At 43.8% G+C, this 106464-nt stretch overlaps 3 protein-coding genes across 4 annotated transcripts; 1 reads left to right on the top strand and 2 right to left on the bottom strand.

The window, feature by feature from the left end:
- Window positions 1–16837: 16837 nt before the first annotated feature.
- On the bottom strand, window positions 16838–48048 carry TRAF6 (TNF receptor associated factor 6). Its single transcript, XM_065403909.1, has 9 exons — window positions 48020–48048; window positions 35641–35707; window positions 32324–32654; window positions 22111–22261; window positions 21200–21358; window positions 19963–20034; window positions 18658–18735; window positions 17599–17719; window positions 16838–17535 (listed from the first exon to the last, which is right to left on the bottom strand). The coding sequence occupies exons 3-9, from the start codon at window positions 32623–32625 to the stop codon at window positions 16838–16840; spliced, it is 1581 nt and encodes a 526-aa protein (XP_065259981.1). The 5' UTR covers window positions 32626–32654; window positions 35641–35707; window positions 48020–48048.
- Window positions 48049–71725: 23677 nt separating this feature from the next.
- Window positions 71726–74869, top strand: RAG1 (recombination activating 1). Its single transcript, XM_065403320.1, has one exon. The coding sequence runs from the start codon at window positions 71726–71728 to the stop codon at window positions 74867–74869; it is 3144 nt and encodes a 1047-aa protein (XP_065259392.1).
- Window positions 74870–84442: 9573 nt separating this feature from the next.
- On the bottom strand, window positions 84443–89736 carry RAG2 (recombination activating 2). 2 transcript variants are annotated; one of them, XM_065404100.1, is made up of 2 exons: window positions 89724–89736; window positions 84443–86058 (listed from the first exon to the last, which is right to left on the bottom strand). In XM_065404100.1, the coding sequence occupies exons 1-2, from the start codon at window positions 89734–89736 to the stop codon at window positions 84443–84445; spliced, it is 1629 nt and encodes a 542-aa protein (XP_065260172.1). The 2 variants fall into 2 exon arrangements, with proteins under 2 accessions (XP_065260172.1, XP_065260171.1); XM_065404099.1 differs by lacking the exon at window positions 89724–89736 and adding an exon at window positions 89680–89708 and having other exon boundaries at window positions 84443–86060.
- Window positions 89737–106464: the final 16728 nt, after the last annotated feature.

Below are 106464 nucleotides of genomic sequence, written 5' to 3'. Positions count from 1 at the left end.
TGTCCCTGACAGCACATGAATTGCAGCTGGGTTTGGAAGGACCTTCATGTAGTATTTTTTTCTTTAGGTTTCCACCCTCCCCAATCTTATTGCTGGGGTTCCCTTGGGAGTAAAATTGTTGAAGCCTGCAACTCTATGTTGAACCTACAGTGGTTTTGGTCCGCATACTATGTCTAAGATTTCCAAAGGGTTCTGCACCTCCATTTGAAATTTTTTAGGGGCCCGCAACTGAAAAAAGCTTGAAAACCACTGCTGTAGTCTGAAAACTCTCATTTTATGGATTGCTTGTGCATTGACAACCTTCTTACTCACTACACGTTGTTTTACACTAGCTACGTGTGTCTACTTTTGCTCATAAAGTTCAATTTTTATACAGAATTGTTTTTGAACCATGCAGTTCTACTGCAGCCCCAAGGGAACTTGTACTTCCAACTCCACTGCCTGCCAGCCTGTGTTATCTTTTCAACACGTGGGGTGTAGTTCTGACCCTATTGCAGCCATTGACAAAACTCCCATTGACCTCAGTGGGGTTAGAACGAAACTTAACCTAGTGCAGCAGGCCGTTACCATGGCCCTGCTCTGGACCACCTAAAGCTGACCTGCAAAGGACACAAACTGGCCTTTCTGGTAGGAAGAATGCCTAAAGGGCTCATTGTTTATGGGCTGGTGCTGTACAAGACAGTCAGCCCCTCCTGATGCAAGTTGCATTGGAAGAGCCAGAGATCAGCTGGTGTAAATCACCATAGTGCTGTTGAAATGAGTGCTAGCCTGACTCACAGGAGCTGAGGAACTAGCCTTTTTCATCCAGTTGCCCTCTCCACACTCCTTCAAGGGGAGGATAACATCTCTGGGGCTAGGGTTAGTGTTTGTCAGGCACCCTCCCTCTCCCCACTTTGGGAACATCTAGTGGTTCCATGCAGGGAGGGATGGGAGGGGGGTTTGGGGCTAGTACTGTGCCTGGAGTGAAGGGGACATCAGCTGACACAACAGTCTGGCTGAAGGCCAAAGTGGAGTTGGATTGGAAAGGGAGGGTGAGGACTGTAAATGGTGGGGAAGGTGATTTGGAGAAGGAAGTGGGGCAACAATGATCCTTTTAGCAGCTGTGCCTGGGCTTGAGGCAGTAGCCAGGAGCAAAGAAATGCTCATTTTTTTTCATAGACTCTTTCAGCACCTGGTATAGTCACATAGTTTCTGCTTGGCAAATGCCAGCTCTTTCTGCACTTCTCTGGAAGGGCTCCATGGGCCTTGTCACCAGCACTTAGCTGTCCCAGTTGCCAAGCCCCTTTGGGTAGCCTTCATAAGGAGGTCCAGCTGGCTGTGCAGGCTGGAGCCTAGGAAGTGAGGGAGGATGTGTGTGTCCCTGGTGGTGATGAAGCATCTACATTACTCCCCTCCTGCTGCTTAGATGCAACTCTCAGGGGCTCACTAGTAAATTTTTAGCTTTACATCCTCATTGCAGCTGCCTCAGAGCAGTATGAGGAAGTGCTGCCTCCGTATTTTGGAGTTGAACTCCAGCTGTTGCTGCTGCCCAGTGTTGTTGACTCGGTCAGTGTATGTTTGTTTGAAGCTAGAGCCATTTTGGTAATTGCTACTTCCTGTGAAAAACAACCTGTCAGTAGAGTTCAGGAAACTCGTGATAGAGAGTGGAAAACAAGCCCTTTTCTAACACAAAATGTGTCAGGAAGGACCTGGAGGTGGTGTTAGCTGCCCAAGTCTGACACTTCCATTGTAACTTAACTCAAAGGCACCCGCAGAGACACATTGCCGCTTGCAAGCAACCAAGGATCACTATATTCTGGGACTTTCCTAGAGGGCAGCGTGCCTGTAGCCCATGAAGTCAATGGAATTTTGACTGTTAATTCAAGAGGAGCAAAATGAAGGCAATGCTGAATGCTTTTGAAGATCTCACCCCGCTGGGCCTCCTGGGCTGTCCTCAGCCCAGTGTGGCTAATCAGATTCTTTGCCTTCATTTAGAGAAGGCAGGGTCTCTCAAACTGTTGTGCGGGCCACTCTTTGAAATAGTGATGGTTGCATGGAAACCACCCCCACACACACACACCTCCCCAAATGCATTTCACAGAGCACCTGCCCTCCTCCCTGCAGTCATAACCTTGGATTGATGATAGCAAATGACTAGCTGAGGAAATAATTACTAGGGTTTAGCACATGGAGCTGAGGGGAGGCCCACTAGCAATCTGACAGTCACAGTTTGAGAACTGGTGCCCTATATTATCTTATGTTCTAAACGCCCTTTGTAAAGCAACTGCCAGCTTCCACCCTAGAGCTGGCTGCATTCCCCTATTAAAGGGTAAAGGGAGGGTGCAGTTGGTGTAGACTCCTCAGCCATCACATACCCATGGCACCTAGCTTTAGTGGGTTCACAGGCCTGGGTTGTTTCCCCCCTCCTCCCCCAAAAAGGGTCAGCATCTACCCTTTGTTGGGACCACTGCAGTGTGTGGCATCCTCCCCCCCCCCCCCTTTTCACCTATGTCACTTATATACACTGTAATAAATGGGATGGTGTTTTTGGGGCATGCTGCCCTGCTTGTAATTCCTTCTCTCGGGAGGGTCCTGATTAAATCACTTTGCCTGACCAACTTGATCTCACTTAGCTCCCACAGCCGTGGCAGCTTTGGTTGTACTATAGTGTTCAGCTGGTATGCTGAGGCCTAAACCAATCCCAGCATTACAAAACTGAGTAATATTAGGAGATTTGAAAATTACTGTCATGCTGTGGAGAGTTACTGGCCTTCCATAAAAATTTCAGGTTGGCCTGGGCAATCTACCTATGGGGTGGGGTGGTGATACACATACGGAGTCAGTTGAGCAGCTGTATGCTCTCTCATCACATAATGATGGAGGAGGAAGAGGGTTAACTATAGCTCAGTTACAGCTGTTGAACTGGTCTCTGCCTACAGTCCCTAGATTAAAGGGAAAGAAAAACCCAGCTAAAATAGTAGCTTGAATGCTTTCAGATGGAAGGTGGAGTGATGTATCTCTTCCCCCACTCTGGTAGAAGAGCTATAGGATTTGGCTAGAACAATCAGAGGGTTTCCTGTTGTAGCCCTAGTCAGTAGGCTTCAGAGTTAATTCCCACTGTAGCTCAATGGGCTTCATCTCTGTCCTCCAGTAAGTGGTAGAGACTGTAAAGCAGTAACCTGTCCTAGCCAGTGAGATGACAATGGGCCCTGTTGCTTTTAAAATTGTAACCCACAGCAGTTCTCTTCAGTACCCATAAGCACTACGTCATTATTACTTTTGTAAAATGAAAGCTTAAGTTTGTATGAACTGACAAGATTCCTAACAACACACAGAGGCCCCCGTGCTTAGAACTAAATCCAACACCTGTATGAGTAAACAAACTGATACTATTCCCCTTTGGCAGATGCATTTCATGGCTTACTGTGAACATGTATTTGTACTAATGAACTGCAGATAATAGAATGAAAATTCAAGCTGCTGAAGTAAGAGCTGTTCAAACCGCTGTAGAACGTGAGCCTAATAAGACTTCATTTGAGGGCTGGAGTGATGCTGCCCCCTGGAGGCAGATGTTGCCTGCATCTCTCTGAGCAGAATAAGCCTTCAGTTTTTTACTATAACCTTGCTTCACTGGGTGACTGCAATGCACAGCAAGTACAGGTCCAACAGCTGTTCCAACTGCTCTGCCTGAGAGCCTGTAGTTTTAACCCTAATTAAAATGGTTTAATGGCTCATCCTTAATATTCTGGCATTAAAAAATGACAGCAGTTGAAGAGCTCTCAGGTTATCTAATTGCTCCTCTGCTGAAGGAAGATTATTCCCTACTGTATGTCACCGATTGGCAGCATGCCTGTTGTACACCATCACATATCCACAGGATTGGTATTACGCTACCACTTTTGGAAAAGTCTTGAGGAGGAACCTGTAGGTCAGTCCCCAAGGGCTCTCACTCTTCCGGCACAGGGTAGTCCATATGGCTTCACTGCCTCCTTACACGGGACCCCTGCTTCACCCTGTGAGCTATCTCGGTTGGACTTGCTGAACAGACGCCTGGTAGAGACTTGTACATGCTTCAGGGATTAATGCACCTCGCCCAGCATTTGCAGTAACGCTCAACAAGCATTGTCAAAACAGTAGGGTTTATTAGTCACCTGGAACACAACACACAAAGTCCTTAGGTTAGCATAGGGAACTGAAGGTTAAAGCGTTGTCCATTCTGGTTAGCGCAGAGCCCAGTCATGCTTTGGAGAACCCCTGGGGTCAAGCTCTGTCTCTCACTCTGACCTCCTTAGTCGCTTCTCGGGTGACACCCCAGCTTCCAGCAGCCAACTCTTATCCCCTACCTCACACCTCTCCAGTCCTTTGTTCTGGAGCTGGCATCTTTGTAAAACAGCTTCCCTGCTGAGAGGTGGAGAAATCCATCTCCCTCTGGGCCACTGGGTGCCAATCCTGCTGATTGGATTTACCATTGTTTTCTCAGATTCTCCATTGATATTGGGTCAGTCTCAGCCAGTCCTATTTTAATGACTTGTTCAGGCTCAGACAGCTAGGTGACATTCATACCTCTGTCTTTTAGGCTATGTCTACACACTACCACTTATGTCCCTCAGGGGTGTGAATATTCTACCCCCCCAAGCGACAAATTATGCCCGAATAAGTGGTAGTGTGCATGGTACTATGTCGGCAGGAGACCTTCTCTCGCTCACATAGCTACTGCCGCTTGATGGAGGTCGTTTAATTATGTTGACGGGAGAACTCTCTCCAGCGGCATAGCGCAGCTACACGAGAGATCTTACAGCGGTACAGCTGTGCTGCTGTAAGCTCTCTAGCGTAGACATAGCCTTACTCTGCTCTGAGAGCAAACAGTCCTTTCTCCCCCCACTGAGGTTCCCATGAGAAATATAGGAGAAACTGAAGCACACATAGGATTTATAAAAGTATTAGAGAATTCTCATTGTGTCTCACACAGATTACAAATACACCACCACTGAGACAAGAGCTAAGGGAACAAAACAACCACCTTTCTCTAGACAAAGAACTGATGCTCCCCCCCAATCTAAATCCATTGCTGTGTCCACTCCCTGACCCCCTCCCCAAAAAGCGCAGCCCTTCCCAATTCACTACCTCAACAGTGGGAGTAGTCTTATGATTCCATTCGTCTTAAAGCAACATCAATAAAATTAACATAGCTCAAATTGGAGGGCCCACTTCTGCCTTAGTGACACTTGCACAGGCGACATGGAGCTCTGCACACGTGGTTCCCTTTAGCTTCAGTGGAAGTCGAATGCTCAGCACCTGTGAAATATCGGAACTAAATATCCAAATAAGGATACTCAACAACTGAGGTGCTCAAAAATTATAGTCCACTCTTGCAAACATGGGCATTCATAAACCAATTGAAAACAAGGGGTTACAAAAGGTGTAACTGGGTGCAGAATTTATCCTGCAGGAAGAATGGTTACTTACCCTATAACAACTGTGATCATTAGAGATGTTGTCCACTTGGATTAAACTCTAGATACACATGTGCCCCATGCATGCAAGATTGGATTGTTTGGGCCAGCAGTGTCCACAACTGTGACCTTCATGTCCTTGCACGCCCCTCACCCTCCAAGCTTGTAAGAGATAGAGTGGGCCCAACTGTGTCTCAGTTCCTTTGCCAGTACAGAATCCCAGAGTTAAGGGACTCTGCGGTAGTGGCAGAGAAGGAGAATAGCTTCTGGGATCCAAATGGACAACACATCTCGAAGAACCAGTTGCTGTAAAGTAAATAACTGTTTGTTGTTTTTAGAGTAATTGTACACAAGGCTCCCATTCTAGGTGTCTGGCTAGCAATTGTCTCCCTAAGGAGGTGGCCGTCATGAGTTCTACTTAAATAAAGACTGCAGGACTGCCCTATCAAACAAGGCAGCAGATCTAGTAGCTGCAATCAGCACATAAAATAAATATAAATAAATAAATAAAGCTATCCTGTCTCCTAGAACTGGAAGGGACCTTGAAAGGTCACCGAGTCCAGCCCCCTGCCTTCACTAGCAGGACCAAGTACTGATTTTGCCCCAAATCCCTAAGTGGCCCCCTCAAAGATTGAACTCACAACCCTGGGTTTAGCAGGCCAATGCTCAAACCACTGAGCTATCCCTCCTGCCCCCATGATACTGAATAGAAGTATACTCTAAGTGGCTGCCCTGCAAATTTCTGATACAGGGACATTCTTCAAGTATGCCAAGGAGGTTATGTGGACCATAGTAGAGTGTGCTCTAAGTGTGGAGCTAATTTATTTAGTTCATAGGAGATCTTCATGCACTCTTATATGCATTGAGCATCTCTGCGTCAAGATTGCTTTGTTGCTAAATACTACGAAGAGTGTGAGTGACTTGTACTAGGGCTTTGTTCTATGGAGGTAGCAGGAGAGTGCCCTCAAGACATTGAGCATATGAAGTCTTGCTTCTCCAAGAGTCAAATGAGGTTTGGGGAAAAACCCTAGAGACACACACATTGATTCAAATGAAAGTCTGAGACCACTCTGGGTAAGAACTTAGGGTGAGGACTGAGGATCACCTTGTCTTTGTGTAAGGAGATCCTGCCATTAATGCCCGAATCTCTCACCCTTAATGCAGAGGTAGCAGCCACCAAAAATGCTGTCTTGATGGAGATGAAGGAGCACAATGCTCAAGACTCAAAAACTGCAGAGCCTCATGAAGGGAAAAATCCCACACTGGAGGAAATCCATGGATTAGATCTTTCAAGAATGTAGCCATAATGTGAGAATATAGTGTGACCTTGAATTGGAGGGTGACAGGCAGATATTGCAGCTAAATGAACCCTAATCAAGTTGATTAAGAATCTTGAATGTTTCAAGTACAATAGTCCACGGCTACCCCTCTGATAATACTCCAGAATGACGTCTCAGAGTTGACGGTCACCCTGAACAGCCCAAGGAGAAAATCATTTCCATTTGGTTCTATACATTAGTCTTGCTTGGAATCAGAATGTCTTGTACCTCAGTGAAGCAGCTCCTATCTATAGCACTTAATCAGCTAGCACCTATGTTGTCAGATGTAAAAATAAGGAGTCTGATTATAGGATAAAGCCCTGATTCTGTAAAATAACATCTGGAACAGCTGAAAGACATGGGCGGCCGAGCTGATATTGGTTTCAGTTCTGAATGCCATGCTGGTGCTATCCATCGTAGCACGGTTTGTCCAGTCTTACTTTTGTGAGGACTCCAGGGATACATCAGTTCTCTTTTCCACTGGATTTGGAATGGCTTTGACAAGGGGCCTGTGCTCATGCCTCTTCAGGAGCACTTCATGTTCAAATTGGTGGGAGAGAGGTCCATGGTGCAAAGACCCCATCTGAGGAAGATTTGACTGAGAACAGAGTCTTTGAGGATCCATTCGTGACTAATGAAGCATTACCAGCTGAGTTGGACTGCCAGGTTGTTCTGAAGATCTTGTTAGCGTAGGACTATGAGATTGTCCTGGTTTTATATGCATCAATCCTGACAGAGAGGGATGAGCTCACTACACCTTGCCTGTTGAGGAAGTGCATCGCTGTAGTATTGTCTGTCAGGACTTGAATGGTGATCCCTTTGAGGAGGGGCAGGAAAGCTCTGCATGCTAAACATGGCTCTGAGTTCTAACAGATTTATGTGCAGATAAGAATCTGTTACGAACCACCAGCCTTGAGTGTGAAGATGGTCTAGGTGTGCTCACTAGTCCTGTTTGGAAGCATCCGTTACCAGAGTGTGGATGGCAAGGCGAATGGGACACCTCGGCAGACTTTTTGTGAGTCCTTCCACCAGAATAGCAAGGATAAAACGTGTGGGGGAACTAAACCCTGCACATTTGTGCTGTGCCTGCCAGGTTGATAAACTGATTTTAACCACGCTTGAAGAGCTGAAGGCCAAGTCTGGCATCAGGCCTGATGAAAATGCACGTGTCTCAACAATCTGATACTCTCCTTTGCTGAGGTATCCCGATGATGGCATAGATTTCAAATGAGGTGCATCATAAATCCTAGGAGTGCTGATCTTGTTTTAAGGAGAATTAAAGAACAGCTGCCAGCCTGAACTATTTCTCTTTTGTAGAAGGATGTAATAGAAACAGACCTGTTGTGTGGGAAACAAACACTAGCAAGCAGGAAAGAAAACAGCCAAAAATAAAAGTGTTGAGCCCACACATACTATCCCAGGGTTTGAAAGAATCTACTCCTCTACTTGAGATTGAGGAATGGGATTTATTTGAGGCACTCCAGTGGCCGAAAGCATACATTTCTGCAGTGTGTGTGTCATGGTTACCAGGTGAGCTGTGCCATAAAGCTCTTTTGGTCACTTGAGTGCATCATTGTGTGCCTCACTCTGGGTGGAATCACATACTCCAACCATTCAGACCAGGTCTCTGGGCTGCAGCCCCTTGTTTACACAATTATATTATTCCAATAGGCCCGACTGTGTTGGGCACCTGTAACAGCAGCTGATTAAAGTGACTCAAAAACAGCATAATCAAAAACTTAGTAGTATTTAATTGCTCAAGGAAACACAGCATTTAGGAAAATGGGTTAATACAGAGTCCTATACACATTTCTTTACTAAGATTAACTTCTCTAGTCATAGCTCAGGTAAACCCATCTCTGGCTGGGAGAAACAGACTGTCCTCCTCACAGCATGCTGTCTTCTTGCAAGTCTGACAACAGTCACTGACTCACTTGGCAATCCCTCACTCCTTCCTGAGGCCAGCATCTTTAAAGGTTTATAATTCCATTTAATCCTATGCAGTCAGGTTTTGGAAGAGTAAACTATGCCAGCCTGGTGGGAGCCAAGCAGGTTGCTTCTTCCCAATCAATGGCCCAGCCTTTGCTATCTTAACTCTTTTGTAGCTGTTCATGCCAGGTATCTTATCTTTGCCATTGTTTGGTTTTCTATTTGCTTTCCCCTCCACTATTGACTGAACGCTGGCAGACAGGCAGTTAGCAGATAACCTGTGGGCAAAAGGACATTTATAAAAAAACAAAACAAAAACACATAACTCCTTCTTTCTCCACACTTTGTTAGCATCTACAAAGAGCATCTAGTTCTCATGGTAGTAAAGAAAAGCTACCGAACACAGTCCTGCTGCAGTGTCAGAACTTTCCGAGTCTTCAGACAACTCCAGTGCTTCAGCTAATGGCATCTCCAAGCAGCAGCCAATAAAGTTAAGATTCTTGTCCATTTCTTTTCATCTATTAAGAAAGCAATAGATCAGTGGGTCTTAACCTTTTTTTCATTTGCCGACCCCTAAAAAATTTCAAATGGAGGTGTGGACCCCTTTTGGAATCTATTGTCTGTTCATATAGTTGACTTATGATCAATCAGTTTTCAGTCGTAAGTTTTTTGCAGACCCCTTAGACCAAGTCCACAGACCAGAGGTTGAGAACTACTGCACTAGATGGGTAACAAAGAAATTAACATGGAAGGCAGTTTCACTACGCTGGAGAAAGCAGAACAGCAGCAGTCATAGGCACTGGAGATCCACATTTTTCAGACTAGTGTATTCTCATAGCAGGGCTTCACTCATTTTTGAGTGAGCAGAAAGTGGGGGAATTTAATGGATTGTCTGCAGCAGTGAACACCCTGTAACTGATGAATCACAAGAGTATTTATGCATATTACTGCTCCAAGCTTTCAAGGGAGAATAGACTGTCATGGAAAACTACCAAAGAATGTTCAAGTAGATCCTACATCCATATCACCACAGGCTATAACCTAGCCAGGTCTCAATCTAAGCAGGGTGAAACTGGCTAATACTCAGATGAGAAACTCACCAGGGTAACTTAAAAACATACAGGAACAGATGTCAAAGCAGTAGGTGTACATAAGTACATAAAGTATTGAATTGGATGGTGCAGTATTACATTAGGTGGCACTTTGCTGAAGATATTCATTCAGATGTGGTGGAAACTCCCATCCTCCCACACAGGCTCAGTACTTTTCATCCTTCCAACGCACTTCTTCTGTGAAGCCCACAAACTGTGAGCCTATAAAAGCAACAACAATCTAAGGTAGAACCTGCAGGGTCTCCAGCGTGAGTGTTATGCTATGACGACTGTAAGTTCAGCAGGAGAAGAACTGATACTGTGCAAGACAGACAAGTAGGTTGGTGGCACTTCCTGACCTTCTGTACACTGTTCACAGGTTCAGTAACAGGCTAAATAATCACTTGATAATATCTAAGCAGTTTAGCAATTATATAGTTCCTTTCATCCAACTCATTTGACAGTTACATGGCAAAGTGGGTCACAGAACAAGAGCTGAAGCCTGCACAGCATCAAACTCCTTGGCATGTGGTAACCTAATAACTAGGTAAAGCCACACCAAAAAGCAGCTAGCTCTGGGGCTTCAGTTGAAGACCTTATTTTGACAGAAAGTCAAGTAGGCACCAGCTCCAGCCTCTCCAACAGCTGAGCTGAAATCACCATATACTGCCCCCTACAGCTCAGAGAGCTGCATGTTTTATTGGTTTATGGATTAGCAAGAATAGCAAACTGGGCAGGGGATGACTCCATAATTCAAGGTTACAGCTTTAGAAAGCACCTTTGGGGCAAAAACTGAGGGCAGAGGTCTGCATATACACAATAATATTTATGCACCCACATTTGCACACAGACTGGGGAATATGCACAGATGAACTAGATACCTTGTAACTGCCTGTCTCTTTACATGCAAAATGGCTAGACACAGGTGCAGGTGTCATATTTTACTGCAAAAAGTGATCATATTTCTCTTCCATCTATCCAAAGGTACATGATTACACACTTTGAAGTATGGGCAAAGGAAATCATGCAATAGATGAAGGTATCTGGAACCCCATTTCTGTAATAAGCAAATTTGACCTCCCCTTTTTATTAGTTTGACGACTGGCTTTCTAGGTGTATGACATTTACAATTACATAGATATCACATTAAATACTACATTCATAGTAATCAGGATCATGTTTCTTGCTAACAGTTTCTTAACTCTTAAAGACAAATGCTTTCTTCCAAAGAGGACAGAAACTTTAGAACGGTTTTAGTATTTAAAAACGTTGAAAGCCGAATACTCTTCCCCCACCCACCTTGAAATAAAGCTGAGGAAATTTAGCATTCACGCAGAGATTAGGAGCACTGGTCTGAGCAAAGCGTAAAGCAAACAGGCTGTGTCCACTGTGAAGTTTGGAGTCAAGGCTCCTCACAATGAACCAACCTCCATGATCTCTCAGAGCTGGGCCTCTGCAGTTGAAGTGCTAAGTTTATCAGGAAGCCTAAGATGGGCTCACTTTCATTTTAGCCCAAAATGTTCTGCCTATAGGTTAAAGGTTAATTGCCTAAAGTAGGGCTGATTGTAACTTTTTTCATAGCTCAACCCACATCAGACAAAGGATGTCCAAGGCATGAGAAAAATACACAATTAGTACTGGAAAAGTTTGAGTTTATTTTTGAAAAGTTGTTTGACTGAAATAAGCTTGTGCATTAGTTACAAAATATATTAATCTATTGAGAGATACTTCAGTGAAACCAGCAGAGTGTGCATTGTGTTCAAATGCAGATCAGAGCGTTTCTTCAATAATACTGACTAGAGTACTTGTTTGCACCAAAGCATTAGTGCACATTTGATGAGAAAAAGAATGTCTTCTAGTAAGGCAAACAAAGGCCATCCATTTTGTTTACTACCAGATTTAAATTATTCAATAGGCAGGACCACTTGCTACATAGCCAGCCCATAGAATGAGTTTTTCCATCTCACAAATATAATTGCCTGCATATAAGTATGTGCTGACAATTTTTAAAGAATTACTCCCCCTGCCCTGCAGGGGGACACTGAGCTAAAAAGAGGAATCTCATATGCAATATATTATACTCAGAGAATTCTGAGAGCAGCAACTTTGCAAGTACACCCATACATAAAGAATACATAGCAGGAATAAGGGAGAGACAAGAGAGAACATGGGAGGAGGGAGGGGGAAATCAAATAAGTATCTTAGATATCTGTACACTAATGTAAGTATAGGGAATAAGCAGGAAGAACTAGAAATGCTAGTTATTGAAAACAGCTACGACAGTTGGCATCATAGACTTGGTGGGATAATACACTACCGGTATATTGGTATAGAAGGGTACAGGTTGCTCAGGAAAGACAGGCAGGGAAAAAAACGGGAAGGGATGTTGCTTTGTGTATATATTAAATGTATACACTTGGAAATAGGAGACAGATTTGTTGAAGGATAAAAGGGATAAAAAACAAGGGAGATGTCATGTCAAGGATTTACTATAGACCACCTACTCAGAAAGAAGAGGTGGATAAGACTTTTTTTTAAACTAACAAAATCATCCAAAACACAGGACTTGGTGGTGATGGGGAACTTCACTACCCAAACATCTGTTGGGAATATAACACAACAGGGTACAGATTATCCAATAAGTTCTTGGAATGTATTAGAGATTTTTTATTTCAGAAGGTAGAGAAAACGACTAGGGGAGAGGCTGTTCTAGATTTGATTTTGACAAATATGGAGGAACTGGCTGAGAATTTGAAAGTGGAAAGTAGCTTGGGTGAAAGTGATCACGAAATGGTAGAGTTCGTGATTCTAAAGAATGGTAGGAAGGAAAACAGCATAATAAAGATAATGGATTTTAAGAAGGCAGGCTTTAGCAAACTCAGGGAATTGGTAGGTAAGATCCCATAGGAAGCAAGTCTAAGGGGGAAAATGGGGGACTGGACTACAAGATCTTTTGAGGTTCCTTTCAGTCCTACAATTCTATTATTCTAAGACTGTTTGACACAGGTAACAGAAATTTGATTTAAAAAATAGAAGATGATATATACACACACACACAATATTGCAAAAGCACCAAGAGTCACAGAGAAAGCTATACACAAAACCTAAATTCAGCACTTCCCTTAAAAAGTTAACAGTTGAAAACTAGGCTAATCATTGCAACTCCACGTTTGTTTTAGATTGCTTTATTCCAAAATTTTTCATAAATCTGTGGCAGTTGTGATCCATAATCCATTCTCCTTTTAAGTATTTTCCAAGATCATTCTTCAACTGTCATAGCATAATGATATCTTAAAAGAGAAGAAAAACAGACCTCTAGGGGAAAAGGTGAAGCAAATACACTATAAAGCTGTATTTTATCACGGAAATTGAACTCTCAAACAATGCCAACTCAAAAAGAGATTAAATAAAATAACATTAACAACTGAGATTGTACATATCTGGATGGCTCAATCCACCTTTAAGTTCTACAAATTTCTTTCCACCAGCTGAAATTACATTCCCACGTGTAATATGACAGACAATTCTGGAACTGCACTGTAGCAAAGATAATTTGAAAAAAAAAAAATTAAGTAGTTGAGTGAGGTCTGCATAGATAAGTACGTAAGGTTAGTAAGACAGAATATATTTGGCTGATATTTAACATATCACCTCAGAAAGTCTCCCATGTAAGCTTTGTGGTTAAATCAGCTTGGCATTGGGTTAGAATTCCATAGTGCACCTTTAATAAGTACACAATAGATACAATATCAGCAGCAGCTAAAACTGTTAATGTTACATATTTTTTTCTGCCAGTGTACCATGCACCAACTTTTTTATTTCCTATTAGGCTGCGCTATTTTACATTCTCCAATTGAAATAATAAAAACGTATGTATACTACAGAGCTGCCACCATGCTGAATTTCATTTCAAGTCAAAAGTAGACTAGATTGAGATTTTTAAAAAGCAGATAGTTGTGCCTGGGAATTGACAGTCTTTTGTAAAAACGAATCTTAAGGATTTTGAAAGGGTAATGAAAATGGAACTCCTAGAGGTGTTAAGTTGGCACTTCAAAGACCCGTACACACACAAAAAACCACCTGTTATAACATGGTGCTCCGACAATGAAGTTTGTAACAGAATGGGCCTTTGTGCGTTAACTGTCCTCCCTCCCTGTGGTTGGTCCTTGTTGGGCTGCTTAGAAGGGGACTGATACTTGGGCTGCCCTGTAGCAATATTCACCCAACTAGAGGTGAGGCAAACCCCACTTGCCAGCTTCCCCATCTCAGAAAAATACTCCATGTTGACTGGGAGATATTCATACATTTATGCATGGCCTGGTTCCGTATTTTCTGTATCAGATTGTCTATATGCCTATCACAGGACAAATAAGGCTTTTTTTTGTGTGTTTTAAAAAAGTAATCTCTGTGTTTATATACAAATCTGAAGATATTGTAGAGTTGAAAAGAATTCTATACATTAAAATCCATTATTTTTCTATTAGCAACAGAGAGTTTGGACTAACCAGCTTCTAATGCACAAGACTACAACATTAACATGGGATGCAGACAATCAGTCTAGAAAGCCAAGAAATAGGCACAGGAATCTCCAAGGTTTTTTTTTTTTTTATAAAGTAAATGTAGTGTTTGTGAAAGATGCCACTAAAGAAACTAGAATGTGCTCGTTTATTATAAGAACACATAGCAATGCAAGTTCACCAACACTGCCCTACTAGCGGGCTACCATCCTGTTCTTTTCTAGGTGGTGAGGGTGGCTAACCTACTATGTCCTAGAGCTCTCTAGTTCAACAAGCCACCATCACTTTTGGCACTATATGGACAATTGTTTACTGAGAACTAGTGATAGACCCTCCACCACATTTTACACAGGCCACCTGAGTGCCATTTGACAGGAATGATTTTAGAACTCTGGTAAGTTTGGCACAAGTCAAGTGTGACCAAGAGGTAAAAGTTTCCATGATCCCTGAGCCACCTAGTATATATCTTCTTCCTCTCTGTCGAACATATCTCACACCAATATGATCTATCACCACAAAAAGCATCCCTACCAATGCAGAACTTTAACCCATCCAGCACCACCTTAGTTATAGTAGAAGAGCGTCAGCCATGTTTTTACACAATTGCAAACAAGGTGAACACACACATTTTGGGAGGGGGGAAAAAGAATAAATAAGTTACAGGGAGGCCTAAAAGCCATAGCTTCTATCAGTGATCTCAGCACATTCAGCAGAAACATTTGTTTAGCCTTTTCTGGGGCTGTATTGCACGGGTTTTGTAGAAAACTTTTCAGAAGTCCAAGGTTGATTCAACACCATCATGCGGGTTCCTGTTTGAATGTTCCTGAACATAATTCCCCGGGAGAAAAAAAAAGATAGAGACAGACCGACAGATGTCTAGGGACTGTGGACTGAGTCCTAATCTTACTTCATATTCCAAAAGGAACATGGTAAATTCAAAGTGATGGAGTTTCCCTTGCTGCACATTCCCTGGCTAAGCTATAAAGGCACTAAAATAGTCTGTACTTTTGTTTCCTTCCTCTATTCTTGCCATTTGGATTTAAGTCCTTTTAGAAATGGTCTATGTTGCAAGGTGAATATCTCCTGATTTGTAGCATGAGAGCACCTTCCATAGTTGAGCTAGTTCACTTCCGCTACAGTATGTGCGTTGCATCCCCCTGGGCAGTGGTGTAGTCACACTGGAACACCATTCTGGTACTATTAAGCAGCAGCTGTGGCAATGAAGTCAATCCACCTCTCTAGATAGCAGGGGAAACCCTCATTCTGAACTGTGTCCCTTTGAGCAGCCCCACGACATGGCCCCCTATGGGGCCAGTCTGTTCACCTACCCTGCCCGGCTCAGCCCCTGCTACGCTGCTGCTTCTCTCAGTGTTTCTGCTGCCTGGCAGCAGCTGGTCACAATGGGAAGTGCTTTGCACGCTGCTGCCACTTGGTGCCTATCCCAGCACTGGCACCACTGACAGCCTCCTGGAGGCTTCATATGTATTTTAGTTAAAGCAGATGCTCAGCAGTGATGGTGCAGGGCAGCTCAGATGCTCCCAGGAACAAGAGGCTGCCGTGTCTGGTCAAGAGCCCTGAGCAGCAGCAGAGTTTTGGCCCTGGTACTTCAAGCCTCTGGCTGAGATAGGGGAGAGGGAGATTGACAGACAAAGGGACAAACCAGCTGAGACTGAAGGGCAGAGAGCAGGACAAATGGGGGGAAGGTCTATGGGGTAGGAGCACAAGAGGTCAATCAGGAGGACAAAGGCACTTAGGCAGGTGCACAGGCACAGAAAGGATCCCACAGGACAGAGGGGCAGACAGGCATATACAAAGTGGTCAGTGGGGGCAGCTGCTATTTAGCCCTCAAGGAAGGACAGGGAGGGGGATGATCTCAGAGCACCAGCTGAAATTGGAGCCAGAAGCTGGAGGTGCCATTTCCCAGGAGCAAATAGGAGAAACTTCCCTGGGATTCTGGGTCCTGTTGCGTTAACTCCCCAGGGAGATGTGACCTGGACCAGCCTGAACTAGTTGTACCTCTCTCTCATCCTGCCTGTCCCCTGGCCCTTAGCCTCCTTATGCTAGACACTGCTAGCCTGAGCCCCAAGTAATCCCCCTGCTTTATCCTCTACCACCCCCACATGACCCCCACTCCTCCCAGCTGCTTCCCCATCCTCATCCCCTGCTCTCTTTTAGTGGCATTCCAATACTTTCATATTTAGGACATCTGGGGCATTTAGCTTCAATGCTCCACTTTTTCCACAGACTTCTAGAAGAATTTCACCTTTGATAACACAGCAATACTTCCCTCAGCTTAATACAGTAACAGAGAACAAGAAGAAATATTTAATACATGACCCACAGAGGAAAAAGCTTGTATACCAAAGGCAGCAAATTCTATTCAGTTAAATCAGCTGTATTAGCCTGCACAATGGCATTGTTCAACCCAGATAACTGCTCTTATCATGAAGCTTTTCCCCTCTGGAAAATCCCTTCGTTCATGGTCTTATCCTTCCAATCTGTTGTGGAAGAACAGCAGTGCGGGGCTCCCTTAGTTAGGGCACAACAGACTATACAGCCCCATCAGTACTGCGAGGTTGAAAGCCCTCTTTCCGTACAATGTTCAAGTCTAAACGTGTTACAACCTCACAGCGCACCAGAAGAGTATCATCTTTTACATAGGTTCTTTGCTTCAAAGCTTGCAGGTGCATGAATGTCACATAACCAAAACCTTTTGGGTTGCGGTGGATTGCTGGTCTCTGGAAGGCTAGAAGCTCAGGTTTGGCTTCCATTACTTCTTCGTGATTCTGCCTTGCAAGTCCCTCTGATTGATCCAAAATAGAAAGTCGTATGGTGCCCTGAAATGGCCAAGGCAGATGACTGTCATAGTCTCCTTGCATAGTATGGACAAAGAGGGATATAAAGTTAGCACAGCGCTGAGAATTTGGTAACTGGATATGCAGGCGCAAACACAGTTTGTAGCCTGGTTTCCCAGTGTAGAAGCCAGGGCTGTGGATCACAACAGGTCTCTCTTCTTCTTGGGCTCTCAGATGTGTGCTGAAGTTCTCAATCTTCCAGATGTAAATGCCGTTACATTGTTGTGCCTCCATTTCGGCAATTTTTTCCTCTAGATTTTGGATAGTGCGTTTGAGGTCTCCCACGTGAGCGCTCTGAGTCTCCATTTTAGCAATAAGCTCTCTGATCTGGTGATCTTGTCTTACCAGGCGACCTTCCAACTGCTGAATGGTTTCCTTGAAGTTCTCAACTTCTGGGTTGCAGTCATATGTGGCAGGTGGGACATGTGAGAAGAGAGATGGCTCAAAAGATAGGCCACTGAGGTAGGACATGGGAGTTGTGGTAGTAACACTAATACTCCGGAGAGTCTGAGCCATCATTCTCATGTGAACCTGAGTGAACTCTTGCATATGACGTGCCAACTCATTCCTCTGCATCTAGAATTTAAAGAGACATGGCATCAAACTCTCGAGCAGCAAAAACATTTCCTGCAACTAAGCCACAAAATATTGGGCTTCAAAGATAAACTGCAAAATAGAAATGGCTTTAGCTAACACAGATCAGCTGGAACAAAAACTAAGACAAAACAAGTGATGTGACAAAGTCAAGTCAAGTCCAACTGAGAGGACTTTGTTTTGGACCAGCCTTAAGATCAGATAGCTCAGAAAAATAACCAGTCCAGGTGCCTGTACAGACAAATAGCGTTTAAGTCAAAATGATTTGTTAAAATCATGATGTAAAAGGTAATAGAATTCCTCCACTACTTTGCATAAATTTAATACTGCCATAAATACAATCCTGTTAGCAATCAGCAATGTATTCCCTACATTGCACTGCAGTAGTGGCACTAGAGCCCTGAATATGACAGTGTATTCAGGAAAGGCAAGGAGAGCAATCGGTTGAAGATGAGAGAAACGTACCGTTAAAAAGAAGTACTGTAATTAGAAAACTTGGAACTTCCCCCACAATTTGCACTGTTTCACCAAAAATCATGAGTTTGAGGATCAGGCGGATTTTAAGTAATCGCCACTTGCTTTCCCTAAACTACAAGAGTTATATACCTGGCATTTAAAAACTTTCATAAGGCAAAGTTACAGAAGACAATTGGTATTAATATACTCTGAAATCAACACAGGTAAGAACAGCAAAATAAAACCACCCCAGAAAATTATTAGATTTAGGGTAGACTTTGCTAAAGCATCCAGGCACTTGTCTAATCAAGCTGTCATTGTCTTCAACAGAAGCGGAGTCAGGTCAATGCTAACAGCTTTTGAAAGTCGAACTGTAAAAATCAAACCCGGGAAATTTGTGACACAGACTGGATGAAAGGTACTGAGGAGTTCTTAGCATTGATGCGCGTAAAAGAAAGATTTACCTTTTCAGGACATCCAAAGGCACTGTATGTACATGGTACTGGGGCGGTAGGGCAGTCATTATCATAATGATTAGGCATCTAAAATCAAAATGAGAGTTAAGGTTAATTTTTCTTTAAGATGAATAGTTTACATTCTCCTCTTCAGATCAAAGTCTTCTTGTTTCAGAAAAGAAATTATGCCATTCGATCACAAAACATGATGAAAGAATTAGCGACTGTGTGTTAAGCACACAGCAACATTCCAACTCTCAGGATCCAGCCTAAATACGTGGCTATACTTAAATACAACAGATTTCAACATTTTAATGGAATAATGAGCAACCACACACCACTAATTTGCACTTCAATAGACACTAAGTGTTAAAGGCCATTTAGTAAATTACTGCAAGGTAATGCAGCAACATCACTGCAAGTCACCCCAGTGTAATATTCCTTGATAACTGTTATTCTCCGTAAATTTGAGACTCCAGGAAAGGGATTAGTTATGTTGACCTAGAGGGTGACAGGACGTCTCCAATGACAGTCACCCCTGTGCACATTCTTATACACAATATGTGTACAGTTGACTTTAGAACTGATCAGAGCCTCGAACAAACTAGACTTTCAGGATCAGACATAAGTACAAGCAGTTGCTTGAAGTCCTATTTGATGCCACTTACGATCACCATAATAGCCAGGCACTTTGCGATGTACTCCATGGTTCCAATCCAGATTTCTGCATAACAGAGTTTGCTGTCAACAATCCATGTGTTTAAAGTTCACCTGAACTGCAACTGCAGACAGGAACACCATTTAGAGCAGTGGTTCTTGATCAGGGATCCCGGAGGTGGGGGGCGATCAGGTTTCAAGGGGTCTGCCAAGCATGGCTGGTGTTAAGACTCACTAGGGCCCAGGGAAGAAAGCTGAAGCCCCCGCGCACAGGACTGTGGCCCGGGACCCTGAGCTCCAGCATCCGGGGCTGAAGCCGAAGCCACTTAGCTTTGCGGTGCCCCTAGTGGCGTGGGGCCCCAGGCAATTGCCCTGCTTTCTACCCCTTAATGCCAGCCAAGGCTTTTATATGGAGAAAAACAGTAGTTGTGGCACCGGTGGGCCGTGGAGTTTTTATAGCATGCTGGGGGAGGGGGGAACCTCAGAAAGAAAAAGGTTGAGAACCCCAGATTTAGAGGAAGTTTGACGTGTGAGAAATCAGACACTTACATGGGTTACCATTAAATCTTAAATTGTTTGCAGCTAGATGGGTTAAATATTATTTAGGATGCACTCCAACCTGACAGACAGACATATGGCGAAAAGGTAGGCTCTTACCTGTTCTCTGATGAGCACTGTATTGCAATATTCACAAAACACATTTGCAAGTGGACAGTTCTGGTCATGAAGCTTCATTTTTTGAAAAGGTGAGAAAGAAAATGAGAACTATTAGTAACAATTAAATGATTATTAAAAGAGAAGGGAGCATCGATTTGCCTGTGTTCTAAATGTCTATGTAAAATTCTTGATCATTTATTTTTTAAGTCTCAAGCTTTGTATCTTGCTGGATTTAATTAGGAAATAACCCTCCTTTCTGATTCCTGAATGAGTCTTTTCATTTTCTGGAATTTTATTCTTGTCTCATCAGAAATTCATAGTGATAAGTCCTATTTCTGATTCTACAAAATTCTGATTCTAAAGTTGCCCAAGACATTTGTGAAGTTTGGGTTTAATTAACTGTATTAAGGATGTAAACATTTTAAAGAATTTTCTTGTGTAATTGATATTAATGAATATATTAAGAAGTCTTAACATTTGACAAAAAGGGTCAAAAGGGTCACAAACATGATGTGCATTAACGTGGGAATTTTCAATGGCAGATTTTGAAGTGCTTTTCAGATAAACCTAATATACCCCCTGAGACAGATTATGTCTATATAGAGATAAGGAAATGAAAGCTCAAAACACAGAAGCCAGATGCTCAAGATCACCCAGGAGTCAGAATCAGAGCTAAGAACAGAACCCAGAAGTTTTGCTCCAACTCTCTTGTTCCAAGGACAGATTTAGGCATTGAAGCACAGCTCTCCCTCTCTACACTCGTTCATGTTTCCAGCAGGTAACGTGTTTGTGTGCAGAGCAAGACAGCCTGCCAAACACCAGTATTTTTGTCCTATCCTGTTATCTTGGCCCCTCCCCCTTTTCTTTTTAAGGTCATTGTGGGATGCTAATGCTGACATCTCTCTTTGTAAGGTCAAAATTAAAGGTCCCCCCTTATACAAACCCTTCCACCTCCCCATGCACCATAGGGTCTCTAAAAAAGGTTTAACCAAGCATGACACCATCTTGACCACACACACACACAAAAAAGGAGGGGGGGGCAGGGAGACTAGTCTTCACCTGTCCAAGAGAGGACAATCCGGAGGTCACAACCTCCTAATGTCCAGCAAAGCAGCACAGAAAGCTGTTTCTGGATCAATTTACTATTCTGATGAACACCCTTTATTGATATTGCATTAACAATTGAGGACAAATGTTACAATATTTTTCATCCACTCTAATATGTTTCAGCACGTGCCTCTTTATCTTCATAAGCCATAGATGTAGCACAGTTTGGACAGCAGACCTGCCGCCGTGGGCATTCCAGTGTCATGTGGTTTTGCAGCTGGTTCTTCGGGAAGGAGCTCTGGCATTGTAGGCATTCCACAGAGCAGAAGTCACAATTCAACTGATGCTCCTGCATAAGGAGCAACAAAAGGATGTGGTATTAGAAACCCCCAAAAGTGCTCCAGGTACCAGCTACTCATACATCTCCAAGATGGACCAAAATGGCTCCAAGAGGAATACAATTGGCACCTTTAATATTCTTTCAGGCCCCAATCCTGCAAAAGGATTTGCCCGCATTAGCCCTTAAACCTAGAACCTCAATGACTTTTATTGCAGTCCATACGGAAGAGCTCTATAGCAGAGCCAGGGTTTGAACAGGACTATAAATTCAAAGCTCTGCACAAACATTAATACTGAAGAGTTATCATATGGCTACTTTTTACAGTTTAACACACTGTTTAATTGGACAACTTCCAGGAGTATTTAAAAATTGTTTATATTTTATTCAGATTGCTTTGAGCAGGTATTAACTGTCATTTTGGACACTGGATATAGAAAGCATATGGTTGGTGACAAAGCACATGGTTGGTGACAAAGACAGGCCAAAGGGAGACTAAAATGATGAAACTAATACCACTGTTATTAACATTATAGGCACTATCTTTTGCTGTATGCAAGCTGTGACATACGCTTGTGGTAAGGTAACTAAGATCAGCCACTTATTTCTTTCAATTAGAGAAACAGAACCAGCCTTGATCAAAAACAGTGGATTTGAAACCACAACCACCAAGAAGATGAAGACCATCTACATAGAGTCATTTTGGAGATTTTTTTAAAATTTCAAAATGGGAAACTATTTTCCATTTTTAAAATGATTCTTACCTCTAGATGTCTCAGCTCCATCTTCAGAAGACAGCCCTTGTTGGGACATCTCACCTTCAGTGAGAGGATTTCCCGTTTGGCAAAGTTGTCAGGGAAGAGTTGGTTTTCGAGTAGAATTTCATTGTCTACTGGACATTTGTGACCTGCATCTCTACCATAAAAAGAAGAGGATGAGGTGATATGTATGCACGAGAGAAAAAAATATCTAGCAAATCTCAGACTTCTTTCCCTACCCTTATTTTAAAGTCTTCTCTTACACTAATTAAAATTTCATAATATTGTCATAATAAAGTGTTAAGGCAGTCATTGGAAATAATGGCAGTTACACAGCAACTAGCATGAATTATACCATAAAATAACCTGATAACTAATGTTACCAGAATACTACATGTATGTAGGTTTCAAAATAATTCCATTTGTAGCAGCATTCCTTTGGGTTAGAATAGTGTTAAATTTGCTCAGATCCAGCTGGATGATTGCACTGGTAAGCATTCTGGGAATAAACCTGCAAAGAGGATACACAAAGGCTAATAATTTAGGTTCCCATTTCCGCACCCATTTCATGAACAATTCCTATTGAAGTCAATGGGTGTTTGTTCCACACACAAAAAGGATTTGGAATCAAACATCTAAAGAGTTCTGCACCTTTTGTCCCTTCTCCTCTCACTTTATTTATTTTTTTTTTTTTTAACATGAAAACATACCATTGTTACAAGTAACACCCACAACTACCATAATTAGAAGTTGAGAAGCAAGTATTTCTATTTTTTCCAGTTTGTTTACTTTATATTTGACAGCACTTTTGTCTAGTCAGTTTCCCCGTTACCTTTGTATAATCAGTTAGACTCCTTTATTTTGTGTCTTTCACACAGCAACAGGAATGAGAAAAGCCACTGGTAAGAAGCCTTAAGTAATGCTCAAGACATAAAAACGACGAGGGATTTGGGGCAAGTGTATCTGAAGCCATTTTAAGAAAAGAAATTGAAATTGACTAGATTTCAAGTGGTGCCCCTTAAAAGTTTAATGTATCATTTTCCTCGTTTTATACTCATATATGCACAGGACACATTTAAAAAAAGAGCCGCTATGTAATGCAATTCAAATAGCAATTCACCCATACAGTCTCCCACGCCCCAATTTTTCTCTGGAACAGCAGAGATTACTTGGTACCTGCCTTCAGGTGTGAACCAACACATGCATATGGGAATGTACAAAGTTAAGTAATACAGTTAAACAGAAGAATTCTGAATTGTGGTGCTAATGGACAATACTGCTAGTGTGAAAAAATGTGGATTAACAATACTCTGAGTGGGTTGTGAGTCAGAGGGCCTTTGAGGTTCAAATATCATTGGATTTGGGGGTGGGGAGAGGTAGATAAATAGTGTTGTTCACTTGATAAGGAAATCATTCTTATCAATACTCTGTTACCTCCCTTTTCTGTAGCAGTAATGCTAAGTTTAGACTTTAGAAAGAGACCATGACCTTCCTTTTTATGGTTTTGCTTTCAGGAGATGGTTTGCCACAAGAATCTCACTCCTAAACAAACGGAAAAAACAAAGCAGTGGTCTGCAGTTTCAGATCTTATAGCTCCCCAGTCCAAACACTGGTCTCAGTGTCACAATACACAAACATTCATTCTACTTACAACCTACAACCGGAAGTTGGTTGTTACAGGTACAATGTGGTGTAACGCATTACAAACTTCCTGCTTATAATTAAGTTTATAGTTAGCAACTGGACCACATTAAATAAAAATCAGCATTTTTTCATGGCCAGGGGAATGGGAATTGCCTCAGCTCTAAAATGGGGATAACACACACCCACCCCTTTACAGTGACGGGATAAGGATTAGCTAATCAATGACTGCAGAGTAGTATATAAATGCCAATTATTTACAACAAATATTTTAAGTAATGTATTCGTGAATTTGATGCACTTAAGTGTTTGCAAATGTGACATAAAGACTGGTTAGAGCCAGGCTTAGTGTGGAAAGATGCTATACACACTTCCCACACACAGTTCAATATATGCACCCTAGTACCAATTTGCCCTGCTTGTTATTCAAGATTGGGAGCTTTCCTGCAGAGGCGCCAACTTTCTGAGTTCTCCGGGGGTGCTGAACCCCCAGCTGACCCCTTCCCCCAAGCCTCCACCCTGCCTCTGCCTGCCCCCTCTCCTGCCTCCCCCTCAATGCCTCCTGCACGCCACTGAATAGCTGCTCGCCGGTGGGTGGGAGGCGCTGGAAGGGAGGGGGAGGAGCTGGGGGCCTACCGGCAGGTAGGAGGTGATGGGGTAGTGGTGGAGGAGCTGGGGCCCACTAGTGGGTGGGAGGTGCTGTGGGGGGGTGGGGAGGAGCTGATCGGCAGGACTGCCAGTGGGTGCTCAGCACCCACTATTGTTTTTCCATGGGTCCTCCAGCCCCGGAGCACCCACAGAGTCGCCGCCTATGCTTTCCTGAACAATGACTGAGAATCATGGTAAGTTGTGCCACGATGAGTGGTTCTTGTGACATGGCCAAGAATCTACTAGTAAGTACATTGAGAATATTATATTCACTAGTGATCTAAATTCAAAGCCAAAGCACCATCTAGCCTCTAAAAATTGCTCAACAAACCTTTGCGTGTCTGAGCAGCTTAACTGAAGTGTAATGGTGCCTCTGTACACGATTGCTTTATTGTGATTGTATCTTATATATGCCTATCAATGAATATTTAGATTGGGAAAGAGGCAGGAAGCTTAAAGGAAAAAGACAGAAAGTGAACTAGCCTAGTCAGGCTATAAATAGCCATTGCTACTAGAGATGGCTCAGTAAGATACTCAATGGCAAAAGTTAATTGGAGAAACCTGAAACAGAGAAAAAGGTAAGATTTACTTCATCCTCAGCCTGATATTTAAGAGAGTAGCCTGTTTGGGGCTTAAAAAAAAAAAATCTTAGTCACATTTTGGTTAGGTCACAGACATCCTTGGCAACGGTTCTCCTAACACCACAGGCAGGCAGGCCCCTCACCTATAGCAGTAATTGAAACGTTAGGATTTTCAGTGAAGTTACAGAGTTAAAAACATTTTTAAAACTCTTCAGTGTTTTAAATGTCACTAGTAAAAAGTAGAAGCATAGTGTGCATTACACATTCAGATTCCTTGAGGCGTTTTAGATGAGCTTCTAAAGAGGTTTTACGACTATTGCTACTATAGCTTCAGACTGGATAATATGGATGGATGCACTGACCAAGGCAGGCATGTCCCTTGAAGTACAGTCCCATATTAAGGATGTGCAAGAACATTTTAATCCTATGTTCCAGATGTTTTGTGGATGGGCTCTTGGACAACGTGAGCAATGATGCTGCACTGGAACAGCTATAGGCTTGGCAGCCTTGGTTTGCTGAATCCCCTTTGTTGTTTTGCCCTATAAATAAAAACTATATGGTATGACCCCTAGCTCCGATTTGCAAGTCATTTGACTAGTTTTTCCTTTCAGCTGTTGAATGCATTATTTGCAGATATCTTTTTTCCTACTGTGCAGCTCTACAGATTGTTGGAAATTATTAGTCAAGTTATTTGCTGCTTTTTCTGGCAGTTTTTCAACCAGCTGTAGTGGCTGTTTCAGAGACAGCCTCTCTTTTCCTGTAGTATCACAGCACGTATAATCAGCCAAAGAGCTTCAGCTTATGGCCCCCCAAACTGAAATGGGAGGGAAAGTGGAGGCCGTGTTTTTCCAGTGAGGGGCATTTGACTGTAGAACTCAAGCCACTCATTTCTGTTGGTCCATCAGATGCATCACATATCAAATGTCAGAAAACTCCTCAAGTGCTACATAAGTTTTGGCATAATGAGATTATAGGGGACAGAAAACTGGAGTCACGTTTTATTTTTTCAGTATTATATTGGTGCTTACAGATTGTTTTTGGTTAGCAAATTTTAGAAGTAAAAATAAAAGCCAATACCTCTAATGTGGAAACACTAACAGTCACCTAAAGAAGCCATTTTCTTTGCTACTGTAGGTCAAATAACCCATCCCTTAAAGGTGTTTTCTAATGCTTTACTTACAAAAAAGCCAACACTTTCTGAGAAGCAATGTAACGTACTGCGATCCAACCCACATGATGTATTTGTAGCCTACATGATGTAATCTAAAGTTCATTTTTAAAAAGCTTCTAGCCCTGGATGCAGAGAGAGTTTTTCAAATGTGGACTAAACGTAACCAATGTAGTAACATCTTCCCAAGTCTGCAGAAAGCTTGAAACAATGCACTGAGGTCTGAACTCCTCTGCCCCTTACTAACTGGATTAGAGTATTAATTCTAAAGCCCAATGATGGCACTTCCATGTCAAAATTAACTCAGAGGCATGGGAAAGGGTAAAACAGAGATGGGGAAGGACAAGAAACAAAAGACAGAAGTAGAGATGGCTTAAAAGGGGAACAGATTTTCCCACTGAGTGATGACTGTGACAATCACATACTGAACAAATAACTAAACAGTTACTATATAAAAGTCAGTTTTCCCCTTGATCTCTGTGGGAGCCTCCTGTTGATATCAGTAAGTGTGCTGTGGAAAGTATGCACCCTGAATTAATACCCTGACTGATGGGCCACAATTAAGCATGGAATTCAGCCCTGTCCTCCAAATGTTTGACACTTGCACTGCAAATCCCCTATTTTCACTATCACTAGTCCCCACTCAAACCACACTGCAGAGACAAACTTCAATAGCAATGAACCAGAGAGGGAATTACTAATAACACTCAAAATATCATGGGGATGATCTGCAGTTTCCCAGATCTAAAAGATGTGGCACCTCTGTTTGGTATTCACTGAAATAGTCAGTGCTGAAATGAAAGGAGACAGAAGTAGGAAGTTCCTTTTCTGTGAAATAAAAGCCTTTTGTTATTAGTACCCTCTTACAGGTCAAATAGGTGTCACTTTAGACTGAGCAACTGCACTGTAGTTACAAGGAAGAGAAACCAGTTCCCATGCACTGAGGTTTAGAATGGAAGTTTCTCCACCTGTGTTTTCTTTTGAACACCTTATTTCCCTATGTTCCACATTAAGCAATATGATGGCAAGCACCTATTAAGAAACAGAATTTGGGGTGCAGTCATTAAGTGGCAAACTATAAAAGCATCTCAAGAGCAGAAGGATTGGAAAATAACACAGTTTTAGGTATGCAAGGATCCTAAAGTAAAGTGAATATGAGGAACCTCTCACCAAGTGAGAATTTTCTGTAATATTTTTATGATTCCTATGCACGCCTCAGTTTCAGTATGTATTTTGCATCGCTATCTGGGGGCACAAAAGGTTTAAACACTTGAGATGTTGGGTCACCTAGGTGTGGGGTGGAATGAATGGGTTATTAAAGGACTGGCTGAAACCAACCTATATCAATGGAGAATGGAAACACAATGGAAGCCTGAAGGACTAAGCAACTGACACTTATGGGAATCTCTGGCAGGCAGAGCATGTAAACTCAACATGGGCCAACAAGCTCTGGATAAGAGTTGGCTTTTGGGACGGGTTCAGCAGCTCTCACCTGGGAATGACCATGAGACGGAGCCACCCAGAGCCAGAAGCAGATTCCATAGCAGCTTGGCCAGATGGAAAGCTGACTTGCCCAGAATGGCCTATGTTTTAACCTTTATTTCTCGATGCTAACCTAAGGACTTCCTCATGCTGTGTTCCAGCTGACTAATAAATCCGACTCTGTTTTGAAAGGCTGCCAGATGGCACTTCAAATACTTGCTGAGGTGCACTGGTCCCTGAAGAGAGTAAAATTCTGACCAGAAGTCTATCTCTGTTGGATTCACTGAGCAGAGCTCACAGTGTGAAACAGCAGCGCTGGAGCCCAGATGTCTTATAGGTGCTGAGTCTATGTGGCCTACCCTCAAGGAAGAGTGGGACCTCTTGAGGGTCTGACACAGAGCGGTTCCTCCAAGGGTCCTGTTTAAAAGCTGGGACATAGCAGAGCTCTTGTGTATCCGTGACAGAACTCTGACAGAAAATTTTAATTAAAAAAAATCTGCCTTTTTATTCAGTGAAGTTGTTTTTCCTTGAAGTGGTTGGGAGACTAAGGCATTTCTAAAGCTCCATATTCACTTAAGTATCTAGGTGATCTGCTTGTAAGATCAACACATACTACATCCCCTTTGAGTGTTTTGATTCCTTGTGCAAACTTATTTATAAAATCCTAAGATTAGTTTGAGCAGAGGATATGTGCTGGTGCTACTGCACACAAGAAGTCAGGCAGAAATAAATCCTGGAGTCCTGACTCCCAGTGGCCTGGCCTAACTTCATATAAAAATACTTAAAAGCCTGGTATCGAAGACTTGTAAGTTATCCAGGTATGGATTGGATAACAAACTCCGTTCTAGTGAGAAGTGTATACTATATATAAATTGCACACGAGAACTACGTTAAGAAAATTAAGATTGCAAAAGTCATGCACCCAAAAGCAAAAGTAGTAAGGTGTAGATTATTGACAGTGAAGGTAATTAACCATTGGGACAATTTACCAAAGGTCATGGTGGATTTTCCATCCATCACTGGCAATTTTAAAATCAAGACTGGATATTTTTCTAAAAGCTATGCTCTAGAAATTATTTTGGGGGAAATTCTATGGCCTGTATTATGCAGGAAGTCAGACTAGATGATCACAACGGTCCCTTCTGGCCTTGGGATCTATGAAAAAAAAGCAAGTGTTAGAATTAAGGTTACCTATGCAACTGTGCATTACAAAACAGTCTTTAATTACATGGTCATATACTCCCCGCTCCCGCACATCTATAAGTCCCTGCCTTATTCACTGCACAGGACTGACTGTGCTCATTTAATGAGCAGCTATTCAATATTTCATTTTATACTTGTTTACTGCTCACCATTCAAGTTCTGTTATGAATACAGAATTAAATTCTTCATGGCTTTTCTATGGCTATCATCACTATATACAAGTGCTTCACAAACATTAATGCATCTATCTTCATAACAAGTCAAAAGTATCCACTAATTTGGGTGTCAAGTTTGAAAAGTGACTAGGACCTGATTTTTTCAGAGTACTTGGCACTTTACACATTCAAATACAGCTCCCAATGACTTCAGTTGCAGCTCTGAGCATTCAACATTCTTGCAAATCAGATCCCAGAGTCTCAAGTCAGGCATCCAGAAAATGAGGAACACAGTCAGTGGCCACCTGTGAAAAGTTTGGTTTAAGTAATTTGCCCAGTGTCACATAGGAACTCTGGCAGAGATAGGGATAGAATCCAAATCTCTAGGGCAGCATTAAACTGCCTAAGCCATGAGACCATCTTTTCTCTCCCTGTAATTCCCCACCCCATTCACTACACATCTTCCAACTTCTACAAGGAGTGAGGCCAGACAACAGCCTCATATCGCAACACAACTGATTAATTCCATGAGCATTGTCCATCCCATGCACAGAATGGGGCAGGGAACCTGCGGGAAAGACAGTATGTGATCATGTAATTAAAGACTGTATCATAATTAAGGGTGGTGAAGCACTGGAATGGGTTACCTAGGGAGGTGGTGGAATCTCCTTCCTTAGAAGTTTTTAAGGTCAGGCTTCACAAAGCCCTGGCTGAGATGCTTTAGTTGGGGATTGGTCCTGCTTTGAGCAGGGGGTTGGACTAGATGACCTCCTGAGGTTCCTTCCAACCCTGATATTCTATGATTCTATAATGGGCACACACAAGGGTGACAAATTAAGGTGGCACAGGCAATCTTAATTCTGGCATTTACTAACTTCTGAGTGCTTGATTTTGCAGCCTTAACATTTTAATGTAGTTTTTATGAATGTTATTTCCTAGGTTTTTTAAAAAGCAAACTAAAACCCCTCACAAATTCTATCAGGTGGAAGCCCACTGATTTTTACATGGGTCATCTAAAGGTACTAACCCTGCTGATCCACAGCACAGATCTCAGCTACTCACTTTGCTCAGTGGCAGAGAGCAGTAGTAGTTTGTCATCCTCTATGTAGGATGGGCACATTTTACTAATGGGTTCCTGTGACCAAAAGCACCCATGTTCACACACTACATACTACTGTAATAATCTTGGTACAAAATACACCTTGTAAGGTATCGTTTGAAAACTAATAACTTGCTGCTCAATATGAAATGTGAAATGCTTGTGAAATGTATGTAGCAACATTATATGTAAAGTTATGAATTCCTCCTGTGTGATGGTGTTAGCACATGTTCAAACTCATGCAGCCCTGACTAGGCAAAAGTTGTTAAGCAGGTCTATCCTAAACAAAGATATGTAAATTCAGGTAAATACACATTCAAGTACTAAACAGGGTCCTTGATCCAGCTAGAGGGTGAAATGGCAGGAGACAAGCATATACAGGGGAGAACAAAGAGCATGCAACCACCCTCACCATTAGCCTCCATGTCGCCTTCTTTACTGTTTGAATAAACTTTGCTTTGATGGGTAATCCTCAGAAGAATCCAATTCAAAAGGGTGGCTGGACTACAAAACTGAGGGGCAAAAACACCCCAAGGCATCTTTCCCTATCTCTCTCTTTTACCTAAGATAACAAAGGAACCAGCCCCTGGACTTTGGGGGAGATCCTGACCTCAGAATTTGGTCAGCAATGTTGTTGGGAACATACCAGTAAGGATTTTACCTTCAACCAAGTCTAACTTGTTAAGTTTTAGCTACCAGAAAGCATTTTATCTTTATTTCTCTTGGAATCATTTCTGACTTTAATACCTCATATCTGTACTCACTTAAAATCTCTTTAAAAATACAACAAGTTTATTTAGCTACAATCTAAACTAATTCAATGTTGTGTTTCAACTCAGCTGTTTGGTAACTCCAGTTAAAGTAGCAAACTGTTGACCATTGACCCGTCACAAGGGCAATGAACCTCTAATATCTGAACTGTTCAGGAGAGGGCTGTACAGTGCAGAACACAGGTTTTGGGGGAAAATTTTGGACTGGAAGTGTGTTGGGGTCACCCGACAAGTAGTAACCAAGGCTTCTGGAAGCAAGAGTATGTCTGGTGTGTTGCTGACAGGCTGCTGGGGTCAGAGTTGCTGGGTCAGGGCTGTATCTACCTATACAGAGACACGCAGGGTGTGACCTGCATGCTGGTAGGCTGTTTCTAAGCAGCCCAGAAAAGCATTGTGAGGTACCCAAGGTTGCAGGGCAGGCAGGGACAACTTCTCATTGGTCTGGACTGCACCCCGGAATGTGACAGTTCCACAGTTACTTGCTAACAGAGGAATACTGAGACTCAGGAATTCTGGGTTCTATTTCAGGTTCTGAGGCAAGTGTATTCTAATAGAAAGAGACGCTTCTGCCCTACTCCCTGCTCCCTCAGCCCCAGCCTGCTTTTGTTCCAGTTCTTTCCACCCCCTAGCTCGTCATCTAAGTCCCCCAATGGCTTTGTCCCAGCCTGTTTTCTCACCACTCCCCCCCTTATCCCTCTGCATTCCAGGCAGGCATCCTCCTCACTGCCTGGGTACCACTATGGAGTGGGAGGGGTCGGGCACTGAAAGCAAAGTAATCTTCCTGCTCAATTCCTGTACCTGGTGTCACAGTGACCCCTGGCTATAGGAAGGAACTGAAAATCCTACTCAGCCTCACAGCATGCCTAATGCAGATGAAATCAGAGAATTTACTTGCCAAAGAAGTTTCTATTGAGCTTGTACAAACAGATTTTCAGAGGCTCATAACTTGGTCAAAGATGGGCAAATGTTCACAGGGATGGCAAAAGGCGCATCCCTGACTCCAGGGTGACCTCTGTGCCAAATTTCAAGTCCTTGCTCAAAGGCAAGGAGGCTCTAGAGCTTCTCAACAAATTTTGAAGCTCATGGCCTGAACATCTTATCCTCCCTGCCCCCCCGAAACCTAGTTCTGAGAAACAGCTGAATTGTTTTTACTGAAAGTTTCAGAAAACTTCATTCTGAGGCAGACACCAAATATGGAAAATTTCAGCCTGAACAGGTAAAGTCTGGCAAAGATATAAGCAATTAAAAATAGGGTATTATAATGGGGCAACATTAACTATAGGCATTGCTAACTAGGCCACCCATAATATAGCATCTTTAAAGACATGCTCAGTCATAACACATTGAAAATATAGCAACAATAAGACATATATAATTTGTCCTCACAAGTTGCACTAAGTTATGTTGCCACAGAGCTGCTACACTCAGGTCACCATTCTTCCTAAATGCAATTCCTACGAGCACTCCTTTACCTTATTGATTTGACAATGCAGCCTTTGCAAAACCGGTGTCCGCATGGCGTCTGCACTGCTTCCCGTAGAGCCATCAAACAGATTGGACATTCATATTTACTTTCCAGGGGGGGATCAAACTCCACGTCATATCCTTGAGTCTCCTCCGTGAAGGAGTTTGGAAGGTTTCCAGTCCCACTGCTGACAGAGACACCTATGCTGTCTTCTTTAGCTCCAGCACTGCACGCACTGGCCATGGCTGCACAGCAGCCAGTCTCCAGATCTCTGGCTCTATAGCTGTTGTCACTCTGTATCAAGCTCATAGTAACTAGCTGAGTACCGAGGAGACGATCTGGAAGAACAAAGATATGTTAAATCAAGAATTCTAAAAGCTGGCTTTCCAGGACCATTCTCCCTCCCACACTCAGCCCTCATCTTGGACATAAAAAGGGGGTCACTGGGTCCCGAAATGTAAAACCTTCAGCCAAGTTGTTTCAGCTCATGGACTACCTTTTTATTGCCCTAACTTCCCTTCTATCTCACCTCACAATCTTACAGCCTGTAGGGAGAAGCAGCCTTAATTTTTTTTAAACCGCTCTTGCAGTCTGCTCCATCTCTGATTTGCCATGTTATTTCAATCTCAAAAGAAAACATCTTTTCTCCCTATTAGAAGGGTCTCTCTAATATTATTTACCCCCATAAAGCCTTCTGAGATAGTTTGTATGAAAAATGCTGTACAAAACCGTTTTATTATATGAAGCAATCTCAGTTTCACATTCTGTGCCACTGTAAGTCATCTTTGACATTTTTAGGAAAGTAGGATTCATGGTTTAGGTTTCAAATTATTTGATATGAGTATTCTGGATGTACATCAGTGAATAAAATAGTACAAGAAACAAAGTAGATGTTCAGCTGCAAATGCGAGTCAAACAATATTGCAACGCTGATAAGATTTTTATATCAGCAACAAGATGTTCAATTTAGTCAGAATCTACAAAACATGAGAAGGGTCAAATTTCTGCAGTACGATCTGGAAAGGCTAGACACAAGCTAATAGTACTCTAAAATGCTTTCCTGCTCTTCTGTACCTCCTCCAATATAGCTGGAAAGACAGCATCAAAACAGGAAATGAATCCTATTTACCTGCAGAAGGGAGAATATTGTTAGCAAAGTTAGTCTTTCAAATGCTGCTCTCAAACATGAATTCATTTAGCAATAAAGCTGATAAAGGCTAGTTCCTAGCGTTCAAAGCTTTAGGGATACTGCCAACTCTTCTCTGATATTCATCACTTAAGTATACCGCTACCTCGATATAACGCGACCCGATATAACATGAATTCGGATATAACGCGGTAAAGCAGCGCTACGGGGGGAGGGGGGGGCGCTGCGCACTCCGGTGGATCAAAGCAAGTTCAATATAACACGGTTTTAACTCTAACGCGGTAAGATTTTTTGGCTCCCGAGGACAGCGTTATATCGAGGTAGAGGTGTATATTTCTTTAAAGCCCTCCTGTCCTTTTTAACAATACTTTTACAAGCCTGAAAAAGTCTCTTTGCACCAATTTTGTCATTTATTATCTCACAAAGATTGGTTTTCTTCCCGTATGTGTAATGACGATGGTTGGGTCCCCCCTAGTTTTTGTTTTTATATTATCACTTCTTCAAATGACATGAAGTCCACAGAAGCATGGCACAAGGGAGCATAGCTAGGGTATTACATAAAAAAAGAAGAGAATGTTAAGGTTGAAAAGTCAAGCACTCAAAAGTTAAGGAATGCCAACATTAATGTTGCCTGTGTGAACTTAATTCAGCTTCAGTTACCTACTTTTTTATTTATTTATTTTACTGGACCCCTGCCTCAGTCAGCACAAAAGATGGATGTGCTCTGGAGGTTAATCAGAGTTGTGTACAGAGTGAGGCTGTTGCCTGTAGACCCCTGCCTCACTTATTACAGAAGCTAGAAGGTTAATGATGAATGAAGCATGGGATTGCATGAAGAGACAGGATGGTTTTATGGTTAAGGAAGTTGAATGCCATCCTGGATAACTGGATGATATCCCTGCCTCTTAAACCAAAATGTTAACAGGTGGCCAGTGATTGTGTGTTCCTCATTTTCTGAGTGGCCAAACCTGGGGGGGTCAGATTTGCAGAAGAGGAGCGTGCTCCCAGATGCAACTGAAGCAGATTGGAGCTGTGCTTTGAACACAAAACACTACAGAAATGCTACCAAAAATAGGGTCTACTAATGGAAAGTGTTAGGCAAGCTAAAATATAGGCATTGGTGGCGTTATCAACACCACCTACAATAATGGGATAAGAAGTATAATTTTGGCCAAATAACAAAACAAAAGTTTCTAATAGTCAAATCTATTAGATTCCAGAATAGTCATTAAGTTCCCACGTTTGGGTCACTTAGAACTAGACTGGAAATGGCCTTATGGGATATACTTTATCAGTCAACCACTGGTGTAGGGAATGGTATAGAAAAACGTAATAGGGCTTTCCGTTCCCAGGTGCTAATTTCTAGGAGTTCTAGCTATACTATTTATAATTGTCAGCAGGAGGACTTAAAAGGAATATCCACTTTTTTTGGTGTAGTCTGAGTGGTGGAATTTTAATAACTTCATATCAATTAGTTCTGAGATATGTCATTTAGGATAGACTACTTGGAATATTATGTACAGTAAGTGGTTTACAGGTTTAATTCAAGGTGCTAGTTTAATTTATAAACTACTCTATGATTTCGGGTTCAGGCTACTAGAAAACCGCAACCCTACATGCACACACTTCAACCTGGCAACTGAGATCTCCTGGGATGCTCAAGTTAAAAGCCACTGGATTTGTAGAACTAGGATTGGGGGTTCTCAGTAGGCTCTCATTTCTGGAATTCTCCATCACTGACAGTTTGGGTTTGCTGAACTCAAAGGCAAAGTCTAATCTAGCCATTCAGTCAGTTGCCTCAAAAGCTAGGCAAGGCCAAGTTGGCAGGATGGGGTGTAGTTCTCAAGTTTGAGACCATCTCTTGTGTGCTTTTATATTCTGTACAGGCATGCTGAGGTGCTGATAGGCAGATTCTGAATAAGTAGTAATGCTTCTAAAAGGGACTAGTACCAAACCACTTAAGATACAGATAAGATCAACAGTGTGATGGATCTGGAGTTTTCTGTAATAATTTATTAACATTTGAAATTGACCTGGTTATTGTGATATTTACTGAATGCATATACTGAGTTAATACTGCTGTGGAATTGTCAGGAAATGCACTAAGGGAGGGGAAGGGTGGATCCATACATAGGCTTCTCAGTACACACTTGAGGCACAATGCAAGAGCCATTCACCTTGATCCTCCAGTGAGACCCCCTGGGTGGACTGGTCAGACAGATTTTTCCAGGTACAAATCAGTACCTGTGAAGGGGGAAGGGAGAAAAATAAGACAAGAGGGCTTAAAGAATCACACTCACGGGGACACAGGTTTTTGAGACTGACCTTACAGCTACATTATAGCTTAAGTCGACATAAGCTATGTCACTCAGTGGTGTGAATTAGGCCCCCCCCCCCCCGAGTGACATAATTTATGCTGATTTAAGCGCCGGTATGGACAGTGCTATGTCTGCGGGAGAGCCACCATCACTGGGACTCTCTCCTGTCACTAGAGAGTTTACTAAACTCTCTAGTGAGGCCATATAGCAGGGGTGGGCAAACTTTTTGGCCTGAGAGCCACGTCGGGATTCCAAAACTGTATGGAGGGCCGGGTAGGGAAGGCTGTGCCTCCCCAAACAGCCCGGTCCCTGCCCCCTATCCGCCCCTCCCACTTCCCACCCCGACTGCCCCCCTCAGAACTCCCAACCCATCCAACGCCCCTGCTCCCCGCCCCCTTACCATGCCCCTCAGAGCAGCAGGACTGGCAGCCGCGCTGCCAGGCAGGAGCTTGCAACCCCGCCACCCAGAGCGCTGGTGGCGCAGCGAGCTGAGGCTGTGGGGGAGGGAGGACAGTGGGGGAGGGCTGGGGGCTAGCCTCCCTGGCTGGGAGCTCAATGGCCGGGCAGGACGGTCCGCGTAGATTGCCCACCTTTGCCATATAGCCTGAGAAACCAGTCTGCTGTGTGGGGCCTTCAGGAATTAGACTCCTGGCATCCCCTCAGAAGGGTGTTTAGACTCTAGGTAAGCTAGATACGCATGTAGACCTTTTGTTATTTTAAGATCCTTTTCTCTGAAATACTTTGTTCCTATGGTTAAACAAACAATACTTCTGTTTTAAGAAGGCTGTTTTGGGTTATTAATTCACTGGTCACAGCTCCTGAAGGGAAAAACCACAACTGCCCAAACCCAATCAAACCTTCAGGGTAAGAACTAGGGCCATGGCTACACTCTAAACTTCAAGTTTCAGAGTAGCAGCCGTGTTACTCTGTATCCGCAAAAAGAACAGGAGTACTTGTGGCACCTTAGAGACTAACAAATCTTCAAAGCGCTGCCGTGGGAGCGCTCCCGCAGCAGTGCTTTGAAGTGCGAGTATGGTCGCGCGCCAGCGCTGGGAGAGCGCTCTCCCAGCGCTGCAGGTACTCCACCTCCACGAGGGGATTAGCTGGGGCACTGTTTACACTGGCGCTTTACAGCGCTGTAACTTGCTGCGTTCAGGGGGGTGTTTTTTCACACCCCTGAGCGAGAAAGTTGCAGCGCTGTAAAACGCCCGTGTAGCCAAGCCCTAGTACTGTAGACTGGTGCCTAATTTGAGAGAGAATGACAGGATTCCACCCCAGGAAAAGGGAAGGCATAAGACCTAAGGGGGTGCACTCAGAAGAGATGAGGAAACAGACAGGGATGCAGCTAATCCTGTAACCATGACACACAGGTATTCAAGAAGTCAAGCTGAAAGGAAGAAAAGTAATAGAGTAGGCCTTGTGCTTTCATCACAAGTATGAGCATTCCATCTAGTTTATAGAGCAGCATCTGTTAAAGACAGATCTCTTCCTTGTGATCATCATTTTATCCTTCTGGAAAATCCTACTAAAGTAGTACTCCAGGAGAGTAGGATTTTACCCAGTATAATCCTAACAATTTATCATTTACAGCACTTTACAGTTTCTACAGGAGTTTGAAGCATTACACTTACTCCTCTCCAATTTGAATTGCTTTCCTGTAACCAGAGTAGCTATGAACCATTCAGTCTATGGGGAAAAACATCAGAGTGATCTTAATGGATGAGTCAATGAAACCGATCAGCATCCTATTATTGCATAGAAAAATCCCTAATTTAAATTATAAACTAATACTCCTTTCTTATATGGAGCTTTCCATCTGCACACCTTGAAGAGGTTTATAAAAGGTGGCCATCTGTTTTACCTCTGTTTTATGGGGAAACTTCAGGCACAGAGAGACAATACTTTAAACAAATTAATCAAGTCAGTTTTAAGTGAGTTGCGGTGGGGTTCCTTCCAACACCCAGTGACTTAGGGCATGTCTTCACTAGCAATGTTAAAGCTACGAGGGGAGTAGCTCCCAACGCTGGTGCACTGTCTACACTGCCACTTTACAGTGCTGAAACTTGCAGCACTCAGGCGGGTGTTTTTTCACATCCCTGAGTGAGAAAGTTGCAGCTCTGTAAAGTGCCAGTGCAGACAAGGCCTTAGTTTTATTTTGTCGTAAAGGAAAGTCCCTCCCCACAAGGGAGAGGATGTTTCTAAATCTTGAAGTTTACAGTGTAGCTGTAGACGAACAACTGAAAATCTAACAATTACTTAACCCTAATTTTAAACAATTCCTTCATGTACTTTTAAAAAAAAAATGGAGATCCTTTATTCTTTGTGTGTGCATCTGTTTCCTCGTCCTCCAATACTCCACCTGTACTCCTACTCCTGCACAACAGCAGTACTGGAGCAGCATACCAGAGGGAGACAGACATAAACCTAATCTCTTTTACTGTAGGATCAGACACTTCTCCCTTGGCTGAGCTGGGGCAGACAATGAAATGAACTAACAGCGACTTGATTATGGAAGCAGTGCATGTGCACTAGCATGATTCTTTCCTGGGGAATTTCCCTGCAAGGGGAATTTTAAATTGCTTGTAGTTCAGGTGAAGAGGATAGATTTGAAAATGCAGGTTATTCACCAAGTCAAATTTAACCCTTTCTTCGCCACTTCACTGGGAATTTATTCTCCAGTCTAGAAGTCTCAGGAATCCTTTCCAGATATTCAGCTCAAGTTTTTATCCCATTCCCTCCTGAAAAATACTTCTCTGGTCACATTTTAGCACTCATATATACAGATTAGTCTGGGAAAATGATGTTTTGTCAGCCATGATATTCCTTTAGCCCAGCACCACACAGCTATAGTCATCAGAATAGCTTTGAAAGGGGGTGGTACCACCTCCCCAGCAACAAGGGCATAGAATTGAAGAACTGTTCTCTTCAAGTTTACCTACTCAATAAACATGTCCATAGACCAGAGCCACCAGAATTTGTCTGCAATTCAGAAGCCTGGACAAGTTATGTGGAATGCTTTATACGCACATTGTGGCCTAAATGTCGGCCATTTATTCTTGGTAACTAAAGGCAATACCAAACTAAGCAGTTCAGGCTATATTTTGTTCAATTAACTGAACATCTGAAACTAAATTGGAGTGCATACATATGTCTATAAATCCACACAGTAACTATTTAAAAAAAAAAAAAAATGAAACAAGCTCAGAATTAATTTCCGTAATGCTTCTCTTTTTAAGGAACCGTGTAGAATTTTTAGCCTGTGTGTAAAATACAGTAACTCCTCGCTTAACATTGTAGTTATGTTCCTGAAAAATTCTACTTTAAGCGAAACGATGTTAAGCGAATCCAATTTCCCCATAAGAATTAATGTCAATGGGGGGAGAGGGGGTTAGGTTCCAGGGAAATTTTTTTTGACAGACAAAAGTGGCTGCAAACATTCCCTGTGGAAACTGAATGTGATGATGAACCCACGGTATCCCACTGGAGCGCACCACTCCCTCGACTTTCCAAAGTGCGGGGGGGGGGGGGGGAAGGGAGAAAGAGAAGGTGTGCATGTGTGTGAGACAGACACAAACACCATGTGTGTGACAGAGAGAGAGAGAGGCGCATTGCCCCTTTAAGTACGCTGACCCCACTCTAAGTACACTGCCTTTTAAAGTAGATTGGCAAGTTGAGACAGCAGCTGCTGCCAGCAAGCTCCCTCCGTCCTGAGCTCTGTCCCCCCCATGATCTGTGGAGATGGGGTACAGGAGCGGGGGGAAAGGGGGACACCCTGACATAAGCACTCCTCTTCCCCTCCCATCCCCTGCACAGAAAGCAGGAGGCTCCCGGGAGCAGCTCCAAGGCAGAGGGTAGGAGCAGCGCATGGCAGTGCGGGGAGGGACAGCTGAACTGCCCGGGGATAGCCTGCTGGGCAGCTGCTGCACAGGGAACTTAGGGGGGCTGCCGGTCCACCCTGGTTCCAAGTCCCCACTAGCTAGCTCCAACAGGCTGCTCTTTCTGCAAGCAGTGGACAAAGCCGGCGGCTGCCAAACAACGTTATAAGGGAGCATTGCGCAACTTTAAACAAACACATTCTAATTGATCAGCGACAAAGATACAACGTTAACCGGGACGACGTTAAGTGAGGAGTTACTGTAAGATGCACTCAGTTTTGTCCTACAGACGACTATTTGACAGGAGCCTGAAGACTTCACCTCTTAGGGGCAGTAGCTGAAGAGATGCTTTCTGAGTTGGGTAGTCAGGCACGGCTTTTCCTGATAGCTGCTGATGGCTGGTGCTGGTTGTCACAATTTACATCAAATTTACTCAGACTGCTACCAACAGAGAAAGCTGCTCTGATAAAAATGGAGAATGTAATGCTGAACACTTCTCTGTCAGTCACATCCCTAGGTCCAGAGAGCAGGCCCAGGCTACATTTTAGGACTCCAAAGGCCCCTCAGTATTGCCTCTTGTGCTTTAAGATCAAACTGTAACTGAACTTTTAACCAGCAGGTAACTTGATGCTGTGAAGCTACTTGCACTCCTGCACTATGAAGCAATGAGACTACACGGGTTATCTCAGTCAGACCAGAAGAGCTGGCTCTTACATGAACAACACGTCTCATGATTTACCCTCCTCCCGCCAAAAGGCTCAAAATACCAATAGCCGTTTCTTTAGACTATCTATGCAAGATAAGAATCTACATTCGAACTTAAAAACTTTTGTAACACGGTAAAGATGTTTTAAGTAAAACAAAGAAAACTCCAAGTTTAGGTAAAATAATTTAAATGCCCAATCTACAAGTCACACAATGAGTCCTAAATCTCTTTTGCACTCAAGACACCTGTTGAAGTCAGCAAGCATTTCGGATGTACAAGGAAGGCAGAATCACACAGTAAATGGTTACACTCAGAGTGACTAGTGAGGGACTAGTGAGAGAGAAAAAAAAATTTAAGGAGGTAACAAATCCTATTGCTCTCTCTCCGCACGTTGTATACAATTTATATTCCCTTATATTCTACATATTTGGTATGTACCTTGCTAGGCTTTCTAGAATCAATATAAGAGATGTATTAGTCACTATAACAATCTGTGCCTGTGACTGCTATGGGTACCCGCATGGCCCCGTAGTATGCTAACATTTTTATGGCTGACTTAGAAGCTTCCTCAGCTCTCATTCCCCAACACTCCTACTCTACTTGCGCTACATTGAAGACGACATCATTATCTGTACCCATGGAAAGGAGGCGATGGTCACATAAACACCACCCTAAACCTACTGACTGCTATACTTACCTACATGTCTCCAGTTTCATCCAGACCACATCACATGATCCATTGTCTACAGCCAGGCTCTAAGATACCACTGCATTTGCTCCAATCCCTCAGACAGAGACAAACACCTACAGGATCTATCAAGCGTTCTTAAAACTACAATACCCACATGGTGAAGTGAAGAAACAGATTGACAGAGCCAGAAGGGTACCCAGAAGTCACCTACTACAAGACAGGCCCAACATAGAAAGTAACAGAACGCCACTAGCCGTCACCTACAGCCCCCAACTAAAACCTCTCTGGTGCATCGTCAAGGATCTACAACCTATCCTGAAGGACAATCCCTCACTCTCACAGACCTTGGGAGACAGTCCTCGCTTACAGACAGCGCCCCAACCTGGAGCAAATACTCACCAGCAACTACACACCACACAACAAAAACACTAACCCAGGATACATTTGTTAGTCTTTAAGGTGCCACAAAGACTCCTCGTTGTTATAACAATCTGAAGTCATGTATACTAGACACTAGGAATTTTCTATACATTTTTACTATTATTTCTCTGCCTCATGTATAGGGCTGACAAAAAGAAAAATACATATTGACTAGTCAGGATATAAGGAAAAATCAATAAAATGAAAACAGGCCAGAATAGTTATGGAACAATATTCTTCCAATACATAATACCATGTAAAAGGTATTAATTAAATTATTCGGCAATTACTCTTTCACCTTACCATGTGAATTTGCTCTTTTTTAATCTGCAGAGGCAGAGCATTTGGGGGGGGGGGGGAGCGGCAGTTCTGGGCAGTGCAGAGAGAAGCCTGAGAGAAGCCGCGAGGACAGAGAACACCGGCGCCTGCAGCCCCGGAGTTCTCTGTCCCCAGCAGGCGCGGGGCCCTGGCTTCTCTCCCCTGCTGGGCACTAGGCGGGCCCTGCGCCTGCTGGGGACAGAGAACACCGGCGCCCACAGCCCTGGAGTTCTCTCTCCCCGGCAGCCGCGGGGCTGCGGCTTCTCTCCAGCTTCAAAGCCGGAGAGAAGCCGCAGCCCCGCGTCTGCCAGAGACAGAGAACACCGGCGCCCGCAGCCTGCAGCCCCGGAGTTCTCTGTCCCTGGCAGGCGGGGGCCGCGGCTTCTCTCCCCTGCTGGGCACTAGGCGGGCACACATAAATGCCCCAGCGCGCCATGGCGCCCGCGCACACCGCGTTGGGGACCACTGCCATATTCCTTATATGAAGTTACTAAACCAAAATCTAACCCTGTTGTTCCAACCCTCCAGTCTATACAATGTTGCCAGCAGAGGCAATTACTTCAGTGCAAGGAAGGAGATGGTTTTGATGCAGATGCAGGTTTGGAAGTCAAGAGATTGCCATTCTAATTCCAATCTGTGCCGCAAATTTGCCATATGACTTTGGGCACCTTACTTAGAGCTCAATCCCATAAACACTATTACAAGGCATATTAGTCAATAGGACTACTCACTACTTTAATGTGCACTATATCCAGAGAAGGGTGCAGGATCAGGTCCGTAGTCTCTGAGACTCACTCACTTTCATCCCATTTGAGCAGTGGTCCCCAACGCGGAATGGACCGAATGTTTATGATATTTATTTTGTAAAAACTCCTTAATTTTGCCGAATAATTTAATTAATACCTTTTACATGTAAAATTACATAATATATTAATCCATAAGGTAAAAAAGGTAATATTAAATATGATGTTTTTGGTATTATTTAATGTACAGATACAAAATAAGCCTTGAAAAATTGTTGGCGCCCGCCACACTCTTCTGAAAACATGAATGTGCTACTGGCCACAAAAAGGTTGGGGACCACTGCATTTGGGGATAACAATACAAAGAGTGTTGCAAGTTTACACTAATATTTGTAATGCACATTGAGATCCTTACATTGGAAGGTGCTAGAGAAGCAAAATGTAATACATTCAAACAGAGCACATGAAATGCAAAAAACAGAATTTCTGTTTTCTTGCTAATGCCCTTAGTAATAGTTGATTTTCATTCCAAATTTTTCCTTGAGGCATAGAAGTTCTTTACTAGTGACAGTTAAAACTCCCTAATCACTTGGCCAATAACAACTGTGATTAAATATTATTTAACTGTCAACCTAAGACTATGAAAATGTTCTTGTTCAAAGCAAAAAACAAAACAAAAACAAAAAACCCCAACAGCAATAACTGAAGTCTGTAAGACTTCATTTCAGTTCCAGTCATTGGTGCTGGATATAATTGCTCTTTCTTTAGGCCTCTGGGAATTTCTGAAGCTTTCTAGCTAGTTTCTCTTTGCTTGGAGAGAATGTTGACAATCTTTTATGATTAAGTAATTGCATACTTAGTGTTACTTAGGAGATTAGATGGGGGCTACTCAGTTATGCATGTAGTCTCTCCCCCGAGGGTGCATGTCCTGGTTAATCAAAACTTTTTTTTTTTGGTGGGGCTTTTCTTACTTTAATAAGATTTCTTGAACAGGAGGCAAATTATGATAAACAAAAAATGCATTCACAGTCCAAGGTAGAACACTAAGAAAAGGATCTCATTTCCATTGAGTATGTTTTAAATGGCCCCAGGTGTGACTGCCCTTGAACATCAGATGGCAAATAGTGAATAAGTGTAATTAAAAAAAGCTTATTAAATAATTTAAAGAGCCAGTACATCTGTTGACACTATTTTTTAATTCAGCTGAAATACTTCTCAGCTATATTCAGTTTCTCAAAATAATACTTTAGAGAGATTGTATCGATATAAGTAAATACAGAGCAAGTGTCATTTATGACACACAAAGGATGGTTCACGGATTAGGATGCCAGCCTGGGATGCAGAAAACCAGGTTTAATTTCCTGATCTGCTACAGATTTGCGTTTCTCACTATGCCACAGTTCCCCATACTCAGAGGTGCCGTGAAGATTTATATTAAAGATTAGGACAGGGATCAGCAACGTTTGGCACACGGCCCGCCAGGTAAGCCCCCTGGCGGGCCGGGCTGGTTTGTTTACCTGCCGTGTCCGCAGGTTTGGCAGATTGCGGCTCCCACTGGCCGCAGTTTGCCGCTGCAGGCCAATAGGGGCTGCGGGAAGCTGCGGTGAGCACATCCCTCATCCCGCGCCGCTTCCCGCAGCCCCCATTGGCCTGCAGCAGTGAACCGCTGCCAGTGAGAGCCGCGATCAGCCGAACATGCAGACGCGGCAAGTAAACAAACCAGCCCGGCCTGCCAAGGGGCTTACCCTGGCGGGCTGTGTGCCAAACGTTGCCGATTGCTGGATTAGGAGGTGCTCAGATATGGCGGTAAAGGGGATGATACAAGTACCTAAGATTGTCTGTCTGCTTTAAGCATAGCCTCTCTTCTGATCCTGAAAACACTTTGTGCATGATTAGATTTGTTTATACTAGTCCTATTGACTTCAATGGGAGCAGCCATGTACTTAAAGTTAAAAATACGCATACTTTCAAAAGCAGGGCCAAACAGGACTCCTGGGTTCTATTTTTGGCTCTGCCATTGATCTGCAGAGTGACCCATGTCAAGTATCAGTGCCTTATTTTAAGGCATCTTCTAACCTCATAAAATGGTCATGAAGATTAGTTAGTGTTTGTAGAAATGCTGTGAGACCTTTGGATAAGATGGTGCTACACAACCATACTATTGTTAAACAACTGAAATATCCCTCCTCTTTTTACTCTGATATTTACTTTTATTTCCACTTTGACAGGTGAAAGCAAGAGATCATTTGTGTTGCACTATGTGTTTGTACAGCCACTAACACAATTGAGCTCTGAAATTAACTTGGGCTTCCGGGCACTATTGTGATATAAAAAGTTATTTTTCTGGAGGTTCTGGATTAATTAAGTTCACTGAACTGAAAACATGTACACTTCATCTCCAAAGATTTTCCATGGAATGGATTTTTAGTAGCAAAACTATTTGCAGTATGATTTAAAAAACAAAACAAAAAAACAGCACAGCATATTAATTTACAACATTAAAACCTGAGACCTACATGGTATTTCCCTTCTCATTCACTAGTACCTGGTGAAACTCCAGAAAAAGTTTAATTGTGAGGAAAAACTGGAGAGGAACATGGAATGAGCAGCAGACCGGTGTGTACGTAGTGTGGGCAAGAGACTCATTTGCTGGCCATCACCAAAATAGTTCTACTGTTTTATCAAGAGTACTTAATACGTGAATAAGTTCTCTGCATGGTATTGAGACTAATTTTGTGGTCCTTTCATGCTACAACAAAAGTGAAATAACATGAATATAAAGTCATGGACTAGACAACTATGGCTCTTGATATTAAATTTATTCACAGGATCTGTAGAGAAACTCAGTTTGCTAGCACTCTTCTCATCGCCTGTAGCTTACAGAAGTGTATGGAAACAAGATGCTATAGCTTCAACGCAATTATAAGCAGAAAAATGACTTAAAGGGGTTCCATGTTTAGAACTTGCAAATCAAAAGGTGACTTTCTAATGACAAGCGCTGATTCCCAAACTATATTCTTTTTATCTTTTCCATCACTGAAGATGGTATTCAGAACTTAACCATTCTGTTGATATGAGACAGAATAGAATCCACATTGCTCATGAATAGCTGTTGGCTGTGCAGTGCTAAACATTTGTCAGAGGCATTCTTTGCCTCTGACAAGGTGGTTCCATTAATCATTTGTAATATTATGACCACACTAATTCTCTAGGATTACAGACTATCACTTAATAGGAGGAAGGTTTCCCATCATCTTAAACAATAGATGCAATCCAAACTGGTCTGACAATCTCATCAGTTTTACAACTCTCTTGCCTCAAATCTAAAGAGGCATAAGGTTACCTTGTTTGAGGCAGAATTTATTAAATGAAACCAGTGTTATTGCACTCATAACTTATTGCACAGATGGAGAGGGATACCAGGTAAGGCAAGTTATACTAGGCAGGGTTTCTTTTCCTCTCCCCACACCACCAAGAATAATCTTCACATCTAACACACTGAGAGCTGTAAACTCACATATACACAGCTAAGTCAGTCTCTCTTTTTCAATACCATTATTTGTGTTGCATCCTATGAATGTCAGAAAAATACCACAAACTATGGCCTCATTAATGGGGTTAACAGATGAAAAGTTAGAAAAAGCTCAAAAGAGAATCTACCACCAGTTTCTAGGCTCAAAGAACTGAGCAAAAATACAGGATGATCATTTTTTAAAGCCAGCATTGGCATTAGCAAACTAATAGAAGGCAGCAAGGATCAGGATCAAGTGAGAAAACACACAGTATCTATCCCAAGAATTTACCCCAAATAAAAACCCTTCAAGCTATTATACTTGGCAAGGGAAGAACTTAAAATATTTGTTATAAATATCAAATACTGCCTGTCTGTACCAGAGAGCAACTACCATTCTTGCAAGCAAATTGTATGCGCTCTCAGATTTCATTTTTAAAGCACTTATAAATCAATTAACCAATTCCTAAAGCACTTAAAGTAGATATTATCCCCATTTTACAGACGGGAAAATGGAGACACAAATGGAAATCAAGTGATTTGTCCAAGACTATACAAGGACTCTGACAGAGTTTGGGTAGAACTCAGGATGCAAGCCACTAGATCACACAAAAAGAAGTCCATCTGGATATCAGGGAGCAGGATCAATTAATCAGTGGCCAAATATTCCCCTCATGTAAACCAATACAAACCTAATCTCAATGGGACGGGTGCTTGCTGTAAAGAGTGAGGGAAGAATCTGGCTCACAGTGTCTACAAACACAGCCTAGACTGAAGGCATAGTTTCCACTGAAGAAAAAAATCATGCTGCTTTAGAGATTTCAAGGCCAGAAAAAGGACCATTGGAATCCTCTAGTCCAGTGTTGGGCAACCTGTGGCCCGCGGGCTGCATGTGGCCGTCAGGGTAATTCACTGGCAGGCCGCAAGACAGTTTGTTTCCACTGATGGTCCACAGGCACGGCCACCTGCCCACAGCCCCCAATGGCTGTGGTTCGCCGTTCCCAGCCAATGGGATCTGCGGGAAGTGGCGCGGGCTGGCTGCCGCTTCCCACAGCTCCCATGGAACGGTGAACCGCAGTCACTGGGAGCTGTGGGCCGCCGTGCCTGCGGATAGTCAACGTAAACAAAATTGTCTCACGGCCCGCCAGCAAATTACCCTGACAGGCTGCAGGTTGCCCACCACTGCTCTAGTCTGACCTTCTGTATAAGACAGGACACAGAACTTCCCCAAAATAATTCCTAGAGCATAGCTTTAAAAACATCTAATTTTAGTTTAAAAACTGCCAGTGATGGAGAATCCCCACCCACCCTTGGTAATTTCTTCCAGAGGTTAACTCCCCTGTTAAAAATTATGACAAATTCAGACAGGAAATAAGGCTAGTGTCAACTTCCAGTAACCACTGGAATGGGTTATACCTTTCTCTGCCAGACTGAAGCCCATTAGCAAATATTTGCTCCCCATACAGATACTTACAGACTGTGACCAAGTCATCCCTTAGCCTTTTCTTTGTTAAGCTAAGTAGCCCCCAGCAGCTCACCTATCACTCTGAGACAGGTTCTCGCCTTCTGTGCTCGTTCTCGCGGCTCGTCTCGGACCCCTCTCGCGTTTATCAACATCCAGGATTTTGCCCTTTCACCCTCTGGGAAGACCCCCAACCCGCGGTCAGTCTGAAACCCAACTGCCCTGGGCCACGCTAAGCCCGACCCACGCTCCTAGCCGCCCGCTCCTTTCCGCCAGCCCCAGTGTCCCGCTCTCTGCGGGCCCCCCCGGGAGGGAGGGAGACGCCGCGGGCCCCTCTCCCAGGCCCGGAGCTCGCCCCATGCACCGGAGCCCGGGCAGGGAGCTGGGAACAGAACCCAGCGGCCCCGACCTCGCGTCAGGGCTGGGAAGCCGGGTCGGGGCGGAGCCGCCTGGACAGCCCGGGCTGCGGGAAGGGGCCGGTGGGGCCCAGCGATCCCCGCCCGGACACTCACCTCCGGCCGAACCGCCGCCTTCGCTTTCTGGCCCCAGCCAGGCCACTGCTTCCGGCTCCGGGCGGGCGCCGCGGCCGAGAGGAAGGAAGGCGGCCAGCGCTGCACAGCGCCCCCTGCGGCCGGTCCGCCCGGACAGGGACGCTCTCGCGGATACTTACCCCGCACCGCCGGCGGCAGCGACACCGCCCAGGATGGGTGTCCGCCCTGGGCAGCACAGGGCGGGGAGGAGCATTTGTGCGCCGCCCCCGCTGGAGATTTACCAGCCTGAGCCTCGCTGCGCTGGAGGCTGGTGCCTGACTCCTCTCAGGCCCTGTGCAGGGATCCCTGCTCCGGCTGAGCCTCTCCTTGCAGCTCACCCCCCGCAGCGCTCCAGCATTGGGGTCAGCCGAGGGCAAGTCAGGACTCAGAGCCGGTGCTAGCCCACTGGGGGCCCTAAGCAGAATATTTTGGGTCCCCCTCTCATAATACTAAAACAGGCAAATAAAAAGCAAATGGGGGTTGCATGGGCTACCTAAACAGCTGATGAGGTGTAGGTGCCTCACACAAGCTTAGGGTTTGCAATTGGAGACTCTGAGCAGAAGGAGCCAGGCCACCTAGCACCAGCCCATCAGCCAGGTGCACCCAGTCAGCTACTTACATGTATAAGCCCCCTCTCCACTCCCTGCCCCTCTCCTTAGCATTTCCTACTAGCTAATGTAGGTAACTTCCCGTTCAGCCTTTGTGGATCTCTTTCTTAGGCTATGTCTACACTACAAAATTAGGTCGGATTTATAGAAGCCGGTTTTATAGAAACCGGTTGTATGCAGCCGATTGTGTGTGTCCCCACATAAAATGCTCTAAGTGCATGAAGTCGGCGGACCGCGTCCACAGTACCGAGGCTAGCGTCGACTTCCGGCGCATTGCACTATGGGTACCTATCCCACAGTTCCCGCAGTCTCCGGCAGTCTCCGGCGCCCATTGGAATTATGGGTTGAGATCGCAATGCCCGAATGATGCAAAACAGTGCCGCGGGGGGTTCTGGGTACATTGCGTCAGGCCCCTCCCCCGCCGTCACAGCAACGGCAGACAATAGATTCGCGCCTTTTTACCTGGGTTACCTGTGCAGACAACATACCACGCCAAGCATGGAGCCCGCTCAGCTCAGCTCACCGTCACCATATGTCTTCCGGGTGCCGGCAGACGTGGGACTGCATTGCTACACAGCAGCAGCAGATAACTGCCTTTTGGCGGTAGACGGTGCAGCATGAGTGGTAGCCTTCATCGGCGATTGGGATGCTGGTAGCTGTGGGGCTGGCAGCCGTAGGGCTGCATTGCACCAGCCCCTTGCCTTTTGGCAGTAGATGGTTTATTACGACTGGTAACCGTCCTCGTCGGACAATCATGGATATCAGTCATAGTATATTATTTTCTGCCAAGTATTGTCTGCTGAGCACCCAGAAGAGGCCGAGGGCGATCTGGGTGCTGGCAGACATATGGCTGGCACACGTGGGGCTACATTGCTACACAGCAGCAACCCCTTGCCTTTAACCGTCCTCGTTGGACAATGATGGCTACCAGTCGTAGTATACTATTTTCTGCCAAGTATTGTCTGCTAAGCACCCAGAAAAGGCCGAGGGCGATCTGGGTGCTGGCAGAGATGTGGCTGGCACACGTAGGGTTACATTGCTACACAGCAGCAACCCCTTGCCTTTTGGCAATAAATAGTATATTATGATTGGTATCCATCATCGTCATACTGGTACGCGCCCAGTATTTGCTGCCAAGCACCCAGAAAATGCCGAGGGCTATCAGTCATGCTGCACTGTTGTCTTAAGATGTAAAAAATAGATTTGTTCTGTATTCATTTCCTTTCCCCCTCCCTCCGTCAAATCAATGGCCCGCTAAACCCAGGCTTAGGAGTTCAATCCCTGGGGGGTGCATTCTGTGTGACAGTTGTTTGTATTTCTCCCTGATGCACAGCCACCTTTCTTGATTTTAATTCCCTGTACCTGTACGCCATGTCGTCACTTGCCCCTCCCTCCCTTCTTCCCCTGGTCTTTAGATACTAGTTTCGCGCCTTTTTTCAGACCAGACGCCATAGCTATCACTGGGATCATGGATCCCGCTCAGATCACCGCGGCAATTATGAGCACTATGAACACCACGCGCATTGTCCTGGAGTATATGCAGAGCCTGGACATGCCAAAGCAAAACCAGGACCAGCTGAGGAGGAGGCGATTGCAGCGCGGCGACGATAGTGATGAGGAAATTGACATGGACCTCTCACAAGGCACAGGCCCCAGCAATGTGGAAATCATGGTGTTACTGGGGCAGGTTCATGCCGTGGAACGCCGATTCTGGGCCCGGGAAACAAGCACCGACTGGTGGGATCGCATCGTGTTGCAGGTCTGGGACGATGCCCAGCGGCTGCGAAACTTTCGCATGCGTAAGGGCACTTTCATGGAACTTTGTGACTTGCTTTCCCCTGCCCTGAAGCGCCAGAATACCAGGATGAGAGCAGCCCTCACAGTTGAGAAGCGAGTGGCGATAGCCCTGTGGAAGCTTGCAACGCCAGACAGCTACCGGTCAGTCGGGAATCAATTTGGAGTGGGCAAATCTACTGTGGGGGCTGCTGTGATCCAAGTTGCCAGGGCAATGAGAGACCTGGTGATATCAAGGGTAGTGACTCTGGGAAACGTGCAGGACATAGTGGATGGCTTTGCTGCAATGGGATTCCCAAACTGTGGTGGGGCGATAGACGGAACCCATATCCCTATCTTGGCACCGGTGCACCAAGCCACCGAGTACATAAACCGCAAGGGGTACTTTTCAATGCTGCTGCAAGCCCTGGTGGATCACAAGGGACGTTTCACCGACATCAACGTGGGATGGCCGGGAAGGGTACATGATGCTCGCGTCTTCAGGCACTCTCTTCTGTTTCGAAAGCTGGAGGAAGGGACTTTCTTCCCGGACCAGAAAATAACCGTTGGGGATGTTGAAATGCCTATCGTGATCCTTGGGGACCCAGCCTACCCCTTAATGCCATGGCTCATGAAGCCGTACACAGGCAGCCTGGACAGGAGTCAGGACCTGTTCAACTACAGGCTGAGCAAGTGCCGAATGGTGGTGGAATGTGCATTTGGGCGTTTAAAAGCGCGCTGGCGCAGCTTACTGACTCGCTCAGACCTTAGCGAAAAGAATATCCCCATTGTTATTGCTGCTTGCTGTGCGCTCCACAATATTTGTGAGAGTAAGGGGGAGACATTTATGGCGGGGTGGGAGGTAGAGGCAAATCGCCTGGCCGCTGATTACGCGCAGCCAGACACCAGGTCGGTTAGAGCAGCACAGCAGGGCACGGTGCGCATCAGAGAAGCTTTGAAAACTAGTTTTGTGACTGGCCAGGCTACGGTGTGAAACTTCTGTTTGTTTCTCCTTGATGAAATCGCCAACCCCCCACCCACCCGGTTAACTCTACTTCCCTGTAAACCAAGCACCCCACCCTCCCCTACCCTCCCCTCTTCAAGCACCACTTGCAGAGGCAATAAAGTCATTGTTACTTCACATTCATGCATTCTTTATTAATTCAGCACACAACTAGGGGGATAATTGCAAAGGTAGCCCGGGATGGGTGGGGGAGGAGGGAAGGAAAAGGACACACTGCACTTTAAAACTTTAAAACTTTAAAACTTATTGCTGTGGAAATCATCTAGGGTGGAGTGATTGGGTGGCCGGAGGCCCCCCCACCGTGTTCTTGGGCGTCTGGGTGAGGAGGCAATGGGACTTGGGGAGGAGGGCTGTTGGTTACAGAGGGGCTGTAGCGGCGGTCTCTGCTCCTGCTGCCTTTCCTGCAGCTCAACCATACGCTGGAGCATATCAGTTTGATGCTCCAGCAGCCGGAGAATCGACTCTTGCCTTCTGTCTTCAAGCTGACGCCACTTCTCCTCTTCAGCCCGCGTTTCAGCACGCAAACTCTGCTCTTCAGCCCGCCACCTCTCCTCTCGCTCATATTGGGCTTTTTTAAAATCAGTCATTGACTGCCTCCACGCATTCTGCTGTGCTCTGTCAGCGTGGGAGGCAGTCTGTAGTTCAGTGAACATTTCATCACGCGTCCTTCGCTTCCTTCTTCGAATATTCACTAGCCTCTGTGAAGGTGAAACATTTGCAGCTGGTGGAGGAGAAGGGAGAGGTTGTTAAAAAAGATACATTTTAGAGAACAATGGGTACACTCTTTCACGTTAGATTTTGCTGTCACATCACACAGCACATGTGCTTTCGTTACAAGGTCGCATTTTTCCTCTTATATTGAGGGCCTGCCGGTTTGGTGTGAGAGATCACTCACGCAGTGCCAGGCCACAGATTTCCGCTTGCAGGCAGCCATGGTAAGACACAGTCTTTTGGCTTTTTTAACCTTGTTAACAAGTGGGGATGGTTTAAAACAGTACTGCTCTCATTAACCATACCAAGCACCCGTTGGGTTGGCCATTTAAAATGGGTTTGCAATGTAAAAGGAGGGGCTGCGGTTTCAGGTTTAACATGCAGCACAAACCCAACTAACTCCCCTCCCCCCCACACCCAATTCTCTGGGATGGTCACTTCACCCCTCCCCCCCACCGCGTGGTTAACAGCGGGGAATATTTCTGTTCAGTAGAGCAGGAAGGGGCACCTCTGAATGTCCCCTTAATGAAATCGCCCCATTTCAACCAGGTGACCGCGAATGATATCACTCTCCTGAGGATAACAAAGAGCGATAAGGAATGGATGTTGTCTGCATGCCAGCAAACACCGGGACCATACGCTGCCATGCTACTGGCCTGGCGTGGTAAAGTGTCCTACCATGGCGGACGGGATAAGGCAGCCCTCCCCAGAAACCTTTTGCAAAGGCTTTGGGAGTACATGAAGGAGAGCTTTCTGGAGATGTCCCTGGAGGATTTCCGCTCCATCCCCATACACGTTAACAGACTTTTCCAGTAGCTGTACTGGCCGCGATTGCCAGGGCAAATTAATCATTAATCATTAAACACGCTTGTTTTTAAACCATGTGTAATATTTACAAAGGTACACTCACCAGAGGTCCCCTGTGTGCCCACAGGGTCTTGGGTGAGTTCGGGGGTTACTGGTTCCAGGTCCAGGGTGATAAACATATCCTGGCTGTTGGGGAAACCGGTTTCTCCGCTTCCTTGCTGCTGTGAGCTATCTATGTTCTCTCCATCCTCATCTTCCTCGTCCGCCGAACCCGCTTCCCTGTGTCTTTCTCCAGTGAGGGACTCATAGCACACGCTTGGGGTAGTGGTGGCTGCACCCCCTAGAATGGCATGCAGCTCCGAGTAGAAGCGGCATGTTTGCGGCTCAGCCCCGGACCTTCCGTTTGCTTCTCTGGATTTGTGGTAGGCTTGCCTTAGCTCCTTAATTTTCACGCGGCACTGCTGTGCGTCCCTGTTATGGCCTCTGTCCTTCATGGCCTTGGAGACCTTTTCTAATATTTTGCCATTTCTTTTACTGCTTCGGAGTTCGGCCAGCACTGATTCATCTTCCCAGATGGCGAGCAGATCCCGTACCTCCCGTTCGGTCCAGGCTGGAGCTCTTTTGCGATCCTGAGACTGGGACTGGGACTCCATCACGGTTACCTGTGCTGATGAGCTCTGCATGGTCACCTGTGCTCTCCACGCTGAGCAAACAGGAAATGAAATTCAAACGTTCGCGGGGCTTTTCCTGTCTACCTGGCCAGTGCATCTGAGTTGAGAGTGCTGTCCAGAGCGGTCACAATGAAGCACTGTGGGATAGCTCCCGGAGGCCAATAAAGTCGAATTCCGTCCACACTAACCCAATTCCGACCCCCTAAGGCCGATTTTATCGCTAACCCCCTCGTCAGAGGTGGTGTAAAGAAACCGGTTTAAAGGGCCCTTTAAGTCGAAAGAAAGGGCTTCGTCGTGTAAACGTGTCCAGGCTTAATTCGATTTAACGCGGCTAAAGTCGACCTAAACTCGTAGTGTAGACCAGGCCTTAGGTGCCTAACTCTCTCCATGCATTGTATGGTGAACCTGGGTGCTTAGCTCGGGGCTGAGAATTTCTGTAGCTGGCAGGGCACCTAGGGAGTAGGTGTTTCAACCCTGAGTTGAAGAACACTTAAGTCCCTTTGGGCATCTGGGCCTTCCCCACTCTGTGCCTCCTTTTCTTTATCTATAAAATGAAGATAAGAACACTTTTCCACTCACAGAAGGCTTAATTAATTAGTTCCAAAAAATGTCTTTTAAAAAGGCCCATTTGTTCATACAAAAATACACATGAAACACCATACTTACATTTCTACATGGAGTAACACAACTACAGGTTGCAAAATAGGCACTTGTACAAGCAGATGGTTATTTTTGCCCCCATTCCTGCAAACACATATATGCTTTATTTTAAGTAGGTATGTAGTCCCACTAGTTTCCAAATAATTGTTCGTAGGATGGGAGCCTTTTTGTGCATAATGACCATCATTGTGCACCTTTTTATAGTAATGATGTAAAGGTGTTTTGAGACCTTTGTATAAAATACACCATGTAGTGGTGTGTGTTAAAGTGGCCAGTACTTCTATACTCATCCAGCCACATAGCTAACATACTCCCTGCAATTAACTGCACTGTGTATTAGGTACCCACCACTCTACTGCACCACACAGGGCTGGCTCCAGGCACCAGCTTACCAAGCAGGTGCTTGGGGCGGCCACGTGGGAGAGGGGCGGCACGTCCAGCTGTTCAGCAGCAATTCGGCGGACGGTCTGTCACTCCTGCTCGGAGCAAAGGACCTCCCGCTGAATTGCCACCACAGATCACGATCAAGGCTTTTTTTTTTTTTTTTTTTGGCTGCTTGGGGCGGCCAAAACCCTGGAGCCGGCCCTGGCAACACAGATCAAAATGTTGACCTAGCAATTATCTTGAGAACTTGTAAGCAGTTGTTCTAGGAAGTGCTTTTGCAACTACATCTTCTTGGGTGGGCAACTGGGAATTTTTTTATCACTGTGATTTCTGTGTCTTGCACTACTACTGGCTCAGCTCCACTGGTACTAGCAATGGGCAGAGAGATAATATAGACAAGGCACAGGCTGGTCTACCACAGTACCATCTAACCTTGTTTAAGGGTTGCTGATAGATTGAATGAAAATGTTATTAGGAGAATTACACCTGCATCTCTTTTGTATGTCAACAGTGCCATCCTGTGTTAGACTTATAAAACTTCAGGCAGGGGGAATGAAAATGAGAATTATTAACAGCTCTACTTAGGAAACCCTAAATTGTATTTTATGTTTGCAAAAACAGAGCAGTATATTGACTTTTCCATGCTCAGAGGTCGTTTTTAGAGGCTGTTATTTTTCCATTAACCTCCTCCTTTGCATTGGAATTCATATCATATGTGTATTTTATATATAGCCTCTCAAACTGCATCCCACAGCATTTAGATAAATAACACTGGCATAGAGCTAAACAATAAATCACAACACAGGGAAAGAGCCATTTGAAAAGAGGTGTGAAGGCTGATCCAGATGGCAGGAAAGAGGAATCCTGCAACTACAAGGACCAGGACTGAGAATACAGCGACTTCCTCTAGTCCAGGGGTCGGCAACCTTTCAGAAGTGCTGTGCCGAGTCTTCATTTATTCACTCTAATTTAAGGTTTCGTGTGCCAGTAATACATTTTAACATTTTTAGAAGGTCTCTTTCTATAAGTCTATAATATAACTAAACTATTGTTGTATGTGAAGTAAATAAGGTTTTTAAACTGTTTAAGAAGCTTCATTTAAAATTAAATTAAAATGCAGAGCCCCCCGGACCGGTGGCCAGGACCCAGGCATGTGAGTGCCACTGAAAATCAGCTCGCATGCCGCCTTCGGCACCTGTGCTATAGGTTGCCTACCCCTGCTCTAATCAACTCATTGATGGGATACAGAGAGCTGTGTTTGGCTCTGTCCGAGGGAAAGCTATTTTGAGGGTAGGGGCTGAATGAAGAGTTTCTAGGGGGGTTGAGTATCCCATTGAACAGAAAAGGAAAAAAATAATATTTTTTATTTCTGTTGGGATTTTTATCCCAAAGGTGTAGGGATATTAAAGAAGGTACTAACAGTGATTCCCCCAAGTGACAGTGACCCCCCAATAATTTGTCCCCCACACTTTAAAATCCAACAGTTTCACCAAGTACAAAAATCACTTGGGTCTTCGGTTAAAACTTGTAAGCTACTGTCTGTAGAAACCATTGATTGTATCTATCCTGTGAAAGATACTTTATTACTATGTAAAACTTACAAACAAGTTAATTGACTTTGTTCTTGAAGTAACTGATACAATGTAAACAAACACTATAAGCCTTTAAGTGACTTTCACTTCATTGTAACAGCAACAGCTCCTAGACCCCCACCCTCTGGGATTAAAGGGCCGGGAGTCTCAAATGAATAGCACACACCCTGAAAGTGGTGGAGACAGTAAATTAAAATATGGTTAAGTTATGGAATGTATGTTGATGAATGCTTGATGTACATGAATGGTTAGGGAGGTGCCAGCCTAGAAAGGGAGTATCCATCGGCCGAAGAATGTGTAAAGTGGACCACCAGAACCCCCGGAGGGTAAACTGGGATCCACCCCATCACCTGGAAGGATGAGAAACACAAACTTTGGACTGTTTGGAGCCACCAGGAATGTGCCCAGGAATGTGCCATCTGCTGATTGAGTCAGCAACAGCAGAATGAAACAGCTCCCATAGACTAACATAGGAATTAATTCCTATAAGAATGGACTCTCAAGACTGAGGATTTTGAGTCTCTGGTTCTGCTGCCAGCCTCCAGGAGCATCAGGTGCACCTGACACAGACTCGGCTCCATCCTCATGACCAAGATACCTGGCCAGTAACTTGGCATGAGCAACTTCTAGGCCGGTAACTATAACACCTATACAGAACTTGAATGAATGATTGTGTGAATGAATCTATCTATCTATGTGTGTGTGTGTGTGTATAAGGAATAAGTAGTGATAGGAATAAGTAGTCAAACAATGTTGTTTACTTTTATCTTTTGCTTTATCATTATATTTACAATAAATGTGGCATCTTTGCCTTATCCCTCTTAATAAGATCCTGCTGGTTTTTATTCTATTGGTATAACAAAGGATGCCAAAACATTTAACCCACCACTGAAATGCAGCCACCTCTGCAATGGAACACAGCAGAGGACAAGAAGTACAGAAGAATAGAGTGTCCAGTTGAAATTGCAGGGGGCATTTAGGGAACCAGAATGGAATTAATAGGGATGGGAGCTCTCCACTTTCTCTCTCTGATCAAATGCCAAAGAGTAGCCACCGGTATTTGGTAAATAGGGACTCCACATCAAAAGTTATCAGCCTTTGGATTTCACGGGATTGTCAAGATTTAGACTTTGTCATTAGCATGCACCCAAGGGACATGTAAGGTCTCTGCATGTGTCTGCCCCATTAAGGGTAGCTGGTAAAAATGAGGACTGAAAATTCTTAACCTTCTCTTCCAAACAGGAGAACAAGAGTTGCAAAAATGACTGATGAGCTGCTATAGATTTCTGGTAGCCCTTGATTTAGCACCTTTGCCTTAACAAGGAATTTGGCCGTTGAGGAAGGGAGTTGGGTCCATAGAGTAGAGGTGATCAAAATTGGTAGTAAAATGTAGTTTTAACACAAATTTCCATCCAAAACTTCGTCTTTTTTGTTGAAATTTCACTTACATCTTGCATTGAAATGTTGAATTTCAAAAATCTGCAACCAATTCATAGATACTTTTACAATTGGGTAATTCAGTCAGATTGATTTTCTCTCAATCCTTCCACTGTCAGGGGTCACAGGAATTTAAAAATACATAGGGCAGCTTCTATGCCCAGCTTCTAGCCCTAGAGCTATGAGTAGTCAATGCTTCTTTCTGTTCCTGGCTCAAACTTTGGAAAATCCAAACTTTGGAGCTGGTTGAAATTTTAAGAAGTCTACATCATGAACATTTTTGAAATGTTCAAGTTGATTTTAGTTTGCAGGTCTCAATACAGAACCATTTTTTCAAAAATGTTAGTGACTTTTTATTGAGATTGTTAGTGGAAATATTATCAAAGTTATTAAAATGGTTATTGACTTTTTAAAATACCAGACCTGTGTTTCAATATATGCAACATTTTGATTACCACTTCAATAATGTTTTTGATAAACATCTCAATTAAAAATGTTTGAGGAATGTTTTGAAAAGCAAAATTTTTTTTTTAAATTATCAACATTCTTTTGGAAAATGTGGTGTTGGGTTTTTTAAGAGAACAAGGCCATTTTTTAATTGAAAAATGTTCTGAAAATTTTCTACCAAATCTACATTAAGTTAAAAAAAAAAAAAAAAACAGGATTCACATGTGGCTCAAATCATTATGTGCACGGATGTCAAAGGGAGCTCTTTGTGAGGCTTGAGACCACAATATGCAGTAGGGACAAGGCCACAGTACAATTTGGAAGGGACACGTGACATTTGCCCTATGGATGTTCATGGTGTAAGCTAATTCACCATGTCTGATTCCAAGCAGAGGTGGCTGTGAACCAACACAACAGTCCAGATTTGAAAATGCACACATTCTGAGGGATTCAAGAATCCAAGCCCAGATACAAATCTCAATGGTTATGTCTCTTGTGAAAGAGTAATGACCAGGGCTGGCGGTCGCCTAGGGTGCTAACATTTGGGGGACGGCGACCATGGTGACGGATCTTCGGCCGCCCAGGTCGTCATCGGTATTTCGGGGGCAGGACCTTCTGCCGCCTCTGTCGGGGGCGGCATTTCAGGGGCGGGATCTTCTGTCGCCTCGGGCGGCAAAAAAAGCTGGCAGCGCTCCTGGTAATGACAGGACTCAGCTGTAATTAACAAATTCTTTATTGAGGCTTTTGGATACAGACAGAGTCTGTGGTTCTCCCTGGCTCTTTAGTTCCCAAACGTAGCTTCTGTTGCCCAGAATCACCACAAGTCCCTAAGACATGTCTATATTGCAATGGGAGCTGCCCCTGTACAAAGCTGTTATGCAGGGGAGATTAACAAGTGGTTTATCTCTCTGTTAATGGGATAGTCAGTTCCATTCCAAGAGTGGAGGAATGCAAAGCAATGGCCTTACCTCATTAATTTTCAGCGTGTGGTTCAAGAGCTGGTGTGACTTGTCAGGGCATTGAAGGTGTTCTTCCAGGAACCCACACCGGAGTCATATTTTGGGCAGACCAAACAGAGTGCTGATTACTGGAATACTCTTCCCGGATACCTGATGCACACAAGGAGCTACAGGGAGCAGTGCACTGAGCAAACATACTGGATCTGCCAGCATCTATCTCAGCCAGCCAGGAAGGAAGGGAGGAGAAACACACCACAAAGGAGATGAGTGAGAGGACACCCTATGTCAAAAAAAGCCACCGAGACACAAAATAATTCTCTTTGGGAGGCACCATTGGTCACTAGTTGGAGCAGGAGAGTTGGGCTCTGTTTCTGTTGGGTCTCTTTAAATGACCCTTTCTGTCTACTGTATTTCAGAAGGCACCAGAACCCTGCAAGAGCAGCAATACATATAGGTAGCTGTCAGGAGACCAGTTTGTAGGTGGTCAGACCTAGTGGTCAGAGTCCAAATGCCAGCATCAAGGGTCAACATAACAACATAAGACCAGCCATACTGGGTCAGACCAAAGGTCCAACTAGCCCAGTATCCAGTCTTCCGACAGTGGCCAATGCCAGGTGCCCCAGAGGAAATGAACAGAACAGACAATCATCAAGTGATCCATCCCCTGTTGCCCATTCCCAGCTTCTGGCAAACAGAGGCTAGGGATACCATCCCTGCCCAGCCTGGCTAATAGCCATCAAGACAGAACTGGAGTTAGAAATAAGAGCCAAGCATCAGAAAAGATTACTAGGAGTCAGGGAAGGCAGGATCAGGGTTGGTTCTGAGACAGGAACAAGGCTGGGGAAGGGCAGGATCTGAGCTAGAGCTGTGGAGGAGCAGAGCAGGGGCTTGATGAGAGATCAGGACAGAAGAGAGTCTGTGGACACATATGTTGAGCACCAAGCAAGCTACTGCTGCTGCTGAGCTTAAGAACAGGCCTGCTACCTTCTGCAGCCAATCAGGCAGGGTGTCAGGAGTACTGAGCAGGTGCAGCTGCAGGGCCTTACTCCTGACAATGACTAGGTCTTGTGAGTAATATAGTTTTAATAAACACTGTGATTTGGACATCAACGTGGCCATGGGGTTCTTTCATATTATACTTGTTGTGTAAAGAGAAAAAGACCCAACATGTGCCTCAGTGTGACCTTGGGTAAGTCATTTAGGCTTTTTGTGCCTCAGTCTCCCGATCTGTAAAATGGGAATAATGATACCTTTGTAAAGCACTTTGAAAGCTTTGGATGAAAAGTGCTCTTGCTGTTCCTGTAACCCACAAAATAATACTAGTGCAGGTGCTCATCCTAGGAATGGGAATATTCAGGATTCTGAAATCCCAGTCAGAGTTTATTCTGACACTTTATTTCAAATCTAGTTTAAATGACCATATTCAGTGCAACCTCCAATTTCTAATGATTTATGAGGCACTGAGGCCCATAGGGGCTGTCCATAAACAACATAACACCCTTTTTGGTGATTTTTTTTGCAACCCAACCCTTGTAACACTGAAACAAAACAGGAAAATTAAGGACCTACCCACCCCCTCCTGCATTAGGTAATTTATAGACAGCCTTATAGGTTATGTCTGCACTTGGAGCTGGAGGTGTAAATTGCAGCTCAAGGAACATACCCCTGCTAGCTTTGATTGAGCTAGCCCACTAAAAATAGAGTATAGTCCTGGCAGGACGGTTTAGCCACCTTAAAGATGTGCCTAGCGCCTTGGATAGGTATGTACTAGGGAAGGCGATCTTCCCCAGCAGGTACACTCTATTTTTAGCACACTAGTTGATCAGAGTTAGCGCAGACATGTCTCCTCGAGAGGGAATTTACATCTCCTGCTCAAATGTAGACATACCAATTGCTGCCAGATGCCCACCTTGTGACATAAAGTGACGCTGAAACACTGTTCACCACTTGGTGGTGCCAGCTGCATGGGGAAAACAAATACCCATCTGGCTTAATACCGCACACACTACAGCAGCAATTACACTTCGGCTGGGAATTAACCACAGCCGATGCCTAGGCTGCTGCAATTCAGGATGAATTAAAACATTTACAAGCTGACTTCTTTACAAGACAATTCCACGTGTGCTTGAGAAGCAAAGCATTAAGCTGCATGCATAAGAACTCAAATGGCTATTTCCTAGAGTACCTGATAGTCTGTGTTAAAATCCCTGCAGGGAGACAGAGCAGGCATCCAGCCATCTAGGTGATGTTCTGAGTAAACACCTCAGAGAGGGATTTGCTAATCTATTTACCAAACAGCCTCTCCAACAATCCCCATTGTTAGTGAACTGTATCTGTGCTGCTTCATGTAAGGAAGGAAAGCATAGCCTGTGTCAGTGGAGAGAGATTTTGATTGATACCTGCTATTGCAGCCTGACTTGGAGGGCTTTGGAAATGTTTTCTCCAAGAGCTAGTGGGCGAATAGTTCCACTCAGGTTACAAGGAAGTCCAGGCAGAAGGGGGATTGGAGAGGCAGCAGGGCCCACGAGAGGCACTCTAGTTAAGGGTCCAACATTTACAGAAATTAACAGTTCAGCTGTGAGATTTTCACTTTCCTGCTGACACTTGGCAGGGACTGTCTTAGTCTGGGAATAAGCTCTGTGTTTTCTTTTTCACTATGGACCCAATCCTGAAATCCCTGCTAATTTGTTACTCAAGCAAAAATCTCAGTGATGTCCTTGCTCCCCCAAACTTCCACTCATTTCAGTGAGAATTTTGCCTGGGTCCAGATTTGAGCCAGGTTGTCAGGCTCTGGCTCTGCATTTGGTTTGGATTATTGTGAACAATTTGCTCTGCAGTGTCTCATTAAACCCATTTACTGGGGCACGGTTAGCATCCATTATGGTACATGGTGCAATTTGAACCACTGACTCAGGAGTAGCTGCACTTCTATAGGCCTCATCACTCTTGAAGCAAGTACTCTTAAGGGGCACTGGAGTTGGGAAGTATGGAACCCTCCCACCTCTTTCCCCAGTAGCAAGAAAGGTGCTACTGTGTCTTGTATGAGAAGATTTAGATAAATAACATCTTAGCGAGCACAGTCTAATCGGAGAGAGGCAACCTGATCCCGAGGAAAGGGCACCTGACTGTGAATCAGGAAACCTAGGTCTCTCCCTGGCTCTGTCTGCTCTGTGATCTGGGCAAGTCACTTTACCTCCAAGTGCCTCATTTTCCCCATCTGTAAAATGAAAATGGTGATATTTACTCTTATTTATAAAATGCTTTTAGATCTCTGGATGACAAGTGCTATAGAAAATAGGAATTAATTAATAGGAAAATAGGAATTAATAGCTAGAGAAGAAGGTGGGGGTGTTAGACTCTTGAGACCTAATGGCAGTTGTGACACTTTCTCACTATTTGATCTAGAGTACTTTTTTTAGGGTTCAATTCCCAAAAGTGGGTGCCTAAGCAAGATGCCCGAATCCCTTGTTTGGATATATCATCATTTAATCAGGGCTTATGTGAACAAAATATGGGATTTTGGGAGTAGATATAACTTTTGCCACATCTTCTGATTGCTTTCCTCAGTCTGACAGCATCACTGCAATCTTATCTTGATTCAGCCTCAGTCAGCTAGTCCTCATCCCTGCCCCAGACACCATATAAAGCACTTGATTGCATCAACTGGGAATCGGTAGATATGGAGACATGGGGCTGTTGGTCTTCAGCAGAATGAAAGCATGATAGCCCATGTTTCCTTACTACCCCTCAAACTGTCCCATACTCCTGTTGAATAAGGGTATGTGCAGGGAGGGGGAGAAGGAAGACAAGCTGGAATCTTGTGGAAACACAGTGAGAGCACTCTATGAAAGAAGAGCAATTTGCATGTGCAGTCAGGGATGTAGGTGTTTATGTAGTTATGGCAGGAATCACAAGGTGGTGTGTTACACTGAGGCTATGTCTACGCTTGGAGCTGGGGGTGTCATTCTCAGCGTGTGCAGACATACATGCACTAGATCTGCTCAAGGTAGCACTAAAAATAGCAATGTAGCAGAAGTAGCATGGCTAGTGGTGAGTGTGTGTGTGTGGGGAGGGTGTTGCACTCAGGGTGGCTAGCTTGTCCCATCGCTTGCCACTGCCCATGCTGTCACAGCTACAGTACAATTTTTAGCATGCTAGTTTGAGCAGAGCTAGCATGGGTACGTCTGCATAAGGTGAATCAAACACCAGCTCCAAGTGTAGATGTAGTCTTAGTCTGCCAACATCCTGTTTTTAGCATATGAGCAAAAGTTCAGTATTGGGAAGACTAACTGGGTGGTTAGATTTTGTTATGCAAGGTTCTGTGTAGGGGACTGGTCCTTAAAGAGCCTACTGTGTGAGCAACAGGAGAGTTTGCTCTCCTCTTTGCTCTTTGATCAGAGTCAATTCTTGAGGCAAAGCTTCTTCCTGGGAACTGGTTATGGTGTTGGGGATGAGATTCCTAAAAAAGGGGATTGTCTGCATGCTTTTTGTGACCACCTCTGTTCTGGACCTGGTGTATAGCACAGAATCATATAGTAGGGCTGGAAGGGATCTTGAGAAGTCATCAAGTCCAGACCCATGTGCTGTGGCAGGAACAAGTAAACCTAGACCATTCCTAAGGCCTTGGCTACACTTGCAAGTTAGAGCGCATTACATCAGCCCCGGGCGCCCTAACTCCTGAGGTGTCCACACTGGCAAGGCACTTAGAGTGCCTGGACTCTGCAGCTGGAGTTCCCCTGGTAATCCACCTCCATGAGAAGCATAGTGCTTGCTGCGCCCTGGCTGAAATGCCAGGGTGTCAGTGTGGACCACATGTTGCATTACTGCGCTGTGATTGGCCTCTGGAAATGTCCCATAATCCCTTGAAGTCAAGTGGCCACTCTGGTCATTGTTTTGAACTCAGCTGCAGGCATGCAGATATCCCCTTTCAAAGCTCCGTTTCTGACAGCCGGCATGCTCATCTGCTCTGGGACAAAGCAAACCATTTCTGTGGAATGCTCCTGCTGCAGAGGCAGGCGTTTGTGCGTGTGTGTGCCTGTGTGTATGTGAGAGAGAGAGAGAGAGAGAGGGGCGGGAGTGGGGGCTGATGTAAGGGTTTCCCTCTTTCCCCTGCAGCTGTCTGAACTTACAAGACAGCATGTTGACACACTCTGCCCCCCAAAACACACTGTCTCTCCCCCCACATACACACAACACACTCTCCTGTCACACTCCCCCCCCCCCATTTGAAAAGCATGCTGCAGCCACTTGCACACTGGGATAGCTACCACAATGTACTGCTCTCTGTGGCATTGCAAGAGATGCTAATGTGGCCACGCCACTGCGCTTGCAGCTGAGAGTGTGAACACACGGCAGCGTTTTCCTTGCTGCAGTCTCCGAGGACTGGTTTAACTCCCGGCGCTCTACATCTGCAAATGTAGCCAGGCCCTAATAGGTGTTTGTTCAACTTGTTTTTAAAAGCTTCCAATGATGTGGACTCCATGACCTACCTTGGAAGCCTATTCCAAAGTTTAACTACCCTTGTAGTTAGAAATTTTTTTCCTAATATCTAACCTAAATCTCCCTTGTTGCAGATTGAGCCCCCCATTTCTTGTCCTACCTTGTCCTAGACATGGAGAACAATTGATCCCCGACCTCTTTATAACAGCCTTTAACATACTGGAAGACTATCAGGTCCCCCCCTCAGTCCTTTTTTCTTAAGACTAAACATGCCCATTTTTTTCAACCTTTCCTCGTAGGTCAGATTTTTTAAACCAGGTGTTCTCTAACTTCATTGCACTGTGATTCCCCCTTCTGACAACAAAAATTGCTACATGACCCCAGGAGCGGGCACCAAAGCCTGAGCCCGCCCAAGCCCCGCCGGGTAAGGGGGGGTCAAAGCCAAAGCCCAACTGCCCCAACGGCTTCAGCCCCTGGCAGGGGGGCCTGTAATCTGTGCCCTACTGCCTAAGGCTGACACCCTCAGGCTTTGGCCCTAGACAGTGGAGCTTGGCCCCTGGCCCCAGCAAGTCTAAGCCAGCCCTGGCGACCCCATTAAAACGGGACCGCGACCCACTTTGAGGTCCCGACCCACAGTTTGAGAACCGCTGTTCTAAATCTTTTATCATTTTCTTGTTCTCCTCTGGACTCTTTCCAATTTGTCCACATCCTTCCTAAATTTGCGGTACCCAGAATTGGACACAATACCTCAGCTGGGGCTTCACCAATGCCGAGTAGAGTTAGACAATTACTTCCTATGTCTTACATACAACACTTCAGCTAATACACCCCAGAATCATATTAGCCTTTTTTGCAGCTGCCTCACATGGCTGCCTCACATTTCAGTTTATGGTCCACTATAACCCCCAGATCCTTTTCAGCTAGGGTGACCAGATGAGAGGAAGAAAATATCAGGACACCGGAGGGGGTGGGGGGACAACAAAAAAAAAAACTGCCAGCGGAGCGAAATATCGGGACAAGAGATCGGTTGGGACGCAGGACAAACAGCTAAAAATCGGGACGGTCCCGATTTAATCGGGACGTCTGGTCACCCTATTTTCAGCAGTACTATCACCTCACCAGTTATTCCCCATTTTGTAGCTGTGCATTTGATTTTTCCTTCCCAAGTGAAGTACTTTGCACTTGTCTTTATTAAAATTGGTCTTGTTGAATTCAGACCATGTGAACAAGTGAAACAAGTTACACAGAGAATATACCTAGAATCTACATCACTGATTTATCTTCCAGTGGGTAGCTGACCTGCAAGACCCTGGCCATCTGCATTCATCAGAGGGGTAACAGTATTGTTAGAATGGGACATTACACTGGTGTCAGAAGAAAGGGCAACGATATGATTCATATTGTCAGCACAAAATTCCACAAACAAAAATGGAAGCGTGGTTATGTCTGGACTGATAATGTAGGCTTAAATGTCAGGGTCCTTAAAAGGGATTAATCCTGTGAAAAAGGGTGGCATGACTGGGTCCCACATTCTTCTCCCCAATGTGTAACCGAGTGGAGAAATTAGCTCTGGAGCTATAGACATAAAAAAGCAAATACAAAAGTTTAGTCACGTAAAGGTGCAGACACTCTCCTGGAATGGCTCTGCATGGAATTAAAACTCATCTTAGAGACCAGGGGTCTCTCAAAGGAGGACCTTGTTTTTATTAACTTCATAGTTAAGCCTCGTAAATTACCAGGTGCCACCTGGAGTAGAGACTTCTGTATTGTGTTGTGGTTGATGGTAACTTGTGGTTAGCACCAGAGCGGTACTGGAAGATGGGAGGGACAGGGATAGGGTGAGACAAACAGCACTGCAGTGAGCTTTAAAAATCAGAGGGGAGAAGGGCAGAGAGAGAGATCGAGAGAGATCTTGACGTTTGGAACCAACTGAGCAGACGTACAAACGACTCTACAAACTGGCAGTGAGAGAAAGGTAGGCTAACAGTCTTAACTGCAATAACCCAGCTGCTTGTGAGACATACAAGAATTGATTCAACTATTTCCATGTATTAATGTATATGTCATTAATCTGATTTTATAAACTCTTTCTCCCAAAAAGTAGCACCTCACTCCACAAACAGTCCCCCTCATTTCAGTGGGGCTACTCACAGAATAAGGTATTACTCAGTGTGAGTAATACCTTATTACATGACAATCTGACCTTGTTTTAGAAGGACCTGAGATATTCTGAGAGGGCCAGAAAAGGAATTTTATTTTTCTTTCCAAGCTAAAAAGAGGTAACATTAAACACAGCCGTCAGATCCAGTTAAATTATGAGTGTATTTGATGGTTGGGGCGTGGGGTTCATCGTGGAGGATTGTTCAGTGCAGCCCAATTAGAACAACAGAGCAAAGGCAAATTTCTAGTGAATGTCAGGGAAATGTTCCCAGCACTGAGGTCTGTGGAGTAGTCTTCCAAGGGAACAGGTGGAAGCTCCATTGCTTAGGAGCTGGAGAATTAGACTAGATAAAGTATTTGATTAATAGACTGTAAGGAACAATCCTGGACCGGCGGAATGGATGATCAGGTGACCTAATAGGGCTTCTTTGACTCTCATCTCTTTAGGACATATTTGCTGAAAGGAAACAAATGAATTTTTGAACTTTTTCTCAGCAGGGGGTAAGAGCCATCTGCTATATTTGAGTTGCAGTTTGACAGCAAGGTCATGGGCCTGGGATCAGGTGTGGTACTAAGATGACACACCATACAAGGGTGGGACAAGGAAAGAAGGTATTAGCTACTTTGCACTGGATTTGGAACATACCTATTGCTGGCTGGTTCATCACAATAACTAGTGAGCAAACTCAGGGGTGTCATTTCAGAAAAATTATGGTGGTGGGAAGGCCAAAGTTGTATCTGCATATAGAACCTTAGATGTGAGTATACTATATCCTGCAAAGTTTGTGGGGGGCAAAAAGTGGAAAACATAATGGAGCATATACAGCCTCACTGGCTGGAGGATTCTCTGTGACTTGAAGTCTTTAAATCACGATTTGGGGACTTCAACATGTGAGTCAAGGGAGAGAATTATTCCAGGAGTGGGTGGGCCAGCTTTTGTGGCCTGCATGATGCGGGAGGTCAGACTAGATGATCATAATGGTCCCTTCTGACCTTAAAGTCTATGAGTCTATATACACCCCTGAAAAGTTTTTTAGGGGCAAACTAAGGTCAGGGGAGGCAACTGCCCCTCGTGGCCCCCAAGCAAATGATACCCCTGAGGAAACCTTAGGGGGCATAGCTTGTTGGCTGCTCTCCAAAGCTGGAGAGGTGCTGATGATGCAGCTAGAGACACTGGGAATCTCAATGAAAGTCCCTGTAAACAGGTTTCTGCTTTGGCTGCAAAATCACAAAATCCAGGATCATTGTTAGTGTGTGTGTAATCAGTAAAATGGGAATAATAATACTTCCCTATGCCACAGATATGCTGCAAAGATAAACTGACTAATGTGTATAAGGTGCTCAGATATTCCATTGACAAATGTTTTGGAAAAGACTATAGGCAAGCAACAGCTTTATATGTTACTTGCAGAATAAATATTGACCATTTAACTGATGAATAAGTACTATGCAGTAGCAGGATAATTAAACAGGAAAGTACTATGTGGTTACAAATTCACTACATGATTATGTCGGTCTTTTATAACACAGACAAGGTGGGTGAGGTAATAGCTTTTATTGGACCAACTTCTGCTGGTGAGAGAGAGAGACAAAGCTTTCCAGCCACACAGAGCTCCTGAATAAGGGTTCAGTGTCACTCAAAAGCTTGTCTCTCTCACCAACAGAAGTTGGTCCAATAAAAGCTATTACCCCACCCACCTTGTCTCTCTCAGATCCTGGTACCAACACGGCTACAACTATAATTTTATAGCACAGTTCAGATACCAAATAATTCACAGGTTAGTGGGCCAAATCCTAACTCCTTACTCAGGCAAAACTCCCAGCTTCTGCATTTGAACTTATCAAACTAGGTAGTGCAGTATTCCCAGGTAAAACCTTTGGAGGTACCACACAAGTAACTCCATGATATTTAGTGCACTGTGAAGTACTCTAGTGTGAGACAGGCAGGTCTTATCTCTGGACTGACAGTCACCTAAGGAAAAGATATTTTGTAATATTTATTTTTGTCCTGCTGATCTCACCTCTTCTCCTCCCATTTGAATTCTAGCAAGGCAATAGAGCAGCTCAAAGGACTGTAGGAGAATAGGGTAAAACAGTGAAGGACAACAAGTCATTCAGTCCCTCTGCAAGCAGCAGAGTATAGCTCAATAGGCAAACAGGACTTTTGTGGGGCAAGCAGGACACTGCTCTGCTGGTAGGAGATTTCGACAACTAGGTCAGCAGGGTCCACAGCAGGGTCCAGTCAAGCAAGACAATGGGTACAGCCGTCATACATCTGCACCAGATAGTAGGTTACAGTTTTATAGCTAGCAGGGTACAAACAAGCAGGACAGCAGGCTATAGCCCAAAAGGACAGCAGGGGATGGCAGTGCAGGCACTCATATTCAGCATTGTAGGCAGCAGGGCATAGCAGTGCAGGCAGATGGATATAGCAATGCAAGCAACTTGTTCTCAGTGGGATGGAATTAAGAGAAGCTGGAAAGAAAACAAACCCTTAATTTTTTTGCCAAGGTGCACTTGAAGGATTTTGAAGTTAAACTCTTAAGGCGAGAGCTGAGCAGGTTGACATGTCACTCTGGATTTGGAACTTAATCAGAGCCAGTAATCCTTTCCAGCTGGACTTTGGAAGATTGTATTGAAATATTGCTCTATTGAAAGGTTATATATTTTTAAAAGAGATAATCTCAGAAACATAATGCAGGAAAGACAGATCAAAATTTCAGACACTGAAAGGAACACAGGCATCCTCAGAATAGATACAGTGGTCTAGAGAGCATTATAGCTAAGTGAAGATACAGCCTTTATTTGAAACAAATACTATAAGGTTAAAATAATATATTCTTAAAATACATTTTACTTTGTTTCTGTTACTAACCAATTTCATTTTCAATTTCATTTTCATTACTAGCCAATTTCATTTTCAGACTCTCATCCACTAGCACAATGTTGCAATGTTTGAATTGCAAGTCCCTCAAAGGAATATTTATTTGTATAAAATGTCATGTTTCCACAGCAACAACATCAGTGGTGTATTTGATAATAGATTGTTTTTACAAAATCTAAAATTTGACCAGACATTTTCAATTGTCCAAACCATGTAACTCTTCCACATAAGGTCGCAGTTCAGCAAGGTATTTAAGCACATGCCTGTCTTTAAGCATGTGAGTTGTCCCTTTGGGGCAGTAAATTGTCATGGCTCCATTGACGTCTGCTGAGGATCTGTTCCGTTGAATTTAAGTCAGTATGTGGCTAAGTGCCTTCTGAACCTAAATGAGGTCATGATTCTGCATTGGGATCAGCTAGCATGGAATGCCTTTAAAGGAACCACACACTAATGATCCCACTTCAGGATCAGGGCCTAAAAAGTGAAGTGGTGGTAGTGGTGTTGATGAATTAAAAACATGGTATGAGAGATGTATATTTCCACTTTTCAGCCTCCAGTTTAACTCAATTTCATATAAGCAGTGATCATAAGTCATCAGATATCATAGTCTTTACTCACTCAAGTAGTTCCATTGACTTCGGTGAGACTACCTGTGTGAACATGGATATAGGTGTGAGCAGTTAAGGTTGGAGGATTGGATACTGCTATCTGTTAGTTGTTCGCTGTCCTATGGTGTGTGAAGTGAGTTGGTGGTCTCAATGCAGTTTTTATGGCCATTTGTCCACATCAGGGTCAGGGCTGAGGCACATCGGTAGGGCTGTGTGGGGAAGTGTACAGTGCCCCTACCTATGCTGCTTCTGTCCTGTAGATAAACAGATGGACTGCCATTTTTAGGCATCTCAATCTAGTACCTGTCATGCACACTCAATAGTTTAATCCCATCCCCTTCTGGATAAAATCAGAGTATGCATGTTAATCAGTATTACTGTGTATTCTTATTACACTCAAAATGTGTAAGGTGCTTTACTGACATATAAGTAGATAGACCACTACCCAAAAGAGTTTATAATCTCAATAGGCAACATACAGGCAAAGGAGTGTTTGGGGTCAGGTGAGTGCAGAAAGCAGGTGCTCTTCATGTGCAAGCATCCTTTACACAGGCCTGCCAGCGTACCTTACTTCTCAGTACCCTTCTCTCCTGATTCCATTTCCAGCCTGGGCAAAGGTTACCAATTGTGTAATGTTGTACGGCAACTCTGCAGTGTGGGTAAATATCCTCAGTTTACACTGAGGTCACCAAATTGATTTTACTTGTAACTAGAGGTACTTGAAAACTGGAGAAAATCTATTGCATTTGCACACAGTCCCATCCATACTTTAACATCTCTCCCAGCATCTTTAGTAGTACCAAATGTGTGGCTCTCTAAGGATTAACAGTTGTCACACACCAGGGCCATTCAGATCTTTAAAGTAAATGTGGCAATAGAATCAAATCTTTTTCATCCAAAAGCCTAGGCTCCTACCACTTGAACTAAAGGAAACTCTCCTTTAGTTGTTAGAAGTATAGAGCCTATGACACACAGAAGATCTGTTCCAATTCTGTCCAGTAGAGGGCAATGGCACATACACTAGCCATTTCATTACACTATTATTACCCCCAATTTAAGATGGTACTATGCTGTAGCCTGTGTCTGTTTAATTCAATCATGGAATTTCTTTCATGGAAACATTTGCTTATTTTGCAATATGGGTGAAATTTACTCCTGAGTTCTGAGTAGAGTGGCAGCACAAAGCCTATGCAGCACATAAGCCTCACTTAAACCCTGATTTGAGGGTTTAAATTGATCTGAAGTGGTGCATAGGTCTTTTGCTGGCCCTCTGCACAAGGGTGAAGTTTACTCTTTGTGATTGTCCAGATATCTTATTGGCGTGACATAATTTATATCTACAATGGTATTTCAGACTTTGGGAAATAGCTTATTGTCAAAGCATCTACCAGTCATTAATGACTGTAGACTTATGCCTCTTAAAATCCACATGCTTCATACATTTGCACCATTGTTCATTTTGGAGTATTTCACTTACCTACAGTGCTCTCTTTTTTCCCCTCAGGTAATCCAGTTCCCGCCAGAATGGACGTGCTGACGTCACCAAGCATGGGCCTGCACACCATGCCGGAAGAAATCCAGCACCCATATACTAAATTTTCTGAATGGAAGTTCAAGCTGTTTAAAGTGAGATCATTTGAAAAGGCACCTTCTGGAGACAACCAAGTGGCAAATAAAGAGAAAGCAGAGAAGGTGGCCTCTTTGGACAAAGGCACTATGGTGCAGATGGATGCGGCAGTTCCAGTGGCAGAAAAGCCACTTCTGGCAGATACAGACTTAAATCACAATAAGCAGGCGCTCGAAAAAGATGCCGACAACCTGAAAATGCAAGAGAATGCAGCTCATCAAGCACACCTGCAGCAGCTCTGCCGCATCTGTGGCGTTTCATTTAAAACTGATCGCTACAAGAGAAGTCATCCTGTGCATGGACCAGTGGACAGTGAAACTCAGGGACTTCTGAGAAAGAAAGAGAAAAGAGCAACATCTTGGCCGGATCTTATTGCCAAGGTTTTTAAGATTGACGTGCGAGGAGATATCGACACAATCCACCCCACTCGGTTTTGTCACAACTGCTGGAGCATCATCCACAGAAAGTTCAGCAACGCCCCATGTGAAGTGTATTTCCCGAGGAACAGCACCATGGACTGGAAGTCCCACTCCCCAAACTGCACTGTTTGTTATACTGCTCGTCGTGGGGTCAAGAGAAAGAACCAGCAATCCAATTTACAGCTGGGCAAAAGGCTCAAGATCATTGCAGAACGTGCCCGAAAAACTAAAGGTGTAAAAAAACAAGTACAGGTGAACAACAAAAACCTTATGAAAAAGATTGCCAACTGCAAGAAGATACATCTTAGCACCAAACTTCTTGCAGTTGACTACCCTGCAGATTTCGTTAAGTCCATCTCTTGCCAGATCTGTGAGCATATTCTGGCAGACCCAGTGGAAACGACATGTAGTCACTTATTCTGCAGAACCTGCATCCTTAAGTGCCTCAAAGTTATGGGCAGCTATTGTCCCTCCTGCCGATACCCTTGCTTCCCTACTGACCTGGTGAGTCCAGTGAAATCCTTCCTGAACATCCTCAATTCCCTGGCTGTGCGATGCCCAGTGAAAGAATGTGATGAGGAGGTTTTGTTGGGCAAATACTGCCATCATCTCTCCAGCCACAAAGAGGTGAAAAGGAAAGAGATTTACACGCATGTAAATAAAGGCGGCCGACCGAGGCAACACTTACTCTCATTGACCAGGAGAGCGCAAAAGCATCGTCTGAGAGAACTCAAGCTTCAAGTCAAAGCTTTTGCTGAGAAAGAAGAAGGAGGTGATATAAAGGCTGTGTGCCTAACCTTGTTCCTGCTGGCTCTGAGAGCAAAAAATGAACACAGACAAGCAGATGAGTTGGAAGCTATAATGCAAGGGAAGGGATCAGGGCTTCACCCAGCTGTTTGCCTGGCAATCCGAGTCAACACCTTTCTCAGCTGTAGCCAGTACCATAAAATGTACAGAACTGTAAAAGCTATAACTGGGAGGCAGATCTTCCAGCCATTGCATGCTCTCCGCACTGCTGAGAAGGCACTCTTGCCAGGTTATCATCCATTTGAGTGGAAACCCCCTTTGAAAAATGTGTCCACTAATACAGAAGTGGGAATTATAGATGGGCTGTCAGGGCTGCCACACTCAGTTGATGACTACCCAGTAGACACGATTGCCAAGAGGTTTCGATATGATGCAGCCTTGGTTTCTGCCTTAATGGACATGGAGGAAGACATTTTGGAAGGCATGAAAGCACAAGACCTGGATGACTATTTGAATGGCCCCTTCACTGTGGTGGTGAAGGAGTCTTGTGATGGGATGGGAGATGTCAGTGAGAAGCATGGAAGTGGACCTGCTGTCCCTGAGAAGGCAGTTCGATTTTCTTTCACGCTCATGAACATCAGTATAGCTCATGGTAATGAAAATGTAAGGATCTTTGAAGAAGTCAAGCCCAATTCAGAGCTGTGTTGCAAGCCCTTGTGCCTTATGCTGGCCGATGAATCGGACCATGAGACTCTGACAGCCATCCTGAGCCCTCTCATAGCAGAAAGAGAGACCATGAAAAGCAGTGTTCTGCTTCTTGAAATGGGAGGCATCCTCAGAACATTCAAATTCATCTTTAGGGGTACAGGGTATGATGAGAAACTTGTCCGTGAAGTGGAAGGCCTTGAAGCCTCAGGCTCTACTTACATCTGCACCCTTTGTGATGCAACCCGCCTGGAAGCCTCTCAGAACTTGGTCCTCCACTCTATAACAAGAAGTCATGCTGAAAACCTGGAACGGTATGAGGTATGGAGGTCCAACCCATATAATGAATCTGTTGATGAGTTACGTGATAGAGTGAAGGGTGTTTCTGCCAAACCTTTTATTGAGACTGTTCCTTCCATAGATGCACTGCATTGTGACATCGGCAATGCGGCTGAGTTCTACAAGATATTCCAGTTTGAGATAGGTGAGGTGTACAAGAACCCTGACATATCTAAAGAAGAGAGGAAGAGGTGGCAGTCGACTCTTGACAAGCACCTTAGGAAGAAGATGAACCTGAAGCCCATAATGAGGATGAATGGAAACTTTGCTAGAAAGCTTATGACCAAAGAGACAGTGGAAGCAGTATGTGAATTAATAAAGTGTGAGGAAAGGCATGAAGCCCTAAGAGAACTGATGGACCTTTACCTTAAGATGAAACCAGTGTGGAGGTCTTCATGCCCAGCCAAAGAGTGCCCAGAATTGCTGTGTCAGTATAGCTTCAACTCACAACGTTTTGCTGAGCTCCTGTCCACAAAGTTCAAGTACAGATATGAGGGCAAGATTACGAATTACTTTCACAAAACTCTTGCTCATGTTCCTGAAATCATTGAAAGAGATGGCTCCATTGGCGCCTGGGCAAGTGAAGGGAATGAATCTGGGAACAAATTATTTAGGCGTTTCCGAAAAATGAATGCCAGGCAGTCAAAATGCTATGAAATGGAGGATGTCTTGAAGCACCACTGGCTGTATACCTCTAAGTACCTGCAGAAGTTCATGAATGCCCATAATACATTGAAAAGCCAGGGCTTCACAATCGATCCAGGGCAGAGTTTAGAAGACTCTCTGGCATTGGAAAACACTTTAGAAATGACTGATTCTATGGAATTCTAAACATAACGATCATTTGAATTGGGTTTGCAATTAAGTCTTCCTAGACGGGGTGCAGTAAGGCCTGCAAATATCACTTTTGCACTGAGTGTTAAAGGGAATCTGTCCCTGCTCAGAGGAGTTTGGTAAACATCTGGATGGTAGTTTCCAGAAAATGGTAATACAGAGTAACTGGTTGGTGTCATTTTCCAGCCATTTTGTGAGGTAAAAGTGGAAAGAAAGGTGGTCAATTTACTTTGGTCTCAGATTATTGTTTAATAAATAGCCAAAGTGACCCAAAGTTTTTAGACTATGTGATGTGTGTGAAATGAAGAGGATTCAGAAGATTTATGACAGTTGCAAAGAAAGTGAGGATGTTTTTTTTTTTCTGTTTGCATCATTGCATTTTACTTACTATTTAAGAATAGTTTTTCTTTTTTTAATTGATGGCCTCTTGTTTCTTAAAACATGGAGACATTTAGACAACCATTCTGAAGTACAGAGTCAGTATTTTTTGTATAACACATTGATTCAAGCTCCAAAGGTTGACCTCACCAACAGTTTAAAATATTATTTTATTTAACATTTATATTGTGGTAGTGCCTAGAGACCAATCAGGTTTGGGGCTCATTATGCTAGGTACTGTACAAGCACAGAGAAAAATTACTCAGCATTTTAAAATAATAATTATAATCTAGTCAATTGTTCTATAATGCAAGCTTGTGCATAAGCTTTGAAATCAGACCTTAAAATGAAATATTTTTTGTCTCTGTACATTGTATACTTTCAAGCTTTGCTAACAGCTGGCACGCACAAGGAATTTTGTTCAATAGGCAATCTGTACTTCCAAGATTAGATCCCAAATGGTGTATATCATCTTAGCTCCACTGGGTGAAATCCAATGAAGACAATGTCACAATTCATATTGACTTCCAGAGGCAGAATTTCCCCTATTGACCTTAATGAAGCTACACTTATATACAGCAGCCAAGGATCTGGCCTATAGTGATTCCTCAGTTCTGTATATTGCTATTATACTCTTCTATAGGGTATATTTCACAGACTAAGGAAACCTTTTATTGTGTTCTAGTCCTGGCTCTGATATTGACACTGCTGTCTGGAGCATGTCATTTAATTTCTCTGCCTCAGTTTCAATGCCTATAAAATGGAAATAGTTTTTACCTATCTCACAGGCATGTTGTGACAATTATTTAGTCAATAATGGTGAACTGCTTTGACAATGAAATAGCTATTTAAGCGCTAAGCATTATTACTTCAATATTTAGAAAGCTCACAAGAACAGTTTACATTGGACTAGGGGCATCATTAAAATGGTGACAATTTTCTTGTACAGTGATATTGATAGATGCCTTATATACATAATGGGAATAGATCAGATAGCTTGACTCTTACAGGTGATAAATATCCAGTCTTTAATAGTGACCATGGGTAAAATGATTTTAACATATTCGTTGAATATTTATTAAAAAATGTGGTGAAATTTGGCAACCAAATTATTCCTGAACATACTAATTGAATTAATAGCATACTTTTATGACCCTGATGTGGCAAAGCACTTAAGCACATGCTTAATTTTAAGCACGTGAATTGTCCCATTAAACTCAGTATGACTACTCGGATGCTTAAAGTTAAGCACGTGCTTAAGTGCCTTGCTGGTTGGGGTCCAAATTTAAATTACAAAATTAATCAGATAAACTTTTCAGGAAATATAATTCAAAAGTACCTAAATGACTGGGAGTTATGCTCCTAAACTCTTTTGAAAATCCCACACTGCATGCTCATTACGCAATGATTAGCTGAGGTATTTTGATATTTGGAGAATTATACATGACACAGGATTAAATGCACAAATAACTGCACGTGTTTTTTTTAAGCAATTCAATTTTGCTTTTATTTTCTGTTTTGATATTGCATTTGGCTCATTGGCAGTTAAATTGTAAAGAGCTAATAGTTTTTATCTTTTGTAGTAGTTTTTAGTTGCGATTATATACTGTATCTTTTAGAATTTGGTATTTACCATTTATAGACAATTTATAGGGAGAATTAAGTGCTAGTAATTCCTAAATATATTTTAGTGTTATTCTGACTGATTATTTTGATTTTATTGGATGCAATATCTACTTCTCATAAAAGAGTTTTATAATTTAGATTTCACACTTCATATCATTTCCTTAAACAAACTTTAAGCATTACAGAACTTTGGGTTGCCAATATTTAATACAGGGTTTTTTGGAACTTACATGCTTCCAAATAATTTTTCAGAAGCACTGCAAAAAATGGTGCCTTTTATATATTTTGCAGTATAATTTTCCATTTATAGCATAGTGCTGATTTTGATCATTTTAATTCTTTTTCTTCCCAGATCAATTTTTTTAACTCTTTACATAATGTAGCAAACTTTTCTAATAAATTCAGAAACCAACTCAAACAATATTTTTAGTTTGGTTTGGAAATATTTCATCATGCAAATATGTTGTATCCGTTTTTTTGCATGTTTATTTACTGTGATTGTAATATACCATGTTTTTTATACTTGAATCCGTTTCAGTACCTCAGCGTCCAATCTAGCAACCCTCACTCATGGTGAAATTCATCCCTGTGCTGAGGGCCAGCATAAGGCAAATGCAACATTTAAGACTAGTCTTTAAAGTAGGGTTCAAATGGGATTTAAATAGTGTATGCTAGCCCTCTGCACAGGAGTGAATTTCGCCCACCTTACTCACACATGTAGTTCCATCCAAATCAATGGGCCAAAATCTGCTCCTTTTGTGCAAATTATCTCAGTACTTTTACTGAAATTCTCAAATCAAAAAATGACTTCAACAAACTGCTTATGTAAAAGCAAGTGAGTTTTGACTCACTGACTTCAACAGGACTAAGTAAGGATTACTCATGCACTTAAGGATTTACAAGACTGGGCACATACTCTGGGGAAGTTCAATACACTGAACAGTACATGGACTGGGACTTAGGAGTGCAATGGAATTTAAACATATTCTTTTGTGAAATAACAGCGTGGAAGTTACACTATTAAGCCAGCAAGACATATTACAAGTACTAGCAACTATGCACAGTTTGGCTGGCACTCATCAGAAAGGCAATTGTTATTTTTATTTTTTTTAACAAACTTGAATTTAGTTTCATCTCTTTTTTTCCGTTGTTGTCATATTATTTAAATCAACAGACTTTCTGCTTGAAAGTTTTAACTCATTAAACCAAACAATTCAAATGCTAAACACCTGCTGCAAGTGAAGCTTTTGTACACAGAGACTAGAAAAACAATACTACAGACGCACAGGCATGCATCTGAATGCAAGTGATTCTTGATTGCTAAAAGGTGCACTGGGTTTTCCCTCCATATTTGAGAAATGATCTATCATTAAGCTGTTTGATTTTGAAGTGGCTTTAAATAAGTGGAGACACTTGTATTCATTTTATGCTTTCAAAAATCATATTTTTTTCTACTCTAATAATTAGTATAAATACCTCAGATGATTACTTTGTAGGCAATGGTTTTCTTGTTGTGAAAATTGTATTGAATTCATGCTGTTTTTATACAATCATACTCTATATCTTTCTTTGTTTAAAGTTTCTGTAAGAACTTATTAAAGGCATATTCAATTATTGTGCTGTGAAATGTTGTGTAGCAAGCTAGGGTCCTGATTCTTGTCTCACACCATTTTTTTTTTCATAAGGATATCTCCATTGACTTTAATGGAATCAGTCCTGATTTATGCTGGAATAAAGGAGTTCAGAACCAGACCCTAGATATTTACAACACCATAATTTCTAATTTGAATAAGATGTTTTCAGTGCATTGTAACACAGCATTTGTCTACGGTTTTTATTGTTACTTATTGTATTCCAGTTTCTTTATTTTTAAAATTGGTTTTAAATAAAGTTCTTAGAAATAGACTTTGGATTTGTATGTCTTGGACAGTTTTTTAGCTGTGCAAACAATTTAAAGATAATTATCTTGCATTTATTCAGTACCTTTCATTCAAATCATGAGTATTTGTCAACATTTACATTATAGTAAAGCCAAAGGCCCCAGGCAGGATTTGGGCCCTGCTGTGGTAGCCGTTATACAAACACATATGAAGATTCCCCATGAAGCCCAAAAGCCCACTCCAGCCCCTCACTCCATAGGACATTACATGCACTATAGCACAGTTAAAAACTCTTTTACTTTTCTTGGAATCTCCTACTGCTTCATTTAGAAATGACATCCGATCTCTGTTTAAATTCATCTACCTTGCTCTGACCATGTCCAGCCCTTCTTCAAGTCTCTCCACTGACTTCCTCACATCCTCTGCATCAAATTCTAGCTCGCCATCCTTGGCTTTAAAGTCAATTGCAAAAATAACTCACCTACCTCTTAGTTATTGTCTCCTTTCATTGCCTCCACTCCACCCAAGATACACAATCTCTCTCTCTTTTTGTGCCCATCACAGTGATAGCTCAAAAATGTATGTGAAACATCTATCAGTTTTGTGAGCACAAATGACAACATTTCATCTTTTAGCTATCTGCTTTTCTTGTACAATCAGGTAATTAGACATCTAAATGCTATACTTTGTACCTTCAATTTTATACTTTCAATTGACATTTGACACAAAATGGTGGGTGGAAAAATTGAGGCCATGTTAAAAAACATAGCCCAATGAGTCTCCTGAGATTTTGGATTAGCTTAATTCCTTCTCTGGGTTTCACTTTCCACATATATTTATAGCATCAGAATCATAGGGGAACTGGAGGATAAAGAGCACTTGTAAGGAGGTAGAGCCCCTTTCATCTCCAGGGCACTGGTTCAAATCCACCAGTTGATGTTTGGTGACCTGATTAAATTTGACCTGATTTGCAAAGGTTTTGAGCACCAGCAGCTCCCAACAACTCTGGTGCTTATTACCATTGAAATCAGGCCAAATTGTTCTTAGTAGTGTCTACATCATACAAATATCAACATCTTAAAACTACAGCATTCAGAAAGCAGTAATTGGCCCCCTTGGCAGTCTCAGGAGAGGGACCAAGAAATGAAGATGCTTGGAGTTTGAACTACCTTTTCACCCCAAACGGTAGTCATTGTGACAGTGTAACATGCTAGCTTTGTGTTTATGAGTACACCACAAAGAGGCTAAGGTACCTACTATTGCTATGAGGTAAAGAAGTTTATTGGCTCACGTGGTATAGAGTTCTGTGTGTCCGCCTCCCCACCCCGCCCAACAGATATATGAGTGTGTCAGAGATGGAGGTTTATAAACTAATTGGGGCCTATATTTATCAAAAAGTGACTAGTGAGTTTGGGAGCCTCAATTTTTGAGCCCCAAACTGAGATGCCTTAATGGCAATGGGGCCTGATTTTCAGAGGGCTGGTGCTTAGCAATTTCTCAGAAGTCAGTTCCCTTTAAAAAATAATAGAATCATAGAAATGTAGGGCTGGAAGGAACTTTGAGAGGCCATCTAGTCCAGCTCCCCTGTGCTGAGGCAGGACCAAGTAAACCTAGACCATCCTTGAGAGGTGTTTGTCCAACCTGTTCTTAAAAGCCTCCAATGACAGGGATTCCGCAACAACCCTTAGAAGCCTATTCCGGAGTTTAAATATCATTATAGTTGGAAAGTTTTTCCTAATATCTAACCTAAATCTCCCTTGCTGCAGATTAAGCCCATTACTTCTTGTCCTACCTTCAATGGACACAGAGAACAATCGATCATCATCTTCTTTATAACAGCCCTAAACATATTTGAAGACTGTTATCAGGTCCCCCCACAGTCTTCTTTTCTCAAGACTAAACATGCCCAGTGTTTTTAATCTTTCCCCATAGATCAAGTTTTCTAATCCTTTTATCATTTTTGTTGCTCCCCTCTGGCCCCTCTCCAATTTGTCCACATCTTTCTTAAATGTCTCAAGTTAGGTACCCAATAGTGGAGGTACCCATAATCACTAGTCATTTTTTAAAAACTATGCCTGATTGTTTTGTCTGTAACACATAGATTCTTTACAGAAGATGTGTAAAGCAGAGAGATGTGCCTTGGAAGCCTGCACTACCACTATTTATGCTGTACCTGTTCTATAGATAGAAGACATGTCAGACTCCAGGTCCCTTTCATAAACATTAAAATCCATGAATGAGTCTTTTGAAAGCCAATAGCAAAATCATGTCCCTAAAATGAGATTGGAGATCATGATATTGCCCATACTTGTTACAAAACACAGAGGTCAGATAGATGCAGATGTGAAAGAGGGTTACTTACCCATACATTAATATCTGCTATATTTTATCTTCTTAACCAACCCTCTATGAAGAAGGAATACTTTCTATTGATTATCCATCTTTTGGAACCAATCAGCACTTTTTCACAGCACACATCTGCCTTCTAGTGGCATTGGAGACAGCACAAAATCAATTACCGTATATACTCGTTCATTAGCCCGTTCATTTATAAGCCGACCCCCCAAAATGGATAGGTAAAAACAGCAAAAACTGTATGACCTTTTCATAAGCCGACCCTATATTTTAGGGGTTGGAAAACTTTGGCTACCGGCCCAACAGGGTAAGCCGCTGGCGGGTCGGGATGTTTTGTTTACTTGGAGTGTCCGCAGGCATGGAGCCCCTCAGCTTCCTGTGGTTTGGTTCGCCGTTCCCAGCCAATGGGAGCTGAGGGGCTCCATGCCTGCAGACGCTCCAGGTAAACAAAATGACAATGTATTAGATATTCAATTCAATGATTCCATAGAGTTTAAAATCATCAAATTTTGGAGTAGACCCATTTATAACCCGACCCCCACTCTTTGATGCGTCACTTTTTTACCAAAAATATTCGGCTTATGAACGCGTATATACGGTATATTCTCTAATCTTGAATGCTATGTTAAGCATCTTCACAATAGTGACTAATGACCACTGATCTCTTATTTCAGTCCATCTGGGATATTATATTTTATACTGCTTATGACTTCCTTCTCCTGCAGTAATTATATTTTCTGATTTCTGATTTGATACCTGTTAAGCTGCCTCTAACATCCAAGCTGGACTCATGGTTTCACTTAGCAATTTTCTTCTCTATTTGAAATAAATGCATATTTTAAAAAGGCAACACAAATATACAATTTATTAGTACAATGGACTGGGCCCCTGGCTGGACAAGTGATAAGGCCAGCTTCTGTGCTATTTTTCTCAGAAGGCACATCCCGGGAGAGGAGGGGCACAGGGCGGTGACTAAACAAAAGGTGGCTGTAAGCCATTTTTTGTGCCTGGCAGATTCTAGTCTTCCATATTATACAGTGCTTTGGAAGCTGATGTAGACCCCAGTGTAAATTTCAGCAACCACAGGGGCTATTCTAACATATTGAAGCCTCTTCATGTCTATCAATGGGCTGCTATGTAGTTCAGAATAGCCTGAGCACAGAGGACTTTGGCCATGACCCCTCCTACCATTAATCATTCCTCTGATGTGATCTCATGCTGCAGGATGTGATGGTGGCAGTGTGGCAAAAGTCACCTATGCCACTCTATGTGCTAGAGTTAGTCCCTGGAGATTGTTTCTGGCTCTTTATGTCTCCAGAATAGTGTGGCCTTAGCAGAGTAGAATCTGCCCTACAGAATATGGATCTTGGCAGCCAAATTTCTACCAATTTTAAGGGATATATTTCATGTTCTTTGGAACAACATATTGAGCTTGATTCTGCTCTCATTTATGCTGGCATGAAAAAGGAATAACATCATTGAAGCCAATGGACTTACACTAGTGTAAAATTAGTGTGAGAGGAGAATCAGGTTGACTCACTTCTGAGTTTCTGCACTGCAGCCCCCAACACACTTAGAAGCTGGAAACTGACATTGGTTTATTGTAGATCTTTGCTTTCCTCTATTGCTTACGTGCATACTGATTGTTATTGTAGGATTGGACATGAGTGTGGTGCTGTGAGCATTCCTTGGTGACTATAGGGTTGCTCAGGAATGTTTGACTACATATACTGGTTTGTAAGGGTTGCACGTGGCCAGAGCTGCACAGGTTGCTCAAGAGTAGTGGCCTGCTCATGTTGTTTTTCTTTTTTATCCAAGGGCCAGGCATGCGAGTTGAACTATGAACACACTGCTCTAGTATCGTAGGCTCACAAGTGTTGATCTGATTATATTGATTTTTTTTAAGTGAATTGGAACAGTAACAAAAGTAAAATAAAATAAATTTAAGACTTACAGGGACTTTACAAACAGGTAATCCAAGACACCACAAAAAGTTAATAAAATATTGGGCCAGTCAACCTTGACAGTGACTTTTGCCATCTGAATTCATTCTGCTTTGAGCACACAACGGTATTAGTTTCCACCCCTCACAATGGCCCATTGGCAAAATGAACCACTATGAGCTACAGTCTACATTTCAATACTTTCACACCTGCAGAGTCACTCCGGGGCAGGGGGCAGGGTAAAGAAATAGCAGGGTAGCAGTGGACCCAAGGGAAATGATAAAAGTCCTGTTCAATGTGAGGAACTCTTTTTGAAGTCAATGGGAATTCTGGGCAAGAAGCGGCTGCAGAATCAGGCTCTTTATCAGACTTCACATAGGCATCTCAGACATATATACTATACCAGTTAAAGTCATTGTTTGCAAATGAAGACAGAGCTATTTCCAACCTGAGATTCACAGTACTTAGCTACCCACATAATAGGTGGAAACAAAGGTAAAGGCCATTTTTATTATAAACTTTATTAGTTCATTATACTTTTTAAAATACAAACACAAATGGCAGGCTGAACAAATTGATCTTTCTTACATGGGGAGGGCCTGTCCATGAGACCCACCTTGAAAAATGAAAACAAAACAAGTATTTCGGCACCTAAATAAGTGGCCTGATTTTCTGATGAGCCGAGCTTCCACAACTCCAGCTGGCGCTGATCTGTGGCTGCCCAGCACCTCTCAAAATCAAAATTAGGTCCAAAATTAATCACCCCAAAATAGAGGCATCCCAAATTAGAGAGCCCCTTTGAAAACTGCCTTCATATTTTTGACACAATGGGCCTGAACTAACACGGCTTTACTCCAATATAACATCAGTTTAAGTCATCTGATTTTAATTCATTAGACCAGTGTAAAACTGGAGCAATGCAATCATGAATTAGACCTGATATTTCTAGTTCTATTGATTAAGTAGATTGATTTGCAAAAGCAAAATGGGTAACACTGTGCTTCCTATGGATCAGAGTCTACATCATTATTCACACAGGGTAGTGCCTTACTCTTCAAATAGTTTCTGTAAAGTCAGTGGGGATATTTATGAAGTAATTGTACTATTCTATTTGAGGAAGGCTATCTAAATATGATCCTATGTGTTTGTATAGTGCCCAGCACAATGGGGCACTAATCTTGATTGGGACCACTGAAAGCTACTGCAATACACATAATAAACATTGATGTGTGAGCTACATTAAACTGAAATAATCTAATAATTAAAATTAATAAAATAAAACACCACTAGGAGCTCTAATATTAAATTCTGTTGCAACCATCATTAACTATCCTTGGTTTGTGATTTCTTCATTTAATCCTAGCTGAACCTTAATCATTAGCTCAAATCTACTCAAATAACCTCCGAAGAAAAGATTTTTTCACTGGAGTTGCTAACTTCATGGATGTTTTTCTGCGCAGTAGTTTCATGGGTTGTTTTTTCACAGGCAGAACCTTCTTCGGTGTTTGCAGCCCTCTAGCAAGATCAACATGCTCATTGCAGAAGTACTTGACATTTGCCTCTGAAAGACGTATGAGCATGCCCTCAGTCAGGTCCATACACTGAGCATGGACCCAATGGCCATCTCCATTGGAACAGTAGATCATAGCTGGCTTGTTCAGTTCAGTAGAATAGAAAGGGACCCAAGTGTTGATGTCAATGTCACAGTTGGCAGAGCAGGTGATCCAGTAGCCTGTTTCTGATTCATCTTCTTCATCATCTTCGTTATAGGTGTCAATATCATCATCGTCAAAACGATTGGCTTCGGCACTAAAACAGAACTCCTCTGAATCTTCAAATGGAGTGGAGTCCCCTGGGTCTTCTGTAGATGTCTGACTGCAAGTTTGTGCCGCCTCCTCGTCATCTTCTCTTGTTCCTCCACATCTCAAAATGTAAAAGTAGTTTGCATCTGAAATTAGTTGCCTGTTGTCCCCTGGTATACCAAGCAATATGGCCCCATTACCCATATCACTACCAAACCATATCTTGCAGTGTTTAATATCTGGTGTCCAGTCTGGGGTCTCCCTTTCCACAATCTCTATGTTGTTATCTTCTAAAGAGATTGTATTACAAAACATCCTCTTCTGGTTGTCACACTGGTAGCCCCCAACCATGACAAACTCTTTATCGCCAGTCTGAGTCACAAGAGGACTGGAGACAGAGATCCCCCCAGGCAAGATGGTGCAGCTCACAGCTGGGCTGCCTAGTGGCAGGTCAATTTTTAGCCTGTATAGGTTGGGGGGTCTGATGTTATTTTCAAGAGAATGACCCCCTAGGATGTAGATGGTATCATTTCTGGCAATGGAGACATGGAAAGAAAGTCCATCCTGAAGCTCTGGAAGGATGTATGAGGTACAGCATCCAAACTCAAAATCAACCAAAAACACATGGGGCATACAGTCTACTACACTATTCCATTTTTCTGTGGTTCTTTGTCCAAGAGGGATATATGACCTTCCCCCAAATATAACACTCATGCTTTTACCTCGGCTATGAACTACATTAATGGTATGGCCATATCTGGCTTCAGGAACATCCCCAACTAACTCTTTCTCTGTGCATTTAAAGGTGATTTTCTTGCCAGGCTTGCATGCTATACCCATAACATAAATCTTATCAGATAGTTCATTGTTTGGTGTTTTCCCACCATGGATGACATATTGGCATTTCTCAGACTCTGTTCTGCCCCTGAGAGGGCAGACAGCAGGGTAACGGAGAGGGGGAAGATAGCAGGAATCCTTAGAGAAAAATGCAGGCTTCAATTTGAGTTCATTTTTTTTTAAGTCAAGGAGAAAAACTCCAGTGGGGCAAGATCTCTTTGGCCAGCCTTTCTGTCCAAAAAAAAACACCTGCCCATCAAAATTCAGCAGAGAAAAGCCTGGCTGAATCAAGGATGAATTATTAATAGCTGATATCATCTGCAGGGACATTATGTCTGGTGATTGCGTCATGGTACTATCAGTATCTGAAAAAAAAAGATACAGAAAACCATATCAGGCATCCTTTAAACAATGTCAAGGTGATCAGCTAGGCAACTGACTGACTGTGTGACCTTGGACAAGCCATGTCAATTCTGTACCTCAGTTTCCTCACCTATAAAATGGAGTAATGATATTTACTCAGCCTGGTAAAATGCTTTGAGATCTACAAATGAAAAGTGCAATATAAGAGCTATTAAGGTCTAAATAAGGAATTATGCTAGAACTGGGTGAATATTGTAAAAAAAATATACCCCTCTGAATATTTGACTGCATTTGTGACCCTTTTTCTGTGAACTTACTAGGTAACAAGTATAACAGAGGGAATGGGGGGAGAATGTTCACTGAAAGGGTGAATAATGCAGAATGTTCAAGAAAGGCAGATTCTGAATTAGTAATCATGACTATCTGAACCAGAAACCTGATTCTCAGAGTCGCGCGCCGTCGGAGAATAGAAACATACCATGTGACCCATGTGTTCAATTAAAAGTTTGCAGTTTGAATATCAACACTATAGGTGAGCTATAGACCAAGAATTAGTCACAGAAATTATTTGGTGCATTTTGAAAAACAAATTAAGCTGAGTAAATCACAATCTACAGAAATCTCCTCTCTCCACCTGACTCTCCTGCAAAATAAATTTGTTATGAATTTATTTGCTGGACTCTAACAAGAGTTGCCACCTGTCCAGGTTTTCCCAGAATCATCCTTTTTTTAACATAGCAGCCCTGGGAAATCTGAAAGGGTGCTCAGTACACACTCCCAACTGTCCAGTTTTATGGGCTCAGGATCATCCCAGGTGTCCTGTTTTTTTTGTACCTAGTGCAAACTACCGTATCATGGTTCACTACATAAGCTTCTCCGAGATGTAGTTTCAAGTTGTTCTATAATTGAACCAGGCTGAGCATAAATAAAATATTTCCTTAAAATGTATTCATAGGTTGAATTTGGTGTTTGGATAGTAACTCTGGATTGGACTCCATAACTTTCGCATATGTTAAGTAATATTTACTCCATTGATTGGCACTACTCACTTGAGCAAATACCACTTTTGTGGGTAAAGGTGGGAGAACCAGGCCTTCCCTGAGCTGTTAGTTTGATCTTTAAATGGACACCATACTAAGTAACTAATCTCAGCCTGTTGCTTGGTTGGTTGCTGAGGTCAGGTTTTGTTGTATTTAATTACTGCTGGTATTTCAAATGTTAATAAAGAGGGGACTCTTTCCCCTACCTGTTCACATCCCCAACCCCTATAGACCCTTTAGCAGAACCATTCTGCACCTACACTGCCTGCCAGCCGGGATTGCCTTTAAAGAGACACTTGGAATCACACCCCTTCTGGGAACTGGAGTTTTCTCTCTCGTTAGCGTCAATCTCCCAATAGGGAACTGCCCAGCGGAGGGAACTACATTTCCCAGCAGCTGCCTGAGCCCGAGTACGTTGCCGATTTGCCGTGGCCTCCGCCGAGTGGGTTTCAGGTAGGGGAGATGTCAGAGCTGGGGTGTGAAGGGTTAGGCTGCAGGCTCGTTAGATGAGAGCAGAGGTCTGGTGAAAGCCGTGAGATGGGAGAGGAGGGAGGCTGCAGACCGATCTGGGCGCGGGAGACGCGCCAGGGCATGGGGGTGGGTAAATGGGGGGGGGGGGGGGCGAATCCCTCCATGTGTTTGTCAACATCATGTCAGGGGCAGGGATGGCTGCTGGACCGCCTCCCAGCTCCAGATCGCAGCGTGCATTGTCCCGGAGGCAGGGCGGTTCGGTCTGCTCTGGGCTCTGCGTCTGGCTCTGATGCTGACCTATTCTGTGACTGGGGGCAAGTCACTGTGCTGCCTTGTATCAGAGGGGTAGCCGTGTTAGTCTGAATCTGTAAAAAGCAACAGAGGGTCCTGTGGCACCTTTAAGACTAACAGAAGTATTGGGAGCATAAGCTTTCATCTGAAGAAGTGAGGTTCTTACCCACGAAAGCTTATGCTCCCAATACTTCTGTTAGTCTTAAAGGTGCCACAGGACCCTCTGTTGCTTTGTGCTGCCTTTGTGCCTTAGTTTCCCCAGGGTAGTGTTCGTGAAGATATCACACTGTAGGCTGCACTCCTGGCCAGGCGGAGCGGGTATCTCCTCTCCATTTCTCTCCTTGAAGCTCCTAGTACACTCTGGATGCCACAGAGACTGGTTTATTTTCCTTGCCCTATTTTGCACAGTGTACATGCTGTGAGCAGGGAAGGGGGCAGAGCACAAGGAACCTCCATGTAGTCTGGGCCAGCAGTTCTTGTGGGGGGGGGGCCACAAGCAGGTTTCAGGGGGTCTGCCAACCAGGCGGTGTTAGACTCACTGGGGCCCAGGGCAGAAAGCTAAAGTCCAGCCGCGCAGGGCTGAAGCCCTTACCCTCAGCCCTGCCATCTGGAGTTTATGCCAAAGCCTGAGCAGCTTAGCTTCACGGGGTCCCGGACAACTGCCCTGCTTGCTACCCCCTAACGCTGGCACTGGTTTTTATATGCAGAAAAATAGTTGTTGTGGCCGTGGAGGTTTTATAACATGGGGGGGAAGGGGGGGTGGTTTCAGAAAGAAAAAGGTTAAGAACCCCTGGTCTGGGTTACAAAAACTTAAAGACCAATATGCTGGTGGGAAAATCCAGTTTTGTACGTTTTTCCTTCTTCCCTCTAGTCATATTGTTTAGAATATGGACTGAACTTGGCATAAACATGATACTGGCCCATCCAGGCATCAGAAAGATACTTGTGGCAGAATAAATAAAATGCTTGGGCTGTGAATTGTAATCCACAAGCCCTATTCAATAATCTGGAGTCTGCGAGTGAGAAAACATTTAAGACCAAGCGGTCCAAAAATGACTCTGTTCTCCATACACACACAAGACCTGATGTACTGTAATATTTCTCAGTGAAAATCCAGTTGAACATTGAGAAATTTGAGAATTTGCAATAAAAATACTGTAACATTTATTTAAATGTATGGGCCAAATTCATGTCAGAAATAATGTCACCATGTGGGTGTTATGAAGGTCCTAGAGGATGAGGTCATAGTAGTTCAGGTTGGAATTTGACCCACTGTATCAGTTTGGTTTGAAAATCCCAAGATGTTTTTTGTTTGTTTTCATATTATGCTCAATTTCTTTGTTGTTTGTATTTGTTATTTGCCTTTGTCATTCACCACCTGCTTCTTTGAGACAGGTTCTAATGGAATGTTTTGCATTTGCTTTCTTTATTCTAAAACCTCAGTTTAAAATAATGTATAAATTTACAAAACATGTTGGAAAATAACACTGAAGGGTCCATTCTTCCATTTACCTCTGGGGATCAGAGAAATTAGAGATGGAAAAGACTGACCAGTTTATTTGCAGCATCCTTTTGTCATAACAGGATTGTGCTATTCAATCATAGAATCATAGAAATGTAGGACTGGAAGGGACGAGAAATCATCAAGGCCTGACCCCTGCACTGAGGCAGGATCAAGTATATGTAGACCATCCCTGACAGGTATTTATGTAACCTGTTCTTAAAAACTGCCAGTGATGGGAATTCCACAAACTCTCTTGGAAGACTATTCCAGTGCTTTGCTACCCTTGTAGATAGAAAGTTTTTCTTAATATCTACCCTAAATCTCCCTTGCTGCAGATTAAGCCCATTACTTCTTGTCCTACCTTCAGTGGACATGGAGAACACAGGTAGATTGAGTGAGGTGATGATAGGCACAAACCTTGTCAGAAACAAAACTTGTTGGTTACAAATTATTTTGTTAAATAAACCTACTTAATTTCCCTTATCCCTTGTCATCTCCCAACAACAATTACTAGCTTAAATTCCAGAGATCTCACACCCCTCACTTCCAACATTAGAACTTGCACTCTGCATAAGTGTGTGGTTTAATGAGTAAAGGAGAGAAAGGTTTCTTATAAGAAGAGAGGATGGTGGGTCAGGAGTGTTCCATGGATGTGTTCCATGGGTAGGGGGCAAGGTGGAAGATGATTGCGGGGGGAAATGGACAAATGAGCATTTGTCCTGGCACCACAGGTGGAGCACCAGATGGGGTGGGAAGGACACCATAACTAAGGCTATAATTTTTTCATGGAGGTCGCGGAAGTCACAGAATCCGTGACTTCCAGCAACCTCCATGAATTCAGCCCTGTTGGCCGGAAGCTGCAGAGTCCCCCCGCTGCTCCCTGCGGCTGTGGGTGCCGGGGTCCCCCGGAGTTCCCAACTGCCATGGGCAGTGAGGCCACAGCTTCTGGCCTCAGTGAGTGGCGGGGAGACCCTGCAGCTCCATGTGGCCGCAGGTGCCGGGGGCCCCATGGACTTCCCAGCTGCCATGGGCAGCGGTGCTGCAGATCCAAGTTGCCGTGGGTGGCGGGGCCACAGCTCCTGGCCTCTATGGGCAGCGGGGCCCCCCCGCAGCTCCCGGCCAACACAGGCAGTTGGGCCCCCCAGAGCTCCCTGCCACTTGCGGTGGCGGTGGGGTCACAGCTCCTAGCCGCAGCAGGGCTCCCGCAGCTCCCGGCCGACACGGGGGGTGGGGGCCCCCCAGCTCTGAGATGCCGTGGGCCCCAGGAGTCCTTCAGAGCTCCCAGTCTCTGCGGGTGGCGGGGGTACCCCGGAGCTCTGAGGCTGGGAATCCTGGAGCTCTGAGTCCCCACAGGTAGTGTGGGCACCCAGAGCTTGGAGCAGCCCCCACAGCTGGGCTCCCCATTTTGTCAGGGATATTTTTAGTAAAAGTCAGGGACAGGTCACGGGCTTCCGTGAATTTTTCTATATTGCCCGTGACCTGTCCCTGACTTTTACTAAAAATATCCCTGACAAAATCTTAGCCTTAACTATAAGAGACAAGGGCAAATAAGGGGGGTGGGGGTGGGGCAGAGTTATGTAGGCAGTGTTGCCAAATCTTGTGATTTTCATGCTATCTAGGATTTTTATTAAAGCCCCAGCTCCACGACAGGTGGTTTGATGAGAATCTCATTTTTCATTTTAAAAGAAAAAATAAGTTTTTAGCCCTTATAGTCGCAAGAAAATTGTGAGAGCGTGATCTGTGTGCACGCTAAAGGCTCGAAAGCCAGAAGAGAAATAAAAAGAACCTTGAATATATTATATTTTAAAATCTTATGCATTTTTGGGGCTTGAGTCATGATTTTTGAATGCTTGGGACTGGCAATACTGTGTAGGGTATAGAAAGTGGTAACAAGAAGCTTGGATTTGATGTGATTGAGAAGGGAGAATGAGTGGAGTCTGTCTGTCAAATAGGAGTCTGTCTACATGAGGATAAAGAATAAAGGTGCTTTTAAAAACTGAGTTGGCTAAAATGATTTGAAACCTCCTGTCGTGCCTACTAGATACAGATCTGCACCTTTAAAATCGTGTTGTGGGAATTGTGTTAGAACCTAGTGAGTGGGGAGCCTGTGTTACCAACATGTCCAGCAAAAATGTCTTTGTTTTTTCAGAAATAGCCATTGAAAAGCTTGGGATGTATAGTTTTCAGATAACTCTTTTTTTCCCTTAACTGTATCCTCTTTGAGTATAAATGCTGTTTGATTGGTCACCTAAGTCACATGATAATGTTTCTGCTCTCCAAGTGGATGACTGAAGCAATTTAAACAGGAGGATAATGAATAACAAACATTGCTATTTAATATGAATTTTCAAATATATAATCATTTGGCTAAAATTCATAAAACGTTTAGTACCCACAGCTGTTTTCACAAATATCTGGTAGCTGTCTGGATACTAAATTGCAAGTAATGAATGATATGACCCCATGAATCTAGTGAACCAACTCAGCTTCTAGTCACAAACAGATTTGCAAAGCACTTTATTTGCTATTTCAATAGCTTTTATTAGAATGTTAGACTGCTGACTCTCTAAGAGATTAGATCCCAGGGTAACATTGAGTCTTAATTTGTAAATGCTCCCTCTGCTGTTTCTCAAATTCTCCCATCAGTCTGTAATCACTGGTATCTTGGCAGGAACACAGGTGCTTAGTGCAGGGATTAAAAGCTACTTTGCAAAATTACATTTTATTTTCCTCTCTGATGATTCTGCCATTGCAGCATTTTCTTCAAAAAGATTAACCCAGGGCCTTCTGAAGGAGCTGGGGCTAACTCCCCACAGCACACACCCAAGACTTGTAGACTGAGAAGCAAATGTGGCTCCTAAATTCTTTAGGATCAGATTCCCATCTGGACCCCCCAGACAGCTCTAGTCTAAACCAGCCAACTACTGAAGCATGTAGATAACATTTCTCAAAGCTTTCTCTAACTTTGGAACCCAGGGTTTGTTTGGGTAAAACAATAAGCATATTAGACGTACCTGGCTGATGGAGGGTTTTTGCTTCCTCCTGAAACCTTTGTTTGTAACGGGGATTCAAAAGTCAGCACTTGTGGAATCTTCTGTGACTGCACAAAGAGGGGCTGTGGCATGGACAAGCAGGCAGGCAGAAGGTATGTATGCTTAGCTTGCAGATGTGCTCCTTAGTACTCCTCTAATGTGGCTAACTGTCTGTGACCGTTTTTTTTTTAGATAGTGCAAAAAGAAATCCATCTTGCACCTTTAGAAGTTTAACCTGTTCATGCCTAGCCAGCTCAGAATGACAGTAGACCTCTGTTATTTAGATTGTAAATTCATTGGGGGTAGATGCTATTTTTTATTTGATATTTGTACAGTGACCAACCCAGTGGGGTCTGATTTTTGCTGCGACTTTTGGATACTACTGTGTTATGAAGTCACTGCTAAATTCAAAGACAACGTTTGGAATTCTAATTTCTACAAACTTAAACAACCCCAACACTTTGATTGGAATAATTTTTTCCCCTTGGAATTCTCAGGCTATAACTAGATTATGACATTGAAACTGAGTAAAAGAAGTAGTAAGTGTGTGCAACCGAATAAGTGAAGGCTTAAGCTCTGATTCAAAGCCCATTGAAGTGAATAGAAACTTTTCCATTGACTTCAAAGGGCTTTGTTTCAGGCTCTAAAAGAATATTAGTACTCTGCACACTTCTGTGGCACTTTTCATCAGAGTTCCTCAGAACCCTTTTCACACAAACCATAATTAAGCCTACTAATTCCCCTGAGAATAGATCCCTTTTACAGATGGAGCAACTGGGGCTCAGAGAGACTAAGTGACTTGCCTATATGATCACTCAGCAACTCAGTGGAAGAAGCAGGAACAGAGTTCACAGCTGCCTCACCAGCTCCCTTCTGTGGTTGGCAAGGGATCATTTCAGCTACCACTGAAATACAGCAGCCTCTGAAGGTGGGACACAGCAGCTGTTTTACGTCACAGAGCAACTCCGCACAACAGTTAAGAACAATCTGGTATCCAATTAGGGTGACCAGATGTCCCGATTTTATAGGGACGGTCCCGATATTCAGGGCTTTGTCTTATATAGGTGCCTATTACTCCCCACCCATTGTCCCGATTTTTCACACTTGCTGTCTGGTCATCCTATATCCAATTGAAAGTGCAGTGGGAATTTAAGGGCTTGGCTACACTTGCAAGTTAGAGCTCATTAAAGCAGCCCCGGGCACACTAATTCATGACGCGTCCACACTGGCAAGGCACGTAGAGCGCCCAGACTCCATGGCTGGAGCGCTCCTGGTAATCCACCTCCACGAGAAGCATAACGCTTGCTCAGCCAGGCGTGGAGTGCTCTCAGCGAATCTTTCCAGGTGACCATGCCTACACGTGCCAGGCGATCCCCAGTATGGAGCAATGGCGAGGTGCTGGACCTCATCAGTGTATGGGGGGAGGAAGCTGTCCAGTCCCAGCTGCGCTCCAGCTGTAGGAATTACGATACCTTCAGGCAGATATCAAGGAACATGATGGAAAGGGGCCATGACCGGGACGCACGGCAGTGCAGCGTTAAAGTGAAGGAGCTGTGGAATGCGTACTGCAAAGCGTGCGAGGCAAACTGCCACTCCGGTGCTGCACCCACGACCTGCCGTTTCTACAAAGAGCTGGACGCAATACTTGGGGGCGACCCCACTTCCACTCCGAAGAGCACCATGGACACTTCAGAGCCCAGTTCAACAAGGCAGGAGGAGGAGGAAAGCGGGAGCGAGGGTGCTGAGGAGGAGGGAGACAGCCCGGCATCCCTAGATGCATGCAGCCAGGAGCTGTTTTCAAGCCAGGAGCAAGGTAGACAGTCGCAGCCAATGGTGCTTGGGGAAGAACAAACACCAGAGGAGGTGCCCGGTAAGCGACTTTTATTTTGGGAAGGAAGTTGTTAGGTGTGGGCTCTTGGGGCAAGGAGGGTTAGAGCTACATGCATGCCTAGATGCGGAATCGAGCGTTGATGTGCTCTCTCACATCGCGGTAATCGGCTTCAGTGATCTCTTCAAAGGTCTCATGCAGAAGCTGGGCAATCCGCTTGCACAGGTTCCTTGGCAGAGCTACTGTGCTCCTTGTCCCAGTAAGGCTAACATGTCCATGCCACTGTGCCATGACGGGCGGGGGGACCATTGCTGCATACAGGCAAGCTGCATATGGGCCAGGGCGGAAGCCGCATTGTAATAGAAGACCCTCCCTTGCTTCCCAGGTCACCCTCAGCAGCGAGATATCTTCCAGGACGAACTCATCCTGTGGAAAATGTGGGGACAGTGTTCAGTAGATATTGGCTCTCCCCAAGGCACAGAACCCCAGAGGACAGTACAGCTGTGAAACAATCAATCCCCCTTGCCCCTGTGCTTAGTCACTATTTTGGGGCTCCTGTGGGTTATGTGTGCTCGCTTTGGGATGGGCAATTTCTGCTATTGTGTACACTGGACTTGTCTTTAAGTATGGCCGAATCATTGCTCTGACTAGTGTGAACGATGCTGCCTTTGTTAAGTGTTGTATTTTGGCTTTACAGATGCAACTGTGAGATCCCAGCCGTCCTTGTTATCAACGGCCAAAAGACTCCAAAGAATCAGGAAGCGGATGTGTAGAAGCAAAGAGGACATGCTGCATGAAGTAGTGCAGCAGTCCCTTAATGAAAATCAAAAAGTGCAGGAGTGGCGGGAGAGTGAAAGGAGGGTCCGCCAGCAGAATGCGGATCGCTGGCACCAAAGCACGGAGCAGCTGCTAAGCATCATGGAGCATCAAGTGGACTCGTTACAGGCGCTCATAGCAATGTAGGCGGAGCACTTCTGTGCCCGCCTCCCCCTCAGCTCTTGTCCCAAAACTCTTTCACTTATGCCCCCATGTCACCGCCAACCCACTTTTCACAACATCCAGGTTTGTATCGCCACCAGCTGCTTCCAACACCTGTAGCTTCACCACCCAGCCCTGAAACTACAATCCTTACCCACTGCACTCAACCCCATCACCATGCATTTTAGCCAGCCTGAAGTGCAGCACTCATTGCAAGGCACTCCAGACAGGAAGGCTGAGTATGATAACAGGACATACGCAAATCTGTGATTGTCCCGTTCCCCACCCCACCCCCTTCTCTCGTCCCAAACAGCACAGTTGTGTCATGCCCTTTCTGTTTCCCAAGCAGTTGTGTTTCTTTTCAATAAATGATTTTTTTGGCTTTGAAAACATTCTTTATTATTGCATTAAGAAAAAATTCAACCGTAGCCCAGGAAAGCAACAGGCAAGTCTGTGCATCATATGTAGCAAACACAGATTCCTACTAACATTGGAACCACTGCACTTCACTTCACTCCCGTGGAGGGCACCAAACATTACTGGTGGCTTTCACCCTCAAATTGCTCCCTTAAGGCATCCCTAATCCTTGCAGCCCCGCGTTGGGCCACTCTAATAGCTCTGCTCTCTGGCTGTTCAAATTCAGCCTCCAGGTGTTGAACCTCCGAGGTCCATGCCTGAGTGAATCTTTCACCCTTTCCAAATGTTATGGAGGGTACAGCATGTGGATATAAGCGTGGGAATGTTGTCATCGGCCAGGTCCAGCTTCCCATACAGACAGTGCCAGCGGCCCTTTAAACAGCGAAAAGCACACTCCACAGTCATTCTGCACTGACTCAGCCTGTTGTTGAACTGCTTCTTGCTGCTGTCAAGGCTCCCTGTGTACGGTTTCATGAGCCACGGCATTAAAGGGTAAGTAGGGTCTCCAAGGATCACAATGGGCATTTCGACTTCTCCTATGGTGATCTTCTGGTCTGGGAAGAAAGTCCCGGCTTGCAGTTTCCTGAACAGGCCTGTGTTCCGAAAGATGCTTGCGTCATGCATCTTTCCGGACCAACCTGCATTAATGTCAATGAAACGCCCACGGTGATCCACAAGTGACTGGAGAACCATAGAGAAATACCCCTTCCGATTAATGTACTCGGAGGCTAGGTGGGCTGTTGCCAGTATTGGAATATGTGTCCCATCTATTGCCCCTCCTCAGTTAGGGAAACCCATTTGTGCAAAGCTAGCCACAATGTCACGCACGTTACCCAGAGTCACGGTTCTTCTGAGTAGGATGCAATTAATGGCCCTGCAAACTTGCATCAGCACGATTCCAACGGTCGATTTTCCCACTCCAAAATGGTTAGCGATTGATCGGTAGCTGTCTGGAGTGGCCAGCTTCCAGATTGCAATAGCCACCTGCTTCTCCACTGGCAGGGCAGCTCTCAATCTTCTGTCCTTGTGCCGCAGGGTGGGGGCGAGCTCAGCACACAGTCCCATGAAAGTGGTTTTTCTCATCCAAAAGTTCTGCAGCCACTGCTTGTCATCCCAGACTTGCATGACGATGTGATCCCACCACTCAGTGCTTGTTTCCTGAGCCCAAAAGCGGCATTCCACTGTCATGAGCATGTCCGTGAATGCCACAAGCAGTCTCGTGTTGTATGCTTTATGCGAGTTGACATCATTGTCGGACTCCTCACTGTCAGTTTGTAGCTTAAGGAGTAACTCGACTGCAATTCGTGACATGCTGGCATATTCCATCAGCATATTCCTCAGCTGTTCAGGATCCATTCCCTCAGACAGAAAGGGAAGACAGAGCACGCAGTACAAAAAATGTTGAAAGATGGCGCCAAATGTGGATGGAAGCACAGGGATTGCTGGGATGTGAAGCGATGCATCACGGGGCAACGGGACAGGACCCAGAATGAACCGCACCTCCCTGCCCCCTTCGCAGAAGCCACAGCGCCAGAATGGGAAGAGGTGCTCTGTGGGATAGCTGCCCATAATGCACCGCTCCCAATGCCACTGCAAGTGCCGCAAATGTGGCCACGCCAGTGCATTCAGGGGCGGCTCCAGGCACCAGCGCACCTGGAGCAGCAAGCTGCGTGCCAGTCGCCGTGAGGGCGGCAGTCAGGCTGCCTTCGGCGGCATGCCTGCGGGAGGTCCGCCGGTCCTGCGGTTTCGGCGGCAATTCGGTGGCGAGTACGCCGAAGGCGCGGGACCGGCGGACCTCCCGCAGGCATGCCGCTGAAGGCTGCCTGACTGCTGTGCTTGCTTGGGGTGGCAAAATACATAGAGCCGCCCCTGAGTGCGCTTGCAGCTGACAGTGTGAACACACTGCAGCGCTTTCCCTGATGCGGTTTCCGAGGGCTGGTTTAACTCACAGCGCTCTACATCTGCAAGTGTAGCCATGCCCTCAAGGGAAAGAACCTGAATTGGAATTTGTCCAGGACATCAGGATGAATACACTCTTGTAAAAAGTGCCAGGAGACCTTTAATGACTGTAATGCAGACATAAGGGTGGCTTTATGTCTCATCTGAAATATGGCACCTCCAGCAGCACAATGTCCTCTAACACCCGTGTTGGTACAGTGCTTCAGTGCTGACACTTGGAGGCCATCACATTAATAAAGATGGACTTGAACCACAATGTTCAGATCCAGAATTGAACTTCCCCAAAATTCTGGGCTGTTCAGATCATGTTCATTTCTATTTCCAGTAGCACCTAGATGATATTTGTCAGTTTCCCATCCAAGTATTGACCCAGCCTGACCCTCTTTAGTTTGTATGATCAGAGGAAAAGTTGGTCTGACTGCAGAAGTGCTGCACAGATTTGAAAAGAAAATTGACAATTTTTTTCTAGTGCCTCACCTCATATTTTAGACTCATTTTACTCTTCCTGTGTCACTTAGTGTGTCTTGTCCTTAGAAAATGCTTGTCTTTCTGATATAATTAATTTGGCTCAGAGGAAAGGGAGGTTAAACTTTGCCTGCAACAAAATGCTGCTAATCACAAGTACTGCCCTACTGGATGAGAACAATGGTCTTTTTAGTACAGTTGCCTTTCTCCAACAGTGATCAGCTCCTTCAGAGGAAGGGGCATGAAATCCTGCAGTAGGTAGTTTTGGAGTCACCTGTCCACAAGGGAAATCAGAAGAATCCTGTACACAATTATGTGCGCTCAGAAAACTCAGATTCCTAACATGAAAATGTCGGATTCTCCTCCTGAATTTGTTTGGCAGTTAAAGGCATAGCACCATACAAAAACTGTATCCATTTAACAGACCCATTCCTTTAAAAATAGTATTTTAATAAAAATGAATTTAGGTAGCAGGTCTTTAACTGATCACTTGCTAACTGGCCAGATTGTTTCAATTGGTTTATTTCTTCTATGGGAATTCATTTGAAATATGTCTCTTACATTTAATACACGATCCTTCATTCCAAATGATCCCAAATTGCTTTAAAAATTTCAAAAAACATCTGCCAATGACATGCAGTCACCTCTGAGGTGGACCTCATCAATTGGCTAACTGCACTGCAGTTTGCTATGGAGAGTGAAGGATGTCTTATTCAAGTGCAAGAGGGTTGTAGAGCTGACACTGGCTCTGGTGAAAAGTACCATGGGGTCCTTAATGACCTCAGAACAGTGCCCTTTAACACTATACCTTACTGAGCATCAGCCGTCCCTTGGGTACGGCGAATTGGGGCGACTGCTCTGGGCCCTGCGCTTTGGGGGGCCCCACGGGCTGCTGGTGCAATTGACTGGCGCCGGGCACGGTCGGTCCCGGAAGTGACGGATTCGTCACTTCCGCCCCAGGCCCCTCACCCCCCCAGGGACGGCCCTGCTGTGCATTCAGCACTGACATGGGTTATGTTTATACTGCCTGCAGCAGCAAGTCTCAGAGACAGACTCGGGCTCGTGATGCCTGCACTATAGCACTAAAATTAGCAGTGGAGACATTTGGGCTCAGGTTCTGAAGCCAAGGGAGGGGGGTTGGCCAAGCTCCAGGCCAAGATGTAATTTCTGCATAGCTATTTTTAGCTCTGTAGTGTGAGCCCCATGAGCCCACGTCTGTTGACCCGGGCTCTAAACTCACTGCTGTACTGTTGCTCACTGTGTAGATGTACCCAATGTTAAAGAGTGCCCAACTGCATTCCTAACATCACCTTTTGAAGCAAATGAGGTTTCTTTGGAGGCCTCCCATACCAGAACTGATGAAACCCACCAGCGCTTATTCTCTGAGATCTGAAAAGTTCACACCTCATGGGATTGTGGCTGCTGGTTTTAGAAAAAGAAATTTACCCTTGTAGCCAGTCCAATTCTTTTCTTTCCCTAAACAATCTTTTAAGTAGGCAGCACTGTCAGAGCCATTTGGAATGCACAACACCTAATTAGGCACTGAACTCAGGTAATATTTCCACAATCAAACAAGAGCAATATGGTTGCTTGCAGTTAAAGTTCTTAGATAGCAGGGCATCTGCAAAGATGAGATTTAGGGCCAAGTATTATAAAAGCACAAGCAAATCCCAGTCAAGTAAATGGGTGCTGCACACATAAATTAAATTAAATTAAATTAAATTAATGGAGATATCCCATCTCCTAGAACTGGAAGGGACCTTGAAAGGTCATCGAGTCCAGCCCCCTGCCTTCACTAGCAGGACCAAGTACTGATTTTTGCCCCGATCCCTAAGTGGCCCCCTCAAGGATTGAACTCACAACCCTGGGTTTAGCAGGCCAATGCTCAAACCACTGAGCTATCCCTCCCCCCACACATGTGCACCTAAAGGCCTGCTCCTTCTCCCACTAAAGTCAGTGGGAAACTTCCAGTGACTTCAGTGGGATCAGGCCCCTAGGTCTTGAAAACAGTTTGAACAAAAACAAGAAACATCCAAGAATCATTTGAAAGTTTTTCTCCTTCATAACTGAAACATCCATGCTTTGAGTTCGTTCATATAGTTCAGTTGATCTGCACCTGCTCATAACCAGAGGCTTAGGGTCTTCTTTAAAGTTCATTCCAGGAGCTGCTGTCTAGTTGCAGGTGGCTGGGGGTTGTGGGAGGAGGAGATAGGTAGGGCAGGACTGTAACACAAGGAGGGGAGGGAGTTTTTCTGTACAACTGCAGTGCTGCAATCCAACCAACATGACAAACTGCTGTAGAGGAATGTAGTTTTTAAAAAGTTGTTGCTCCTGTCTCGAGAAAGTTAGGGATCCCCAAGCATCACCCCTCTTATACCTCTTTTATTCTCTGTTCTCTTGAGGTACCATGTTGTAGTGACTTTTCTGATATATGGAATCAATTTAAGCTCTTCTTCAACAGGAAGAAAAAAGCTACAACTACAGACAGGCTTCCATTCAGCTTGAGTTCCACCTTTGTCTCTATTGTTTACCAGGGACCACACCCTGTTTGGAACTATACAGCACACAGGACCATCTAGAGGCTGAATGATATACTGTGAGTAAACATATTACAGGGACTGCCGTTCTGGCCAAGGTGGATGGACCACAGCTTTCTGAAGAGTTTGTCACTGAGGTTCTTGAGCTGTCCAGTAGGCAGGGGATAGGACTGTGAAATGCAGGGTACTTATGACCCATCTGTCAATTGCACCATGTTACGAAGCACACTTGCTTAATTTAGACTCTTGCTTAATTTAGACTCACATTTACTTCTGCCCTACAGAGACCTGATGCTAACTCATTGTTTATTGCAATAATAATAATATTGTAGCAAATCCATAGCCACCTAAGACTTCATGGTGACCTCCATGCTGATCACCATTGTGACAGTGGGGACAGAATTCAGACCCTGTTGCTTCAGAAGCATAGACCCCTACTGCTAAGGCTAAGTGAGAAATGGCTGTAGGTGTTAGCAGTATAGGGTATATGAGACACAGTTCAGCTGTAGCAGGGGCCTGCTTCCCCTCCTACACTGCTGCATGCCTGGCTCTCCCTTAGCCCCTATTCTGCCACCCTAGCCAGGCCACAATTCAGGGCAAAGGAAGTTCCTTGCATGGAGGTTTTGCTGGTGCAAGAGCAAAGTTAGTAAGTTTTACTGATGAAAGGTGCTATAGAAATGTATGTGGCTTATCACTGTCATCTAGTCTGGAAGAGAACAGATTTTGGTTTTATAATCTGGATATCTCAAGGAGATTTGGAAAACAATGATTTGAGTCCGGTATAGGTAGTGGAATGACTGTGTAGGGGAATGAATCAGGCACTATACAGTTAAAACAGAGCATCTGACGTTAAACTAATACAGTTGTGGAGCCTGAGACATTCAGATTTAGATGATAAACTCTTCAGGACAGTGACTCTGTCTTCCTGTATCTCTACATGCATCTAAATACTGCTCTATAAATAAATATACTAATGAATTACCTGTTTTTATTGAGGATGATTGTTGACAGATCCAAATTCCCAGCATTGGAATGTGACTTTCCCCTTTGTATGATAATCAAAAAGACTATACCACATAATGCAGTAGTGGAATATTTATTTCTGAACAGTCGAATTATGTAGGATTTTTCTATGTGCGGTTAGGCACTGCTGCTTTCTCAGTTTATAAGTTCGTAAGTTCATTTTGCTTTCACTGGTTTAAAAAATATAATGACTTAAAAAAATAGTAATGACGTGCTCAAAAATGCTGTATAAAACAAGAAGTCCATGTTTCATAGCTACTACATTTTTCATTTTTTAATGGAATTAATAACTGTGGAATTGAAATCATGCTAATACTCAGCCAACTTGCCTCTGGGATACACTGCAGACATCTCTGGTTTGGTTTAAACAGCTGAGAGGAAGACTACATTTTGGGAAATAAAATTGATTCTGCACAATCTGCTGATGATCAGCAAGCCTTAATGAATGATAGCCTGAAGTAACCTCATTACTGTAACTTGGATGGATGAGCAGGAAAGGAATGCAAATTTTTCTAAAAGAAAAAAATTTGGTTTCTGCTTAAACACATCATTTTCTGAAACTCATATTCTGTTACTATTCATAAGAATGTAAAAACAACCATACCGGGTCAGACCAATGACCCACCTAGCCCAGTATCCTGTCTTCAGACAGTAGCCAGTGTAGATACTTCAGAAGGAATGAACAGAACAGGGCAATTATCAACTGATCCATCCCCTGTCATCCAGTCCCAGCTTCTGGCAATTGGAAGTTTAGGGACACCAGAGCATGGGGGTGCATCCCTGATCATCTTGGCTAATAGCCATTGAGGGGCCTATCCTCCATGAACTTACCTAATTATTTTTTGAACCCAGTTATACTTTCCCTCCAGTGCTTCTAACAAGTGGAAAGGATTCAGGAGGATTTGACATCCTCTTCCCCCAAGGAGAAACTTCATAACTCTTTTGATGTATTGGAGGGACTGCCTCTGGGGAGAAAAGGGATGATATCAGTCATCATGGTCCATTCAGGCCTTGTTCTCATTATTGAGACTGTTAGCGACAGCAGACATCAGATCCACTAGGAATTGTACTAATTCACCAACAGCTTTTACATAGGCAGCCAAACAGCTGTCATGTGACAGTGCCTTTTGGCTGATATCAACCTGAGCTAGATTTGAACTGGTGACCTAGCAGTCAAAGTTTCCCCAAGCCAAGGGCTCATCAGGCTGATGCAGTTCAGGCACCTCCAAGTCATAGCTAACAGTACACAAGGGAATGATGTAGCCAGCATCACGTCCAACTGCCTTTGACTGCCCTAGCCCAATAGGTCAGGTATCTGTTTTACAGCTGGGTGAACTGGAGGTGGCCTTTCACTGTGAGATTGAGCGAGACTCAAACCCAGGTCTTTCAGGACTGTCATTGAGCACCTTACTACTCAGCCATCCTCCTTTGAAAGGCTCTATATGCCCCTATTTTTCCTTCAGTCTGATTCTCTCCTCTGCAAGACAAAAAATTGACTTCAATCCCTGCCAATTTTCTGATTCTATATTGTCTCTTTTCCTCTAGATTTGGGTGGAGGTACCACAGTGTAACGAATCCTTAAAAAGTCGCATCCTGAGAAATATGGCCACATCAAACGTAGAAATCCTGAAGGATTCTCAAGCATTAGGAGATCCAGAATGCTAAGCTAAGAGAAACTCAGTTGCTTTGTTGATATGAGTTCAGCTAGGGTGCCTCTTGTATATTGTGAATTGCATGAATGCACTAGCCTTTAGCTTTTGGAGAGCAGGGTTCAGATATGGGTTAGTTCAAAAACGAAAATGAGAGTTTGATGGTCAGCCTGGTTTCCCTTGTTTGCACCACAAAATTTCTGCACAGGGCTGACACAGTCTGAAACAACTGCTGGTCTTTATTTAAGAGAGACACGGGACTGGTGTAGAAGCGATGCAGCAGGAAGCCACAATGGAGTAAAAATGTGCCAGTATAAGAACGTAGGCAGATAGTGTTGGGACAGTTTTCCTAACACATTTCCAGCCATGTACAACTTGTCAATTTCAAGAATGCTAATAATCCACCAAGTCTCAACCCTTATCATCCAGACCCATGCAACATAGAACCCCAAACTTCTCCAGAGTGACTAGAATTAGAATGAACAGACCATTTGGGTGTAGAATCCGCATGCAAAACGATTTGCATATTTCATGGTGTGGAAAATCGGAGGTTTTTTATGATTGATAGAACCTTATGCTTCTATAAAGAATCCACCTGATTCTTCCTAGTCACTATCTCCTAATGTTACTAGGCCTGCAATAGACCCCTGGAAATAAAATAGCAAAACCCTAACACACATCAGCAGGGGTAAAATATACTTGTAGGTGACAATAAATGAAAAGGAGGTGGGTTTTTTATCTCCCATCTCAGGATTTATCAACCGTATAACTAATTATTTTGTTCTGTAATGCGCTTTTGTGGTTTTCAAAAAATGTAAAAGGAAATTCACCCTATGAATTATACAGATTACAGTACTTATTTTATTTCCTTAGCCAAGATGAACTATATTTCACTCTTCAGCATAGCTAAGGCCAGACACTGGTCTCATTTACACTGGTGTACATCTGGAGCAACTCCACTGACTCCACAGTTACACTGCTGTAACCAAGAGCAGAATCTGGTCCATTCTTTTGCAGAGAGACTTTCAAAACTTGAGAAAGTGACCATTTGCCAAGCCTGGAAAACCACTGGGAAATTTTCTCTCATGTCTTTAAGAAGCAGCAATAGAATCAGTGGGTTTTCTCCCTATAGTGCATGTATAAATGCCAGTATCCAGGACTGGCTCTTGAAGAGATTAGGGTTCCAGACTTTACTCCTGGTATTTGGCTGGACATCCTCACCTGGAGGTCAACATTGCATCTTCTCTCCAACCTTAATTATAAAACCAAGGCCCAGCTTTTTGTGTCGAATCCTGGTGTGCCATTGCTACCCTGCCTGTTATTCAGCAGAGGATGTTCGCACCTACAACTGAGCTGAGACGGCTCCAGTTCTAGCATTTAGAGCCTCTCAAGTTCTGTTACAAGTTAGCGAGTACACAAGTAAGTGAGAGATGGGCAGGGGCCCTGGACTAAGAGCCAGCACGAAGACTGGAACTCAAGCTGATCATTAAGGAAGGGTGGTTGCAGGGCCTGCTGGATGGGAAAGTCACTGATGAGCACAGCTGGAGTCTTAGTTTGGTAAAGAGTTACAGTTGCCCCCAAAAGTTGGGAACCACTGGTCTAAGATACTAGCACAGGGATTGACAACCTTTGGCTTGCGGCTCGTCAGGGAAATCCGCTGGCGAGCCGGGACAGTTTGGTTACCTGCAGTGTCCGCAGGTTCGGCCGATCGCAGCTCCCACTGGCCGCGGTTCGCCGTTCCATCCCTCTGCCCGCGCTGCTTCCCGCAGCCCCCATTGGCCTGGAAAGGCGAACCACGGCCAGTGGGAGCTGCGATCAACCGAATCTGCAGATGCTGCAGGTAAACAAACCATCCCTGCCCACCAGTGGATTTCCCTGACGGGCTGCGTGCCAAAGGTTGCTGATCCCTATACTAGCACATAATAGAGCAAAGGATCATTAGGAGATTTTGGCTGTATTCCCAACTTTACCATTAGCTCACTGGCAAATCTCTTTAACTCTCTGTGCCTCAGTTTCACCGTTTGTAAAAGGGGGATAATATTTCTTGGCACTTACCACCCAGGAGGGTTGTGAGTTGAATTCATTCATGTTTGTAAAGCACTTAGAAATCCTTAGCTAGCAGGTGCTGCAGAAGGGCAAAGCATTGTAATTAGTATTTAGATCTTAGATTAACAAATGAGGTTCTTTCATAAGTCCTTACAAGTCTTAGCCGTTCGCACATTGAAATTTACTTAGAGTAGTGACACTAATAACTGAACAGTGATGAAAATATAAAACAAAGCATTGCTTCCTCTTGAAAACCACTAGAATTTGCATAAACCACGTTGTCCGTCTGGTAAATGATTATCTGCTCGGTCAGTGCCTAGAGTGGTTAATATTAGCTTGTTTTTAGTGAAACTTAAAGTTCTGTGTTTTGGACTCTATGTGTTTTGGTTTATTTTAAACTTCAGAACAGTCACCTCCTGTGACAATCAACAGCACGACAGAGTTAGAATTCATGGTTTATTTTGATGCTGTGGTTTGGATGTTCCGGGTTCATTCTGCTTTAACTGCAAATCCAAAATAAAAGGATAAATAAACGTAGCCCCACTGAGATCAACAGTAATATTGCCATTGACTTCAGTGGAGCAGGTTTTCACCTCTTAAGTTGTTTCTTAGTGCTCCTGTAAATTAAAGACTGTATTTCCAAAAGGCAAGAAGCCCTGGGCAGCGTGAAGACATTTGTGTGTAATTGCACGCTTAATATGCATACACATCTATAAAAATTGTGTATACAAACTGGGTAGTTACACATGCACAGCTAGGCTCCCACATGGCCACTTGAGTGTGGGACTGCAGTAATGTGTAGAAATTATGCATGTGTGCACGCTAGCCTGGTCCTATATGTACTGAATTTCCATAATAATAATACATAGCACTTTGAAGCACTGTACAACAACATTAACGATGTAGTTGAAATGCAACTGTCTCAGGGGCCGTCACTTTCCTTATGCCCTATTGAAAGAGTCAAGATCAGTTGGATGCTGCAGCTGTCTAGCCAGAGCGTTAAATTCCTGGAGACAGCAGAGCATTGTCAGTGGAGGTCCCGTAGTTCTCGGCATTTGTTCTTTGCCTTCCACAATGTGTCTCTTGTGCTGATTGGGGCCTTTGTGTTCTACGTCAATACAAATAAATAATAAGGTAATATCACATTCTTCCAAAGCTTGGGTTTAGT

The sequence above is a fragment of the Emys orbicularis genome, chromosome 4, assembly GCF_028017835.1.
Source record: "Emys orbicularis isolate rEmyOrb1 chromosome 4, rEmyOrb1.hap1, whole genome shotgun sequence".
In the NCBI taxonomy this organism is placed as follows: Eukaryota; Metazoa; Chordata; order Testudines; family Emydidae; genus Emys; species Emys orbicularis.
The sequence above is the reverse complement of the archived record's forward strand: the minus strand, read 5'-3'. Positions and strand labels throughout refer to the sequence as shown.

Bases quoted from the DNA above. Each gene is read 5' to 3' on its own strand.
- TRAF6 (XM_065403909.1), bottom strand. From the start codon at position 32,625: ATGAGCTTGATACAGAGTGACAACAGCTATAGAGCCAGAGATCTGGAG. The intron at 20,035-21,199 runs GCACGTGCTGAA...CAAAAAATGAAG, and splicing joins TGGCTTATGAAGATAAAGAG to CTTCATGACCAGAACTGTCC. The intron at 17,536-17,598 runs GCCTATCTTTTG...ACTGCAACCCAG, and splicing joins TCCCATGTCCTACCTCAGTG to AAGTTGAGAACTTCAAGGAA.
- RAG1 (XM_065403320.1), top strand. From the start codon at position 71,726: ATGGACGTGCTGACGTCACCAAGCATGGGCCTGCACACCATGCCGGAA.
- RAG2 (XM_065404099.1), bottom strand. From the start codon at position 89,708: ATGGGCTTAATCTGCAGCAAGGGAGATTT. The intron at 86,061-89,679 runs AGGGTAGATATT...TCTTTTTTTTTC, and splicing joins ATCTGCAGCAAGGGAGATTT to AGATACTGATAGTACCATGA.